Source organism: Delphinus delphis, chromosome 2 (genome assembly GCF_949987515.2).
Source record: "Delphinus delphis chromosome 2, mDelDel1.2, whole genome shotgun sequence".
Classification (NCBI taxonomy): Eukaryota; Metazoa; Chordata; class Mammalia; order Artiodactyla; family Delphinidae; genus Delphinus; species Delphinus delphis.
Genome location: NC_082684.1, coordinates 165,764,522 through 165,908,700, shown reverse-complemented (window position 1 = coordinate 165,908,700; position 144,179 = coordinate 165,764,522). Strand labels below are relative to the sequence as shown.

Below are 144,179 nucleotides of genomic sequence, written 5' to 3'. Positions count from 1 at the left end.
GCCTCTCACTGTTGTGGCCTCTTCCGTTGCGGAGCACAGGCTCCGGACGCGCAGGCTCAGCGACCATGGCTCACGGGCCCAGCCGCTCCGCGGCATGTGGGATCTTCCCGGACTGGGGCACGAACCCACGTCCCCTGCATCGGCAGGCGGACTCTCAACCACTGCACCACCAGGGAAGCCCCACTTAATTTTTTAAAGATAGATTTTATTCATTTAAAAATTTTTTGGTTTTTATTTATTTTTGGCTGTGTTCTGTCTTCGTCGCTGTGTGCAGGGTTTTTCTAGCTGTGGTGAGTGGGAGCTATTCTTCGTTGCGGTGCACGGGCTTCTCATTGCAGTGGCTTCTCTTGTTGCGGAGCATGGGCTCTAGGCTCACGAACTTCAGTGGTTGTGGCTCATGGGCTCTAGAGTGCAGGCTCAGTAGTTGTGGTGCACGGGCTTAGTTGCTCCGCGGTATGTGGGATCTTCCCGGACCAGGGCTCGAACCCGTGTCCCCTGCACTGGCAGGTGGATTCTTAACCACTGTTCCACCAGGGAAGCCCTGTTTTAACATTTTACCTGTATGGATTTTTTAAATCTATTTTATTTCTTTTAATGGATTTTACATAATAATGATATTCTCTTGCGTTATCTTCTAAAGCTTACAGTTTTTATTTTCACTTTTAAGTTTTTAGTCCATCTGAAATTAATTTTTGTGTATAGTTTGAGGTAAGGGTCTAGTTTTGTCTTTTTCTACATGGAGAGACAGTTGTCAGAACCATTTATTAAATGTTCATATATTAAACTATTTATTTAAAAGTCTGCTCTGTTCCATTAGCCTCTTTGTCTATCCCTGTACCAAAACCACACTGTTTTAATACTATAATTTTATATTAAACCTTACTATCTGGCAAATATAATTCTCCCTTCTTCAATAATGTATTGGCTTTTCTTGGCTCTTCATTCATCTAAATGAAATAAATTTCACCTTACATGTGAAATTTAGTTGCATAAAAACAACTCTATTGATGGGACTTCCCTGGCAGTCCAGTGGTTGAGAGTCTGTGCTTCCACTGCAGGGGGCATGGGTTTAATCCCTGGTCAGGGAACTAAGGTCCCGCGTGCCATGCAGCGCGGCCAAAAAAGGAGAAGAAAAAACCAAGCCTCTATTGAAGTGTTGGTTGAAATTGCGTTGAATTATTGAATTTACAAGTTAAAGAGCAATTTCTATTTTTGATAATATTTATTAAAGTAATGTAGCTTTTCATTTATTTAGGTTTTATTTTATATTTTTTTCAATTTTATGTTATTATTGAGAAAGGAGTTGCCCATCTTTTGTTAGATTTATTGGTAGAAAACTTGTAACTTTTGTTGCTATTGTGTGTGTTTCATGTTCTAATTTCTAATTATTTGTTGCTTGTCTATTTGAATGCTATTTTAGTACATTGATACTTTATCCAGTAATCTTGACAAATTCTCCTCTTATATTCCACAGTTTTTCTTGAAGAGTTTCTTGAATTTTTTATGAAAAAAATCTTATCATTAGATCATCTTTCTTTCTTTCCAGTCCTTATATCTTTTATTTCTTATTGTGCTGACTTGGACTTCCAATAAACTTCGAAGAGATGTAGTGAAAGCAGGCATCCTTTTTGTGTTCCTGACTCTAAAGGATATGCTTCTAACATTTCTCCAGTATGCATGATATTTATTGTAGATTTTTGGTAATCTTTACTAGGATGTAGATGTTCCCTCCTATTCCTAGTTTACTAAGAGTTTTTGTCATGAATGAGTGTTGAAATTTATTTGTTGGCTTTCCAGTATCTAGTGAGATGACCGTATGTCCTTTCTCTTTTACTATGTTAATGTAGAGCATTACATTAATAGACTTTCCACTAATGTTAAGCCATCACTGAAATCTTGAGATCAACCCAACTTAGTCATTATGTATTTTTTTTACACATTTTTAGACAGTTTGCCAATATTTAATTTATGATTTTCACATTTATATTCAAAACTGAGTTGACTTTATAATTTTCCTTTCTCATGGTGCCATTGCCTGGTTTAAATATGAAACTTATGCTAGCCTCACCAAATGAGTCCAGAGGCTTGTGGATATTGTTCAAAATCAATCAGTGTATCATAATTTTAATGGCTTTGCTATTGTTTGTATCATAATAGACTTACAAATTGAAGAAGATACTATGTATCTAGTTTGTCAGTAATTTTAGTAGTGAAGATAGTAAGTATTTAATAAAACCAATTTTTAAATAATCTGTTATTTTCCTGGTCTGATTTTGCCCCCATATCACAGAGGTTTTGAGGTCAGATTGGTATGGCTGGCACTTACTTTTTTCACTGAGGTTCAGCTCCTCTTCCAGAGAACTGACATTCTTATGGCTCTGAAGACTGGCATCATTTCAGATGACCTGGGTTGGCCCAGGGAACTTGAGGTTGGCCTTTGACCTCCTGGGCCATCTTCTCTCTATCCTCAGACTATGCTAATTCATTTTCTCCCATTAAAATATAAAGGCTTTCTCTGCCTTCTGTGCTTCTCTGGGTCCTCTACTTTCTAAGACTAATCTATATTTGTTTCTGGGTTCTTCAAGGGAGCAGGCCTTATCTCTAGCATGATCCAGAGAGCTGAATTCTGACTCATAGTAATTTCCCTGTTAGTCCCTCCCTCTGCTCACTATCCTTTTCATGAGCCTTTCTCTTTATCTAGGCAATACAGTTTCAGGACAGTTTCCACTGGCTTTTCGTCATATCTTTGTAAGACCTCAAGCCAGTCCTTGCAATCCTGGTATCACCCTCCTGCGGAGGAGGAATATTAAAGCACAAAGGAAGGACTAGATTTTCCTTCAGTTGCGTTTTAATTTCACTGGGTCAACTGAACAAGGCTTTCAGAGGAAACATCATTTGTAGCTTTGAGCACCTTCAGCAACTTTTTCAAAACCATGGTGGTAAATCTCTGAACATAATTACAGGGGAAGGTGAATTCTCTCTCCAGATGGCTCTCCACCACAAGTTAATCCCACTTAGTGTTACTGGTGATTGAATTCTCCTGCAAGAAGAAAATTATATGAGATCCATGAACATTTGATATATGGATATTTCTAAACAGCCTGACTTGGAAAAGATTAAAACAGCCTTGTATTCCCAATCCCTCAAAGCTCCTCACCAGCAGGACCCAGATTTTAATCTGCTCCAGGTGGCTAAACTCAGGAAGGCTTATAGCTCTCAGCATCTTCAATTAATGCCAAGTGTAATCACAGTTGGCAGAGTGCAGGGTGTTCTGACATATTTCAGGGATGGGCATAGAACTTCTCTGCCAAGTCCTCGGAGTACTATCTTTTGGATTGCACTTTTCATAATCAAATAGGTACCATGCGGGGCTTCCCTGGTGGCGCAGTGGTTAAGAATCCGCCTGCCAATGCAGGGTACATGGGTTCGAGCCCTGGTCCAGGGAGATCCCACATGCCACGGAGCAACTAAGCCCTTGAGCCACAACTACTGAGCCTGCATGCCACAACTACTGAAGCCTGCGAGCCTAGAGCCCGTGCTCTGCAACAAGAGAAGCCACCGCAATGAGAAGCCCACACACCGCAACGAAGAGTAGCCCCCGCTCACCACAACTAGAGAAAGCCCGCGCACAGCAACGAAGACCCAAGACAGCCAAAAAAAAAAAAAAACAAAGCTACCATGATTAATGAGCAACAGGCAGTGGATAATCCCCTACACTTAAAAATCAGAACCATGGAAAAAAAAGTAAGAGCAAATTATTCCACATAGCTCTGGGTTTCTCAACCTCAAAAGCTTTGTGCAGAGCCCTTCTTTGAGGACCTTTGCCATGAAGACAGCTGAGTATGATTGAGTTGTGTTATATCTGAGTGTGAGAGAGGTTGCCCACTGTTCTGCGTCAGTGTGTGTATTTATTTTGATTTTGCTCATGAGTCCAGAGGCATTTGGAATTGGCCACACTTAAAGCAAAACGAAAGCATCAAAATATTGGATATGGGAAGTAATCACATAGCTGGGCTCGCCTTTTCCTGCTTGATTGGCTTCTGGTCTGGGGCAATCTGAAACAAGATGTTTCCAGAGCTTGTCATAGGGACAGCTCTGCAATGGAAACCGAGAGCACCTTCAACAAATCATAAAAGTCCAAGTTATACTCCAGTACCAAAAAGAAAGTTCTACTCAAAAAAAATTAGGTGTTGAATATATGCTTTTCTTTAATCTGATGGCTATTGCGAGGTTAAAAAAGTGAAGCTTCCTAAATTCCACTGGAAAAACAAGGAATTCAGAGTTACAAAGCAGATGAAGGAGAGGATAATCCTTGTATTTAATGCCTCTTTAGATACACTACCAAGATGATGGAGTAAAAAATCACCTCCTATATCACCACTATAAGAAATGTACAGCATTTTTGATGTAGGTAATAGCTTGGCTTTTATGACTATCAACAGGTCATGAGAGAACAAGAAAACAGTGTTCGTGTGTTTGGACTAAAGTAAAAAAAAGCTTAGTAAGTCCTTGGCATTTCTCTCAATTTTATAAATTACTAAAATGTGTATTTAAATTAGATTTTATTAGTCATTGTAAAATGGTGCATTGACTTCATTACACATTGTTTTTAAAAGCTGGAGAAATGGATTTCTAATTCTGTTTTATCACACATGACACAAAAGTGTTTGTAATGACTTTGTGTCATGAGACTCCCCACCAGTTGGGAACATTGTCATTCTCCTATTCCACGGTTTATAGACGGAGATTACAAAGCATGTGGATGTTAAGTTGTTCGTGTTCACATTACGATAGCAGTGACGGGATTAAATCCAAGACATTATCTGTAACGGAAGAATTTGCCTCGTTATATGAAACCAGAAGCCCTCTAAGTGTTTTGACAGAGAAGAGCTGTAGAAATGATATCTCCCAACCTGGAGTGAGCCCACACATGGGTCTCAGTTTTGTCCCGTTGGATGTGGCCTGCCCGCTTTCTTGCTCTGCTGTAAACAACAACAAAAGAACGTGTTGGGCTCCCCTTAGCGCAGCTCAGGCAGAGGGGCAGTTTCTAAAGAATGTGAGAAATGCAGAAGGAAAATCAGAAGGAACAGAGAATTCTGTTCCCTCATTGGAACAGAATGCTTCCTCCATTCACCCATCGTCTCCCACAATCTGATTTCACTGTACCCAGACTCCCCCTCCCTCCCCTGGCTCCCAGTCCACATAAGCTCTTCCAGTGTGCCCTCTGGAACTCTTTCTACCATAAACAAGCCCCTGCTGTGAGGCTCACGTTACTTATGTCTACAACACCCGTGACCTGGTCCTCAGTCCTGCCATCTGTCAACCTTCAGGTCACTCTCCCACATTCACTGAGGACATTTGCACCTGGCCCATTGTCTGTCTTTCCAGCCCCACTGCTGGGTGACCTGAGTTCATGCAGGCGACTGTTCAACACCCTAGCCGCAGGTCTGTTTGGCTCCCAAGTTTAATATCTTCCTCTGCTCCCTTCAGGAGGCTGGAACATCAGAATCGCTAAGCCTGGCAGCTTAAATAAAAGGTGATACCCAAAGCGTTTTGTCTCAAGCAACCACTGGAACTCCCAGTCATAGAATCAGGAATACCTCGATGATTGGGGAAATTGTTCTTAGTTCTAAGATGTATTATCTGACACAAGGCAGATTTCCAAGCTTCTTGTTGAAACTGCTAGGAAACAAGGTCCTAAAAATTTCTCTTGAGTGCAATATAGTCAGTGGGAATTATTAAGGACCCATTCATACTAATTTAATATGTATAAGTAATCATAGATATCACGATTGATTTTGTGTGCAGCTATGCTTATGTGATTTAGTGAATATAACAGATTTGTAAGGTCTTTTCCCACAGGAACTGAGCTGCCCCCAAGAACCATTACACTTGGCCTGGGGCATTATTTGCTTTTGTTTTCTAATTGCTCCATCTGTTTTTGTCCGTGAATTTTTTTGGATTGAGTTTTTTGGTATTCCATTTTCCCCTTTCTGTTGGCTTTTTAAGTTATACCTCTTTGTTTTATTTATTTTTTTAATGGTTGCCCTAGGGATTACCATATACATCCTTAACTTATCACAGCCCATTATACCAATTCCCAGATAAAGTCTTTTTTAAAAAAAATAAATTTATTTATTTTTGGCTGCGTTGGGTCTTTGTTGCTGTGGCTCGTGGACTCTAGAGCGCAGGCTCAGTAGTTGTGGTGCACAGGCTTAGTTGCTCCGCGGTATGTGGGATCTTCCCAGACCAGGGCTTGAACCCATGTCCCCTGCATTAGGCGGATTCTTAATCACTGCACCACCAGGGAAGTCCCTCCCAGATAAAATCTTAAACCATACACATCCGCTTACTACCCTCTCACTTTGTGCTATTGTTGTTATACATCTTCAGCATAAACTATAAACTCCACAGCACATTGTTTTATTTTTGCTCTAAATGGTCAATTAACCTGTAAGTAAAAATTTTAAAAACAACCAAAAAAAGTTTCTAAATGTATCATTTCTGGTGTTCTTCATTCCTTTGTGTAGATTTGAGTTTCCAACTGATATTAGTTCCCTCAGCCTGAAGAACATTCTTTAATATTTATTGTAGTACAGACCTGCTGGCAACAAAATCACTTTTTCTTTTTTAAATCTTTTTTCACCTTCATTTTTTTTGAAGAATTAGATTTCTTTTTTTTTTAAGAATTTAAAAAAATTGAAGTATAATTTACAATGTTGTGTTAGTTTCTAGTGTAAAGCAAAGTGATCTGGTTATACGTATATATATTTTCATATTCTTTTCCGTTATAGTTTATTACAAGATATTGAATATAGTTCCCTATGCTATACAGGAGGACCTTGTTGTTTATCTAAATATTTTATATATAGTAATTGTATCTGCTAATCCCAGACTCCTAATTTATCCCTCCCGCCTTCATTTTTGAAAGATATTTCTGCTAGTTATAGAATTTTAGGTTGACAGTCCCTCCAGCCCCCCTCACTAAACACCAGCACAGTAAAAATGTCATCCTGTTTACTTCTGGCTTCATTGGGTCTTATGAGAAGTCAGCGGTAATTTTTATTCTCCTACCTCTAATGTAATCCTCCTGCCATCCCCACCAGCTGATGTTAAGGTTTGGCGTTCAGCATTTTGACAGTGATGTGCCTAGATGTAGTTATCGCTATGTTTATTCTACTTGATGTTTGTTGAGCTTCTTGAACCATTGGGTTGAAAATTTTCCACATTTTTCAGCCATTATGTCTTCTAATGTTTTTTTCTGCCTCAGTCTCCTTCTTTCCTCTTCTTCTGTGGGATCAAAAGCAGACTGACAGATTGTGTTTTCTGACTTATAGTGTAGACTCTTTTATGTTTCACTATGCAAATGAAAGATTGACCTATTCTGGTTCCCTTGTCTTATCAGAGGTAGATGTGATTTTCAATCAGTTCTATTCACTGGAGAACTCTGTAGACAGCCATGATGAAATAGAAATGACTCAGATGATCATATCTATTTTGTCTTGACTATCTTGATGCTTTTTAACCTTCTTAATTCTTGGTGTAGTGTTTTAAAGGCCCATGTTTTAATTGAACATACTTATTTTTGTTATAATGAATGCATACATTTTATTTAAAGTATCCATTTTACTGCATATCTTCACAGCTGAATAAGCAGGCCATTGCAGGCTATTTTCACTACATTTTATCTTGCTTCTCTCTGCTTACCCAGATCTGTCTGGGCTTTCGGATAACTGAATTGCAAATTAAAAAGCAGAACATCACACGCCATTTCTCTGAAAGCCAAGTTCACACAAATCTCATAATTATCCACGCAGGATGTCATCTATTTTTATGCCTTTGTAAATAAATAATCTTCCCTTGAATAAAAATCATTTACTTCTTGATTCCTTAGTATTTATAATTTTCTAGAACTTTATGTGTTCACGTTATGATTTAAGAGGCATCGTGTGTAGACGCTCAATACTATAACTGCTACCTCATTTAAGGACTTAAGTCAACAAGTCTTTAGTAAGTGCTTGTGAAAAGTCATAAAATAAAGCACTTGATAGTATTTCTGTCTTCATGATGCCTCTAACCAAATTGGGCAGTCAACCAACCCACATGAATGGAAACATCCTTGTGGAGAAGCTGGGAAAGTCAGGGATAGTTTTATAGCAGTGAGATTGAAGTAGGTATGGAGAGAGAATTTGGAAGCTGGAAGGAAAACATTCAAAGCAAGAGTACCACAGCAAACAGACACAGAACCAAGCACTCTACCCGTCCCTGTACATGCTATCTCGTTTAACTTCCCCAAGGATGAGGCATTAGTCGTTAACTGACTTCTGTAGGAGATGGATATCATTCCTGCCCCTCTTTCATAGATGAAGAAATTGAAGTTCACAGATAGAAGTGATGTGCTGCAGGCTCCACAGCCAGTGGTGGGGGGGGAGGGGTGTGGGAATTTGATGGTCTGAATGCCTGGCTCTACTTCCTGTGCTCTTCTTAACCATTGTGCTCTCATACTGCTTCCACAAGGGGGATTGGATATAATAGCAGTCAAGTATCTATTCTTATTAACTGTGTGAGACTGTGGGACTGATTTTGATTTAGGATTTTGCAAATAACACTAACCCTGTATGCTTTCACCTGCCTTGCAAACCAGAAGGTTGCAAAGATTTACACCCATTTAATAGTATATTTCAGTTTCCACTCAACGGGAAGTGCCTTAAATTCACCTTCACTCCAGTTTCCAGCCTTAGCTCTGCCCTCTGCCCTGCATTATTTTAAGATTACTGTTTAGTTGTGGATAAAGTTTTATCATAACCATGATTATTACAGCTTCCAATTTTGAATTTCTAATTTCCATTTCGTAGAAGAGGTGAGACTTGAAACAGGTCTTGAAGAAGTCAAGTTGAAGGAGTAATGAGCATTACAGGCATGAAGGAAAACCCTCATCAAACCCCACTAGTTGTAAAAATATTGAATTACTATGTTGTACACCTGAAACTATTATAATATTGTAAATCACCTGTACTTCGATAAAGAAGAAAAACCATTGGTTGGACCTGCTGCACGAAAAATCCTTTTGCTGGCATTAAATTTCTAGTTTACTGTACAAATTTACATCTAGGTTAATATGTGTTGGAAATCATATCTTCTGATTAGGTGGTCAGAAGTCCTTTGCAGCCAAAGTTTGGCTTCAGCAGAATTCTACAGAATTCTACTCTGTTACGATAAAGAATAAAACCTGAGATGTGATCACATCTGAATTTCTACCTGTATTCTGCAGATGTGTCACATTACATATAAACAAAGAACATTAAGCTTTCAGATGGGATATCTGAGGTTAATGAGATTGCCAGCAAATAATATCAACATACTAACCAGTATTTAATTAATCTCCAAAAGGCAATACATTGGTTAATACTTTAATCCACCAAAGTTGTGGATATTTACTCACGGAAGTAAAATTTTCCTAGTACATACATACAAGAGTAAAAAGCCTTTTTCTTTAAGAAAGTATAAGATAAGAGTATCCATGTGGACTAATAATGTCAGCAACATTTTTGGGGTGCCACCCTATACTGAGAGAGGTATATATATTTAGTAGTTGATATAAAATGCTTGCATTAACTTTGGTTTGTTGGGCCATCTCTTCAATGGAAAGTTCTGTTATTTACTTTCTAACTTGACTTGAGTCATTGACCAAACTGTATAAGTCAGAGTTTTTAAACCATCACCACACACACACACACACACACACACACACACACACACGGGGGGGGGGCACTAATGAAAAGCTTTAGTCACGAATGCATATTCATTAATTTCCCCCTGAGGAACACTCCATCAATCCTGACATACTAATGCCTGACAAGTCAAGGTAGTTGAAGGTTCTCTTTGGGCCATGAGGCAATATTTTCCTGTGTCATACGACATGATGCATAAAGAACTTTTCTTCTCTAGGGCTAAGAGACAATGAAAGAGAAAACCACAGCACGTACCTTATGATAAATAGTGGAAATCTGAAGACCACAAGTGTCTCTTTTTCTTCTGTATAGTGAAATTTTTAGGAGTTACTCTTTCTAAGAGAAGTGAAACAACATTCTAGTTCTTTCCCTGAGGACTGTGGTTCTATTCCACTTCTTGATCCAGTCAAATGTATTCCAGAAGAGGACTTAAGCAAACTCTGACTCCTTTTTCTTTTCTTTAACTTAATTCTCTCCTTTTCCCCAGGATAATTACTTATAGAAATTGCAGTACTTGCAAGAGACTTACTTCTGATCCCCTGGCTGGAGGCTTAACAAGTTAGAGCAGAGGGTGGTGAGAGAATTCTTAAGAGTACTTGATGTGAATTCTCTGCAATTGGGGGCATACAAGCACAAGGGAGCTGTCGTCAGTTTTTGGTCAGGAGTGCCCAGTGGAGTACTCTGTACCAGCAAGTCTTGAACCGTGGTAGTGGCCTGGAAGAAGTAGGATACAGCTCCACCCCAACCAAACTCTCTCTGCCCCCTGAGAGAAGGGAAAAGTATCCTAGTCATACCCATGGCTCCACATGAAGGAGTATGGAACCCAGAGAAAGGGTAAGAGCTGTGGGGCTTCCCAGGAGACCCCCAAGTCAAGTGATGGTGTGGTCCATCCTGAGAAAGGGTTGGACGTGTGGACTACTAGAGAGGCAGAGAGGGAGCTTAGACTATTGCTCTGAGTGGTCTTCAGTGACAGAGGGGGCTGAGATGAAGCTGAACACCACCCAACTAAAGGGGAGAAGCCACCTATGAGAAGTCTACCCCATCAGTCTAAGTCACCAACTATTAGACCAAACCAAAGGCAAGCCAGAGGGCCGCCATTCTGAGTTCTATAAAACAGCATGTCAAACCCATCTGTTCACTTGCACTTGGATAAATATCCAGCTATATACATTCAAACATCAGTTCCTGAAAAACATTTTATTATCATAACAACTGCTGCTTATTAAGTGCTGTGAGCACAGTGTTTCAGTGGTACTTCCCTTGTCCTTCCTCTACCTTTCTACCGGAGAGCAGCTGGACCCAGCAGTGGGGCCAGCATCCTCTCCATCATCTACCAAATCAACATGCTAGGGTGGGAGAAAGAATGAATAAGCAAACGATGGCCCAGACCCCACTCCTGGCTCTTGGCCCCCAAACCTAGCCTGTGTCAGGTACAGAGGGAGCTTTGAATTTAGCTAGGTTCTAATAACTGAAAGTAACCAGAAATTATAGATTCTGCCTAAGACATCATTAGGAGAATGGAAAAACTCATTTGACATAGCACCACTGAAAGTCGGGACTGAGGGGAAGGTGCTGCCTTTACATTCTCAAAGAATTGAAATTCCTTAGTGAATCATTTACATATATAATTCATTTTAGAAAGATTGCCATCCAAGGTGGCAGATTTTTTTCTAAGTTTGGGATTTTAAAGGAGCAAGGTTACTCTATCTAGAAAATTGATTTATGAGTTACCAACATTTTTTTCGGATAAAGTATTAATATACTTCTTATTTCATCCCTTGTCTTAGAAAATAAAATACAGGGAAATTACTGGACTCTGGGATGGATATTGTCATAAATGAAATAAATTCCTTAATTAGAAGACATCTTATCTCTTTAAGTATGAAGAAAGTACCACTTTTATTCATTCACCTGTGATTAGTGCTTTGAAACAGCAGTTTTCCACATGGTGACCTCATAGATAAAATGCACTCATGCATCTTACAAATTTGAGCCATTGAATCTCTCTCACCTGGAGGACCTGTCCCCATATGTCATGAGAAAGAGGAAGCAGAACTGTTAAAAAATTACATAACAAGAAATGGATAACCATTCTCCTTTTGTATGAGTTCCTTTGCTTTGAGTAAAGAGATTTTATCATCTTAAGAGGTCCAGTCACCACCACCAATACCAAAGTAAAAATAGACAAATTCCCATAATGTTAGCATACTAGTTACAAGTCTGAGCCTCTATTTTAATGGTCATTTGGTAAAATTTTCATCTTGGCTTTGTAACACTTTTACTATAGTTTGTATTTTATCTTTGGTATTTGAGAATTTGGGATTAAAGACAATCTTTCATTATATTGAACCTTTCAAATTAAGCAATTGATGTCATCTCTTTTGTGACTTTAGGAACAAAGCGTAATGACTTTTAAAGAAATGAATATACAAAATAAAATTGTAGTCATTGCCGATGTTCTGCTTTAGATTTTATGTAAGTGCAGAGGCTTCCTGGGATGTGTGTTAGTTCTTCACCGTGAAGAAAGAATGGTGAGAAAGGACGATGGAGTGAGCTGGGCAAAAAGTAGAAATTGTGACAAATGAACACAGAACAGTTTTTTCAGATTAATCTCTGACTTGCTGGTCAAGAGATTGAACTTGAGAAGGGCTGTAATAAATCAGGGACTGTTCACAGTTACTGATTATGGAGAGCAAGCCCCCGAAGTAAATCAGCTCTCCAGGATGTAGGCTGGTTTTGAATCCAGAGATGCACCTGTGGACCTCAGAGACCCAGGAGGATGTGTGTGGGGTATGCTTGACCATATGGCAAGGGAAACTAAAAGAGTAATAAAGAAAACATGATTTTAAAATGTTTTCTCCTTGAACAGCACTTTGTGATTTTTGTTTATCTCATGATCTTAATTCTCATGCCAGCTGTGGAGTATGTTTTGCTGCTTTATAAGAGGCAAGTGACTAACCCAAGATCAACTGGAACAGCCACTCAGACGCAGGTTTTCTGACATCAATTCCAGTGTCCTTTCCCTGATGGGCTTGACTGGAAGGGTGAGGTTAATGCACTATGACCAGGCCATCTCCCATAGGAATGTACTTTCAACCCAAGAATTGGGAAAAAGCCTTTCTTCGGATGAATTGTTATGTTTCCTTTTGATAGACAATATGAATTTTGCATTTCTATTATTATTATAATTATTTTGGCTGCTGAAAAGCTCAGAGCCCAATTTCTGGCCTAGTCTTCAATTTTGGAGATTGCATGAGGCCTTCTGATCATGTCTTTCCATTCTGTCTATATTATTCCTCACCTTTTTTATTCACACTTTCGTATTTTAAGGTGGCATGCATATGCCTCTTCAAATTATTTGTGGAACAAGGTAGGATATAAATATATCAACAACAACAAAAAGCAAATTTGTGGCATTTGACAGCTTTAGGTTTCTGGAGGCAGAGCCATCGTTCTTTTTTTTTTTTTTGGATTAATTTATTTTTGGCTGCATTGGGTCTTCGTTGCTGTGCACAGGCTTTCTCTAGTTGTGGTGAGCGGGGGCTACTCTTCATTGCGATGCGCAGGCTTCTCATTGTGGTGGCTTCTCTTGTTGTGGAGCACGGGTTCTAGAGTGCGGGCTCAGTAGTTGTGGCACATGGGCTCAGTAGTTGTGGCTCACAGGCTCTAGAGCACAGGCCCAGTAGTTGTGGCACACAGGCTTAGTTGCTCCGTGGCATGTGGGATCTTCCTGGACCAGGGCTCAAACCCGTGTACCCTGCATTGGCAGGCGGATTCTTAACCACTGCGCCACCAGGGAAGCCCCAGCGCCATCATTCTGAGTCCTGGAAAACAACATCTACCCCATCTATTGAACTTGGATGAATATCCAGCTATATTCAGCTATGTTGCAAAGCACTGGAGCATCAGTTCCTGGCAAAAGTTTCATTATAACAATTGCTTTTTATTGAGTGCTGTATAAACTGCTGGGGGTGCCTAGAGATGGGCTCATGTTCCTTGGGTTCAGACAGGAAGCATCGTTCCCTTCAATACTGAGAAAATTCCTGCTGGGAAGAGGTGTAAGTCTGGCCTTTCCAAATAACCACCTTACGTGGGGAAGGAACACCCAGAGTTGTTTCATCTGTGGATTTCCATGCCCTTCCATCTTCTGCTCCCAGTTCCTGCCTGCACCCGTGAAAACGCCGAGCTCGGAGCGCCATGCTCTTACAATTTCTTCTTTCCTCTTCCTCCTCTCAGTTCTGAAGAGCAGGACCCCAGACTTCATAATCTCACTAGCCCATGACATCCAGTCTTGAAACTCAAGGCAAACATGGCCATTCCTCCCTAAAAACCCAGTCTCACCATGTGAATATAGCAACGATATAATTAAGTATGTGAAACAATATAACGTTTCACTGTGAAGTTTGACAGAATTTTTAACACACTGGAACTTACGCCTCCAGCTGTATTTGGATGTGTTCATTCTGTCATTTTTTTTAAACAATCCAATCACCGAGTCCCATCTAGGCAGTTATAGAGGTGGTCTTTGGTATATTGTCACCATCATTAACTATGCCAATGGAAATTATCAATGAATGAACATGGATTGGGGCTAAGCTCTTTGCTGAGGTTGCCAAACCTTCAGAACCCTGACTGCAGAGTTCATGGTTGAATGCATCTTCCTGATACAAAGGACTCAGCTAAAGCTGCACCCTGAGCATATAGTTACTCATTAGTTATGCATATAATTAAACAATAGCCCATTTGTATCATCAGTCTACAAATCTGCAAAGCTGAGGGCCAAGGAGTGAATGAAGTGTCATTGTGATGCAGTTATAGGTAGAATTTGCTATCTCTTTTCCAATTTAAAAATCCTGTGCTAAAATGGACAGTTTAAAAAATGATAAAGCTGTTGGGTGCTTCTGAATCTCTTTCCTTGCTCTTGAATTGTTGCATTTAGATCTTAACTCTTTACTTTTCCTTCTTAGTCCTAGACATCTTAGAGATTCTACTGATATAGAATATATCAGTATTCTTCGGATATATTTAATGTGAAGAATAGGGGAAATAGTAGTTGTGTACCTTTATTTGGCTCAGATGCCCTCAGTGTGGTGGCAGCTGTGACCCATTTCTGAATGTAGTGTTTTCCTTGTTTCTAATGACAATCTTTCCAGGGCATGAAGAAGATTAAAATTGAAATCCCCATGGGTTATTAACGAAAAGACTTTAATTTAGAAATTCTCAAAACTGCCTGTCTCCTTCATTTATAAGTCAAAATGGTAGTTAACTTTTCAGAAGTGAGTAGCATCTGCTGTGTTTCCATATATTGGGAGAGAGTCAGCCTAGCCTAAGTGGGAGATTTCTTCTGGTTCTAGGTCAGTGGTTTCCAAAGGGTGGCCCCAGACCAGCAGAATCAGTACAACCTGGAGCCTGTTGCAAATGCAGATGCTCACGTTTTACCCAAAAACTACTGAATGAGGAACTTTGAGAGTGAGGCCCAGTAATCGCCAGATCACAGGTGATTCTGATGCCACTGAAGTTTGAGACCACTGCTCTGAGTCTAGAGTGAGAACAAGTGCTTGTAATCGAATCCTGCTATGAGAGCAGTGAACTCACTTTCCCTTCTTGTACTGGAGTATGTCCAGGTTTGGCCAATGCAAAGTAGTAGTAGTTAATGAATGGAACATAAAGGATTACTTTTCTTTTAAAGTGGTTTGTGGTTTTGGGGGGGCACAACTCCTTGGCCTAGGTTAATGGTGTCAGTAATCACTTAACTGTTTACAGTTAGACAATGATGTCAACAAATTGACTGGTTAGTAGCCAGTATTCTGGAGAGATGCCTAAATGTGGGCACATCCCACAGCTAATTCCCCGAGCATGACCAAGGGCACATCAGCGATAAAGAACAAAATCTTTTTTTTTTTAATTGAAGTATGGTTGCTGTACAATATTTTGTAAGTTACAGGTGTACTATATAGTGGTTCGCAATTTTTAGAGGTTATACTCCATTTATAGTCATTATAAAATATTGGCTATACTCCCTGTGTTGTACAATATATCCTTATTTTATTTGTAGCTTATTTTATACATAATAGTTTGTGCCTCCTAATCCCCTACCCCTATATTGCCCCTCCCCACTCCCCTCTCTCCACTGGTGACCACTAGTTTGTTCTTTATATCTGTGAGTCTGCTTCTTTTTTGTTATATTCACTACTTTGTTGTATTTTTTAGATTCCACATATAAGTGATACCATACAGTATTTGTCTTTCTCTGTCCGACTTATTTCACTTAGCATAATGCCCTCCACGTCCATCCATGTTGCTGCAAATGGCAACATTTCATTTTTTTTTATGACTGAGTAGTATTCTATTGTGTGTATCTATCTTATCTATCTATCTATCTATATATATATATCTCACATCTTTTTTTATCCATTCATGTGTTCTGTTGATGGACACTTAGGTTGCTTCCATACCTTGGCTACTGTAAATAATGCTGCTACAACACTGGGGTGCATGTATCTTTTCGAAATAGTGTTTTTGTTTTTTTCAGAAGTGGAATTGCTGAGTCATATCATAGTTCTAGTCTTAGGTTTTTGAGAAACCTCCATACTGTTTTCCACAGTAGTTGCACCAATTTACATTCCCACTAACAGTGTGTGAGGGTTCTCTTTTCTCCACCTCCTCACCAACACGTGTTATTTCTGTTCTTTTTGATGATAGCCATTCTGACAGGTGACAAACAACCAGATCTTGTCGGGCAAATTACTTCTTTCTTTTTAAAAAAAAAAATTTATTTATTTATTTGGTTACGTCAGGTCTTAGTTGTGGCTTGCCAGCTCCTTAGTTGCGGCACATGGCCTCCTTAGTTGCAGCTTGCCAGCTCCTTAGTTATGGCATGCGAACTCTTAGTTGCAGCACGTATGTGGGGTCTAGTCCCCAGACCAGGGATTGAACCCAGGCCCCCAGCATTGGGAACGCAGAGTCTCAACCACTGTGCCACCAGGGAAGTCCCTCTTTTTTTTAAGTTTAATAATATATTTTTTTCTTGCAATTTATTTATTTATTTATGGCTGTGTTCGGTCTTCGTTGATGCGCACAGGCTTTCTCTAGTTGCAGCGAGCAGGGGCTACTCTTCGTTGCTGAATGCAGGCTTCTCATCGCGGTGGCTTCTCCTGTTGCGGAGCGTGGGCTCTAGGTGCGTGGGCTTCAGTAGTTGTGGCACACGAGCTCAGTAGTTGTGGCTCACGGGCTCCAGAGTGCAGGCTCAGTAGTTGTGGCGCACAGACTTAGTTGCTCTGCAGCACGTGGGATCTTCCTGGACCAGGGCTCGAACCCATGTCCTTTGCATTGGCTGGCGGATTCTTAACTGCTCTGCCACCAGGGAAGTCCCACAAATTATTTCTTGAACTGCAGTAAACTCGATACTGCAGATAGAAGTAGTTTAGCTCTTGAATCAACCAATCTCTGTCCTTTCTATATTTTTCTGACACAGTCTCCCTGGCTCTCGCTTTAAACATATGTCCATGCTGGCATTTTACGGTGGTTCCTATAACATTATGACAAGAACTTTGCATCAAAAAGATAAGTGCTGGCGTCAGCTACTTAACAGATCTTCCTGGGCCTTCACTTTAGGAAGAGTCAGAAGAGTGTTTATACCCAGCCTGACCAGAAAAGAGTCTTTCCCCCTTCATGAGCTTTCTTTTATTAGTGAGATGGACAATTGCCAAGGAAAAGGTTGGCTCCAGGATATTCAGCCCCTGCCCACCTGCCCTTGGTCTCTCCCTGTGCTGGGGGCACAGCTGCCACCACCTGGCCCCAATGGCAGCCTCTTCATGTGGGAATTGCTGTTCTTTCTCAGGAAATGTCACCTTTCCTCTTAATTTCCCTATTGTCACTAAGAGACCAGGGACCTCAAATCAAATCAATTTGAAAAAGGTAGCAATTAGCATGCATCAAATAAGACCAAGGAGTAATTACTCCCTGCATGAACGGGTTAAAAAACAGTCACACTGGTCACATATTTATGTCCTGCCATTTGTCAGGGACTTTCAAGCCTCTACTAATGTTACTTTAAAAATGTCTAAATGGAGATACTATTCCCAGCCTACCCCGAACTTGAGCCTGTAGCTGAGAAAAGGTCTCCCCAGTCTCCCAGAACAAGCAGACAGTTATTAATGGAGATGCTCTCCCAGCTCATGTACGTACTAACATCTGTTAAAATTGCATTTGTACAGGGTTGCGTGAATGATTGATGTAAGAACATACCACTTTGGCTAAACACAGCTCTTACGATTTCATGATGCTGTTTCCCAGAGTTCTAGGTTATAACAACCTGACCTTGAAAGTTACAAGTGAAAGCAATCTGCTCTCATCCTGAGCTGAATGTACAGAAGAGGTTTTCCATTGGAACAATCTTCCATTTAAAGAGGGTGGGGTCTCTGACAGTGGAGGGGGTCAGACTCTCTGGCTGGGACTCCTTCGGGGCCTCCTGAGGCAGCTGTAGCCTGGAAAAGTGTGGCTTTTCAGAGACAGGGTGTTATACTCAGAGAAATTTTCTCTCCTAATCTGGGGTTCATAGCTTTACTGCCTGGGTAGGGCAACTGCAGAAAAGCAGACACTGACCGTCCTGCTTGTGAGTCTCCCCAAAGGGCATTCTTAATGCTCTTGAACTTCCATTCATTGGTCTTGAACTTACAGACACTTGAACTTACATTCAAATATAAACCAGCAGCTCAAAGTATCAGAGCTGGGTCAAGCCTCAGCTGTTGCTGAATCCACATCTTTCCTGCCTTTATTTTTTCCGGTCCCGTCTCTGCATCCCTGTTTACTCCATAGTCTGTTTTACTCTGTTTTTGTGTTAGGGAATCTTACTAGGACTTCTAGACAAATTGAACATTGTTGTAGAGTGAGGTGTCCCTTGGCTTAACAACTTTCTTTCTCCTCTGTCTACCTTCTTCGAAGAATAATTTGGAGAGTGAGGGAGCAGAGAAGGTTTCTAGGGTTTTGTTGTATTATTAGAATAGAATCATTATTTTGTAACCTTCTTGCTCCTAACGACAGGCATCCTCCCCTGTGGATAAAGAGGTTGCTGTGTCTGTGGGATTTGGTAAAAGGAAGGGCCCGCTAGGGGGCGCTGAGAGCCTCAGAATAGTTCACCTTTGTGCAAAGAGAAGGCGGGCTGCCGGCCCTGGTGCTGGGAGGCTTCTAACTCCAGAGGCTCTGGAACTGTTCTGGGAAGGCCTTCATCTGTCTATTAATGGATTTGACAGAGAAGAGGGCTGCCAGCTTCCAGGTGGGAGGGTGTGGAGGGGGGTCAGGGAGAAGGGAAGGGAGGAGGGGTGGGAAGGATGCTTTTTGTAGGACTGGGGAGTTCCAGAGACATTGGGATATGGTGTTTTTGTGGACCATATGGTGTGGCGGGGGAACAGGAAAAGAACCAGCTTTGGGCTGAATTAGGGAACCAGGATGTTCCAGGTACAGGAGGTCTCAGACATCCTGGGGGCCTGGCTGTCTGGGTCTCCCCAGGGTCCTTCCAAGCTCCTGTGTCAACCTGCAACCTCCATCATTTTTCTGTTGCTTTAGAGTCACAACCTGCCTTGCTCACGTCCTCCTTCTGGAAAATAACAATGACCCGTTTTGACTTCCGTACCTGCCCAACGGAGGTGAAGATGGAGAAGGTCACTCTTTTTATAACTTCCAGCCCTTGAGAATCACACGTAGTTATGATGGACAATTTTGAGCCACAAGATGAAGAAAAAAGAAGGAAATTTTTTCTATTTGAAAATGTTTGAGACTCATAATAATTGCTCTTACTCTGTGGTAGGAACAGTTGTTAGCATTTAAGAAGGATAATGCCATTTAATCCTTGCAGCAACCAGATGAAGGAGTATTATAGTCATTCCTATTTACAAAGGTAAAGTGACTCACTCAGAGTCACACTACCAGCAGGCAGTGGAGCCAAAATTATGACCCCAGACAGTCTGACTTTGGAGCCTACCCTTAAGTAACTTATTGAAAATCAAAGTCAGTTCAGTGATGGAACTGGAATTTGAATTTAGAACCTTCATCTTCAAATCCTCTTGTACTGTATCCATCACCATTCCTCAAATGTTTTGGCTTCAGAACCCCTTTACACTCTAATTACTGAAGATTTTAAAGAGTAATTGTTTCTGTAGGTTATATTAATCACCATTTACTGTACTAGAAATTACAACAGAAATTCAATTATTTATTGGTTCATTAAAAAATAACAGTAATAAACCCATTCATGTGTATAAATAACACATTTTTACCAAAAATAACTAGTTTCCAAAGTAATTTAAAAATTAGAAATAATTTTAAATAATAATAAAAAATTTGTAACTATGTGAGGTGATGGATGTTAACTAAACTTATTGTGGTGAGCATTTTGATATATATAGATATCTCAGGTCATTATGTTGTACACCTAAAACTAATATAAAGTTCCATGCCAGTTATATTTATATTAAAAAAATCGTGAGAAGAAAATTTCAATTTTCTACTCAATGTAAACGTAATATTATTTGATATAGAAAACTTAATACAGAAAAGCACAGAGAAAAGAAAAAACCAAAAATCCCTTGAAATCCCACCACCTAAAAGAGAACCACTCTGAATATTTTTTGTATGTTGTTCTAGCCTCCTGGAAAGACTATGAATTCCAGACATTGTGTCTTCCGGACACTAAAAATAGTAAACTTAAATCACAACAGTTAAAGAATTTATACAAAATCAGAGTAGGATATCTCAAGGCTGAGCTAAGACCTAGAGGGGAAAGTGAGTGACTTTTGACCTCATATTTCTGTATATACAGGTTGGAATCATAGCCCCACCATTGACTATCCAAGTGACCCTGGAATTGGGCAGGTTACCTAAATTTCCAGCCTCAGGTTTCATTTCTACAGGGGAGATAATAATAGTACCTTCAAAGAATTATAGTGATGATTAAATGAGGAATGTATACAAATGCCTAGAATAGTATCTGGAATGTAAGTATTCAAAATGTTAGTATTATCACCATGTTAAATGATTCCTGGCACCCTATATATTCCCTATTAAATCATATGCTCATTTTGGCTTTAATATTTGTTGTATGTTGGTATGTTTAATCTTAAATAATAAGGCAATTCTGGAGACAGAGATAATACGCATCCTGGTATAATATGTAATTCCAGAAGATCATGATGTCTATTCTAAGTATTATCATTTGCAGTTTTCTTTCCATACCAGAGTCTCTGATAAAGACATAGATGTTTTGGATCCCCAGGTTAGGCAGAAAAAGATCTGTGTTTCTCCTGTAAGTAATCTGTTATATAGAGGTGAGGTTAGAATACATGATCTCTGTGTGAGGAAGGGGTGGGTACTTATTACTCCATGTCCATTAAACGGACAAGTTAATGGTGCACAGTCTAGCTTTACGAGCAGCCTCCTTCACAGTCTGGAGGCTGGAAATCCTCTAAGGGTGGGCAACAAGAGGCAGAGGCCAGGAGGACACCACTGTGGAGAAGCAGTCTTCTCTTTGTAATGGACAATGCTGGGGGAGTGGACCACTTTTCATAAACAATTGTACGCCTTGACAGGCTGGTGAAGATTCCCACTTGTAACCTGCCAGCAAGATGAGGAAAAAGCAAAAATGTTTCCCAAGGATAAATTAATCTACCTAGTAGGTCAAGTAACCATGTATTTTTGGCACCAGTGTACAGATGAATGTAATGGATCTAATAATTTTGAAAGAATTCCCAAATTATATTTCATTGTTAGCAAGCCAGTTTCTCCCCGTTACTGCACCGTGGTAGAGTCTATCATTGCCCCCAGAACTTTTCTCCTCTCTCTGTTCACTCCTTTTGCCCTGTGGCTTTGCAGTTTCTCCCACCAAAGGGGCAGAGTGTATTTCCCAAACCTATGACCTTGTGTTTAGCCACATGACTTGCCTTGGGCAAAAGAATAAGGTGCAAGTAAAAGGGTGCAAGTTCTGTACCTAGGTCTTAAGAAGACTTGGGTGTTTTCACTTGCTCTCTTGTGATTCGACCATTTCCATGAGAACATGGCTCAGGCAGGCCCTCTGGTCTGAGAAGGAGAGTGAGAGACACATAGATCAGCCAACATCCAGCATGCCCACAAACATGTGAGCTAAATAAATGCTCACAAGTTAGATGCCCCTAAGATACACGGTTGTTTGTTACGTAGCAATAGCTAACTGATACACTCACCCATCATGAGGCTGGAGTAAGGAAGCAGGCAGGTATGATAGTAAGAGAAAAGCCTGTTCCCTCCATTGGTTAAATGTGGGGAGTCAGGGAAGTAAGATGGGGAGGTCAATGTCAAGCTTCTTATTTTCTCCTTGTTCTTGAGTATCAGGGTTTGGAAAGGCAAGGAACATCCTGTGGGTTTTGGAAAACCTGAGAACATCAGGACTCAGTGGCCAATTTTCCTGGGTATAGCATGAGGGAGTCTGTCATACAGGACACCAGGGAGCCATCATCCAGCTTTGGCAGAGGGAGGTGTCTGGGCCAGTGGCCATGGCACGTGGTGCTCCTGGCTCTCCCAGTCTTCGTAAGTGTTTGACAGGAATCTGGAACTTAACTGCATGCCCCAGCAAGGGGCTGAAGAGGTCAGTGGGCTGATGGAAGACAGGTTAGAACAGAGAAACCAGAGAACATGTGGAATTTGTGACCAGAGTCAAATAGCTGGGACCGTGGTGCTAGTATTCCCTCCCTCCTTAAAATAAAGCTAGATGCCAGCAGCTCCCCCTCCCCCGGTGGTCCCCTCAGAGGGCCCAGTGGCTCTGCAGACCTGTGACCACTCAGATGCCATCTTGGGGAGAAATGGGGTGGGAGGCAATGCAGGGGAGAGATTTGCCACCTTGAGCCTGAAAGATTCCAAAAGATGATCCTAAAGATGCTGGATCACCCTCAAAGGAATATCAAACCACAGTGGCAAAGCTTAAGTTTTCTCCTTGCTACTCTGGGTATTGTGGAGAGTGCTCTTAAGAACTTTAAGTCAGGGAATTCCCTGTCATCCAGTGGTTAGGGTCTGTGCTTTCACTGCTGAGGGCTCAAGTTCGATCCCTGGTCGGGGAACTGAGATTCCACAAGGCGTGAGGGCAGCCAAAAAAAAAAAAAAAAAAAAAAAAGTTTAAGCCATACGTCAACTATATTTCAGTTTAAAAACGAAAAGAAAAAAAAAAAGTTTAAACCAATTCCTGAGCGTAGTTTATTCTTCCTTAGAACTCCCTTCTTTGTAATACTGTTTTCTCCAAATGGTAACACATGGAGGGTTTTAGTTTGCAAAGCAAGCCTAAAATGCCATAACCCATCCAAGACTTCAGCATGCAAACATTTGCTCACCGCTACCAGTTAAAACGTCTTCCTTCAGCTGTTGGCTGTCAGCAACTCTTTGCAGGCTGGTTTAAGTTGGACAGGACCGATTGTAATGGAGGGCTGAGTGGTATCACCCATATGCTGTGTAACCAAAATTGCATTTTCACGGCAGAGAGAACAGGAAAGGGATTCCAAGTGGATTTCGAATCAGTTCCTGATTCTCAAGCCAATGTCCTATATCCAGTTTCCCCTCCCTCGTTTTACATTTCAACAAAAGGCAGCAGCGCCTTATGATCCCAGAGTTTATTTGGCCAGTGTCATCTGAGAATGCGGCCGGGTGATTTGTGGTGGGAGAGATGTGTTAACTGGGCCCAAAGTGCTATCCAATATCCCAGACGTAAACCGCTTCCTGCGGGGTTGAAAAAGGGGCTGAGGCTTTTGGAAAGTTTACCTTTCATTTTCTGAGGCTTTCCAATTTCTTGGTCGCAGCTGGATGAGCTCTCAGGGCAGAGGAGATAGCCTGGGAAAGAAAAGGGGTGGCCAGTCCAGCTGGGGGCAGTGGGAGTGGGAGCCTTCCCGGGATAGTGTGCCCCTGCCTGGCTCCCAGCTCTGGGGTAGGTCACGGGGCCCAGGTCTCAGCCCAAGACGGGGGAGGAATTCCTGGGCTGATTGGATTCTCCAGGAAGAGCCTTGCACAGCAAAAGGACCTTTCAGCTCCTATATATTTTATCTCCCCAGCCAAGCACCCTTTCACGAGTATTTATTAAGGACGCCCTTGTGTGGCAGACACCAAGCCACACAAGACACTCAGGAGCTGTTTGCATTATTTCCTTGGAATTTGTTTTCCAGGCAAAACCAGACGTTGGAGACAAGAGCAGTGATCCCTGCTTCCTTCCCCAGTGCTTCTTGACTTATGATCAGCTCTTGTTCGAAAATGCTTAGTTTGGGGTTTACGTGTGATGGACAGAGTTCTTGGGACTTGCTCCAAATCAAGTTGAGAGGGGAAGGACTTTGTGAGAAATGCAGCTTCTGCTTTGGAGGCTCCCCCTGGGCAGCTGGGAAGGTGCTCTCATTGGCAGGCAGGACTCTCCCCGACTGGGAGGGGTGGGGCTGCAAGGGATTCTCCGGAGGCAGCACTGGGTGAATTGCAGGGAGGAGGTCCTGCACAGCCATTGCGTGCCTGCAGATTTTTCTCCCTGAACTGCAGCCTCCCCATCTGTTCTAGCCTCTAATTACAAGTGCAAGGAATAGCTAATTTGCAGCGGCATCATAAAAAGGGGAAATATAAGTGATTTAAGAGCTGCTGTATGCTATGTTGTTCATGTTTTACACACTCCAGGCAGAGAGAAATTGTGCTCTCCCTGGCTTAAGAGAGTTCCCTCACACCAGCCAGTTTCTGATTTGACTGGACTGTGGGAGAATTTCTATGAAGGTACCAAGGAAGAGGAGCTGGGCCCCAGGACACGCCCCATGATATTCTGCTCAGTAGAGGAGGCCAGCCACTGTGGTTACTGCTCAAGGCCAGTCGTCTGCCATGATTTCCGCATTATTTGAACTCCTTGGGGAAATATATTATGTAGACATAGTGCCGTGAGTCTAACTAGGATCACTGTAAATTATTTTCTTTCAACTGTGCCAGTGATGAAATAAGGAGGGTTTCTCATAAATCATCTTAGTAAGGAGATGTAGAAAGTTACGTGCGCACACAAAGCCGTAGATTCGATCCCCTTTTCTTTCCTCGTCTTCCCCCTACCCCTCGTCCTCCTCTATCTTCTGTCTCTAGCACTAGAAGACCTTGGAAATCACCTGGAGTGGTATCCACATGGGAGAAAGGAAAGAACAAATGGTTTGGAGTCAAGGGCTGTTGTGCTCCTGGCACCCAGTGGTTATGGAAAACAGGGCGGGCGACAAACTCGCTGAGCCCCGCTTCTCTTAGGTGTGGATGGGGATGAGCAGCATCTGCCCTGCCCCCCAGGTCTCTAAGCATCCCGTGAATCCCAAGGTGACAGGGCTTGGTAAACCAGAAAGCACTTGCAGGCGCGTGTGCCTGCCCTTTGATCACATCGGTGAGGCAGTCAGTCCCCTGCAGTGCTCAGACGAGAGCCTCACTCTTGCACTTGGTCCCAGGTCTCACCACCTCACTCAGGATGTAGCAGACACCCTCATGGCACCCAGAATGGTGCTGACTCCTGGGGGAGGGGGCTTCGTGTGTAGGGGAACAGGCTCTGGTGGAGGCCACCAAAAAGAAGATGCTGTTTATGATTACAGCGTTACTGAGACCTGTATTCAAAATCAACATTGCCAGGAACTTATTAAAAACTTAGGGCAAATCACTTTGCTTCCCTGGTCCTCAGTTATTCTCTGCTGTCAAATGAGAAGTTTGAACAAGGTGGTCTCTAGGAATTCTTCAAACTTTAAAACTCTATTGTTATAATCTTACTGAACTTAATTAGGGCAACAGTCTTTGATTTAGTAACTGTAGATCTGAAACACACATTTGCTCTGGGACCCTTTGATTACTCTAAGCATACTATGGATGCCATTTCCATCTTTAATGGTGGTTTATGTGCAATGAGGAAGATAGTACGTAAAAATTCTTTCTGAAAAGTAAAAACACTGAAATATCAATGGATAATTCATAAAGATGTGCTCTAAGAGTATTTGGGAGGTGCTAGGAAAAAATTATTTTGACAGCTGTTAAAGGGGTAAGGAAGACTTTATTCAGGACTATTGCAATAGAGGAGAAAGATTGGGCTTAACTCCCAATACAGTAAAGACTGCTGGGGAGTTACAGTTACGTAGCAGATTGAGTGGGTCAATGGATCACTTGAGAGGACATGAATCAAGGGTGGGGGGTTTTTGCTAAACTTACTTAGGACTTTTGCTACAACTAGACTAGGCTCAAGTTTGGACAAGGAAAGAATCTTTGTCAGTGGGAAGAAATAATCTAATTTCTAGGACAGCATTATCTTTTTTTAGGTGAATTTTTCATATAATTATCGAATAATAAGTTCTCCATAGTTGTTTTACAAATAAATTAAATGATGGAGGAGGGGACGAGGGTTTAGTGGAAGGATAGGTTCCTCTTTGGTTAATGAGACACAATCCTCAGATCACCAGTTTGATGAGCACTCATATTTGCAGGTGGCTTGGAATCTTGGATTACATGACTTGGGGTGAAACTACATCTGAATCAACCCCCTAGACCAGGCCAAACCCTACACTTCTATGAAAAGTAGCTGCCATTACATAATGTTTACTATGTAAAGACAACTGCCAGAATATTTATTGTTTTGCTCATGATTCCACCGTTTTGTAGGGGAAAAAAGTTTGAATAACCCTGTGAAATGTTGACTGGTGTTCAGAAAGTGCTAAGTGAATATCACAGTGTAGACACATATCACACTGTCTACACTGCATGCTTCTAAACCCTGCTCTCTTCATCACTGCTCCATCCCCGTGTATACTTAGGATCCTTGGTTTGGGGAGTTCAGTGATAACTGCCTATGAAACAGTTCAAAAAGGGGAACATGTTTTCTTGGACTTTAATCCACTCTTTTATTTTATTTTATTATTATTATTATTTTTTGTGGTATGCGGGCCTCTCACTATTGTGGCCTCTCCCATTGCGGAGCATAGGCTCCGGACGCGCAGGCTCAGCGGCCATGGCTCACGGGCCCAACTGCTCTGCGGCATGTGGGATCCTCCCAGACCGGGGCACGAACCTGCGTCCCCTGCACCGGCAGGCGGACTCTCAACCACTGCGTCATCAGGGAAGCCCCACTACTTTAATTCAAGATTTGAAAATGCAGACAATTTCGTGAGAAAGATTTTGAGCTTAGGGGTCAGTAAAGCAGATATCTGTTATTTCCTGTGCCCTCCATCCAGGCCTCTGGCTCCAGGGGCTTGGGTCGGGCTGGTTTGGGATTCAATAAGGATGAGAAGGCAGGCACACTGGCTCTGCCTTCCAGGAATTTCTGTTTAATATGGGAACACTGCTCTGAGAGGCACCGAATCATGGGGCTCACAAGTGGGTGAAAGAGCATTTAGAACAGAAGAAAGGTTGGCACAAATGGAAAGAAGTCAGAACACAAATCACCAATGGTCAAAGTCTAAGAAACATTATGAAAAATGTCCATTTCCCTTCGGCATTCTCAGGGTTGCAAAGCCTTCTGGAAGCAAAACAGAAAAATGGCAGAACAAAAGAAACAGCATCTTTCTGAAAAGGAAAAAATATTGCCCAACACCTGCAAATATAGAGGATGAAGAAAAGAAGACCAGAGAGCCTTTTACTTCTCATTTATATGTGTGAGTAAAAGTAGGTCTCCCACCTTTTCCTTGTTTTCCTCGAAAGAAGGCAGTTTCCAAATTGTATTCACAGATTGACTTTGCTGCAGAGATGAGCTTCATTTTATTCCATCGAAAAATAATTCTTTTCAGTTATAACCCTATTTGAAAACAACGTATTTTTAGCCATTGAACAGAGCTTTTGGAGCCGTGATCAAGTGGAGCGGTCTGCCAGTTTTGACAATTGTATTTTCTTGTATTCGGGCTCCGAGTGAAAGGGCCTCCTTAAGCTGTAAATGATGGGAGAAAAATAAGCTGATTGCTCTGATCCACAATCAGAGTAACTCCAAGAGAGGGTTCTCTGCTTAATCTGGACATGATTAATTCAGCTAATGTGGATTTTTTAAATGGCTAAAAATAAACTGTGTCCCAGTTGGTTCCACCTAAACCATCCTCAGTTCCTGTTCCTCTCCGTGGATGTGGATGGTAAAGTGGGGACTTCTAGAATTCTGACCTAGCATTTCTATAACACCTCAGTGAATTGGAGGAGCTTTTTGGATAATTAGCATGCAAATGTGTATTTCCATGCAGGATTGGAGACAAGCTCTCACTCTCCTACTGAGGGACTGATTTTGTTAGAGGGCCCGAGAAGGTGTGTTTTTCATTAAGACATGCGTGACTATCAACGCAAGGGGTAAATTCCATCTTGGCTGTAATTGGGAGGGAACCTTATGAGAAATGAGCTCTTGCCCCACAGCAAGTCAAAATATCTGTGCTCTGTATTGGTCTAACATAGACTGGCTGGAAGATGTGGGCTTCTCAAGGAATGTTCGTCTGGGGCAATTCCTGCTTTTCATGTGTTTAAAATATTGTTGTAAAGGAATTTTAAAAAACCTTCAGTGATTATCCGCAAAATAACTGTACTAGGGGACTTTATTAAATCATACAATCTTACTTCATTTATTATTTCTAAATATGGTTCCCATGGGAGCGAGGGAATCAGGCCTTTGTTCTGTCTTCTTTTCGTACCTGGAAGGAGGTTCACTGGAGACAGGTCTGTCTAGGTTTTCTCTGGCAACATTCTCTTCTGTAAACAGTTCTGCTTGGAGCTTCTAAAATGTATATCTTTAAGACCAGATTTCCAAGCTGTTTGGTTTTTGTTTGTGGGAAGATATATTTCCTGTCGGGGGGATATTCTGTGGCTGGGATGACACATCCTGTCGTACCTGAATAAGACTGAATAGGGAGGATTTAGCCTCTTAGGCATCAAGGTAGAAGCTAGAAGCTTCTGGGCCCTCTTTTAGCAAGAAAGTGGCTGCCTGAAATTGAGCTCCCTGCCTTTGGAGCAAGGGAAAGCTGCATTGGCTCCAGGTCGGGGAAAAGGCTTTGTCCTTGAGTGGGTATCCTTGGCGGGGGTGGGGGGGAAGAGGATGAAAATGTACCACTTCTTAGCATCCAGGATGACAGGTACATCATTTTTTAAAAAGCCTATAAGGGGACAACCTGCTAAGAGTGATTAGTTACCTCTGGTTGTGGGACTGTGGCTGACAGTTGCTTCTTTATATATTTGTCCACATTTTAAAAGTTCTCTCCAATGAGAAGGTATTACTCTCAGAATCCTAAAACAGTAATTATTTTTAAAGCTCCCCATCCTGGAGGAGGTCAGGAGGTATGATGGAGCTGGTAATTGCAGGAAGGCACCAAGGCAGGAGTGCAGCCCCGTTTGGGCTGGACCCTGCCCTTGACTCCCCACACACTGACACTGCAGCATCCAGGGATGGGGCTGTCTGCTCCCCACCAAGCAAATCTCCCATCCTCTGCAATGTGGTCAGAAGGCCACCTCTGCTCCCCAGCCTCACCTCACAGGGCTGCGGGGCCCTCCTTTTCTGAGAGCTGCCCTTGACTGGGGTACCAGCTTCTAGCACATTGATTTATAGAGCTATTTGGTGTCAGGTAATTGCCCATCAATATCCTATTTATCACCCAGCTTGTCACAGGTTGTGGCTGCTATTCCATAAAGCCAAGGCCTTTGAGAAGGGGCCAGTGACTCAAAGCACAGGAAGAGGACTTAGGAAATGTAACACTTTCAAGTTCTTTTCTCCCCCCTTTGCTTCTTCCTGCTCAGCGCTCCCTTGAACAGGGGGAGGGACAGCGGCTGCATCCAGGGCAGGGAGCTGCAGATCCTAGCGGGACTTCTGGATGCCACACTGCCGGCTGCTGGGAGGATCTCTCTTGTCCCCGCCCTGCTCCCCAATATCCTTCCTAAATAAGTGTGTTCTGTGTTGGGGGAGTAGGAACAAAATCTGCATAGACTGGAAAGAAAGATATCAAAGCACAAATACTCTGGTTGATTAAAAAAAATGCTTTCTTCTTTGCAATAGTTTCCACACTGTCTAGAATGAGCGCATATCACTTAAAAAATTTATTTATTGAGTTTTGGCTGTGTTGGGTCTTCCTTGCTGCGCGCGGGCTTTCTCTAGTTGCGGTGAGCAGGGTCTACTCTTCGTTGCGGTGTGCGGGCTTCTCATTGTGGTGGCTTCTCTTGTTGTAGAGCATGGGCTCTAGGTGAGTGGGCTTCAGTAGTTGTGGCGCGCAGGCTCAGTAGTTGTGGCTAGTCGGCTCTAGGGTGCAGGCTCAGTGGTTGTGGTACACGGGCTTAGTTGCCCCGCGGCATGTGGGATCTTCCTGGACCAGGCCTCAAACCCATGTCCCCTGCATTGACAGGCAGATTCTTAACCACTGTGCCACCAGGGAAGCCCCGAGCGCATATCTCTTAAAAACAAAATGATACATTTTGTATGTATTCACCAATACTTGAAATTCCACAATTAAAGAGTCATTCATTTAGCTTCAAGTTTTTTATGCTTTTAAAATGCAGATTCTCTAGAAGATGTCTTTTACAGCCTGGCTGAGGAGTTCATTGTTCTAGAAAGAAGGCTTTGGAATTGATGGGCAAGCTCTGTTGAGGGGTGAGGGGTGGGGGGCTAGGAGAAAAGAGTGGAAGGAAACCAGCTTTGCCCACCACAGGGTTTGCCAGGGGTGCACCTGGGAATCTTGAGTACAAATGTGAGGACGCGCCCCCTTTTGCAAGGCTGAATTCCTGGGAAGCCCGGCTGTTGTCTGGAGCCCTAGAGATCAGGAAACACTGGACTTTCTGGCCAACCCCCCTTGCCCTCGAGCTTCAAGGGTTCTGTCAAGGTTCTCACCCTCTCCTGGTCCTTACTCTGCAGGGGGCGAGAAAAGGAAGCCAGAGTCTCCAGGTGTTTGACAACAGAGAGTCCCAGCTCCTGACCCTGATTAAAAGTGATTTTTCTTTTAAGAAAAAAGACACCTTTTGTCATACTCTTGAGGCTGTCAGAAGCCATCTGAGCAGGTTTTGCTAGTCTCATTTTTAGATGCAAAAGCAAGAGGGCATACCTGTCCTCACCCCAGCTCACCCTTACAAGCCTCCTTGAGGAGAGGAAGGAGGATTTCCGGTTGGTCTGGGAGGTGGTTTGATGGACTGTTCTCGTTATATCCAGGGCAGCCCTCACTGAATGAAAGGAGGCTGTGAATTGTTTCTGTCCACACATTCCCCTTTATGTTGTTTATGTCTGAAAATCTGGGTCCCAGGGCATGGCACAAATGAGCCGAGGAGGGTTAACGTTTATCAGGTGCTTCCTCTGTGCCAGGCACTCTTTTAACTGCTTTACGTTTATTCATCCATTTAATTCTCTCTGCAACCCAGTGAGAAGGGAGCCATTGTCATTGCCATTTTCCAGGCAAAGAAACTGGGGGCCAGGAAGTCACTTGCCTGAGACCACTCAGTCAGTGGGTAGCAGGGCCAGGATACAAACCTGGGTGTTCGCTGATGGCCTTCAGTTATGACCACGACATACAATGTCTCCCACCATGGTGTCTGGAGGTGGTCATTTCAAATTTTGCTTACATCTGTGTGTAGAAGTCTTAAAAAATAATTATAATGGAATACCTTTCCAGGCATTATGCTAATTATAATGTGCTAACAATTTACATCTGTAATTAGGAGACTGGGGAGTGAGGGATTCTGTTGCTTGAGAAGGTAAGGTACAAATATGACTCCCTGTGGAAACTATATTCCCAAATTGCAAGAATAAAAATAGCATACCAATGAATACTGGTGCCCAATGGAAGCCCGTCATCTAAATATTTTCAACGTCTAAGGATTTTAGTGATTAAATATCCCAGTGGCATGAATCTATAAAGACAAGAAAGTGGGCAAACCCACTTAAGTCAGCCCAATTCAGCGCAAGGGAGGAAAAAGTGTTTTTCACTACCTTCCTAGGTTTTCTGGCTGGGACCCTATAAATTGGACTGACAAAATTCAGATTAACAAAGGAAAGACATACACGTTTATTTATTTACTTATTTATTTTGTTTTTTATTTATTTATTTTTTTTGTGTTTCTTGGAATACTTTATTCTGACACCTCCAGTTACTGTGACAACTATGTAAATCTTAATTGATAATTACATTGAAATACTTGCTAATATTTTAATTCTAATACAATGAAATTATATTTTAGTACAAAAATAAGTATGGACAAATTTTTAAAATTTAAAACAAAAGCAGACTACTGATGCAGAATTGAGTGGAGATGGCAAAACTAATACTATGATCAGAATAGAAAAGAAGAGACTGGAAGAAAAATATTTTAAACTTTACTGTGAATGACAATTGCAATTTACCACAGAATAAAACAGAGAAGATTTCTGTTTTGTTAAAAAAAAAACACAAACATTAGAGACATTTATAGCAAATATGATGAATTTGATAAGAAGTTCCTTCTCAACAGTCAAAAAATAATCGACTAGGAGATTGGTTCCAGATGGCAGAGTAGAAGGACGTGCTCTCACTCCGTCTTGTGACAGCACTGGAATCACAACTAACTGCTGAACAATCATCAAAAGAAAGACACTGGAACACACCAAAAAAGCTTCCCCACACCCAAAGACAAAGGAGAAGCCACAATGAGATGGTAGGAGGGGTGCAATCACAATAAAATCAAATACCATAACTGCTGGGTGGGTGACTCACAAACTGGAGAACACTTATACCACAGAAGTCCACCCACTGGAGTGGAGGTTCTGAGCCCCACATCAGGCTTCCCAACCTGGGGGTCCAGCAACAGGAGGAGAAATTCCTAGAGAATCAGACTTTGAAGTCTAGCAGGATTTGATTGCAGGACTTCGACAGGACCAGGGGAAACAGAGACTCCACTCTTGGAGGGCGCACACAAAGTAGTGTGCGTATCGGTACCCAGGGGAAGGAGCAGTGACCCATAGGAGACTGAACCAGACCTACCTGCTAGTGTTGGAGGGTCTCCTGCAGAGGTGGGGGGTGGCTGTGTCTCACCATGACACTGGCAGCAGAAGTTCTGTGAAGTACTCCTTGGCGTGAGTCTTCCCAGAGTCCATCATTAGCCCCACCAAAGAGCATGGGTAGGCTCCAGTGTTGGGTCACCTCAGGCCAAACAACCAACAGGGAGGGAACCCAGCCCCACCCATCAGCAGACAAGCAGATTAAAGTTTTACTGAGCTCTGCCCACCAGAGCAACAACCAGCTTTACCCATCACCAGTCCCTCCCAACAGGAAACTTGCACAAGCCTCTTAGATAGCCTCATCCACCAGAAGGCAGACAGCAGAAGCAAGAACTACAATCCTGCAGACTGTGGAACAAAAAACCACATTCACAGAAATATAGACAAGATGAAAAGGCAGAGGGCTATGTACCAGAAAAAGGAACAAGATAAAACCCCAGAAAAACAATTAAATGAAGTGGAGATAGGCAGCCTTCCAGAAAAAGAATTCAGAATAATGATAGTGAAGATGATCCAGGACCTCGGAAAACGAATGGAGGCAAAGATCGAGAAGATGCAAGAAATGTTTAACACAGACCTAGAAGAATTAAAGAGCAAACAAACAGAGATGAACAATACAATAACTGAAATGAAAACTACACTAGAAGGAATCAGTAGCAGAATAACTGAGGCAGAAGAATGGATAAGTGACCCGGAAGACAGAATGGTGGAATTCACTGCTGTGGAACAGAATAAAGAAAAAAGAATGAAAATAAATGAAGACAGCCTAAGAGACCTCTGGGACAACATTAAACACAACAACATTCACATTATAGGGGCCTCAGAAGGAGAAGAGAGACAGAAAGGAGCTGAGAAAATATTTGAAGAGATTATAGTCAAAAACTTCCCTAACATGGGAGAGGAAATAGCCACTCAAGTCCAGGAAGTGCAGAGAGTCCCATACAGGATGAAGCCAAGGAGAAACATGCCAAGACACATAGTAATCAAAATGGCAAAAATTAAAGACAAAGAAAAATTATTGAAAGCAGCAAGGGAAAAACGACAACATACAAGGGAATTCCCATAGGGTAACAGCTGATTTCTCAGCAGAACCTCTACAAGCCAGAAGGGAGTGGCATGGTATATTTAAAGTGATGAAAGGGAAGAACCTACAACCAAGATTACTCTACCTGTCAAGGATCTCATTCAGATTCGACGGAGAAATCAAAAGCTTTACAGACAAGCAAAAGCTAAGAAAATTCAGCACCACCAAACCAGCTCTACAACAATGCTAAAGGAACTACTCTAAGTGGTAAACACAAGAGAAGAAAAAGACCTACAAAAGCAAACCCATAACAATTAAGAAAATGGTCATAGGAACATACATATCTATAATTACCTTAAACGTGAATGGATTGAATGCGCCAACCAAAAGACACAGGCTTGCTGAAGGGATACACAAACAAGACCCGTATATATGCTGTCTACAAAAGACCCACTTCAGACCTAGGGACACATACAGACTGAAAGTGAGGGAATGGAAAAAGATATTCCATGCAAAGGGAAATCAAAAGAAAGCTGGAGTAGCAATACTCATATCAGATAAAATAGACTTGAAAATAAAGAATGTTACAAGAGACAAGGAAGGACACTACATAATGATTAAGGGATCAATCCAAGAAGAAGATATAGCAATTATAAATATATATGCACCCAGCATAGGAGCACATAAGGCAACAGCTAACAGCTACAAAAGAGGAAATTGACAGTAACACAGTAATAGTGGGGGACTTTAACACCTCACAACAATGGACAGATCATCCAAATAATAAGAAAAGAGAAGCTTTAAATGACACAATAGTCCAGGTAGATTTAATTGGTATTTATAGGACATTCAATCCCAAAACAGCAGATTACACTTTCTTCTCAAGTGCGCATGGAACATTCTCCAGGATAGATCACATTTTGGGTCACAAATCAAGCCTCAGTAAATTTAAGAAAATTGAAATCATATCAAGCATCTTTTCTGACCACAATGCTATGAGATTAGAAATCAGTTACAGGGAAAATAACGTAAAAAACACAAACACATGGAGGCTAAACAATACGTTACTATATAACTAAGAGATCACTGAAGAAATCAAAGAGGAAATCAAAAAATACCTAGAGACAAATGACAGTGAAAACACGATGATTCAAAACCTATGGGATGCAGCAAAAGCAGTTCTAAGAGGGAAGTTTATAGCTATACAAGGCTACCACAAGAAACAAGAAAAATCTCAAATAAACAATCTAACCTTACACCTAAAGGAACTTGAGAAGGAAGAACAAACAAAACCCAAAGTTAGTCGAAGGAAAGAAATCATAAAGATCAGAGCAGAAATAAATGAAATAGAAACAAAGAAAACAATAGCAAAGATCAATAAAACTAAAAGCTGGTTCTTTGAGAAGATAAATGAAATTGATAAACCATTAGCCAGACTCATCAAGAAAATGAAGGAGAGGACTCAAATCAATAAAATTAGAAATGAAAAAGGAGAAGTTACAACAGACACCACAGATATACAAAGCATCCTAAGAGACTACTACAAGCAACTGTATTCCAATAAAATGGACAACCTGGAAGAAATGGACAAATTCTTAGAAAGGTATAACCTTCCATACTGAACCAGGAAGAAATAGAAAATATGAACAGACCAATCACAAATAATGAAACTGAAACTGTGATTAAAAATCTTCCAACAAACAAAAGTCCAGGACCAGATGGCTTCACAGGTGAATTCTATCAAACGTTTAGAGAAGAGCTACACCCATCCGTCTCAAACTCTTCCAAAAAATTGCAGAAGAAGGAACACTCCCAAACTCATTCTATGAGGCCACCATCACCCTGATACCAAAACCAGACAAAGATACTACAAAAAAAGAAAATTGCACACCAATTTCACTGATGAATATAGATGCAAAAATCCTCAACTAAATCTAGCAAATGGAATCCAACAACACATTAAAAACATCATGCACCATGATCAAGTGGGATTTATCCCAGGGATGCAAGGATTTTTCAATATATGGAAATTAATCAATGTGATACACCATATTAACAAATTGAAGAATAAAAACCATATGATGATGTCAATAGATGCAGAAAAAGCTTTTGACAAAATTCAACACCCATTTATGATAAAAACTCTCCAGAAATTGGGCATAGGGGGAACCTACCTCAACATGATAAAGGCCATATATGACAAACCCACAGCAAACATCATTCTCAGTGGTGAAAACTGAAAGCATTTCCTCTAAGATCAGGAGCAAGACAAGGATGTAAACTCTCACCACTGTTATTCAACATAGTTTTGGAAGTCCTAGCCATGGCAATCAGAGAAGAAAAAGAAATAAAAGGAACCCAAATCGGAAAAGAAGTAAAGCTGTCACTGTTTGCAGATGACATGATACTATACATAGAGAATCCTAAAAATGCCACCAGAAAACTACTAGAGCTAATCAATGAATTTGGTAAAGTTGCAGGATACAAAATTAATGCACAGAAATCTCTTGCATTCCTATACACTAACGATGAAAAATCTGAAAGAGAAATTAAGGAAACACTCCCATTTACCATTGCAACAAAAAGAATAAAATACCTAGGAATAAACCTACCTAGGGAGACAAAAGACCTGTATGCAGGAAACTATAAGACACTGATGAAAGAAGTTAAAGATGATACCAACAGATGGAGAGATATACCATGTTCTTGGATTGGAAGAATCAATATTGTGAAAATGACTCTACTACCCAAAGCAATCTACAGATTCAATGCAATACCTATGAAATTACCAATGACATTTTTTACAGAACTAGAACAAATAATCTTAAAATTTGTATGGAGACACAAAAGACTCCGAATAGCGAAAGTGGTCTTAAGGGAAAAAAACGGAGCTGGAGGAATCAGACTCCCTGACTTCAGAGTATACTACAAAGCTACAATAATCAAGACAATATGGTACTGGCAGAAAAACAGAAACATAGATCAGTGGAACAGGATAGAAAGCCCAGAGGTAAACCCACGCCCCTATGGTCGACTAATCTATGGCAAACCCATGCACCCATGGTCGACTAATCTATGATGAAGGAGGCAAAGATATACAATGGAGAAAAGACAGTCTCTTCAATAAGTGGTGCTGGGAAAACTGGACAGCTACATATAAAAGAATGAAATTAGAACACTCCCTAACACCATACACAAAAATAAATTCAAAAAGGATTAGAGACCTAAATGTAAGACTGGACGTTATAAAACTCTTAGAGGAAAACATAGGCAGAACACTCTTTGACATAAATCACAGCAGGATCTTTTTTGATCCACCTCCTAGAGTAATGGAAATAAAAACAAACAAGCAAAAAGGGACCTAATGAAACTTAAAAGTTTTTGCACAGCAAAGGAAACCATAAACAAGATGAAAAGACAACCCTCAGAATGGGAGAAAATATTTGCAATTGAATCAACGGACAAAGGATTAATCTCCAAAATATATAAACAGCTCATGCAGCTCAATATTAAAAAAACAACCCAATCCAAAAATGGGCAGAAGACCTAAATAGACATTTTTCCAAAGAAGACATACGGATGGCCAAGAAGCACATGAAAAGCTGCTCAACATTATTAGAGAAATTATTATTAGAGAAATGCAAATCAAAACTACAATGAGGTATCACCTCACACCAATGAGAATGGGCATCATCAGAAAATCTACAAACAACAAATGCTGGAGAGGTTATGGAGAAAAGTGAACCATCTTGCACTGTTGGTGGGAATGTAAATTGATACAGCCACTATGGAGAACAGTATGGAGGTTCCTTAAAAAACTAAAAATAGAATTACCATATGACCCAGCAATCCCACTACTGGGCATATACCCAGAGAAAACCATAATTCAAGAAGACACATGCACCCCAATGTTCACTGCAGCATTATTTACAGTAGCCAGAACATGGAAGCAACCTAAATGCCCATCGACAGACGAATGGATAAAGAAGAAGTGGTACATACATGCAATGGAATATTACTCAGCCATAAAGAGGAATGAAACTGGGTCATTTGTAGAGACGTGGATGGATCTAGAGACTGTCATACAGAGTGAAGTAAGTCAGAAAGCAAAAAACAAATATCGTATATTAACGCATGTATGTGGAACCTAGAAAAATGGTACAGATGAACCAGTTTTCAGGGCAGAAATAGAGACGCAGATGTAGAGAACAAACGTATGGACACCAAGGGGAGAAAGTGGTGGGGAAGGTGGTGGTGTGATGAATTGGGAGATTGGGATTGACGTATATACACTAGTATGTATAAAATGGATAACTAATAAGAACCTGCTGTATAAAAATATAAATAAAATAAAATTCAAAAATTCAAAAAAATAATCGACTAAATAAGTCACCTGATATTGGAATTAAACATCGATCAATAACAATTTTAAAGATTTTTAACAGAATATGAGCTTGTAATTTTGGCCAGCTATGAAATGACTTAGATTCTTACACATATACAGGACCATTTTTTGATAGATAATAAAATGAATTATTATTTTACTTATGAATGTTTTAAAGAAACGTATGAGGAAACTACTGTGATACTTTACCAAAAGTGGGAGATTTTCAATTAAGCCAGCAAACAATCGTCCATAGTCTACAAGACCTTTCTAACAACATGAAAGAGCAGTTAATACAAAATTGAAAAATTGTAAGGAATTTTTTTCAGCTTTTAACGCCTTGGGAAATCTAAGAGACACTCCCCAATTAATATTTGGGTTCCTGTTTTCTCAAATTTGAGATAAATGTTGTCAACCCCTGGCCTAAAGTATGGAACTTGTGGCATAGTTAGTTTTTAATCTTTCCTACACATTTATTTAATATAAGATTTACATGACACAGGAGCCTTCGTAAGGAAATGAATATCCCACCAAGGCCGGTAAAACCTGAGGGTCTTTATACTAGGTTTGATGAAGAGTGGAAAGTTGTGGGAAAAAACGTGATGGGGCAAAAGGATATGTGTTAATTGTAGTAAATTGAGGAAAAGTTAGCAAGGCCTGTTTGTTCAGATGCCCCTCAGAGCCCCTTGGTCTTCGGAGATAAGGACGTTCCTTTCCTCCTGGTATAAGGCGGTTGCCTCTCACATGGGGGTCTCTCAACCCGGTTCAGGGAGACCTGCCTGCACCTGCCGTTTCTCAGATTCCTTCAGCAAAAAATATTCAGTTTTCCAAGTTGCCATATTTTGGAGTAGTGTGTTCTCAGCCCTGCCATCAGCAAACAATGAAGGTGAAATAAGAAAACTTTGTAAAGCTGAAGGCATTCGCAACCAAGACGTTCAATACAACATGGGTCTCAAATTTCCTAGACAGTTTATTTCATGTATTTTTTAATTGGCTTTTTATAGACATGAACACACATTAAAACAAAAGTTTGGTTCCAATTTTTTTTTCTTTGATTTTGAAGAACAGTTATTTGCAAATCTCTGCTTGGATTAAGGTCTTAATAACCACACTTAACCATGAATGTGAAAATGTGAGCTGAAGGAACACTTTGGAGTACTCACCAAAGATTGACTCTGACCTTCTCTGTGGAAGTTTCTGGTTCATAGTTGAACTCTGTGTGCTTTTGCATCCTTCCTACACGGTGTCTTTGACAATGATGCCAACTGTACATGAAAAATGATAACAGGACATGTCCTTGGAGGAGCCACTTTTCAAGACCTCTGACTCCAAGGGCTCTGAAGTTCAGCCAGTGGCAGGCTGAAGCGAGATTTGGCTTCTCTCCTGGAGTGACTTACATTAAGGCTCTGGACTAGGTTCCCAGACAGACGCCATCCCCCTGCCCAGCCCAGGCCTTCGGGACTGTGCCAGTAACTCAATGGTGAGCCTGAAACTAAGCCTAAAAGGAAGCAGATGGTCTGTATTAAGAGATTTTCCATGACCTTCCTCATTTCATTTCCTTTCTGTGGGATTTCATATTTGTGAGCATATCCTCTGAATGTGACGGTGTAGCAGTGTTAGACTCAGCAATCCTGAGTCTCAGGGCACTCATTTCATGAAGAACATGCATCAGAAGGGAGCATTTGAGTTATCCTGTAAATGTTTTTAACTCACCAATAACGTTTATGCAACAATCATGGATCCTGGGCATGGAGATGGTTTTCCTGTTGTGAAATTTTGTGCCATTCCTTAAAGTAATAATATTATTACTTCTGAGTGGGGGACTAAAGTCCATTTCTAGCAATTCTTATCTTCCTTTTTATTTATTTTTTTATTCTCCTATTAGCTAGGGAAAATAAAAACTGCACAAGGAAAATCTCCCCATCTCATGCAGCAGTTCATTTTTTCCCTTTCCTCCTAATTCTCAAAGAAGTAAATAATTGCATACAAAGGATACAAGCCAAGCTTTCTATTCTGTGAGTCTAAGGGACCAGCATATTTATCTTTCTTTCTGTTTTATCTTTCTTTCTGTCTGTACCTCTTTGATTTGTATTAATAAAAAGATATTAAAATTTTTTTTCTAGAAAGCCAAATAAATGAAATCACACAACTAGACAATTCTGTATGCAGGATAATGACTATCAATGATTTGGCAGATACATGACTTGATAATAGAGATACAAATACATTCATCTGTGTTTTCAAAGTTTTTCTAAAAGTAAAGACCATGGCAAGAAAAGAAAGGCACTAACTCAGACTTTTCAAAGAAAGGAACCTATAAATAAACTAATTGGGCTATCACTTGATTTGTATGTCAGATATGTAAGTACTGAGAGAACAATGTTTGTTTCAGCTGTTCTCATCAGTATGATTAATGACTACTTTAAAGTGCTTGATTCCATTTGTGTGCCAGCTGTTCTTGTGTAAAACAAACTGGGACTTTTCTCAAGATAATCAGAGTGGGACTGTCTGCAGGGTTTGAGAGCTGATACCTGCGAGTTAGAAAAGGAAATGGATGGCTCTTAGCTGATCCTGATGAGATCAGACCTAGACTCCTGTGACTGAAATATATTCCTAAACAGATGCTTGTTACTGGGGGCTTGTAAATCAAGGGCCTGCCCCACGTGCAGGTTCTGCTTGGTGGAAAGGTCTGAGCCAATCGGGAGCCTTATTGCGTGGTTAGCAAGTTAAAAAGGACCTAAGTAGTCTTAACCATATGAACTGATAGTACCTTCAAAGGTAAATATACAAGATGAGTCTTTCAAAATCACAGACAAGCTGGATCAAGCAGCAATAAGAAATCATCAAACCATGGAAGTAATACTATGTCCTTTCCCAATGAAGCGACCACACACAGGTCACATCCTGGGTGTAGGCAAGGTGTTGGTGATGGGGGCATGACTTCACAATTAGAAAATTGTGTATGCAGGATCATGATTTAGCAGATGAATGACTTGATAGTACAGATATAAATGGATTCATCTGGGTTTTTCAAAGTTCTTCTCAAAGTAAAGACTATGGAATCAAAAGAAAAGAGAAGCAAAATGGGGAATGATTTCAACTATGAGCTTCAAAGACATTGAGCATTTCTGTGTTTTCACTTCCCATAGAGCAAGTTCAAAAGTAGCTGTGCCATCATTGTACCCTCTACACTGAAAGGCAAAAGGAAGTCAGAGATGGGAATGATTTTCTTTACCATACAACTACTTTCAAAAGGATCCACATGAAAATGAGAATCCCATTGTAGTCTTTAAGGTCAGTTCATTTGTGGCACAAAGACAGTCAACAAATATTGTTCAGGCTTTCCCTGTGCTGGTCACTCTGCCGGTAAGGTGGATGCCAGACCTGAAATAGCTTTCCGTCTCACTGGGAGAGATCAGAGCATAATTGCCAACAGTTGTCAGATGCTTACTATTTTAGCACTGTACTGAGCGTGTACAACCACTATCTTATTTGTTCCTCAGAGCAGCCTTATGAGGTCATTATTATAGCTAAATGCCCATTTTAGAGACAAGGACACCAAGCTATTTGCTCAACATCTCACCGTTAAGAATAGCAGAAGCAGGATTCTCACACCCAAGTCTCTCTGACCCCAAGGACCATGCATGGTCTGCACTACTACATGGTGTCCATGTTCATGAGGAAAGGGGCAGTGCCAGGCAGTAAGCACGTGGGAAAATGTTGAGATGAGTGTCCAAGGCAGTGTCATGGAAGGTCACCAGAAGAGCAAAACGCATACTGAGGAAGCTCAGGGAAGGTGAGGCTTAACCTGAATTTGGATTTGAACTTGTAGACCAAATATTAGTAGGATGATATTGAGGATAACTACCATACCTTATCACTAAAGCTCCTTTGGTGCTGCCAGAGAACGAAAATTGGTCTCATGAATCACTGAGTTGATCTACTGTCACCTTTCTTATATAATTATAATTAATTATATATATATATTTTTAACATTTTATAAATTTTGTATCAAAATATATCAATCATCTCTATTTAGATGAGAAATTCCATAAAGCCTCATATACTGTAAGAATTGATGAAGCTATTGGGAGATAATTCTCCATGGATCTCCCTCTTTTCTGCATGTTTTATAAACAAAGGCTTCCTGACTGCCCTTTGCTCTAGACTATCTCTTCAAGGATGTTAGTGAACAGCCCAGGAAGATATAGTGAAAAGGGCAGATGCTTCCTGCCTGTGTATTGTAAAAGCTAGGTTCTTTGAGCTCAGTGTTCCTCTCCTGGAGCACAACCCACCATGCTTGCAGGCATCCATCTGGGTCTGTCCACATTGCCCCCATGAGACTTGGGAGCAAGGGGACCTGACGCAATATGCTGTCTCATGCTGCTTGCTGTGCAGTGAGGAGTAAAGTCCTTTGTCTCTGACCCAGGTATCTTGTGTCTTATGCCAGCAACCATGAAACAGTGGCAGTTAGCTTGCAACTGGGGTGAAATCTCAGACCCTTCACGCTTCAGAAGATAGGAAAATTTTCTTTTTTAGAGAGGTCAAATTTGTCCTCATCCTTACTGAAAAATAATGCATCTCCTTTAGCATCCATTGGATTAATATCAAGTAGATTGATCTTAGAACCCAGAGAAACCAAGGAAGACAGAATGCTCTTGTGAGAGTCTCCCTTCGACGCTTAGTCAGGGTGCCCAGGGACTAGGCTCAGCACAGCCTCTCCATGGCCATACCCTCAGAGTGATCCTCATCTAAAACAAGGATTGGCAAACTGGCCCGTGAGCCAAATCTGGCCCACACCTGTTTTATTAAAGTTTATTGTCTAGCAGCATCTACTGCTGCTTCTGTGCTGCAATAGCGGAGTTGAGTGGTCACAGTAGAGACTGTATGGCTTGCAAAGCCTAAACTATTTACTATCTCACTCTATTTTTAGAGTATTTAAAAAAAAAATTTTTTTTTATTTATTTATCTATTTATTTGGCTGCGCCAGGTCTTAGTTGCGGCATGTGGGCTCTCAGTTGTGGCATGCAGGATCTAGTTCCCTGACCAGGTATCGAACCCGGGCCCCTTGCATTAGGAGCGTGGAGTCTGGCCCACCAAGGAAGCCCCTACTATCTGACTCTTTAAGGAAAATATTTGCTAACCTCTGATCTAAAAGAAGAGACAGATACTTGAAGAATAAAGAATTCCCTCAAAACATGCTAGAGGCCAAGGTATGAACAGAACATTATCTGAGAAAAGAAAAGAAAGCTATAAACACACACATGTACTCACATATAGGCATGTACAACCCCGCCCCTCCATGTACACCCGCACCTGTCATTTACATGCATGGTCTTACTTCATCCTTGCAGCACCTTTATTAGGCATATAGATTAGGAGCATCACCTCTACAGAAAAACTAGGTTTAAATTTAAAGATTTGCCAATTACTAGCTGAGTGACTTTGGGGTAAGTTACTTAACTTCTCTGTGCCTCACTTGCTAAACATGGGTAATATCACCTATACATCATAGGGTTACTGGAAGGATTAAACGAAGGTGTAGAATATAGCCTCTGACACATAGTAAACAACATGTAACTATTTGTTATCATTTATCTCCATTTTCCAGGTGAGTAAATTGAGGGACAGAGAGGTTGAGTAATTTTCTCAAAATCACATAAGTAGAAAAAGGTAGATGCAGAACTTAATCTCAGCTCTGACTCACAAATCTGGGCTTTTTGCCACTATCATTGTATTGCTTGTCAATAATAAAGGCTTATTAAATTTATAAGGAAAATCACCATAATAAAATTTCTTTACCTTTTCCAACAATGCTTCCTGTTTTTCAAATTGTGATTTGTGGCTTATTGGCATATCCTACAGGTCTTTTGTACTGTGTGAGTTCCACAAGGGTCTTACTTGAATTCACTATATTAATATATTCATGCCTGACACTCGATAGTTGTCCTTTGAAGTCAAGTCTACTTTTATTATTAAAATAATGATGTTTCTGGCTTTAAAAGCATATGCCTAGGCAAAGGTTTTGCTAGTGATCTATATAATAATAAGGTAATTTTAAATTAAGAATAGTACTTTTAAATACTAAACTCTAGATAAGTGATTTGATACTATTGTATTGCTCTAAAAATATACCCAAACTGGTGATATGTTCTATATATTTTTCATATTGTCAGTTTATCTTACCCTTATTTTTCAACTGAGCTAAAAAACAAACAAACAAAAACAAAAACAAAAAAACAAAACACCAGTAATTGGTTTATAGCCTTTCTGGGAATGGTTCTAAGGAAAAATGTACTGTCTCCTGAAACCCCCTATCTCTTATCTCCAGATTATTGCCTTTGGTGGAGGGATAGTATGGGGAAATCTTGCTGAGAAATGTGACTATTTAAAGAACTTCATGTCAATAAAAAGGAAAAGTCAATATCCATTTGATTTGACATAGTATTTTGAGCTTCAATTTTCCATGACTGACAATGCTGATTCTTTGAGAAGGAAATAATACATGTGTAATCTGATGTGTACTTGCTAAAAGTGGAGGGCAATTATTACCTAGAACCTAAGCGAGAGAGACACTATACAAAAAATCATCTCTAAGATGAAAAAAAAAGTCTCTTTGGTCTGCACCAGACTAAAAAATGTGGTGTCTACCTGAACAACATCTTAGTGGCTCTGCATGGAACTTTTCCCTCATTCCATTTTGATGTTTTGGCCATTGGCCTGTGAAAACTATTTCCAGAACTTGCCAGGAGGTTGTTTCTCAAAGATGTTATTTTCTGTATTGCATTTGTCGTCTGTATGAAGCTCCCAAAGAAGAATTCCCCTGGTCTTTGTTCCTCTTGGGAAGCCGTTTTGTGCTTTTATCTAGTGGACCCTATTACCAATCATGTAACTGATAGCATTCCCCTCTGCACTGGCTGCTAGAAAGTTTTGAGTCAAATTTTCACTTACCTCTAACAAATACGCAGGATTTTCATGGACTGCGTTTTGAATTCTAAGCTTGTTCCTGGCCTTGTCAAACTTTCTTTCCTACACTTATGCCTGTTTTTCATTTATTTTTATCTTTTACATCTTATATATCTTTTTAATCCACTTTGAATGCTTTCTGGATCGAGAGAGACTTGGAAATGCTTAGACGGATATGTATCCTATAATCTGTGCTCTCTTCATGAAACTGGGTGATAAATATAATTACCACACCATTTGATGTAAGGAACTTTATATTGAAATAATTACACATTCTTTGAAATTACACATTGGTTCATACAGAATAATCTTCACCTTAATTTCTAAAATCAAACTCACTTTTGAAAACCTTCTAGCAAAATGATTAGATGGGTCAACTTTAGACTTAAAGCCTGGCTAAGAAAATGTATACTTCATGAGATTCATTTCCTCTTGCCATTTGAAATGGGTGCTTGCTCCCTATTTTGTGCTCAATACTGAAAACACAATTCCTCAGCAAAGATTTACTTTATACTTAGATTTCAGAATTTTCCAGAAAAGAACTTTTAAGTCATGTAAATTTGAAGTCACATTTTTGTGACCCAGCATTCAAATGTGCAAAGAGCAAATCAGAATTGTTTTTAAATGAAGGTATGTTTCCAAGTCAATATAGACAAGTGCAGTGTATGGAAATAGTTTTTAGAAATATTTTTAGTTCAGTGAAGTATACTAAACAGTGTTCTTAATGATAAATTTGGGAAAATATGAACAAAAAATTTTAGAAAGGAATTTGTGATACTAAAATAGATCTACAAATATTCAAAATATCAATAATCTTACTTTATGGGAGTGAGACAAGGCGACTGAAGACACAACAAACCATGGACTTGATTTAACCAAGTCTTCCTGGAGCATCCAGAACATGAAGAATGACAGTCATAGGGCACTGTGCTGGGAACAGTAGCTGGGTGCTTTTACACATGATTCCCAAAGGGCAGAGATGCTCCTTAGGAAACAGCGGGGTGGATTAATTTCGAGAATAATAAGCTTTACACAAGTGTAATCTGATCTCATCAGACTGAATGCTTGCCAAAAGCCTGAACTCAGAAGCACGACCAAGTCCAATCCTAGTGACCTTGTTTCTACACAAGGAGAGCATTTCTAATATTTTTATTTAAAGAAATACTGATAAAATCTACCAGTGAACTTCATAGAAAGGGTATATAATGGATTTCTTGTTTCAACACCTTTTGTGTTCATTTGGAAGTTTAGAGAAATCTGTAAAGATCTGCCTCTCGGCTTCTTAACTTTATCAGTGCCCCTGGGTGGAACATGAGGTCAACTATGTAAGTTTCCGGGGGAGGGAGAGCCCCAATCACCCCCTTTCGGGATTCATTCATCAGCTTGACTTCATTCCAGGCTCTGCCGTACTCCCCGCGAACCAGAGAGCAGCCGATGCCAATTCTGTCAGCCAGAGCCTGTGGGGAGAAAACGCGAGATCAACCAAGAGGGAGGAGGGGGAGGGGCAGAGAAAAAGCCTTGGTTGAAAGACCCACCTTGGTCGAAGGTGAAATATACACTCTTGCAGAACAACAACAACAAAGTGCTTAGAAAGGAGGCTGGAAAAAAGGTGGAGTGTTGAGATAGGAGTTGGTAAAATGTGATAAGTTCCCCTGTTGCTCAAGATTCTGTGGACTCAAAATCTCTGTGTAGGTCCTGCTGGGAAGGGACATTTTTCAGGCAGTTGCGCTGCATTGTATCAGCACAAGATTGATAACGTAATTGGAGAAAAGCTGTTCCACAGGCTTTCAGCTCTAGTGCATCTATCAATCTTTCCATGCTCCTGGGCTGCTCCTTGGGTGTGATATGCAGTGGGATTGAATGGCAGGACTGGAATGGCAGGAACCTGTTTCTAGCCCATTTGTTCTGTGTGGTGTAGACAGGTGTTTTGGAGCCGGGGGTGGGGGGGGGGCAGAACTGTGAGTGGTTGGTCCTTTTTGGGCTGCCTGATGCCCTGTCCTCAGGGGTTGCGTATGTTCCTCGGAAGCTGTCTCTTCAATTTGTCCTGATTTTAAAAGCACTTTTTAAATAATCTGGAAACTTCCTAGCCACATCATAGTGGATAAGAGAGCTGGCTTGTGGGATCTCAGTTCCCCGACCAGGGATTGAACCCAGGGCTCCAGCAGTGAGCACGCCAAGTCCTAACCACTGGACCACCAGGGAGTTCCCAGAGTCTGAGTTCTTAACCTCAGCTGAGTTGAATCTGGAAGTATCTATTTTCTTTGTGAAGTGGGAAACAAGGTCATCTGCATATAGGAAGAGGTGAAGATGAAAAGGCTTAGGAAAGAAGGCAGATGTGGGGCACAGCTGCTGAGGAAAACAGGAAAAGCCTGTGGCCAGGAGCTGGAAAAGATGGCCAGGCAGCACGTACATCCACCACCTTGGATCCTGAATTGGCTGTGGCACATCCCACTGTCGCGTTCTGCAGCCCAAGTGTCATTGTGGGAAGGGCAGGCAGTCGGATTGGTCCAGTGTGGGCAGGCAAGGTGGAGGGGCAGAAGGATGGGGGCACAAAGACAAAGGAAATCAGTGAGCAGGTTACACGGTCTGTGGACGATTTATCTAGGCTTCCATGGAGGAAAGGAGCCGGAAGAAAACGGGGAGATGAAGAGTTTATGTAGGGGGAGTGAACACTTTTGGGAGGAATAGAAGGATAACACGTTTTACCAGTGAGTGTTGGTGTTCAGGATTCAGTGGTAGGCAAGACCTGGGTGATTAACTGCATGACTCAGGTGAGGTGTGAGGGTAATGAATTCAGTCTGCTGTAACGTTGTGAACTGAAATGTTTCCCCTTGAGATTCCTGTTTTCTTTCTGAAGGTGGGTCCCTTAAGAGGCAGTCATGAGGGTGAAGCCCCCACGATGGGAATTGTGCCCTTATAAGAGGAGGAAGGGCCCTCCTCCTACTCTGAAATATAAGGATACGGTACGAAAGCGGCAACCGCCGACCAAGAAGTGGGCTCTCACCAGACACTGAATCTCCTGACACCTTGATCTTGGACTTCTCAGCCTCCAGAACAGTGAGAAATAACTGTTTATTGTTTAAGCCACCCCATCTGTGGTACTTGGTTATAGTGGCCTGAGAAGACTAATGCAGTTCCTACAAGACACACAAGGGCAGCTAGCTACAGGGTAAACAGACAGACCTGGAATCAGGAGCGGCTTGTGGGAGAGAGGAAATGATCTAGAAACCTGAGACATGTAAGTCGTATTTAAGGTGATGTAGGAGGATGACCTCACCAAACGAAGTATGTAAAGGGAGAAAAGAGAAGAGCCTGGGACAGAACCTTGAGTTCTGGGTCAGGACCCCAACATTTAAGACAAGGGTGGAGGAAAAGAGGTCTCCAAAGGAGACTGAGATGAAATGGCAAGAGAGGACAAAGTTACTAAAGAAAGTGGTGTTAAAGAAAGAGAAGGATCAGTGACAAATTCTTTGATGTATCAAGCAAGACAGAAAACAGATCACTGTGATCCTTCTTGGGAGGGAACAAGGGCCAGACTGCAGGGAGTTGAGGATGAAACTGAGGTCAAGGAGTGACTAGGAGTTGAGAAGACTCAGAATTTTGGCTGGGAATGAGAATTATCTTCAGATAGAAGCAGTATGGTAGGTTTTGGCTCAGATAGGCATGGGTTCAAATTCCAGCTGTATCTCTGGTTATCCTTGGGTAAATTCCTTCTCTAAGTATCAATTTTCTTATCTTTAAAACAAAGGTAGTAATTTCAACGTTTGGCATATCTGAGACTCTTCACAATTATATTTATTAAGTGCCTGGCACATAAGTTCAAAATGATGGTGGTCATGGTGATAGGCGCTTATAGGAGTAGTTGTAGATATAATGAGAAAAGATTTATGTTTTCTCTTTAAATGTTTTGGACTTAAGTTCAGATTTTAAAGGTAAAACAGCTAGTAGAGAGAAAGAGATTTAAGATGGGAGAGAGGAATTGATAGAGCAAGAAATCCAAGGAAATAGGAAAGACTGGCATTTGGATTATAAACAGAATTGGCTTGGAACTGGAGGTAAGATGCAATGAGGTTTATAGGTATTCAGGAGAGGGTAGGAAGTTTATACATTTAAGTCTATGGCTCTGAAACAATTTTCTCAGCTCCTATTATACTCCAGACACTGGACACAATGGAGGAAAAAAGAAGATCACCCCCTCCCTTAAACCTAATCCTGCCCCAGTGTCCACATCTCTGTGAATGATGCCATCATTTCCAGTTACCCTGCCCAAATCCTGGAAATCATTTTCTTCTTCTCATGCAGTCTCTCACACCACCGCTAGGCAGTCAACAGCTCCTTTCAGTTTTATCTTCTATATCTCCTGCCAAACTCACCTCTCGTTCACAGCCTCCACCATGGCTTTAGTATCAGGCACCTGTGCTTCTTGCTTCAGTGACCTTCCAGTTGGTCTTCCCATCTCCAGTCTTTCCCCCGTTCTAGTTCATTCCGCATTCTGTTGCCTGAGTGGTCTTTCAAAATCACTTTCCCCTTAACTTTCGGTGGTTACTCACAGATTTTAAGGTCAAGTACAAACTCACATGGTGCTTTACTGTCTGGTGCTTTAGCCTTATCCAACCCCTCCCCGCTTTTCTGGATCCAGACCAACTATTCTACATCCCTCAAATGGACCACTGACTCTCATACATGTTATTTTAAATAAATATTTGTATTGTTTAGAACACCCTTGTCTTCCTTTTTTACCTGCTGAAATCCTATGTAGCCTCTAATTCTGAGGCCACATATCACTTCCTCCCTTGAAACTTTCCCTGACGTCACCTGAGAACCCGCAAGTCTGGCTTAGGTCCCCCTTGAATGCAGAGACTGTCACTTTATTTATTTATTTATTTATAAAAAATTATTTATTTATTTATTTTTGGCTGCCTTGGGTCTTCATAGTGGTGCGTGGGCTTCTCACTGCGGTGGCTTCTCTTGTTGCAGAGCAGGGGCTGTGGGTGCGTGGGCTTCAGTAGCTGTGGTGCGTGGGCTTCAATAGTTGTGGCACTTGGGCTCAGTAGTTGTGGCTCGTGGGCTCTAGAGCGCAGGCTCGGTAGTTGTGGCACACAGGCTTAGTTGCTCTGGGGCATGTGGGATCTTCCCGGACCAGGGCTCGAACTCGTGTCCCCTGCATTGGCAGGCAGATTCTTAACCACTGCACCACCAGGGAAGTCCCGAGACTGTCACTTTAGTATCTGTATATTCCCAGACCTTGGAAGAGGCCCTGGCCTAGAGCAGGTGTGTGATAAATATTGAATGAATATGTTTCCAATAGTCTGGTGAATATACGTGTGTGTATGTATATATACACATACATATACATGCCAAATATAAGTACATCTAAATGATAGGATTAATATCATCCAGTTAATTGTTAGCAACTGGCTTACTCCACAATGATACAGACAAAACATTTTTACCTAGTGGGAAATGAGCAAAACATCTTAAATACCTTGAAAAGCAAAGCTCGATGGTAGAAGATTCCTTTTTTGATCAGTCCAATTGGTACAACATTGGATTTAAGTTGAAACTTTAGTTCACTTATATGAAGTTCCCAGCTGAAATCATGTAGTTTTTCTTTTGGAATTTTACCGCCCATTTTTTCTGCCACGTACCTGTGTCAATTACAGTGAGATTTAATCAGTCAAGTTTAATATCTCACTTTGGATGCTTTGAGTATAAATATCTGTGTAATTATACTTGTAAAAGATACTTTCCGTCTGATTTTTGTTTGCTTTACTTTAAAAAATGTATTTACTATAAGTTAACATTATGCTTACTATATTTAAACTATCTTACATAAACTGAAATTCTAACATTTCATTCAGCAGGAAGAAGGAAATGAATGCTAATTTTCCCAATATGTATAGCAAGATACAAATCAATATCACACTACATTTGTATCAACACAGTTTTTAAATGTTATCTTAATCTTGGAAAGTATTTTCAAATGTTTGAATCTGAAATCCAAGGCATTGTCTTGACATGTGGTCCTTCTTTTAAGGAATTTAAACTCAGAGACAAAGACAAACATATGGGACCATTGTGAACCCTGAGGTTCACAAATCTTTTCAAGTTTTATCATCCTTTTCTTTTAAATTTTATCATTTTTTTTTAATTTAGAGAAAGACATGGCATTTATGTAACACTGAGGTTAGAGGAGACAGGAAGAGGCAAAAAGGGAAAAATTACTAACAGTTAGGTGAGGAGGTGAGGTGCGGGGGTGTACTTTGCCTGTGAGTTTCTCCTAAGATTAGGCTCTCACTGAAGATGTCAGTAAGCACACCTGCAAAAATCCTCTGTCAGCTGAGGCTGCTACATCATGGACTAAAGGCAGGATTGTAAAGAAAGAACTTCCTCTTGCTGTACGTGGAACCAAGTGAAGAAGAATAATGGTGAAAACCAAGAGAAAGGATTAGGCAGAAAACTGACCCTCAGTGCCAGCCAGATGTCCTGTAACAGCCTCTAGGAGCCAAAGGCATGGGGACACATCTCTGTATTGCTCTCTTGGTGTGGGTTCAGGTTAAGAAAACAATTATTTGGGAATGATGAAAACTATTTCTGATAGGAACAAAGCATGAGGAAATTTGACAAGTGTTGAAATGAGCTAAGTCAGATTTCTGCTTGAGTCATCATTTCTCAAGGACACCAAGGAAAACTTCGGTAGCCAAAAACGCTCTCTTCCAGAGTCGCCTGACAAGAAGTCAGTGATCTGGCGGCTGTGTTTCTTGCAGTTGTCACATCCAGGTTTGGTGCCTGCAATTCACTTCTATTTGGAGAAGGTACAAGCTCCCACGGAGATTGCAGCTGTTGCACAAGCCAGGAGCTCACGACTGGCTGGTGTCAGTCATGAAGGCAAGCCTCCATTTCTAGAGGTTTCCTGTCAGTCATAAAGTCAGGTTCTCAGCCTTCTCTTAGAGGAATCAGATTAAATGCTCTCGTTTAGGAGGCGACCTCACTTAGCTTATACAGCATGCCGAACCATCTCTTAGAATACCCACAATCCCACTTTGGAGCAACATGAAACACAAAATATCAGACATATAACATAAAAATAAGGGATGGCTATTTGTATTAGAAAACAACTTGTGAGTTTACAAATAATTCAAAATAGGATTCCTTCATTCATAACTTCTTTAGGATCACCCTGGAAGATGCTTTTCCTGGTTTAGCTGGAGAAAATGACCTAGGCATTTTTCTTTAAGTAATTTCCAGCTCCTAGCTCTGATTCTTGGCAGAAATATGATCTAAAATAGAAATGGAGGATTTATATCCAATTCATTGTGTTTCTGCTTCAGAGTCAGAGGCAGGGTGCTATACAAGTTTGGTTTTATTATGGTGTAGTTGTTTGAAAATTGGCTAAAAAGTGCAAATCAGTAACATCAAAAACATTTTTCAGAAATTGAAAATGTGTATGTATATATAGACACTTACTTTGCAAGAACCTCAACCTGTTCCTTTATACTGGTGATGGGAAGTATGGATCTGGTCACTTCATACACATAAACACAGAAGTCAGGATCAGAGGGAGGGAGCCATTCTTTATCAGGACTTCCTTCTCCAGTCAGTTTTGGTGCTACTGCAACCTCTTCCTCCTCCTTCACTTTTTCCTCTTCTTTTTTTACTCTGCCTTTCCTTAGAGAGTAAACAATAGCAATCAATATCACAGAGTGAATAAGCACTAACTGTGCTCTGAGTTGATCTGAAGAGCATTGCAGAAATATAGTATTTTATATATACCTCAACAACAATACCATACAGAGTTTTCAAATTTTCCACGACAAAGATAGAGCTTTATAGTCTCTATATTTTGCTGGAGAAATTATTTTTCAAGAGATTACTACACGACTGATATATATTATGAAAATCATTGCTTTTCTGTACCATTGCTTATCAAGATATTTGGTACATTGTAGGTATGTAATAAATATTTATGGAATTGGGAAAAAATAGGTTGCCTCCTCAGAGAGTCTATGCCAGTCTTATATCATCTCTTGCTTCAGTTGAGACCTTCTGCAAGAAGAATTTGGATCCCACTTTTAAGAACAATTATCCAAAACATGGAAAAAGACAAAAACAAAATAAGGATGGCATGGAATTTTCATGTCATGCAGGGGCAAAGATTCATGCAAAGTTTATCTAGGGAAACGTATTTAGTTCTGTACTTAGGGTAAATAGAATGTACTTAGTAAACAGTAAAGATACTGTTTAATTAAAAGATACTCTTAATGAAAAGTTCCAGACTTAGAGAAGTTACTAGTTAACATATAGATTTTTGTTTAGTAGAGATGCAAATTATTTCTCTTCAATGGAAAAGATACTCCCAAAGGTTAAAATCTTTTTCTAACATTCCTTAATTAAATTGGATAGAAATGCATATATTCTCAAATGATCTTTGAACCAGTATTAATATCTTACTAATTCTCTCATGAGTGGAACAAAACAATGACAGGGGTTCTCATTCCAGGTAACAGGGAGTAAGCACACTTCACCCTGTGTCTCCTACTGAATACAGTCATAAAACCTGGACAGGGTGCATGCAATAGCTATTTGAAAACTCTGAAAAATAATTCACAGCAGGAAGATCAGAGAAGACTGACATTTGAATGACTACGGAACTGACGGTGAGCTTATATTTTAATTTTCCTCCACTATTCTCCAAGCTGAACTAAACATAGTCCCAAGTCTGGAAGTGGGCATCAGCACAGAGAGAGCCCAAGGAGAAGCCGATTGAGAAGCAGGAAAGAGAGACAGTGGAGGAAAACCCTTTCTTTGATTTTTTTTTCTTATTTTTATCCATTATCTTGTACCCCGTCTTCTAAGGAAGCTTGTGACGGTGGTGGCAGCGGTGACATTAAGGTCCCTAAGAGTCTAAAACTGCCTTATACTTGCTCAGTCCTCCTGCTGTTTGGCTGTGGACATGGATGCAGTCATGGCAAGAGCGTAGCAGCGCAGGGTAAATAAAGGGTTTTTTGGCTTGAGGACCAAAAGGGAAGCTCCAAGGAACCAAAAAAGACAAGGGAGATCATGGAGAGGGAGGAGCTCAGGAAAGCAACCCTATAAAATTGTTTATATATTCCTAGGCTTACTTCCAAGCTGTGTGTGCATAGTTCTGATCCTAAACGGCACATACGTAGATTTTGAAGATGGAACTATGGTATAAACTACCGCCCAAGTCCCATACTGGACACTATTTGGTACACGTGCAGGGCTGATCCAAATAGCACCACAAAGCCTTTGAAAATGGGACTAATGGTGGAATGACAACCCACAAAACACTGGTTGAAATTTGAAGACTGAAAGCATCTGGGCCAATTGATTGCTAAAACACACACACAAAAGAAACATTCTTCTTAGCATAAGTGTAAGACCCATAAATAAGAACTGAAGGACTCATAACATAATATCACAATCTATGTAATTACTCAACATATGAAGAACCAGGAAAATCTCACCTCGTATGGGAAAAGACAATCAAAACACATCAGTGCTGAGATGACTCAGCTGTAAACTGTTCCAACAAGTAGGTCAAACACTCTTGAAATGACCAGGGAGTTATAAAGTCTTAGAAAGAAATAGAAGATAAAAAAATAGAATTTGCAGCTGAAAAATACAATAACCAAAACTTAAAAAACACAATTCCCTGAATAGGTTTAATAGGAGAATGGAGATAACAGAAGAAACAGTCTATGAACTTGAAGATAAATCAATAAAAATGATCCAATCTGGACAACAAAAGATTGAAAAAGCAACTGACAGAGTCGCAGGGACTTGTGGTGCAATAAATAAGAGCTAATATTGGTGTCATCGTAGACTCAGAAGAAGAGGAGAAAGAATGAAGCACAGAAAAAAAAATTGAATAAATTAAGGCTGAAATGGTTTCCTCGATTTGGTTAAAGACATAAATCTACATAGTCTAGAATTTCAGGGACTTCCCTGGTGGCACAGTGGTTAAGAATCTGCCTGCAGGTTCGTTTCCCGGCCCATGCACCAAAAAAAATAAAAAGAATCTGCCTGCTAATGCAGGGGACACAGATTCGAGCCCTGGTCTGGGAAGATCCCACATGCCGTGGAGCAACTAAGCCCATACACCACAACTACTGAGCCTGTGCTCTAGAGCCCTTGAGCCACAACTACTGAGCCCGTGTGCCACAACTACTGAAGCCTGCATGCCTAGAGCCCATGCTCCGCAACAACAGAAGCCACCGCAAGGAGAAGCCCATGCACTGCAACGAAGACTAGCCCCTGCTCACTGCAACTAGAGAAAGCCAACGTGCAGCAATGAAGACCCAACACAGCCAAAAATAAATAAATAAATATTTATTTATTTAAAAAAAGAAAAAGAATTTCAGTGAATGTCAATAAGGTACACCCAAAGAAATCCACTCCAGACACGTTGAAATCAAATTATTGAAAACTAAAGACAAAGCAGATGACGTGATTGCCTATGTAGAAAATCCCAAAGAATCTACTGAAAAAACTCCCAGAACTAAGAATTGAGTTCATCAAGATCTGAAGATATAAGAACAACATACAAAATCAATTATGTTTCTATATAGTTACAATGAACAGGTGGAAACCAAAATTAAAAACCAAAAAAAAATTTGGAGCACTTACAATTATGCCAAGAAAATTAAATCCTTAGGTATAAACTTCTAAAAAACATGTGTAGTATTTGTGTGCTGAATATTAAAAAGTGCTGTCAAAAGCAATCAAAGAAGACGTAAATACATGATGAGACATCCTGTGTCCATAGATTTAAAGATGCAACATATTAAAGATGTAATTCTCCCCAAATGATCTCTAGGTTTAATGTAATTCCTATCAAAATCCAAGCAAAGTTTTTTTGTAGAATAGAATATCTTATTCTAAGATTTATATGGAAAGGCACAGGTGCTAGAATAGCTAAATCAAACTTGACAAAGAAGGATAAAGTGGGAAGAATCACTTTGCTTGATATCAGATCTTACTGTGTAGCTACAGTAATCCAGATGGAATGATACTGGTGGAGGGACAGACACACAGATTAATGTAACAGAAGACCCAGACCCACACAAATATGCTCAATTATTTTTAACAAAGGTGCAAAAGCAATTCAATGGGAGAAGTATAGACTTTTCAACAAATGGTGCTGAGCAGTTAGACATGAATGATCCTTGTGGTGATAGAACTATTGATTTTCTTAACATGAACCTACCCATGTGAGAAAATTGTATAGAAGTTAATATACACACAGACACACACACGTAGGAGTAAAACTGGGGGAACCTGAATAAAACCATTGGATTGTATTCGTCATTATCCTGGTTGTGATATTGTACTATAGTTTTGAAAATGTTATCATTGGGGGAAACTGGGTTAGGGGTATATGGGCTCACTCTATGTTATTTCTTACAATAGCATGTGAATTTACAATTATATCATAATATTTTCAATTAAAAAATCCATTGACCATGCTTCTGTCATCTATTATTGGACTCTATTCTGTTCATTCATGTCCCGGTCTATCCCTTCATCAATACCAAACTATTTTGGTTACTGTAGCTTTACAGTAAGTCATAAAATCAGGTAGAATGATTCAATTTTATTCTTTTTCAAAATGATTTTTCACTATTATAATTTATTTACCTTTCCATAAAAGTTTTAGAATTAGCATATCTCTGTCTACCAAAAATGCTGCTGGAATTTTGATAGAATTGTATCAAATCTAGATCGACTCAGGGAAAACTGAGATTTTCACTATGTTGAGTTTTCCAACACGTGAACATGGTATATCCCTTCACATATTTAGTGATTCTTTGATTTCCTTTGTGTTTTACAGTTCTCAGTATATAAGTTCTATACATGTTTTGTTTCATTTTCTCTTTCACTTTAATTTCATATTTCATTTTTCAGCCCTATTAAAATGGTATTAAAAGTTTTTGGTTTTCAATTTTTCATAGATGGTATATAAAAATATAATTGATTTTTCTGTGTTGAACTTATATCCTGACATGTTGCTAAACTCACCTATTAGTTCTAAGAGTTTTGTTTGTTTTTAAGTGGATTCCTTAAGGATTTTCTGTTTAGACAATCATGTTGTCTGCAAATAGGAACAGTTTTTCTCTCCTCACTTGTCTTGTTCATGATCTTTGCAGGAAAGCATCCAGTCTTTCACCATTAAGTATGGTAATTTTTGTGGATGCCTTTTATCAGGCTGAGGAAGTTCCCTTATATTCTTCCTATTTTGCTGACAGTTTTAGTTTTTATCATGAATAGATGTTGAATTTTGTCAACTGATTTTCTGCATCAATTAATATGATTATGTGCTTTTTCTTCTTTATACTGTTAATATGGATTACATTGATTGATTTTCAAATATTGAACCAGCCTTGCATTCCTGGGATAAACTCTGAGATGAATTATTTATTCTCTTTATATATTGCTTTGATGTGCTAATATTTCAGAAAGGTTTTTTTTCATCTATGTTCATGATGGATTTTTTTTTTTCATGATGGATTTTGAGCTGTAATTTTCTTATAATGTCCTTTTCTGGTATTGACATTAGGATAATGCTGGTATCATAACATGAGTTGGGAAACATTCTCTTTTCTATTTTCTTGAAAAGATTGTTTAGAGTTGGTGTTAATTCTAGAAATATTTGGCAGAATTCACTAATGAAATCATCTGGGTCAGGAGATTTCTCTCTTGGAAGGGTTTTATGAAATCAACTTCTTTAATAGTTAAATGATGATTTTGGCATCTGTTCCATCTTTGGTGAGTTTTGATAGTTTGCAGCTTTTGATGAATTGGTCCATTTCATTTAAGGTGCTGAATTAAAGTTCTCATAGTACTGTTGACACAGTTATTGACATTTTTAAAGAACCAGCTTTTGATTTCATTGACTTTCTCTGCTGTTTTTCTGTTTTAAATTTCATTGATTTCTGTTTTTATTATTTTCTTCCTTCTAATTTTATTAAGTTTATTTTTCTAGATTCTTGAGGTTAGATTATTGATTTATGACCTCTCTATCTAATACATTTTAGTAAAATAAATCTCCCTCTCAGCATTGCTTTGGCTGCATCCCACAAATTTTGAGAGTTGTATTTTCATTTTCATTCAGTTCTTTGTATATTTTAAGTCCTTTGAGGCTTCCTTTTGTCCCAGAGATTATTTAGAAGTGTATTATTCAATTTCCATATGCTTAAAGATTTTCTTCTTGTCTTTCTGTCATTAATTTCTAGTTTGATTCTATTATGGTCAGAGAATATAATCCGTATGATTTCAATTATTTTAAATTTGCTGAGCCTTGTTTTATGACCCAGGGTATTGTAAATGTTCCAAGTGCAGCTGAAAAAATGTGTATTCTGTTGCTGGTGATGGAATGTTCCATAATATGTCAATTAAATCCTATTTATTTCTGGTGTTGTTCAACTCGTTTATATCCTTGCTGATTTTAGGTCAAGTAGTTCTATCAGTTGCTCAGAGGGGCATGTCGAAGCCCCCAGCTATAAGTTTGGATTTTTCTATTTCTCCTTTCTGCTCTATCAGTTTTTGCCTCATGTATTTTGAGGCTCTGTTGTTTGGTGCATATACATTGGATCATTATATCTTCTTCATGGATTGATTCATTTTATCATATGTAATGTCCCTCTTTCTCTCTAGAATTTTTCTTTGCTCTGAAGTCTGCCTTAATACATATTTAAAAAAACATTCCTGTTTTTTAAAAAATTAATGTTTACATGGTATCTTCTTCCATCCTTTCATTTTCAACCCACCTATATCGATACATTTGAGTTTCTTTAAACAGCATATAGTTGAATCATAACTTTTTAATCCACTCTGCCAATCTCTGCCTTTTGATTGGCTCTTTTCCTTTGTTTTTCTTTTCTTGCCTTCCTGTGGGTTACTTGAACATTTTTATTTATCCATCTTGATTTATTTACATTGCTTTTGAGTGTAGTTCTTTGTATTGGTTTGTAGTGGTTACTGTAGGTATTATAATATACATATATTGGTTATCACAGTCTGCTGGTATCCATGTTTTACCACTTTGAGGGAAATATGGAAACCTCACACCCATGGAGGTCTCTTTACTGTCTCCAGTTTTAAATACCATCGTCTTGAGTATCAGATGTTTTTATAATTTTTGTTTCAATCATCAAATATGATGTATAAAGCTCATGAGGAAATAGTCTATTGTATATACCCATATTTCAGCTCTTCCTTCTTTCTTCCTGATCCTTCCAGATTCTTTCATTATTTTCTTTTCGTTGGAAGAACTTCCTTTAGCTAGCCAGTCTGTAAGGGTAGGCCAGCTAGCAGTAAATTGTTTTCCCCCATCTGGGAATGTCTTTATTTCTCCCTCTTTATTGCTGAAGGATAGATTCATCAGATAGAGAACACATGGTTCATTCTTTTAGCACTTGAAAAATGGTGTGCCATTTCCTTCTGGTCTGAGAGAAATCTACTATCATTCAAATTGGTGTTTCCCTATAGGTAATTGGAATTTACACCTTTATGAAGTCTGGATCCCATGACTCAGGTGGGCTTTCTTGGGTGGAGCAATCTCTGCTATGCTAGCAGAGACAGAGGGAGGACTAGGAAGCCTGTGTGTGACTTCTTTCAGCCTTTTCTTATGTGTATCTTTTGCCTGCTGATCTTGCATTGTATCTTTTGCTATAATAAATCTTAGCTGCGATTATATATTTGAAAGCCCCAAAATGGGACTAGGCTGGTGTAGGCAGGTAAATCTCCTAAATTATGTATTTACAAGTATGGAGCATTCTGTTCCACTAGCAGTAAATTAGGGGTGGGAATTATCTTTAAGTATTATTTGAAGCATGGTGTGGGAGGAGGATCAACTGAAGTCCATTTGAGTTTTCCCTTTAATTTAGAGAAAAAAATACAAAAATAATCCAATCAGCTGCTATTGGAGAATCACACAAAACTCTATAATCATAACAAATACTAAAAAAAAAAAGTTTTATATTTTCTAATCCAATATTCTATTTACTACAGCCGAGGAAAGAGTCTAATCATGCATTAAATGCACTAACGATATATTGTGATAAAATCTCCAAGCAAAAATGACTACTTTCCAGCTATATCATCTTAACCCTTTTCCTTTTTTGTAAGATAAATAAACTGAACACCTTACAGTGCATAGTCAGATGTTAGTAAATTAGGAACTAATCCTGGGAAGGTCAATTAGAATGGCAAGAAAGCATAAATAGGTTTACCTGTTTTCTAAAATTACAGGGTAGCTTTGTAAGATTGGAGATCTCGACCCTGTGATTACTCAGAGCCACCTATGAAACAAAGCAGGTGTAGTTCTCCCTGAGCATGCTGCCTGAAGTGAGAAGAATCATTTGGTGTGAGAAGATGACGTCCAGTACCCTGGGCTAAGCGCATCAGAGGGAAACTGACTGAGTGATTAAAAAGAGATAATTTATGGGAACCCCTGAATTGTAATTTCCTGCTGCTATAAATAGAAGTATTTCACTTGGACTTCTTTCCCATGAAGGCTGCCAAGTGGTGTAAATAAGGGCTTCAGTACTTAAATGAATTTCATTTCTAGATAAACATGGAAACAAGAGCTTGGAAATTACAAAATTAACTCCTGTAAAATTAATCTCCAGAAAGAACATCAATTTATGATTAAAGATATAACAAATTCTAGCTTTCTTGCAGAAACTTTAGCAAAACTACCTCAGAGAACAGAGATTTACTGTGAGAACCCAAAACAATAAGGATATTTTCTATGTTCACAGGTGGATGAGTAGGTAAATAGGCAAGTAGAGAGAGATAATTGGCTCAAAATTGTGTATTGACATTATCAAAGTTTAACCACTTGCTCCTTCTTGATCCCATCAACTATTTTTTTAAGTAAATTTATTTATTTATTTATGGCTGCATTGGTTGTTTGTTGCTGTGCATGGGCTTTCTCTAGTTGTGGTGAGTGGGGGCTACTCTTCCTTGCAGTGCGCGGGCTTCTCATTGTGGTGGCTTCTCTTTGTTGTGGAGCATGGGCTCTAGGCCCGTGGGCTTCAGTAGTTGTGACTCACAGGCTCTGGAGTGCAGGCTCAGTAGTTGTGGCGCATGGGCTTAGTTGCTTCACGGCATGTGGGATCTTCCCGGACCAGGGCTCAAACCCATGTCCCCTGCATTGGCAGGCAGATTCTTAACCACTGCACCACCAGGGAAGTGCCAACTATTTGAATGTATCAATTATAGGGCAGAGCTGGTGGGAGAGATGTAAGTCATGAATCCGGCCCACTTGTGGTTTCAATTTAGGTGAGAAGATTTTGGTATGTGAAAAATAATCACAATACCATGTAGCATTCAATAAATTCCACAAGGAATAAAAATTAGAAACTCAAGCAGTTCAACACTGAACAAAATCTATTCCAGTTAGGTGTCCTGTTCTACCCAATCTATTCCAAAAGGATGAGAAGGGAGTATTGTACAAAGTGGAGATATGATTTATTCTGGTCTTAGGAAGGTACATCGTGTGTGTGTGTGTGTGTGTGTGTGTGTGTGTGTGTGTGTGTGTGTGTGTGTGTGTGTGTGTGTGTGTGTGAGATGTGTGATGTGTGTGTGTGTAGTTTATTTTGTTTGTTCCACTAGGATGTAAGTTCTATTAGGGCAGAGGGATTTGTTCAGTGCTATACTTCTAATACTAGAATAATTCCTGGCATCTAAGTGCTCAGTAAATATTTGTTGAATGAATGAATAAATTCAAGAAAAGAAGGTCAGAAGGTATTTAAATGTTACCAAGAGAAAATATGTGTTTTTGGAAGACTTTTGAAGTCAAGATTTAAGGGAAGGGAAAAAAAAATGGTGAGGTATGGGTAAAAAGAGGGTTTGAGAGAAATTCTTTTATTTTTTAAATTTTAGTTAAATTTTTAAATTGAGGTATAATTAACATGTAACATTATATTGGTTTCAGGTGTACAACACAATGATTCGATATTTCTATACATTGTGAAAGGACCACCAGAGTAAGTCTAGTTACCATCCGTCACCATACAAAGTGAACTTTTAGGATTCACTCTCTTGGCAACATTTAAATATGCTCTATATTATTGACTGTAGGCACCATGCTGTACATTACATTCCCATGACTTTATTTTATAACTGGAAGTTTGACCTCTTGACCCCCTTCACCCATTTCGCCCACTCAATCCCCCTTCCCTCTGGCAACCACCATTCTATTCTCTTTATCTATGATTTTGTTTTGTTTGTTCATTTGTTTTGTTTTCTAGATTCCACATATAAGTGAAATTGTACAATATTTGTCTTTCTCTGTCTGATACTTTGCTTAGCATAATTCCTTCAAGGTCCATCCATGTTGTCTCAGATGGCAAGATTTCATTCTTTTTTATGGCTGGTGGTATTCTATCGTATACATATACCACTTCTTCTTTGTCCAGTCATCCATTGATGGACACTTAGGTTGTTTCCATATCTTGGCTGTGTTAAATAATGCTGCAATGAATGTGGGGGTGTAGAAAATTTTCAAATTAGTGCTTTCATTTTCATCAGATAAATACCCAGAGGGGGAATTGCTGGATCATTTTAAGTTTTAATGTTTTGAGGAACCTCCATACTGTTTTCCATAAAGCCTGCACCAATTTACATTCCCATCGACAGTGCACGAGGGTTCTCTTTTCTCCACATGCTGCCCGAAACTTGCTATCTCTTGTCTTCCTGATAGCCAATCTACCAGGTGTGAGGTGATATCTCATTGTGGTATTGATTTGCATTTCCCTGATGATTAGTGATGTTGAGCATCTTTTTTTGTGCCTGTTAGCCATCTGCATGTCGTTTTTTGAAAAAATGTCTATTCAGATCCTCTGCCCTTTAAAAATCAGATTGCTTTGTTTTGCTACTGAGTTTTATGAATTCTTATATTTTGGATATTAACCTTTTATTGGATATATGATTTGCAAATATTTTCTCGCATTCAGTAGGTTGTCTTTTCATTTTGTTGGTGGTTTCCTTTGCTGTGCAGAAGCTTTTTAGTTTGATGTAGTCCCAGTTATTTATTTTTTGCTTTTGTTGTCTTTGCTTTTGGAGTCAGATCCAAAAATCGATTGCCAAGACTGAAGTAAACAGCTTATCATCTAAGTTTTCTTCTAGGAGTTTTATGGCTTCAGGTCTCACATTTTGAGTTAATTTTTGTTTATGGTATAAGATAGTGGTCTACTTTCATTCTTATGCATGTGGCTGTCCAGTTTTCTGAGGAAAATCATTTTAAAAACAAAAATGTGGGCTTCCCTGGTGGCGCAGTGGTTGAGAGTCCGCCTGCTGATGCAGGGGACAAGGGTTCGTGCCCTGGTACGGGAAGATCCCACATGCCGCGGAGCCACTGGGCCCGTGAGCCATGGCCGCTGAGCCTGCGCGTCCGGAGCCTGTGCTCCGCAATGGGAGAGGCCACAACAGTGAGAGGCCCGCGTACAGCAAAAAAAAAAAAAAAAAAAAAAAAAGTTTTAGGAAGTCATTGTGGTGGGATCAAGATGACCTAAGTAGCAGAAATGTTAAAGTATATGTTGTAAAGATCTAAAAGTCTCCAAAGATGAACAGACTGGAAGGATATGTATTTCATATCCTCCTATTTGGGGACAGAAAAACACACTTTTAAGTGTGTATAATAAACTCATGTGCAATCAACTTAAATATTTATGAAAACTAGTCTCAATAAAAAATATGGTATAGATAGAACTTGTAATTCCTTTCACAAATGGGTATAGTAAGTGTTTATTGTAAGGAGAATGGTCTTTACAAGGAAAAGCTTTAGAGAGCATTACACATGTTGGTTTCTGTGAAGCCTAGGGAAGTATCAAGAAGGTGTCTGGATAAACAAAATATAAATTAATCACCTCTCCTTTGAGAGCTATGCCATAAAAGAAAGTGCAATTAAAACCTTCGAAAACAGAAATAAGATGGTGGCTGGTCACCTAATGAGAGCCTGTTGCTCAATGATTTTAATTTACATGGTATATGGTAATAATATTCATCAGGAAAAAGAAGTCCGCACTTTCACTTTCCTTGTCTGGTACCTCACACACAGTTGACTGACTTGTCTCCCATCTCTCCTCTCCCTTTCAGAAATTCAGCTGCTTTGTGGTTCTAGATGTCTCATTATTCTTTGTCAGTATTGCTCAGTATCTTTTTGGTCAACATTAAACATTCTCCATGACATTTTCAGATGAGTAGAGTTAAAATATTTTACTCTATGTCCAGGGGTCTTTAACAGTCACAAGACAAGAAAGGTTGACCAAAAGATAAACAACAGGACAACGAGATTATGACCAATCTATCCCCCAGTGGACCAAGGGCTGAGAATGGGAAAGAGCCTGGACACACTGATCACTTAAATAAGCCAGGTGGATTCTTCCCCAGGAAGCTGAGGAGTTCAGGAGACCACAGGGAGACACCTGCCTCAGAGCCAGCCTTGTCCTGTCAAGCATGTGAAGATAAGATGGTCTCCCCCACAAATACACACAAGAGACGCAGATTGTACTTGATTATTGTTGGGCTTTAGAACTGAAAGACTGCCTTGGAATTGGGCCCAGATTTGGTCCCATGGCAAGTCAAAGTCACATATAAGCTACAGTTATGGGTGAGGTGGCAACCAAAAGAAAGTCAAGGAAGGTAACAAAGCAATTGTAAACAGACACTGTGCAGGTGGAGAGAGAAAAAGAGAGAGGGAGAGAGACAAGCAGACTAACGGTTTATCTACTTTACTCCCAGCTCCTGTCGTGTGCTGGATTCTGGGGATTCTTCTGCATCCCTGCAAGGCTGGAGTGGGTTTGGGCTCCCTGCAACTGTTTCATCCAATAGTACTAACATTTGTTGAATGTTTACTCTGGGCCAGGCCCTGCTCTAAGCCCTTTTCATTCATTAACTTATTTAATCTTCTCAAGACACTGTGAGGAACAGACTACAGGTTTTTTGTTTTTTTGTGGTACGCGGGCCTCTCACTGTTGCGGCCTCTCCTGTTGTGGAGCACAGGCTCCGGACGCGCAGGCTCAGCGGCCATGGCTCACGGGCCCAGCCGCTCCGCGGCATGTGGGATCTTCCCGGACCGGGGCACGAACCCGTGTCCCCTACATCGGCAGGCGGACTCTCAACCACTGCGCCACCAGGGAAGCCCCAAACTACAGTTTTGTTTTGTTTTGCATTTTACTGATAAGTGAACTCAGCCAAAGAGAAGGTAACCTATTTGCTCAAGAGACACAGTTTATAAGTGTGGATCTTGTTGAAAATAACCTTTTCCTGCAAAAAGTTGAGATTTCTGTTCTCTTGAATAAACACAAATGCCTTATGTATGCCAGCCAAGCGCCGTGCTAAGTGCTGGCGATGAAAAGAGAAATTACTCGAGTCCGAGCATGTTCTTGTCCTCAAGGCACTCTCAGTCCAGGGGAGGAGGAACAAGAGAAGCCAAGTGAGGAGGGGAAGGGAAGGGAAGAGGTGAGGAGGGGCAGGAGGGCAGAGAGGATGAGGGATGATCAGAAGCAGAGATCAGAACAGTGAGCAACAGAGACTGACAGGAGAAAATAAAGTCAGAAATAGAACATACACAGCTCTGAGGTCTGCGGAGGAGGGCAGACCACTCCTTAGGAGACCTTAGGAGACAGTCTCGGTTTAGAAGGTAGATGCTCAATTATATACATGTGTGCCAAATAGCCTCCAGCACCCCAGTGTTTTTCAAGGGCTTAAGTCAACAATAATTGACAGGTCATGGAGCGGGGCAGGAGGTCTGAGTGGTTTTTTGAAGAATCCAGGAAAACGCTGACAAGAGAAAGAATATGTTTAAAAATATGTAAACATGTAGACAGTGTTTTAAAATATGCCAGGCCTAAAAAGCGTGGAACCACATTATAATGGTTCCAGCCAAATTCAGAATGTGGTCCCGTTTCCCTTTCCTCTTCTCATTGCTTCCTGAAGGGTCAGGGGTTTCCATAGGCAAGACGGGGAGGGGATGTGGAAGCAAGAGGCAGGAATGAGGGAGGCTTACGGTGCAGCCAGTGCTGCTCATCAGCTGCCGAGGCAGCCACGGGGTGGGGGTGGGGGGCAGAAAAGTTCATTTTAAGTTGATTCCTACACATGGTTGGACTTTTAAAGGGCTAACTGGAGACTGCTGTTTCCGTTGTCTCTGCATTAAAGTGACTGTAGGACTTTACAGTGAGCAAAGTACCCTGAGTTCTCACCCAGAGGCAGGAGAAGAAATTCCCTCTGGGTAAGTTTTAAAGAGACAACAAGAGACACAAATAAAAGTAATTTTAATTATACTTCATGAGTCCTGTTTAGTGCTACATCTGATTCCATAAGAAGAGCTTCCTAGTTAAAAGCCACCCCTCCCTTTCACCAACTCTGTGGGTAATTAAAACTTGACAGGATTACAGTTAGGAGAAGAATACAGTAAGGAGGTTTCTACCTGGATCCTTTCTCTTTAGTGGCGCTTTTGCTAAGAGCAGTATTGCGTCCCGAAGTAGGTTCTGATTTCTCTTCGGTGGGAGATCCAAATCCAGCACTAAAATGATAACTGTTTTCTCTTGTCATTTGAAAAACACCACAACCAATTTCAATCATACAGAAAATAGCAATGCACTACATTTGCAAGGCATTTTATAATTTATAAGGCATTTTCACTTCCATTATATGTTTTGATCCCAGTCACCGAGAAGAAGCAGGGCACCAGGCATTATTCCATCTACAAATAAGGACACTAAGCCTGATCATGGACACTGAGTCAGGGGCTCAAGATCTCACTCTGGGTTCACAGAAGACAGAATGTCAAACCAGGTTTCCTGGCTTTCATCCTGAAATTGTGTGACTGTGAGAAGACTAAAATTTAAGTTGCCAAAACCTAAAATCTGAATTTCTTTTTTACTCTCAAATTAAGGGAGAGAATTATTTGAGTGTAGACAAAACATCATTTTCTTACTTGGTCTTTTCTTTACTTGCTCTTCTTAAAGAAGATGAAGAAGAAATACTTCGTCCATAACCAACGTCTGATGACTTATCTTCCATAGATGGAGTTGGAGAACTAAAATTTTACATATTTGAAATTATGTACAAATTAAAATAATTTGTCAATATTGACTTTGTCCTACTTTTAACAGTGACACATTATTTTAAAAGCAAAAAGGAGAGTTTAAAATAAGATAAAATGAATATTATAAACCTTTTCATGAGCTAGAACTAGAAATAGTTTTATAAAATGTGTCACATAAAATGTATTATATAGATATATAGGAATACAAGACCATTTTAATGGCTGTTGAAGCTTTCATTTTAGCTCTACTATTTTCTCCTTATTTTATTAAAAATATTGGACAAAAAAAAAAATATTGGGCAGCAGTGGTATTCCTGGATTTAGTTCTGGAGATTTGTAAACATAATTCATCTTGGTTTGCTCCTATCTGTTTATACTTCCTTCAGTTACTTCATGTTGCCAGAAGGGTAAGAAGCCCTGATTGCAGAAATACCCATGGAATTGACTGGTAACGTGGAGTCAAAGGAAAAACCACAGTGGTGACTATTCTGTGTTCTTTACTATGTCAGGCTATGAGTTTATGGACCAGTGTTTACTTTCATGGTGCTGCTAGATACAGGAAGTAAGAAAAGATACCATACTGGGAACCTTTATGTATTCACATGATGATGGACAAACAAAAAAATTATTTGCTTCCCTTCATTCCTCCTCCCCGCAAAGACTCACGCATCACATTTACTGTTAACTAAGAGTATAGCACGTCGGTCACTTGGTTCTTGTAAGCAGAGATCCTTCAAAGGCAAAAGTTTGGTGCCAGGATTTATCTGTAGATAATTTAAGAATTGAAGAGTAATATCTGCATGCATTATATATTTTTTTAATGAATACTGATAGAATAGGTTCTTAACTGTTTGAGGTATCTAATTTCACACACACACACATACACTTAAAAATAGGAAACTGAAGCTTGTGGATATCTTTGGGCAAGATACACCCTCCAATTCCCCCTCCCCCCACCCCAGTCTCTGTAACTTGATACTCAACTGTTTCATACCGTAATTATCAGCTTGGCCCTGGAAGTATTTGAGTTTGAAAATCTATCCATATACATAAGGAAGAGCTTATCATCTGTAAGAGTAACTAATTACTAAACAGATCACTAAAAATGTTGTGAGGATAACTAACAACAAGCTAGACAAAGCCCTATACTAGCAATTTTGTCAGCTGGTGAAGAGGGTTAGACCAGATCACCCTGTGAGCTCTTTTTCCAATCAAGTAATAGATCCTTCTCTCATCCAAGATACTTTTCATGGTTCTTTTAAAGTAAGACAGAGCGTGTCATTCTTCTGCCCAGAACCCTGACGTGTTTTCCCACTTCATTCAGAGTAAAGGCCCAAATCCTTCCAGTGGTCTACAAGACTTCCATGAGCTCCTTGCTCTTACCTGCTCTGATTTGGTCTGTTATTCCACCCCTAGTTGACTCAGTTCTAGCTACACCGACTTTGCTGTTTCTTGAGTGTGCCAACCACTCACGGTTTCTGCACTAGCTCTTTCCTCCATCTAGAAAGCTCCTTCCCCACTATCCCCAAGGCTAAGAAGTCCTTCACCTCCTTCAAATTTTTTGTTCAGATATTACCCTTTTAGTGGGGCTACCTGACCACATCAACTCCAGTGTCCTAAGCCCCTTTATCCTCCTCCCCACCCACTGCAGCGCTTATCATTTCTATCACGTGATAGAATGTATTGGTGAGATTTATTGTTTATTGTCTGTTTCCTCTCACTGGTACCATGGGAGTAGAGATCTTTGTCTCTTTTGTTCACTGACACATTTAAAGCCTGAAATATTAGAAACTTAATATTTAGAGTAAATCAGCGAGTTCTCCTTCATAAGGACATTGTCTCATTACTTTTTTTTTAAAAAAAAAACTCATGAACAAATATATTTTGTCACAGTTTTATCTGTTCCATGGCAACAGATAAGTGCTCTGGTAAGTGCTCTTTGGTGGTTTTTCTGCTCTTTTCCTCATTTTTCTTAAAGCATCTTTATGCTAATAATGTGGCACCTGTTCTTTTAAAATTACTCATCATTGAACGAGAGCAGTAATTTCTCGGTGGTTTGTGTGTATCTGTTATGGAGGGTATGGTGGTGGCAGTGGCTGGCAGAAGCAGAAGGAAGAGAAAAAGTTTTAGGCTAGCAGTTTTGGTTATTCAACATGTCTCTAATTCTGTTACCACGATACAGTGTTTCCTGCAAATACAGCTTAGCTGTGATTCTTTTATGGCCCTGTCTCCTCTGCTTCTGTGAACCAAATTTGTCCAAGCGGGTTTCTGCTACCAGCCCTGCTCACCCCGGTTCCTGAGGTCCTGCCCACCCACCCCCTTGCAAACCAAACATATAGCTTTTGTATGTCTGAGTTCTCCATCCCCTCGGGAAGCATAGACTTTTGATGGTGCTTTCTGAGATCTGCTACCACTCTTGTCCCTCTCTGTGCTTTTTTTCCCCTTTTCATTCTTCCTCCTGTGTAACTTCTGCCTGATCCCAGGGACTTTTAAATATTTTTGAAGTCTGCAGATCATACCAATTTCCTACTTCTGCCTAAAATGGGATTTGTAGGTTTTTTAAAATTTTCCCTATTCTCCTTATTGCTTTTGGTTTCCAGAAGTAGAACATGCTGACTTAGACAGTAATGTCAAAAAGCCCTCAAGACTCTAACGTTTAGCTTCCCATTTCTCTTAACATTAACATGGAATTAAACTGTATTGTTTTAAAATCGTAATCACAAACGCAGCTAAGTAAAATAATATTCTTCTATATTACATTTTAAAATTCAGTATTACAATTTGGTTAATTTCAATTAGATTATAATTAATAGAATAAAAACTTATACTTCTATTATTGACATTATCATTATCATTAACACTGAGCCCTAGAAGTAATATAAAAGCCGATTGCTTTATATCTTCTCTGAAACTTGAGACTAGCAGCAGCAAACTAATATAAGTTCAGGTCATCAGATTCTAGTTAAAACTGTACACAAATGCAAAATCTTATAGCCAGACAAAGTTTAAGGATGAAGTTCTGATTCCCAAGTTTCTGCCTATAAAAATATAAATTATGTTAGGCGGTTATAAAATTGCAACGTAATGGCATCACGATGCAAGAAGAACTGATCACACATACTAAAATACAAATTAGTGCTGCCACTTACCCGACCATAATCATAGACTCCATCAGTAATTATGTTACTTGATGACAAATAGCCAGTCTGGCTGTATTTCAGAGACAGGTGGTGGTTGAGCAATTTGTTATGAGCTGCCTCACTGAATTTATTTTTTCGACTTACTGATAGATTAATTTCTTCAAGGATATCTAAAGCCCTGTCAATAAAAGCAAAAAAGACATTATTTGCCTTATATAAGCAATCCAACAGTAAGTTCCCATTCATACACCTCACTAAGATCCTGAATGAAGGATTGAGATGGAAAGGTTAAAACCATTCCACCCTTTTAGGTAAACTAATCCTGCCAGAATTATGAAGACAAATCAGCCCTTTTTGAGAACATACATGCCATGTGGAAACTCATAATCAAACAGTTGAAAAGGACACTTTAGGAAGAAAAAGTTCTTCATTCAAAGCAAAATTAGTATCGGACTCCAATTTTTTCAGCTAACCAGGTGACATATACGAAGAACAAAAATGGCTCAAACAGGGTAAATCTGTGGAACCTTGAAACCCTCTTGGCTGAGTTGCTAAAGGCAGCTGACTCACAGGCTGTTGGTAAGGGAACCGACGTGGTGAGGTTGGTTAAAGGCGTCATTGTGGTGGAGCGGTTTGTGGGGGAGAAAACAAAGGTGGCACTCATGGCTTGCCCGTTTTAATTTAGCCTTGAAAGCTGAGCGACAAATAAGATTGTGTTTAGCAAAGCAGAGGAAGGTGAAAGAAGCGTTTATCAGAATGAAAAAGTGGAAAAGGAAACATTGAAGATGATTTTGTGGAGGTGACGGGAGAGATCTCTCCCGCTTCTGCAGGCGGTCCCTTCAGAAGGACTGTGACCCGCAGAGCTTCTGAACGCCCTGCGGCCTGAGAGTGGGCGTGGAGACTCTGCTCAACCTTCCTCGGGCCTGAAGACTGTGTGTCCTTCATCTGAGCCAGACCCTCCAGACCGCTCCACTCACCCAAGCCTGCACAACTCAGCGGCCGTGGGCTCATCACTGGCACAGACCATTATGGCCCAGCTGGCGTGCCGTCGTACCTCGTCGTTCTTGGAATGCAGGAGCTCTACCAGTGGCTCCAGCCCACCTGAATTTCTCAACTAGAAATGGAAGCCAAAATTTTACACATTAAGAGCACAGAACATAAACATTCATGCTTTAAAAAAAAATCTAATTTTTTGATTGTTGAAAGGGTTTTGACTATGTAAAAACATTTTAGGATGTGTCCATGTTTAGATTTATTAAATTCAGGGGAAAGAATCAATTGCAAAAACCTTACAGACAGGAGCGCGGTGTTCTGTTCAAAGTTAAGAAGAGGCTGCAGTAAGTTACTGAGGGAGGTCATTGTGAGTTTACATGGGGTGGGTGCAGGGCAAAGAGCCTGTCCTCTTCCGTCTACAAGCGGGATGTCCCATGTTCATTCACTCTGCTGCTCACCACTGCGTGTCCATCTGGCCTGTGGGGGACAGAATCACGGGCCCCTAGAGATGCCCTTGTCCCTGGGAGGGATTTGGTAGATGTGGTTAAGGATCTGGGGATGGGGAGATGGTCCTGGATTATCAGGTTGGCCCAACTTAATTACAGGGGTCCTTACAAGAGGGAGATAAAGAGTGTGAGAAGCAGAGAAAGGAGACTTGTAGAAACAGAGATTGCAGTAATCTGCTTTGAAGACAGAGGAAGGGGCCACAGCCAAGGAATGCAGGTGGACGGTAAAAGCCCGGAAACAGATTTCCCCCTCAAGTCTCCAGAAGGATCACAGCTCTGTTGATATCCTGACTTTAACCCGTAAGACCCATTTTCAGACTTCTGACCTCCCAAACCATGAGATAATAGATTTTTATTGCTTTAAGCCACTAAGTTGTGGTTATTTGTTTCAACAGCAATAGGAAACGGTCACAGTCTCCAAAGCTAGGCAGGAGTAACCAATGCAGGCTAGTGCCACCTGTGTCACTGGACAGTGCCATGACGTCAGCAGTGTGGACGAAGCAATGCTGAAGCAGTTCACCAGAAGGAGATCCATTTTGTTATCACTCATATTGCTTCAAGGAGTGAAAAAGAGAAGAAAAAGAACAAGAAGAGAATCGGGGAGAACTACATTAATTACACTCTTAAAAGAAGTCACACATGTATAAAATTGTTCCAATCAGGGAAAAAAAAAAGAAGATTCAACAGAGCTCTTGTCTCGCTGTTTGAAATGTAATACATTATTATCTGAGCCCGGAGGACTAAAAGGAATATTCTACAGGTCTCTCTGTGTAGTATCTGAAGACAGGAGCCCTTGTGAGATACGATCCACTTCCAATCATGTTCTTCTCAAACACAGGGACTCTAACAGGGATTATACATTAGCGCACGTAACCTGGGCAAGCTTTGAAAAGTTTACTTGAAGCATCTGATGCTTAGCAAGCCAAATTTCTGAACATCTTTATATCTGAGTATAAGATAGCAATCTGACTCCACGTGTTCTTTCGGCAAATATCTAATTCATTTATTAATTTCACCACTCATTCCTTCATTCATGCATTCACTCATTCATTCAACAACTGTTTATTAAGCATATACTGTGTGCCAGGTATAGATCAATGACATGGATACAGGGAAGGAAAACCTCAGTTCCCTTCCCTAAAGCCTCAGGGAGCTTATGGTCTTTCATACAAAAACTAGTGCAAAACAGAGTTCAAGGGAAGCATGCATAGGGGGTGGTGTGAGCACAGAGCAGGACGTTGGAGTCCACGTTTGAAGACTAAAGAAAGCCGTCATGGAGGACAGGATGGCTGAGCTGGGTGTTGAAGGAGAAACAGGCACTTATCAGGTGAACAAAGGTGAGACTAGCTTTCCAAGCAGAGAAATCAAGGAGGTGTAAATAAGAGAATTTTAGAATTCAAATCGTATGGTATTTCTGGAGTGTAGAGTTACACCTGGGAAGCGAGTTCAGGCTTAGGCAGGTAGGGGTGGATCATTGCGAGCCCTTGCATAGCACACTAAGCAGCTTAGCTGTTCCCATGGGGCAGTGGCACACCCCTGGGGACTTGCAATGATGTGATGAGGGTCATAAATTTGAAAGATCAGTCTGGAGGCAGTTTGGGGAATAGGAGGTGGCAGGGGTAGGGAGGGCCGTAGAGTCAGTTGCAATATTCCAGGAAACGGATGGACTGCTCAGTGAGCCGCATGGAGGAATGACCAACTAACACAGTGTTGTTTATCACTGTGTTGCCACTGCCTACTGCAGCGCCTGGCACATGGTAGCTGGTAAAAAAAATATTTGGTGAGTATCTTACTACCTTAATGGATGAATACAAATGAACTGAGTCAACGGGAACAAAGAAGGGGATAGAAAAAATATCTAAGAGACAGAAGAGACAGAGCAGACAGCACAGTGTGAGGACGGGGGCTCTGGACTCAGAAAGGTGTGTTCGCAGTCCCTGATTTCCCGACCCATCAACTCTGCTTTCAGCACATTATTTCTTTAAGCCTCATTTTCCTCCTCTATAAAATAGGGATTGCAAATGTACCTATTTCTTTTCTTTTTGTAAAATTGAAGTATAGTTGGTTTACATGCTACATAGATTACATATAGTTGGTTTATTATATTAGTTTCAGGTGTACAACATAGTGATTCAATATTTTTATAGATTATACTCCCTTTAAAGTTATTACAAAACAATGGCTATATTTCCCTGTGCTGTGGAGTATGTCCTTGTTGCTTGTTTGTTTTATGCCTAGTAGTTTATACCTCTTACTCCCCTGCCCCTGTCTTGCCCCTCCCTTCTTCCCTCTCCCTGGTAACCACTGGTTTGTTCTCTATATCTGTGAGTCTGTTTGCTTTGTTATATTCATTCGTTTGTTTTATTTTTAAAATTCCACATGTAAATGATAACAGAGTATTCGTCTTTCTGTGTCTGACTTATTTCACTAAGCATAATAACCTCTAGGTTCAACCACATTGTTGCAAATGGCAGAATTTCATTCTGTTTCTGGCTGAGTAATATTCCATTGTGTATAAACACCACATCTTCTTTATCCATTCATCCATCAATGGGCATTTAGGTTGCTTCCATGTCTTGGCTGTTGTGACTAATGCTGCTATGTACATTGAGATGCATGTATCTTTTCAAAGTAGTGACAAACATACCTATTTCAAGTGAGGCTTAAATGCATGTTAAGTGCTTAGCGCACTGGCTGTGCATAATAAGTGCTCCATATTGTTATTTTTACTGGGGCGAGAGGAACAGAGTCCTAGGCTGTTTGAATGAGTGCCACACGACACGCAAACAGGAAAAAAGCAAGAGAAAAAGGTACGTTTGTAGGTTTATATCAAGTCTTTATGAAATGGGCCAAACGCACTTTTATATGATGGACTTGTAAAAACTACAATTCCATGTTTTAAATTTTTGAAATACAAGAGAAACGGAAGAGTGTGAGTAACCCATATTTATAATTTCAAGCATCATAGTAAAAGGCACACCTGAGTGTCCCCCACTCAGCTTAAGAAATGGTGCATTTCAATGACCTTGAACCCCCGTGTGCTCCTCTTCAAACACATCCACCCCCTTGATCCCCCAAGAGGCAACCAATTTCTTAAATTTGGGGTCAATAATTCTCTCACTTTTCTTTATAGTTTTATATGTATGTGCTAAACAACATATTGCTTTGCTTTGCGTATTTTTGAACATTATATAAATAGAATTCACACATCTGTTTTCTTCTGAACTTGACTTTGCTCAGCATTATGCTGGTTGAGATTCTTCTCTGTTGATGTCTGTAGCTACAGTTCATCCATTTTCACTGATGCAAGATTCTGTTTTATGAATATACCACAAATTTATGTATCCATTCTCTTAACAACCGGACAGTTGGTTTGTTTCCAGCTGTTGAGATGTTATAAACAATGCTTCCTGGTGCACAGAGACAAGAGAGTGTCTTAGGTATATACCTAGTTTTATACCTAGAATTGTCACATTATAGGGTACGCTCACCTTCTTTGCTGGGTGATGCTAATTTGTTTTCCAATGCGTTGCACCAGTTTTGAGGGACTTAAATGATGGGTAGGTTCAAATACTTGAAAATGTTTCAAATTACTGCACCAGTAGGTACGGACCAGAAGAAAGAGAAAAGGAAAGTGATGCAAATGCTCACCTCTGTCCGGGCCTCGACATCACACGCAGTTGCAGCAACGGTGAGAGCGGCTTTGCTCTGCACGACAGTGTTGGCAGAGTGCAGCGGGCTGAGCAGGGCATGCATGACGTCATGGCTCTGGATGCTCAGACGCAGAGACTCCTGCATGGCCATGTTCGTCAGCACTGTGGCGGCGTTGGCTATGGCTCCATCTCGTTTGCTGGACAGGGCGTTGATTAATGCATCGATACCATCACCTTCGGCAGCAGCGCTGGGTCAGTGAAGGAGAAATGAATGCCGTTCACCCCTGTTCAGTAAATGATGTTTGGAGCATACAACTAAGCTTATAAAACAAACGAGTGCCTAAAGACAATTTCAGAAAGAAATTAATTTATCTGGGCGATGAACCCGGAATTGAGGCTCTGGGGATTTAAATGGAGTCTGGGGGGTTATGAATGAATATAAATAATCCTTTTCCTATGTCTGCAGCTTTGGGTTATAGGAAAATGCATGACTGCTTCTTAGAAACCCTACTACAGCTATTCATCTTTTAACTCAGTGATACTTACAAGACCAGGAAATTCTATTCAAAGAAAGTCTATTAAAATATTCCTAACCAGTAAGAAAACAAAGGTTTAAATGGGAGGAATGAGTGAGCATGGGAATTAAAAATTTTTCAGCTCATCTTCCCTCTTTTTAAGTGAGGCTGTTAACTGTAGGCAGACGTTAACACGTTTGAAGGCAGCAAATCATTTTGGGGGTGGATGTTGCTTTTACAAATTAAATATCAAGATAAAAGTCATGATATTGACAAGAATAATTTTAGTAATGTAGGCATATTCAGTTGTTAAATTTCCTATTTCTAGTATAAAAACGTTTTCCCACAATTAGAAATCCTAAACCTCCTTTTAAAAACACTGTACTTTCTATAGTCCTTGCTTTGTAATCACTCAAAAAGCTCGTAAAATAGTAAAAATTTTAAAAAAAGATCATTTTAAAGAGTGGAAGTTGATTTAATTATGTTCTTTAATGTTTGGAATTGCTTCAAATAAGAGATGTTTCAAGCAGTAAGATATATAGAGCATCCTGGTTTTAAAGGAAAACCCCAAATTATGTTAAAAATCCATCTAAATCATCATAGAAATAGAGTTAATCAAGACAATAAAAATACATTTGAGTCTTCAATAATACGAACATCTTTTTCTAGTTTATATTTGCCACTTTTAAAAAAATTTAGGATCACAGTAGTAACCAACACTGAAAAAAAGAAGTGAGGCTATGTAGTTTAGCCCATCACTCTGTATTCTGATGAGTTCAGTTTGGTTCTGTCACTTGAATTTGCTGGTTGTGAAGGAGAACTGACAGTGTCAAGAACAGAAGGTATCACAATTATTCATCAGAGAGCAGAATACACACACAACCTCAATAAGGAGACTGCTAGCTTTAGGTGAAAGGAAGCTGTGAATCAGGCACAAACCAGCTCTGAAGGAGACTGAACAGCAGCCACTGGGCAGGAACGGAATGACTAGAGGCAACATCTCTGGAGAACGAAGGGCTCCTTCGTGTTGACCTTGAACGCACCTCCTACCCCCGGTTTATATAAATCCATCCAGAAAACACACCCTACTGATTGATACCAAGTTAAAGTCAGCACTTAGTTCCGTGTTTCCCCTCCTGCAGTTCCTGGTGTCTGTTTAACCCTCTGTGGCATCTCCTAGTCTTTCTCTGGGATGGTGTCCCTTAAAACTAAAATTTGGTTAGATGACATATGACCAAAATTTGAGAGGAAGCCCAAGAAAAATATTGAGAGGAAGGAAGGCCCTGCATCTCACTATGGCAGCCTGAGGAACAGCATTTAATTTCCTTTCCTAGAGGATAAAATAAACACTCTTAAGATAATCTCACATTTACGTCTCTCTCCTATTATTAACTGACACGGTGGTCATTTGATTTTATGAATAAGGGAAAATTTGAAGGCTCTAATATATTAGTTCACCAGGAACTTCTCATACGCAACACTGAATTAAAAAAAAATGCCAGGAAGAATTTTTAATTATGCATATATTCTAATTAATTAACATAAGCTTAAACCTTCTCAAAAAAAAATGTTTCCTTTGAATTATTTTTCATGCACTTGATGCAATCAATTCCTTAAATCAAATACTCTATGTTTTTTTAATCATTATAAACACACCTTGGCTAAAATGCACGATTCCTTTGTCACTTAGTGGTTTTTATCTTTGACAATGTTCATTTTTTAACACATCTTGGAGAGTAAAGAAAAAGCACACAATGGAGGTATTTCAACGGCATCCATGATAGAAGCCAGAAATGCTTTAGGTAAATGCATACTAGTAAATTCTGAAAGGCTTTATCTTTTGTGTGTATCAGGGAGTTTAGAGAAAATTTAAGTAAGTATGCAGGATCATACTCCATAGTTTTAGTTTCTCTAGTTTATGTAAAAATGAACAAACAAACCTGGGTCATGGAGACACAGGGATTTTTATCAAGTGTGTCTCTGCTCTCAGCCTTTCTGCTTGGATTTTGCTTCTCCCTTTCTCCTGTACGAAGGCATGTCTGGCCCTGGTTCATTTATACTCTACCTTCTGCTTTTTCTTTGCTTTTTATGGAGGCAGTAAAGGGAAGTACATAAAAACCTAGCTGTTTAAAAAAACCAAAGATTCTAGTACACAGTGGAATATAGCTTTTACTAAATTGAACATAACTGCCAGCACCGAAAGATAAATCATACAGGCACAGCTGGGAGAGCAATGTATATTGTATGTGCATATCTGCCCATAATTTGCTACATGCAGCTCTAAGTGCAAAAAGCATAATTGAGATTAACTTATGATATGAAAAATCAAGCTATTAGTCTTACTTAAAAAAAAAACTAATTTCAGTCATAGAAATAGAGTGCAGAATTTGTACTTTTTAAAAAAAAAAAAAGAATTGCATTAATTTTGTGCTTTCAAACCCAAGACATTCTGTCTTATTTTTCCCCAAGTCTAACATATACACAAGCTGAAGCCTATCCTATTTTTTTTTCCCTATCCTATTTTTAAGACACATTTTAGTCTCCTAGATGGTAGAGCATTATCCAAATGAATAGGAGGACAGAAGTCAAACTGCTTTGTTACAAAATCCAGAATTACAGGGCCATATATCATCACAGCAATCTGAAACTATTTTCTGATATTTACTATCATTAGTCTGCATCCGGCTGGAGTTTAATCAATTAGGAGTTTAATCAATTAAGAGTTTAAAATGTAAATTGAAACAGAAATTAACCAAACTACAAACCAAATATGGGAATGTATAAAAACATCTGTTTATGTCATTTGACATATGTAAATAGAAGTGAAGTTCGAATGTCATGTGTATCCAATCTGTTGACTATTTCTCTCTTCCATATTTCTCAGAACGCTTCCTTTTCTCCATCTCCATCTCTCCCACTGAATCCAATTCAACATCCTGTATCTTGTGGATTGATATAAGTACTCTCCTAACAGGTTTCCCCTCATCCCCTCCAATCCTTTCTCCATCTTACAGCTTAAGTGATTTCTTAAAAATAATTTTATTTCTCCCCTACTTAAAACTTCCACGGTTTGCCATTGTTCAGGATAAAGCCCCAAATTTCTCATGTGGCCTCTGAGGCCAAGCATGAGCTGACCCCACCTCCCTCACCAGCCCGTGCACCCCGCCACCTCTTCCTGTTGTCGTGTCCTAGGCCTTTCTGGCAACCTGCCATACGCCAGGCTCCGTCTCACCTCGGCGTGTGCCCACACTCTGGTCTCACTCCCAGCCGTCCCTTCCCCCGGATAATTCCCATTCATCTTGCCAAGTTTGGCACAAATGTCTCTTCCTCAAGGAAGCATTTCTTGACCCCCAAAACTAGGTTAGGTCTCTTTTTCACATGTCCTCAGAGCATTCGTTTGCTAAACGTATACATTTCCTTTTGTTTTAAAAAATGAGGTTTGGGCACAAGTGTTCACAGTCAGAGAAGAGTCACAATCTCGAAATATTATTTTACGGCGCCTGTTACGGAAAGGAATTCAGCACATAGTTTTTCATATTAAGTCCCCAAGCCCCACAGTTACAGCATGGGCACTAAGAGCACTAAGGAAAAGCTCAATTGCACAAATAGCGACTATTATGCTTCCCGGAAAGTACAGTGCTATTTCATGTCTGTGTGCCTTTGCACTCGTGCTCCCTTTGCCCCCAGATCCCTCCCGAACCTCTGCCTGAGGACCCCTCAAGGCCAGCTCACTCACCGCTTCCTGGGTGAGGTTACCCACGTCCATCACTGCCCCTCCTTATTAATCACCCCCTCCTCTGCCATGTCTACGCCTGGTGCCTACTTCTTAGGCAGCATGTGAGTCTTTTTATATCCCCAGTGCCGAGAAGATCGATATATTTTAATTGACTTGAATCAACTCAAGGGGAGTGATGAAAACCTCTGCTGGCGTCCAGAAGCGGAGAGGGAAAAGTACTTAGCTCAGTGTGAAGTTTGCAAGAAGGGGTGGGATCCAACAATATGGGGATCTCCGCTTGTATCACTTATAGCTGTTCTTAAAAGCAGTTTATTTCCTCCTCACGCCTAGGCTTCTCGGATTATATAGTGAAGTCATTTTCTTTTTAACTATTTTATTTATTTATTTATTTGGCTGCATTGGGTCTTCATTGCTGTGCGCGGGATTTCTCTAGTTGCAGCGAACAGGGGTTACTCTTCATTGCGGTGCGTGGGTTTCTCATTGTGGTGGCTTCTCTTGTTGCGGAGCACGGACTCTAGGTGCGCGGGCTTCAGTAGTTGTGGTGCACGGGCTCAGTTGCTCCGTGGCATGTGGGATCTTCCCAGACCAGGGCTGGAACCCGTGTCTCCTGCATTGGCAGGCGGATTCTTAACCACTGCACCACCAAGGAAGTCCCCCCATGAAGGCATTTTTATATGAAGTTTAATAGATGAAATCTTGCACTTTAGACAATGTTTTTGGGATCCGTCCCTCTCATGTATCAAGGGATGTGGATATTCTTTCTCTGCAAACACAGTTTGTTTGGGTTGTGTCATCAGAGGACACGATTTGGTACCTCTCAGATTTTGATCCTTGCTGCTGTTTGGAGACTCACATTTAACTCATCTGCAAACGCTGGTTACATGAATCAAGGGTGACCTTGGGCCGCATAGAAAATCTGTTTAACAGAGCCCATATACAGGGGGATATGTGGAACCCGCTGGAACAGATGGTAATATTGGCAATCAGAACCTTGTTTGTTAACAGTGATTACAACCATTCCCACCAGCACGGCTTTTCATATGTCTCCGTGAGGTTTGTCACACCAAGGAAGACATATTGGTGGCAGACACGCTGCAAGTGGTGAAGAGAGGTGCATATGCAGCAGTGACTCAGTGTTGGCGAGTTTAATTGCAGGCTCCCGGCGAGTCTATACAGGTGCGAGGGGGGTGGGGTGCTGGCCGTTATGATAAGCAGATCTCCTGGTTATCACAGCCGGATCTGGAATGCTGTGAACAGGATTCCTGACTCTCATCCCAGCCAGTTTTTCAAAGGTAATGACCCGAGAAGTCGAGGGTGTTAAATTGATCAGTTTCTGAGTCCCAAAGAACCATCACCCCGCAGCAGCCCCACAGTTGCAGATGACTAATATATGTGCCCCCCAACTCTGGCTGAACCCCAGGATTGACAAAAGTATCCAAGAGTATTGTCTCCTTTGAAAAAAGTATTATTTAAAGATGCTTATCCATAGTAAGGGAGAGAATCACAATTAGCTGCAGGCAAAAAGCTTAAAATGAAGAGTGTAAAGTAACACTATTATTAAAGTGAAACCCAGACATAGAAACAGATGTGGGAAGTTTTGCATCCTATAGCAAAATAAGAAAAAAATGCAAAAAAAATATTTAAAAGTATGTGAAACCAAATTGTTTCCATCATATCGATGTGTCCTAGCAGGTATGATTTGGGAACTTCCAGAACATGCTTTTATGCTACAGTTGCTGTGACATCATGATTTTTCAAGAGAAAACTGCTAATTGCAAAGAGATGAGCACATGCCAACCCAGCACCTCCACAGAGAGCATGCGGGCTTTTGTTACCAATTACGAGGCAGTCAGTCAAGGTGCAGGGAAATCGAATGTAATTTTCTTACAAGTGACGTGGAATCCTTACTGACCTATCTGTTCAGTCACGATACTTCACTTCCATACATGCCACCTTCTGTTTCAAAACGCTGGAATGCCTGCCAATAATTAACTAGCTGCCATCAGGAAAGAACAACTGTCTTCACTTTACATGGCTGACTTGTCTCCTGATAAAATAGGAATAATGGTCAAGGTGTTAGAACATTCATAATAAATGGCTTCTGCAGTTACCAAATGTTTCTGTTTAGCCTGGAAAGCAGTCTATTTACATAACTGGATATGACAAGGGCCACAATCCCAAAGTAATTAGAGATATCACGTTGTTGATTTTCTTAACTAAAAAAAATAAGGACGCTGAAATCTCTAGTGTGATGGCACATAAACCCCCCTGGCCCTTGCCAGGACTACCCTCATCTCATCAGCTCTAATGTCAGAGAGACAGTCATTGACGAGCTGTGTCATTCCTGTGACCTCTTTCACAATGCTGGTGTCATGCCTGCCCCTCTCTATGACTTCGTGCTGTTTTATTTCATCTATACTGTTATCACTTCTGAAATTACCTTAAAATTACTCGTGTGTTGTCTGTCTCCCTGTCCAAACTGTAGACTTCATGAAAGCAGTGTCATGGAACCATTGTCATGATCCCTACAGCCTAGAGCAGTACCTGGCACATAAAGAACACCCAAGTAACTGTGAAATAGTTACAAAAGAAACCAAAATTCACAGATAATAACTTCCTTAGCCTCTGGGATAAAATTACAAAAGTGGTAAAGAGTGACCCCATCTAGTTCCTAGTGAAAGGTATGTTCCAGGCTCCCTGTGATCCTGGGTCAAGGGTAATCGCTTAGACACACAAAATATAATAGATAATCCAGATTCACTTTTTTTAGAGTTAAGAAAGATAATATTTAGTGAGAGTAAGACTTGCTCAAGAAGCAAGTCAGTCAACAGACACAGAATTAAAACCATGATGATCTGACCATCTTTTTTACAATTATCAGTCTCTTAAGCTTTAAAAAGTACTGTATTTTCTAGAAAAAAAAAGAACCAGAATCTATTTGGTTCACTTCATCATTCCTCAGGGAATGAGAAATAAGGGAGACCATTTTGATGTATAGCATAGTGGGAAATTCTTACTAACCATTGGATACATTTTTTCCTCTTTCACATTCTCTTATAAAGAGAATATAAAGAAGAGGAGGGAGAGAAGGGAAAACAGGGAAAGGAACCTGGAAGAAAGGAGGAAGGAGGAAGGAAGGAAAGGAGGGGATTGAAATTCAATTCTCCAAAGGTGCCTGCAGTCTGGAAGAATCCAAAAAGACCAGGAAGGCAAAGGGAAACATTTGGTTGGAAGATTTGCAGAAGCTCAAAGTCGCAGAGATAGTGAGCAAGAGGCAGAGAGAGAGAAAAGTCACGAGCTCCCTCTGGATGTACATAACTGACTGCCTCGGTGTGAAGTGTCCATCCCACCTCTGTGAACTTGAGCAAAGACGGTGCCTATATTTCCTCATCTGCAGAATGGATGTGATGATAATATTCCCTACCTCACAGGACTGCTTCAAGGATTTAGTGATACATTCCGTTTGGAGTACTTAGCCCAACGCCTGGCCACACAGGCCAGGTATCATCACCATCATCATCACTATCATCATCATTACCTTCACCATCACTATCAACATCATCATCACCGTCATCCACGCATACTCAGTGAGCCACAGGGGCAGAGATTTTCCTATATCCTCTCTCCATTTCTTGGATCATGGGAAAATAGGATCCTATATCCAAATTTGCATGTGTGTATGAAATTTTCATTTTTAGACAACTTTTCAGCTAGACGGTCAAATCTCCAACTCCTGCAGGGCTAGAGCAGAAGCAGTTTCCTCAAGCATCCCACCCAAGTCTCTTTGGTTAGGCAACAAATGAGTAATAAAGGCCATTTTCAGAGGGAAGAAAAATCAAGGAAAAGGATTAATATTGAAAAGTCAAAGACGAGTAAAAATGGAATTTATGTAGGTTTTAAGCACTGCTTCAAATTTTAAGAGAAAAATCACACAATATAAAGGTATCCAAACTGTTTGATAATTTCCTCTTAAAATCAGTAACAGTGGAAATTAAACCTGAAGGATGTAGCAGCAAATTTAAAATAAGTTTATGCAAATGTTAGTCTCTGCTCTCTAGGTAATGAAAGCAGCATAGATAAGTTTCTAAATGAACATTTCATGGGATTCACCTAGCCTCACAAAACTTGTAGCCGACAAAATTCATACTGTTTGTGAAGGTCGACTAGGCATCAACTGACACAAAATGGGGGTATGGAATCAACTTGTTTTTATTGCAAAATCCAGCTTTTCATTCTATATATTCCTTCAAATCAGAGGCATCTATCAACACACAGCAGAGAAAGAATCTAGGCACTTAAGGGGGGTAGAAATGGAAAGTATCCACTCAGTAAACCTGGATGGAAATAAGGCAAGAATAATACTTAAATTGACCATGAAGATGCTTCCCATCTATTTTATCTATTAACTCAGAAGGCTTTTAAAATAATGAAGAACACTTTAAATAAAGTTCTTTGAGGTATCATACTGAATACAAAAGTTTGAAACATCCTTACTACAAAACTGAACTTTCTAAAAGGAAACTAACTCAAGTTTTCTTGCAGGATTCTCATATTGTGAGCATTCTAATTCAAAGGAGGCAGCATCTGACAACAAAGTGATATGTCCGAATTTTAAAACAAAATCATCTTTTCTGTTATATAAAGTCAAGAGCAAAAATTCAACTCTAGAGTAAGTACCTAACAACAAGATTAATTTATGTCGGTTAAGTGTATTATATTTATCCTATATGGTTATATAGCACAGCCGATATTCAGTCATCAGGACAATTAATGTGTCAAAATATTCTGAAATGACTTCACCTTAAAAAGAGACGAAGACAAGCATCTATTAACACACAGTTAGCAGTAGAATACTATCTCTTTAAAAGCACCACAATGGAATGCTTTCCAGATCACAATCTTTCAGTAATGTTTTAAAATATTATTTTAGACACATTGAAGAGTATTTCAAATTAAATTAGTATGCCTTTTCACTAAAATACAGAACAAACCTTCTATTACCTTTTTTGCCCCTCCCCCAACTTCTTCCTAAACTGCCACTAGGGGTCAGTATGAAGACACAGTTCCTCCACTGTTAGAAGGAATATGGAACTCTGAAAACATTTTCCCTGTGAAAAACCCTAACAAAGACAATAACCGCAGAACTTTAGCATTATCAAGTCCAACCCATACACCACGTCTGTAACATGAGTTTTCATTTTTCCCGAGACTGCATTTTAATGTTGTAAATCACAGTGGATTATTTCTATGGTCAATGTTTCTTTGATAAAAATAAAGTACTGTGAGCGACAAGATCACTTATTCTAAGTGAATCTGTGCATATTGGCCAAGAAGTATGATCTAGAATGGATGTTAAAGTTTATTCTCAAATGGTGATGGTACACATCTCTAGCCATCTCTAGAGATGTATCCCATCTCTTCCTGTAGAGGAATGGAGATGCGGAAGTGAATCTTGTGATGTTTTGCCAGCTTTGAGAGGTGGTTTTTTCCCTCCTTCAAAATGACCATCATCATTCACTGCACTACAGCCTCAAGTACACAGGAAAATATAGGCAATTTTAAGGAACAGCACTAGTCTATACTTAAGTCTACAGAATAAAAGGAATTAAAATATTTGTAAAAATAAATATACATGTATACTAACTTCCACTAACTCTATTTAATGGGGTGGGAATTTAAAAAAGCTTTGAAAAGTGCTTTGTATGCACACTAGAGAGATTTAACATTCCAAGAAGTCACTCAAGGTCAGGCCCTTTCCTAACAATACTGAATGGATAGGGAGTTGGGTCACTGTGAATAAATGAAGTGCTGTCTTTTCTTGAAGTTCTGTATGTGGAATATCTTTCAAAATTTTTCTCTACACATTACATAGCTTTCTTAGGCATAGTACCCCATGAATAATTCTACTGGGTATTAAAATTATTCAGTAAATGCTTTATTTCTATGTTAGTGAAGAGAAATATTAATACTGATAATACAAAATGACACGTCATCCATGTAGAATGAGGACGCTGAAAAGTTCCCAAAGCACTCAGAATGCACATCCATATAATTTAGGGGCATTCTGTCTCTTTCTGGAGTCCCCTTGGGGCATAATCCTTACTCATCTCTCTCATTTCCTTTATTGTGGTCCTGACTGTAGGTTACATGATGGCAGGATGGTCCCCAGGGAAGAGTTCTTTGTCTCTGGTATTGTGGAAGCAAGTGGTGGCCCAGCAATCAATCAAAAAAATTTTTTTTTAAGTAACCACTATATGTGCTGCCATTTAAAACTTCCTTGAGTCACTGCTGTTGTGGGAAGTCAAGAAGGGGTATTAAAAACAAAAAGTAAGGGCTTCCCTGGTGGCGCAGTGGTTGGGAGTCCGCCTGCCGATTCAGGGGACACGGGTTCGTGCCCCGGTCCGGGAGGATCCCACATGCCGCGGAGCAGCTGGACCTGTGAGCCATGGCCGCTGAGCCTGCGCGTCCAGAGCCTGTGCTCTGCAGCGGGAGAGGCCGCAATAGTGAGAGGCCCGAGTACCGCAAAAAAAAAAAAAAAAAAAAAAAAAGTAAAAAAATAAGAAAGAGGAGATAACAAGGTCTCTCAGATTGGAAATCGCCCAGTTCTTTATGGAGAGAACATGAAGTAAGTATGAAGAATCAGAGTTCGTTAGTATGATCCATGTGTAGACAACAGAGACCTGATTACTTTCTATATCAAAATCACAGTTTTGACTTACTTCTCTATAGGTATTAAAATAATTGTATTGTAAATAATTATTTATTGAATGAAAGATTAAAAAAATTTTATATAGTGCTTTACAATTTCCCAAAGTTTCACACATGTGACTTCATATAAACCCATGATAACCCTTTTTTCTCCACCCCTATATTGCCCACGCTCACAAGTGGTAACCACTAGTTTGTTCTTTTTAATCTGTGAGTCTGCTTTTTTTTCTTAATATTTTTTGTATTTTTAAAAAATTTTTAATTTTATTTATTTTTTTATACAGCAGGTTCTTATTAGTCATCAATTTTATACACATCAGTGGATACATGTCAATCCCAGTCGCCCAGTTCAGCACACCACCATCCCCACCCCCCTGCGGCTTTCCCCCCTTGGTGTCCATACGTTTGTTCTCTACATCTGTGTCTCACCTTCTGCCCTGCAAACCGATTCATCTGTACCATTTTTCTAGGTTCCACATACGTGCGTTAATATACGATATTTGTTTTTCTCTTTCTGATTTACTTCCCTCTGTATGACAGTCTCTAGATTCATCCACGTCTCAATGAATGACTCAATTTCGTTCCTTTTTATGGCTAATATTCCATTGTATATATGTACCACATCTTCTTTATCCATTTGTCTGTCTATGGGCATTGAGATTGCTTCCATGACCTGGCTAGTGTAAATAGTGATGCAATGAACATTGGGGTGCATGTGTCTTTCTGAATTATGGTTTTCTCTGGGTATATGCCCAGTAGTGGGATTGCTGGATCATATGGTAATAATGTTTTTAGTTTTTTAAGGAACCTCCATACTGTTCTCCATAGTGGCTGTATCAATTTACATTCCCACCAACAGTGCAAGAGGGTTCCCTTTTCTCCATACCCTCTCCAGCATTTGTTGTTTGTAGATTTTCTGATGATGCCCATTTTAACTGGTGTGAGGTGATACCTCATTGTAGTTTTGATTTGCATTCCTCTAATAATTAGTGATGTGAGCAGCTTTTCATGTGCCTCTTGGCCATCTGTATGTCTTCTTTGGAGAAATGTCTATTTAGGTCTTCTGCCCATTTTTGGATTGGGTTGTTTGTTTCTTTAATATTGAGCTGCATGAGCTGTTTATATATTTTGGAGATTAATCCTTTCTCCATTGATTCGTTTGCAAATATTTTCTCCCATTCTGAGGGTTGTCTTTTCGTCTTGTTTATGGTTTCCTTTGCTGTGCAAAAGCTTTGAAGTTTCATTAGGTCCCATTTGTTTATTTTTGTTTTTATTTCCATTACTCTAGGAGGTTTATCAAAAAAGATCTTGCTGTGATTTATGTCAAAGGGTGTTCTTGCTATGTTTTCCTCTAAGGGTTTTATAGTATCCAGTCTTACATTTAGGTCTCGAATCCATTTTGAGTTTATTTTTGTATATGGTGTTAGGGAGTGTTCTAATTACATTCTTTTACATGTAGCTGTCCAGTTTTGCCAGCACCACATATTGAAGAGACTGTCTTTTCTCCATTGTATATCCTTGCCTCCTTTGTCATAGATTAGTTGACCATAGGTGCGTGGGTTTATCTCTGGGCTTTCTATCTTGTTTCATTGATCTATGTTTCTGTTTTTATGCCAGTACCATATTGTCTTGATTACTGTAGCTTTGTAGTATAGTTTGAAGTCAGGGAGTCTGATTCCTCCGGCTCTGTTTTTTTCCCTCAAGACTGCTTTTGCTATTCAGGGTCTTTTTTGTCTCCATAAAATTTTAAGATTATTTGTTCTAGTTCCGTAAAAAATGCCATTAGTAATGTGATAGGGATTGCGTTGAATCTGTAGATTGCTTTGGGTAGTATAGTCATTTTCACAATATTGATTCTTCCAATCCAAGAACATGGTATATCTCTCCATCTGTTGGTATCATCTTTAACTTCTTTCATCAGTGTCTTATGGTCTTCTGCATACAGGTCTTTTGTCTCCTTAGGTAGGTTTATTCCTAGGTATTTTATTCTTTTTGTTGCAATGGTAAATGGGAGTGTTTCCTTAATTTCGCTTTCAGATTTTTCATCATTAGTATATAGAAATGCAAGAGATTTCTGTGCATTAATTTTGTATCCTGCAACTTTACCAAGTTCATTGATTAGCTCTAGTAGTTTTCTGGTGGCATTTTTAGGATTCTCTATGTATAGTATCATGTCATCTGCAAACAGTGACAGTTTTACTTCTTCTTTTCCAATTTGTATTCCTTTTATTTCTTTTTCTTCTCCGATTGCCATGGCTAGGACTTCCAAAACTATGTTGAATAATAGTGGTGAGAGTGGACATCCTTGTCTTGTTCCTGATCGTAGAGGAAATGCTTTCATTTATTCACTATTGAGAATAATGTTTGAGGTGGGTTTGTCATATATGGCCTTTATCATGTTGAGGTAGGTTCCCCCATGCCCACTTTCTGGAGAGATTTTATCATAAATGGGTGTTGAATTTTGTCAAAAGCTTTTTCTGCATTTATTGACATGATCATATGGTTTTTATTCTTCAGTTTGTTAATATGGTGTATCACATTGATTGATTTGCGTAAATTGAAGAATCCTTGCATCCCTGGCATAAATCCCACTTGATCATGGTGTATGATCCTTTTAATGTGTCGTTGGATTCTGTTTGCTAGTATTTTGTTGAGGATTTTTGCATCTATATTCATCAGTGATATTTGTCTGTAATTTTCTTTTTTTGTTGTATCTTTGTCTGGTTTTGGTATCAGGGTGATGGTGGCCTCATAGAATGAGTTTGGGAGTGTTCCTTCCTCTGCAATTTTTTCGAAGACTTTGAGAAGGATGGGTGTTCATTCTTCTTTAAAAGTTTGATAGAATTCACCTGTGAAACCATCTGGTCCTGGACTTTTGTTTGTTGGAAGATTTTTTCTTTTTTTTTCTTTTTTTTTGCGGTATGCGGGCCTCTCACTGTTGTGGCCTCTCCCGTTGCAGAGCAGAGGCTCTGGACACGCAGGCTCAGCAGCCATGGCTCACGGGCCCCCAGCCGCTCCACGGCATGTGGGATCTTCCTGGACCGGGGCACGAACCAGTTTCCCCTGCGTCGGCAGGCGGACTCTCAACCACTGCGCCACCAGGGAAGCCCTGTTGGAAGATTTTTAATCACAGTTTCAATTTCATTACTTGTGATTGGTCTGTTCATATTTTCTATTTCTTCCTGGTTCAGTCTTGGAAGGTTATACCTTTCTAAGCATTTGTCCATTTCTTCCAGGTTGTCCATTTTATTGGAATACAGTTGCTTGTAGTAGTCTCTTAGGATGCTTTGTATTTCTGCGGTGTCTGTTGTAACTTCTCCTTTTTCTTTTCTAATTTTATTGATTTAAGTCCTCTCCCTCTTTTTCTTGATGAGTCTGGCTAATGGTTTATCAATTTTATTTATCTTCTCAAAGAACCAGCTTTTAGTTTTATTGACCTTTGTTACTGTTTTCTTTGTTTCTATTTCATTTATTTCTGCTCTGATCTTTATGATTTCTTTCCTTCTGCTAACTTTGGGTTTTGTTTGTTCTTCTTTCTCTAGGTCCTTCAGGTGTAAGGTTAGATTGTTTATTTGAGATTTTTCTTGTTTCTTGAGGTAGCCTTGTATAGCTATAAACTTCCCTCTTAGAACTGCTTTTGCTGCATCCCATAGGTTTTGGATCGTTGTGTTTTCATTGTCATTTGTCTCTAGGTATTTTTTGATTTCCTCTTTGATTTCTTCAGTGATCTCTTGGTTATTTAGTAACGTATTGTTTAGCCTCCATGTGTTTGTGTTTTTTATGTTTTTTTCCCTGTAATTCATTTCTAATCTCATAGTGTTGTGGTCAGAAAAGATGCTTGATATGATTTCAATTTTCTTAAATTTACTGAGGCTTGATATGTGACCCAAGATGTGATCTATCCTGGAGAATGTTCTGTGCACACTTGAGAAGAAAGTGTAATCTGCTGTTTTTGGATGGAATGTCCTATAAATATCAATTAAATCTATCTGGTCTATTGTGTCATTTAAAGCTTCTGTTTCCTTATTTTTTTCATTTTGGATGATCTGTCTGTTGGTGTAAGTGAGGTGTTGAAGTCTCCCACTATTATTGTGTTACTGTCGATTTCCTCTTTTATAGCTGTTAGCAGTTGCCTTATGCATTGAGGTGCTCCTGTGTTGGGTGCATATATATTTATAATTGCTGTATCTTCTTCTTGGATTGATCCCTTAATCATTATGTAGTGTCCTTCCTTGTCTCTTGTAACATTCTTTATTTTCAAGTCTATTTTATCTGATATGAGTATTGCTACTCCAGCTTTCTTTTGATTTCCCTTTGCATGGAATATCTTTTTCCATCCTCTCACTTTCAGTCTGTATGTGTCTCTAGGTCTGAAGTGGGTCTCTTGTAGACAGCATATATATGGGACTTGTTTTTGTATCCATTCAGCAAGCCTGTGTCTTTTGGTTGGAGTATTTAATCCATTCACATTTAAGGTAATTATAGATATGTATGTTCCTATGACCATATTCTTAATCGTTTTGGGTTTGTTTTTGTAGGTCCTTTTCTTCTCTTGTGTTTCCCACTTAGAGAAGTTCCTTTAGCATTTGTTGTAGAGCTGGTTTGGTGGTGCTGAATTCTCTTAGCTTTTGCTTGTCTGTAAAGGTTTTGATTTCTCCATGGAATCTGAATGAGATTGTTGAAGGTAGAGTAATCTTGGTTGTAGGTTCTTCTTCCCTTTCATCACTTTAAGTATATCATGCCACTCCCTTCTGGCTTGTAGAGTTTCTGCTGAGAAATCAGCTGTTAACCTGATGGGAGTTCCCTTGTATGTTATTTGTCATTTTTCCCTTGCTGCTTTCAATAATTTTTCTGTCTTTAATTTTTGCCAATTTGTTTACTATGTGTCTTGGTGTGTTTCTCCTTGGGTTTATCCTGTATGGGACTTGCTGCGCTTCCTGGACTTGGGTGGCTGTTTCCTTTCCCATGTTAGGGAAATTTTTGACTGTAATCTCTTCAAATATTTTCTTAGGTCCTTTCTCTCTCTCTTCTCCTTCTGGGACCCCTACAATGCGAATGTTGTTGCATTTAATGTCGTCCCAGAGGTCTCTTAGGCTGTATTCATTTCTTTTCATTCTTTTTTCTTTATTCTGTTCCACAGCAGTGAATTCCACCATTCTGTCTTCCAGGTCACTTATCAGTTCTTCTGCCTCAGTTATTCTGCTATTGATTCCTTCTAGTGTAGTTTTCATTTCATTTATTATATTGTTCATCTCTGTTTGTTTGTCCTTTAATTCTTCTAGGTCTTTGTTAAACATTTCTTGCATCTTCTCGATCTTTGCCTCCATTCTTTTTCCGAGGTCCTGGATCATCTTCACTATCATTATTCTGAATTCTTTTTCTGGAAGGTTGCCTATCTCCACTTCATTTAGTTGTTTTTCTGGGGTTTTATCTTTTTCCTTCATCTGGTACACAGCTCTGTGCCTTTTCATCTTGTCTATCTTTCTGTGAATGTGGTTTTTGTTCCACAGGCTGCAGGATTGTAGTTCTTCGTGCTTCTGCTGTCTGCCTTCTGGTGGATGAGGCTACCTAAGAGGCTTGTGTAAGTTTCCTGATGGGAGGGACTGGTGGTGGGTAGAGCTGACTGTTGCTCTGGTGGGAAGAGCTCAGTAAAACTATAATCCACTTGTCTCCTGATGGGTGGGGCTGGGTTCCCTCCCTGTTGGTTGTTTGGCCTGAGGCGACCCAACACTGCAGCCTACGTGGACACTTTGGTGGGGCTAATGACAGACTCTGGGAGGGCTCAGGGCAAGGAGTACTTACCAGAACTTCTGCTGCCAGTGTCCTTGTCTCCACAGTGAGCCACAGGCACCCCCTGCCTCTGCAGGAGTCCCTCCAACACTAGCAGGTAGGTCTGGTTCAGTCTCCTTTGGGGTCACTGCTCCTTCCCCTGGGTCCCGATACGCATACTACTTTGTGTGTGCCCTCCAAGAGTGGAGTCTCTGTTTTCCCAGGTCCTGTCGAAGTCCTGCAGTCAAATCCTACTAGGCTTCAAACTCTGATTCTCTAGTAATTCTCTTCCCGTTGCTGGACCCCCAGGTTGGGAAGCCTGATGTGGGGCTCAGAACCTTCACTCCAGTGGGTGGACTTTTTTTGTATAAGTGTTCTCCAGTTTGTGAGTTAACCATCCAGCAATTATGGGAGTTGATTTTACTGTGATTGTGCCCCTCCTACCATCTCATTGTGGCTTCTCCTTTGTCTTTGGATGTGGGGTATCTTTTGTGGTGAGTTCCAGTGTCTTCCTGTTGATGATTGTCCAGCAGCTAGTTGTGATTCTGGTGTTCTCACAAGAGGGGGTGAGAGCATGTCCTTCTACTCCGCCATCTTGGTTCCTCCCTCAATCTGCTTAACTCTGCTTCTTTTCTGTTTTATTCACTAGCCTGTTGTATTTTTTAGATTCCACATATGAGTGATATCATACAGTATTTGTCTTTCTCTCTCTGACTTATTTCACTTAGCATAATGCCCTCCAAGTCCATCCATGTTGCTGCAAATGGCAAAATTTCATTCTTTTTTATGGCTGAGTAGTATTCCATTATATATATATATATATATATACCACTTCTTTTTTTCTTTATTAATTTTTATTGGTGTATAGTTGCTTTACAATGTTGTGTTAGTTTCTGCTGTTCAGCAAAGTGAATCAGTTATACATATACATGTATCCACTCTTTTTTGGATTTCCTTCCCATTTAGGTCACCACAAGCATTGAGTAGAGTTCTCTGTGCTATACAGTAGGTTCTCATTAGTTATCTATTTTATATATAGTAGTGTATACATATCAATTGTAGTTATTACTTTTTATAATTTAATTTTATTCACTGTGTTTTATTTCTTAAAATAATTGTATGTTTTGAAAAATATCTAGTCAACAATTGTATTATTTTCTAATCTTTTCATTGTTTACCAATAGCCAACATTTAGTTAGTGTTCACATTGGGAAATGAAAAGCATTGAACTCTTTTCATTCTTGGAATAACTTAAAAACTCTAATTCTGATCAGATCCAACAGATGGCAGTGATGTTATAAATTAATAGTGTAAAATATTCTTATAATATGTAGACTCTGCCCCTCAGAAAATGTGAACCAAGAATAAATTCTCTCAGTACTTGCATAAATAATATAAAACTTTGATATGACTACTTGGATAAAAGAGTACAAAGTAAATATAACATGAAATTTAGCTGAAATAGTACTTCTTTCAAAAGCGAACAACTTTCTCCTTTCCAAAAAGTATTATAAATTGAGAATTGTCAGAAAGATTAATAGTGAACCAAAAAAGATAATGGTGTCCAAATTAACTAAGTGGATTACATTTTTATTTAAAATTCATTATTGCTTCTTGGTTTCCTTTTTTATCTCTTTCTATGGGGGTTGTTTTAACCTCACTTTTTACTTATTCACTTAAAAATGATATTACTTGTTTTCCCCCTGTCACTTTAAATAAGTGAATCTGGCTATTCTTGTCCTCTTTTCCTATACCCTCAAATAGTTATTTTTATTCTTATTCATTGCCTTTTGTCCACTTTGAGTGACCTTTTTCTGCAGATAATAAAGAATGAAAAGTATGGCTAGAAGACTCTTAGAGCTAAGTAGCTCTCCACTTTTTGATCCAAATTATGTGAAAACAAACAAACACCACAATACAGATGATCACTTTCTGTTTCAAGTTATGGGCATTGTCAGATAGACCTTCTGTTTTTCACTGTCCTTTTCCTTTTGGTTGTATTTCCCCCCGAAAGCCTGCTATGGGATGGGCACAATTCTAGATGCTTGGTGTGTGTCAGTGAATTAAACAGACAAAGGTGTTGGGTGCTGGTCAGAGAACATAATGAGTGAGCTGTATGGTATGTAAGAAAATGATAAGAGTTATGAGAAAAGGGCAGTAGGAAAGGAGGATGGAGTATGTGTGTGGGTGGTACAGTTGTAACCACTGTGGTCACCACATTTGGGCAGACCTGAGGGGGTGAGGGACTGAGCGGTGGGCATCCTGGAGTAGAAGAACATTCCACGCAGAGAGGATGGTCATACAAAAGGCCTAAAGCAAAACACTTCTGGGAGGTGACTGTACTCTCAGAATATATCTATTTTATGCTTCATCATTTTACTCTCTGACATTGGCTTGTTTGTAAGTAAAGGGATTTGTGTTTGTTAAATTATTTTTTTAACTACAATTTTACTTATCCATAACTCAATACCTGGAGACTTCACATATCCAGAACACACATGAGAACTATCAGAAAAAAAAGAAAGGAAGAAAGAAATGGCCTGTGAAGACCAAAACACCCCTTAGAGCAGTGGCCTCAGGTCCTCCCTTACTGCTTTTATGTAAACTTTGATAAAGCTTGGTTACCTGGTATCCAAGCTTTTCACTGATTGAAAGGAAGGGATCTGAAGAGAACCTCGGCAGGGTTGTGCCTACCAATCAAATCTACAGACAGCAGTGAATATTAACACTGCCAGCCTGCCAGTAGGAGTCAATAAAATGCACCAACCCCAAAGGCACCCCACCTAGAGGCTACACTCAGAGAGGAGGCAAGCACCCACCTTCCCTAAGGGGCCCTGACGACACCACTGTGGAGCGTAGGAGAGCCACTGACTCAAAATGATAACCATACCCCACCCCCCCAAAGTTTTGATTCAAACTCATTACAAATTTTTAAAAGCTTTGTTGATTATAGAAGTAAATTTTCAAGTGTCTAGAAGACTTTATCTAGGAAGCCTCATTCACAGAAAATAACAATTAGGCAAGATCTTTTGGTACCAATTAAAGAGATACTTATAATTCAAGTTGAAAATCTTCCACCAAGGGGTATGGATGACCTGGTTATTTATTTATCATTGCTACCAAATTTCTCATCATTCTCCTATTTTATTACATTTGGGTGTGTTTTCTCTTGCAAGAGCACAAATCTGAATCCAGGTATTTTAGATTGTAAATTATTTTATGTATATTATAAAATTCTGTTTTTAGATTATAAAAATACTTTGACTTAAAAAAGCATTTGCCAGTTTTGCAAAGAGAGTCACAGCAAAGTATGTTCCTCTTTCCTCTGGTTGATTATTTTCTTTACTTCAGAAAATTCTGATTTACCCACAACTTTCCAAGCAAAACTCAGTTACATAAAGGAAATTATACCAGCATTATATGTTGTCATAACATGCCAGTTACTACTCAGTTCATGAAATGAGTCTCCAGCTCCAGAAGGTACCCTGAGTGTAAGAATTAGAAATCCATTTTAGGCACTTGAGATAGAAGTGTAGGGGAAGGGGTTACATTTTAACAAACAAAATTAGAATTCTCAGGGCTTAACTGCATTAAAAAAAAAAAAAAAAAAAAGGCTAGCAATTATCAGGTATCCAAACAGCTACCAAATGCACCTGGAAGACAATAGCTCTGGGTTTTTGCCTTCTTCTCTTACTACTTAGGTGTGGTGGAAAAGCAACTTTCTAACTATTTCTAACCCTCAGCTCCAGCCCCCCAGCAGCAGAGGCAGGGACTCAGCCTTGCTCCTATAGCTAGCACTTTGCTAGGAAAGCTGATGAAATGGACTGCTTCTAAAAATCGATGCTGGAAACACTCACCAATGCCGAGTTTAAGATAATCTTTTAAAAATGATCTGAGTAGGAAACATTTTTTTACTACAAATAACCAGTCATCTTTGTTGTCTGTTCTGCTGTGGTCGGCTTCAGTAAGTACCACCCTAGAAGGATCGACAATGGGGCTTGTTTGTGTTCATTCCTTTTGATTGACTATAAAATCTTTTTCAACCCCAGTTTTCAGCATTTGGCACAAACAGGTCAAATCTGACTCCATTTCCTCCTCAAAACCATTAATTTTCAGTACCTTTTAGCTCAAAAAAGTCCAAAGTAAAAGCTATACAGACCTCAAAAAAAATCCATAAAACACTTTTATTCATGTCAATAATAATAATCATGTCAAAGATTGTAGCTATTAAAGGAACGTAATTTTGTTTTGATGCTTATGCATTTCAGCTACGTTTTTATTGGACATTGTTAGATTTTTAGTCATTCCATTAAGGTCTTATAAAATATTTGTGTGGGAGTATGGAAAAAGAAAGAAAGGGTAAGAGACAGATGAACTATATGATGGGGATGGAGGAGGATTTATTTCAAGTAAGAAAGGGGTAATTTTAGGCACAATGCCACAAAACAATAATAAACGAGTGTTAAAAACTAACGTACTGAGATGGTTAATTTTATGTGTCACCTTGACCGGGCTAAGGGATGCCCAGTCAATAATGGTGAAACATTATTTACGAGTGTGTCTGTGAGGGTGTTTCTGGAAGAGGTCAGCATTTGAATCTGCAGACTGAATAAAGATCCCTCTTATCAACGTGGGTGGGCATCATCCAATCCACTGAGGAACTGTACAGAACAGAGGAGGAAGGGTAAATTTGCTCTCTGCTTGAGACGGGACAGCCATCTTCTTTCCTTGGACATCAGTGCCCCTGGTTCTCACCAGGGACTGTAAAGGGACTGACCTTTACAACCTTGTTCTCCACGTCACAGACAGCAGATAGTGGGACTTCTCAGCCTTCATAAGCTCATGAGCCAATCCCTATAATAAATCTCATATATATATATCTCCTATTGGTTGTGTTTCTCTAGAGAACCCTGACTAATACTCGTACCATATTTAGGGAAGGTAAATAAAATTTTTTTTACTCTTCTTTATTTATTTAGATATACTTTTTATTGAGGTTACATTGGCCTGTAACATTATGTAAGTTCATATGTACATTATATTTCTACTTCTGTATACACTATGGTGTGCTCACCACCAAAAATTTAGTTTCCATCCGTTACCATACAGTTGATCCCCTTTACCCATTTCCCACTCCCACGCCCCACCACCCTGCCCCTTTCCCTCTGGTAATCACTACTCTGTTCTTTGTATCGATACATTTGTTTTTGTTTGATTGGGCTTGTTCATTTATTTTGTTGGTTTGTTTTTTATATTCCACATAAGAGTGAAATCATAGAATATTTGTCTTTCTCCATCTGACTTACTTCACTCAGTATATCTTCAGGGCCCATCCATGTTATCGCAAATGGCAATAATCATTTTATTTATGAAAGTTGCCTTCTAAAAATTCTTACTGTTTTATAAGGCAACTGTATCTTCTGTAGAGGAAATAGTAAGGCTTTGGGGTCTAACAGATCTGGCTTTAATTTCTAGCTCATCGAGTTGAATGAATATATGTACCCAGGAAAATTAGGGAAACTTGCAGAGCTTCAGTTTCCTCATTAGTAGATGGAATATCTAGACAATTAAAATTTTAAATGAATATAAATTACATTTCACAGTGTTTGGAATACGGAGGACATTCCTTTTCAACCCTTCTCCATAAGTATATACCCATATATGTTGTTTTCAATGGACTTTTAAAATGTTTCTCGATTTATCTAATGTTTATGTCCTTTTAAAATTGGTTCTTTAAAATTTTTTTCTTGATTTACCAATATTTGTAGACTGTCTTTAATATTTCCAACATTAGCCAGTTTTCTCTGTTCTGGAACCTTCTACAAGATTTAGCCTGTTACCTGCATCAAATGGCCTGCACATTTTCCCAGCAAGCCCAGAAACCCTCAAGATTTTGTAATGTCTTTGGAAAACAGGCTTATCTGCTGACTCTTATTTTCATAAGGGTTCCTGAGGAATAAATAACTCAACATAGAAGCATCTGAAAGAATATGTAAACTGCCTTGAAAGCCAGGAGATTACGATGAGCACATCTTGGACTGTTAAATATCCCATAAACAAGTCCCTGTTGAATGAGTCTTTTTGTACTTACTTTGCATTAGCGGGATTACAAGTGGTCAGATTCGCCAGGGCAAGGGCCGAAGCTTCCCTTACCTCTTCATTGTCACTTTTTAGTAACTGAATTAACTGTGGGATCCCTACAGAAAAAGAAAGGTAAAATGTGACTTTACAGACATCGATGTGAACTAGAATACGGCAACCTAAAAATGTTCAAAGTGGCCTTTTCCAGTTTGCTTACCCTGATTATTGAAAAATTCTTTGCTGCCCGAATTCTCACACATTGCCGAAATAGCTTGGGAAGCGGCAATTTTAGTTCCATCGTTTTCAGAACCCAAAAGGGTTACAAGGCATTTTTCAACTTCTTGTTCATGAAAAAGTTTTCTATTTTCAGCTTTCATAAACCAAAAGGGAGAAAAAAAAAATCAGAATTTTGCTGCAAAAACTGTGCAAGTGTAAAGACTTCCGCATCCAAAATATGATAGGAATTCAAACTATTTGTTAGCTTTAGTCACAGTCTAAAATATATACCTATTTATCCTTTAGAACACAGTGATTATGCAAAATGAATTATGGGCATTGCATTTTTTTCATTTTCCCTCATATGATATCAGTACTATGGCAGAGAAAATTCTGTAATAAGAAAGAGGCAAGCTTCAGACTTAGCAAGAACTTATTTAACATCAGTCATATGCCTGTCATGGTGCTGTGTTCACATGCGCTCTTCGCACTGAATACAAAAACCTGTTTATTTTAAATACAAAGCCCTATATTTGAAGAATGCCTAAGACGCACAAACTTGTGAGCTGGATGCTCAAGAGCAGAGCAGAGAGGAGGAGAAAGTCAAAATGAGTAATAAAGTATTGATATGATCCCAAGTCTTAAGAATTTATGATCATCTTTTATCTTGTTACAATACATGCTGACATAGCAAAAACTATAATAATTACTTAATTGCTAAGTTGCCATAAACATAAAATAACATAAACATAGCACAGTTCCGTTTGAAAACAAAGTTATGACTCTTAAGTACATACCATGATATTAACCCCACTATAAAACACTAAATTAAAACCAAAACCAAAGTATTTTTAATGTTCTTTTTGTTCCCGATGTTCCTCTATTTAGTTTGATTTTTTAATAAATGACAATCTCATCACTATACAAAAGCAAATACTGCATTGAATTAAATTAGAACATTAAACAATTTTTGTTTTGTGTTCTACAGTTAATTCTAAATAAATTACTATTTATTAAAAGCATGTACTAGAAAAATATATATTAAACCGAACTCAGTTTTAATGCTATAACAGAACCAGAGACAAGTTGGAAAAGAAACAGCTTACAAATAATTCCTTGCTAATTTATTTACAGTTCCTAAGAAAATTTTGTCATAGGTTTGATTCTCATTAATTAACCTTTATAAAGTCAATGTAAATGATTAAAATGGAAGAATGTGTGATATGTGCTCTTAGGATGTTGATATACAAGAGAAGAATATTTTGTTAGAATAAAGATCTCTGCAAAAACTGCTGATACTACCTTAGATTACATCAACATGTGGAAATAATTCACTACTTGTACATATTTTAATTAACTTTTTTCCCAGAGATATCTTCAGAAATTATAGCAACTAGGTTTCCACTTTTATTGATTTTTGTCTTCTTTCAACAATGATTTTTAAAAATTACCTTTTTCACAGAAGCGGTATCATGGTCAGATGTCACCACCTTTGCAAATACTGTTTTGGCCTTTGTTCCTCTGATACACAGATGTATGCCGGAGCAATCTGGCCATCACTGGCACAAGCTAAGTCACTAACACTTCTGTTCATTCGTCTTAAAGCAATCATGAACCATGTCCTATAATCCTATCATTTTAATCCCTGCTCCTTTCATTTAAAACTGGAATTCAGTCAGGCCATAACTGTTTCATTAACAAGCTGCGATTAATACTTAAATCTCAAGTATATGGCCCCTAAAATGTTTTAAAATATATGTAGTCCTTATTAGTTTTCCCTGAATAAACAAGATCTCAAACTTTTCCAGAATCTCTGACTTAAAGTCCTCAGATTTATAATTAAAACTTCCAAGATGGGCTTCCCTGGTGGCGCAGTGGTTGAGAGTGCGCCTGCCGGTGCAGGGGACACGGGTTCGTGCCCCGGTCTGGGAAGATCCCACATGCCGCGGAGCTGCTGGGCCCGTGAGCCATGGCCGCTGAGCCTGCGCGTCCGGAGCCTGTGCTCCGCAACGGGAGAGGCCACAACAGTGAGAGGCCCGCGTACCGAAAAAAAAAAAAAAAAAAAGACTTCCGAGATGATGCTCAATCAACTTCACTAAACAGAACACTCTGAGTGGATTCTATCAAGAAAATCGACCAAAAGAATTAATTTGAAAAGACTAACTTTGGAGTATATGATGGTTACAATAAACAGTGTATACACAATTATTGGAACAATTTTTAAAAACTAATTTAAATACTGTGGGCAATTAGTTTCTCAACCCTGCTGGGAGTGTTCTCAAAATCCAGCTGTGTTCACCAAACCTCAAAAGTGCTGACTGCAGCGTGGCTATAATGGATTTAAAAGATGAATTAACATATTAACCAAGTACCTTCATTGAATTGCTACACTGAGAAGTATTTACGTGTTAATTACACAGAAAGTAAAGATGGCAAGGTAATTATGCTACTAATAGAATAATGTCCTTTAAAAATAACATTTGTTCAGTATCACTAAATTTAAAGGCATGAGGTTTTGTATCTGAAAATAAATCTGTATGTAATGATGCTTTTCTTTACCCATTCTCAGAAGTTGCTAGTGGGCCACCTGTGCTCCTGCTGAGATGTTAATGCAGTTCATAAACCTCATGGCAAAATGGTAGTTAACACCTTCCTCCTCCTGGTGCCAGGTCAAAGGCATACTAATTTAGGGGTGCATATTAAAACTTTACTCAGCAAACAAAACTTAAAGAGTGTATATTATGTGGTTTTGTTTCAACTGTGTTTTTGACATGCAATGACAATGCTAACCCTAACCCTAGCCTACAAAAAACTTTTATGATGATGGAAAGTAAAAAGAGAATGTTATAAATGAATATGGAACAGTATAAGGAGCAACATTTGTAAAAACCTACTTATGAATGGAGTTAAGAAAATACAAACTGGACTACATCAAAGTTTAAAATGTCTGTGCATCAAAAGACACAATCAATAGAGTTAAAAAGGCAACCCACAGAATGGGAGAAAATATTTGCAAGTCATATATCGGATAAAGAGTTAATATCTAGAAAATATAAAAACTCCTACAATTCAATAACAAAAAAAAATTTAAACCCAGTTTAAAAATGGGCAAAGGATTTGAATAGGCATTTCTCCAAAGAAGATTTTTTAAATGGCCATTTAGCACATGAAAAAGATGCTCAACATCACTAACCATGAAGGAAATGCAAATCAAAACACAAAGAGATACCACTTCACACCCATTAGGATGGCTACTATTAAAAAAAAGAAAAAAAGGCAGAATATACCAAGTGTTGGCAAGAATGTGGAGAAATTGGAACCCTTGTGCCCTGTTGATGGGAATGTAAAATGGTGTAGCTGCTATGGAAAACAGTATGGCAGTTCCTCAAATTAGTAAACGTAGAATTACCGTATGATTCAGCAATTCCAATTCTGGATATATACCCTAAAGAACTGGAAGCGGGGGCCCAAAGAGATATTTGTACATCTGTGTTCATAGCAGCATTATTCACTGTACCCAAAAGGTGGAAGCAATCCAGGTGTCTATTAGCAGATGAAAGGATCAACAAATGTGATATAATCATACAATGGCATATTTTTCAGAGTTGAAAAGGAAGGACATCCTGACACATGCTACAACATGAATGAACCTTGAGGACATTATGGTGAGTGAAATAAGCCAATCACAAAAGGGCAAATATTGTATGATTCCACTTATATAAGTACTTGTAGTCAAACTCACAGAGACAGAAAGAATGGTTTCCAAGGACTGCAGGGAGGGAGAAGGGGGGAGTTATTTATTCCTGGGTACAGAAGGTTAGGCTTGTGAGACGAAGAGGCCTGTAGCTGGATGGTGGTGATGGTAGCACAACATGAATGTATTTAATACCACTGCACTGTACGCTTAGAAATGGTGAAGTCGGTGAATTTTATACTATGTGTATTTTACAAGTTTTCAAAAAAGAACAGACCTCATCTCCTTTCCTTCAATCAAAACCTGCCCTTCTTCTTGAGTTCCCCATTTCTGTGAGTGGCACCATTCTACGTCCAGCTGTCCAAGCCAGAAGGCCTTGTCCTTGGCATTACCTTCTTCTTCCCCCAACCCACAGAGTCATTCAACAAACCCATATGGACCCTCAAGCACCGTGCTGCTGGGTCTCCTTGCAGACGCCTCTGAGTCCATCACGACCACCTCGGCTCTGCTTCAGGACCCCCCTCCTCTCACCTCGAGTCCCCTTCCCGGTCTTCCTGCATCTGGTCCTGTGCATGTCTAATCTCTTCTCCACTTTGCAGCAAGAGTGCTCTTTCTCTAAAAAGTGAAAATCTGTAGGGTTCCCTCCCCCCTCTAAGTCACTTGAGGGGTGCTTTGTTGCCATGAAAATAAAGTCCAAAGCCCTTAAACTTGGCTCGTGATGCCCGTTAGCATGTGGCGCCTCATTACTTCTCCGGCCTGGACTCTCAGTTTTCTGCTGCACTCTATTCACTGGCCATTCTGAAAACTTTCAGCTCTGGAACTCACCACGCTCTGTCCCTCTCTGGCCACTACACACTGTCCCTTCTCCTCAGAGCACTGCTGAGCCCCCCCGACCCACCAGGACCTTCTTTGCCCAGCCAGTTTCCCTCATCTCCTCTAGGTCTGAGCCTGTAAATCACCTGTTCCAGGAAGGCTTGTCTGACCCGAGTCTGCGTTAGGTGGACCCTCCTGGGGGATCCTGTTCCCCATCATCAGGCACGTTTAACACGGCATCGCGACTGCCTGCTTACTTGCCTGCCCTGGGTTTGTTGATACAAACTGGGGGCTTAATAAACATTAATAAATGAATTCATAAACAGTCCAGATAGTCTGTAGCTCACTCACAGACACATCCCTAGGTCACTGCAGTGCCAATAGCGTAATTAGTAGTAGAACTAGAGTGCAAGAGCTCTCCGTCCTGTGCTCTTTTCACTACTGTATCGAGTGATGGGTAATAAACTCACGAAACTTGTATCACAAGAGGGGCCGAAACCCAAAGAGAAGTTGAGATACGTAAAAATTTTAGGTTTGACATTGCTCATGTCTTTCCATTGCCCTCTCATCTGGTCTCAAATAACTAAGAAGGCCTGGGATAGATGGAGAACAGAACTGACCAGGTAATGACAACGCCTAAGTTCCTTTTGGGAGAATTCTGAATTAAGCAATTTTGTCAAAATTAATTTTACAGGCTGTCTTTAGATTTGGCCTGTATGATGTAACTCATGAGGCCCCTCTCTATTGACTTAGTACTGGGAGGTGAAATTTGGCACACTGCATTAAAACTTTGAAGAAATCCAGTATGGGTTGAAAAGGAAATGTTTCCCATAATATAGACATATATACAGATGTGAGTATATATGTTTAGAATATAAATCACTTAAACTAGTCAAAGCTGTCATCATTTATAAGAGGGGTGATGTGGAAGGGGGAAAATAAAATCACATCTTTTATTAAATAAAATACTCCAAATATACATAAATTGAAATTATAATTTTATCTTCAGTGCTCACGATGTAATTAATCTCCCATATTTTACAGATTTATGTCAACATAGCTTGCCAGTGAAATGAAAATTGTATTTTGTGTATAGTATGAGCATATTATTTTTCACAGCTATATAACATGGAACAGCTAGACTCCAGCTGCAACTCGAAATTACTGTATAGATATCATTCCAAATGTGGATTTATTGAAATGATGTTTTCGGGATTACAGAGAGTGCATACATTCTGTAAAATTTCAAAATCAGGAGAAATAAAAGCTTAAAACTTAATTTAGGAATGAACTGTTTAAAAATAGGTTATAATTAAATCATATTGAGTTTATTAAATCCTGGACAAAGCAATCTCTACTTTTACTTACTAGCATTGAGATGAATTTTGATCTTGAGTAGTAAGTATAGCACTATCCTCAAATGACCATCTAAAAGCAGACAAATGCTGTAGCATTTGTTAGTTCTAATTGAAATCAAGACTACAGGAGGAAATAGGTATGCTTAGTTTATACAAAATGAGACATACGATCATAAGCGGCTTTAGTAATTGCTCTTGCTGCATTCTTTTGAATATCAGGAATTGTAGAGTTTTCTGCAAATGATAGGAGCTTCTTAAGACCCCCTGTCTGCTGAATCATCACCATGGTATCCATATCTTCAAGGCAATTGGCCAACACGGAAAGCGCTTCTATATGAAGGTCACTCAATTCCTAATAATAAAAGCAAACACAACTTTAGAAAATTGTAATAAAAGCAATCCACACTTTCCAAATTTTATTACAAGAGGGACTCAGATCAGTCAGAACATAATGTAATTAATTTTGTTGTGACAGAGGCCCAAGGAAACAGTTCTGTTTATTAATGTGACATCTCTCTCCCTGACCATTAGTCCCATCTCTTCTCATTTCCCCTATTCCAAAATGTTTTACAGATAAAAAATAGTTGCTGGAAACTTCCAGTAATGGTATCCAAGTGATGTTGCTCAAACAGACTTCCACCGACAAGTTTAAAATCTAAAGAAAATATTTTTTGAAAAAGCAGACAGAAGCTGAAAGAAAGTATATTCCTTAAAATCTCCAATTGGTAGAGGGAGGTATTGTGAGTGTGTGGCTTTCTTGCCTGAGGAATCTCCAGAATCCTCATAGCAGTGGAAAACTGAAGCCTTTTCTGAACAGTTAGAAATTTAAGGTAGAAATCACAGTAAAGATGCTCCACTGCCATGGTATTCTACACAGCAGTGGTTCTGATCAAGAAACTCACTTCACAGCAAAAGAAATGCAGCAGTGGGCAGATGGTCACAGAAATCACTGGCCTTCCCATGTTCCCTACCATCCTGAAGCAGCTGGCTTGATAGAATGGCCTATGCAAGACAGAGTGACAGCGCTAGCTAAGTGGCTAGCTAACTTGCAGGGCTATATGTTCTCTGGAACAGCATCCTATATGTTGCTGTTACTCCCAGGAACCAAGGAATGGATATGGGAGTGGCACCACTCACTATTACCCATGGCAATTCAGTAGCAAACATTTTGTTTCCTGTACCTGTAAACCTTATGCTCTGCTGATCTAGAAATCTTAGATCCAAAGGGAGGGATACTTCCACCAGGAGACACAACCATGAGTCCACAGAACTAAAAGCTAAGACTGCCACCTGGCCTCTTTGGGAGCCTCATGGTTCTGAATCAACAGGCAAAGAAGAGAGTTACTGTGCTGATTGGGGTGATTGAGCCCACCTATCCAAGGGAAATTGGACTGCTGCTCCACAACAGAGGTGAGGAAGACTATGCCTGGAATACAGGGGGTCCCTTATGGCATTTCTTAGTAATACCATACCCTGTGATTAAGGTTGATGGAAAACTATAATGACCCAATCTGGGTACCACTACTAATGGTCCAGGCTCTTCAGGAATGAAGGTTTGGGTCATCACATCAAGTAAAGAATCAAGATGGGGCTTCCCTGGTGGTGCAGTGGTTGAGAGTCCGCCTGCCAATGCAGGGGACACGGGTTCGTGCCCCGGTCCGGGAGGATCCCACATGCCGCGGAGCGGCTGTGCCCGTGAGCCATGGCCGCGGAGCCTGCGCGTCTGGAGCCTGTGCTCCGCAATGGGAGAGGCCACAACAGTGAGAGGCCCGCGTACCGTAAAAAAAAAAAAAAAAAAAGAATCAAGATGAGCTGAGGTGCTTGCTGAGGGCAAGCGGAATATGGAACGGGTATCGGAAGAAGGTAGTTATAAATACCAACTACAACCATGTGATCAGTTACAGAAAAGAGGACTATAATTGTCATGAGTATTGCTTCCTTATTTTGTTATGAATGTGCGTGTGTGTGTGTGTGTGCATGAAATATCCTTTTCTTCTCTCTCTTATCCCCTCAGGCAACATGAGATGTACTGCCTTTACAATATGGTATTTAAGTACGGTTAATTTTACATCTTATTATGGGATGTCAAGGAGAAGAGGAAACATCATCCAAGGACTTTGCATCCTCCTATGGGGAAGGGGACAGTGTGTGTTTTGTTGTACACAGGACAGCTGGACCATGTTAAGTGGAAGTATGATCTTGTTTTTGTCTTTATTTGGAGATTAATGATTTAGGAGCTGTGTACGGATGCCAGATAGACTAGCGATGGTTAATATTTATGTTTTAATTTGGCTAGCCCACAGTATCCAGATATTTAGTTAAACATTATTCTAGATGTTTCTGTGAAGGCATTTTTTAGGTGAAATTAATATTTAAATCAGTAGACTGAGTAAAGCAGGTTACCCTCCATCATGTGTGGTAAATGACTCTTCTTGCATTAGCCTAAAGAAAACTGGGGCAGACAAAGGTTAAAAGACTAATTCTAGATGTTTCAAGAAAACATAAGAACACAAACAAAAATTTAAAAATCTTAAATCAGAAGATTTTAAAAAATTAAATTATTTTAGAATGCCCTCTACCAATTGTCTGATTTAATTGTGCTGGTAAACTATGTAGCAATAAGCAAATTAGTCCATTCTACTTAGCATCATGCTTAAATATAATAAAATTTCATTTAAAAAATATTCTATAATTTGTATTTTATAACAACACTTAGGAGAGATACATCTCCTCATAGAGAGTTGAATGAATGTTACAGGTACCTTAGTTTCTAGGATCTTAATAAGATGGTCCACTCCTTGACTGTCTCTTAGCATTGCCCGGCACTCCTTATCATTTGTAATAACATCTAAGGTTTTGAGAGCCAACAACTGAATAATTGGATATTCTGACTTCAAGAGATCTAATATAGGAGGGATTGCATTTAGTTCTTGAAGTGTCGCTCGGCACTGAAAATCCTGCCAGGAAATATAAATGTTCAAATAAGTGGTTTTTAAAGCAAAATACAGTCTTAAGAATGGAGAGATTCTATTTTTTAACAAAGAACATTATAAGTTATAATGTTCCCATCTTTTATTCTGGATTTGCTTCCAAAATAACTCACAAACAAATATAAGCAAACCCTGGACTGACAACACCAAAATATTCATTTTAACTATACAGACCTTGTCAGTAATAGGAAATAGGCATGATCTATGACTTCTCAGCAGCTACTGTTTTTTTATTATACAGAAAATTCCTCTTACTACAAACAGCATCACAATAAAATCTATGCATAATGAAATTCTTTTCACACGCTATACCCTGTTTCAGATAGTAGTCGATAAAATGAAATGACGGTATCAATTCCTTATTATTGTCATTCAGATGGATGGTTTATAAAATACTAATCTGCATGCAGTGCTGTTGGCAGGACCTGTGCATGCAAATTTACATCAGGTTTAGTTCTGACACATAACCTTAATTTAAGACATTTACAAGAGCAAGGGGTCATTAGAGTCCAGACAAGTCGCTCTGCATGGTGTGCCTGTAATCCTGGGTGAGTGGTGGAGGGAGGGTCGTTGGGGTGAGCGACAGAGAAAACAAAGCAAAAAAGTCATGAAAAGCCCCCAAACTCTGACTACTAAATCATGACATTTTAAATCAAAACAGGGTAAACTTAAAATAGATTAAAGACAGAAAAGACCCCACTTCCAGCTTATCTTCCCTCTGTCTATCCTTCAACTGGCCTCTCATAGTCAGCTTCCTTCAGACATAAAAACTGTAGGTTGCTGCTTGCTATGGGTTGAATTGTACCCCCCGCAAAATATCTTGAAGTCCTACTCCTCAGTACCTCAAAATGTGATCTTATTTGGAAATGGGATCGTTGCAGATGTAATTAGTTAAGCTAAGGTCATGGGGGAGTAGGGTGGGTAATTATTGGTGTCCGTATAAGGTTGGTGTCTTTATAACAGGAGGCGAGAGAGCTGACAGAGGGAGAGATTGCAGTGATGAGGCTGCAAACCAGGGACCACCAAGGATTCACAGCCACCACCAGAAGCTGGGAAGAGGTAAGGGAGGATTCTACCCAGAGTCCCAGACGGAGCATGGCCCTGATGACACCTTGATGTCAGAAGTCCAGCCTCCAGAACCGTGAGGGAATAGGTTCCTGTTGTTTTAGCCAGTTTGTTGTACTTTGTTACAGCAGCCTTAGGACATGAATACACTGTTATTAGCTAGTCCTTCTGTTATGAAGAATAGTGGAGGTAAGTCTTTTCATTTCCACTTGATAAAAAATACAGAGAAATAGACTTAATGAGGAGTCTTGGCATGAAACACACAGACACGTTTTCAGGATTATTTAGGCCTATAGGATGAAGTAAAGTCACCAGAGAAGGGGTATGGCTGCACTTGCTCTTCAGGAAGAGGAAAGGTAACACCAGTGGGTGCCCAGCTACGTGGCAAGGACATGCCAGGGCCAGGGTTGCATGCTTTGGGTGCCTTTTGGCATGAGTGCCTTTGTCCTCTTTTTCTATATATTTTGTCTAGATACTTTGCTTCTCAATGAAACCTCCTTCACCTTTGCTTCCATATCTCTTCTTTCACATTCTCTTGACGGCTATTTAAAATGGTGTCTTGTACTTCCAGGTGGTCTAAAGCTTATCAAAGGTGTGTGGGAATTGTTCAGGAACCTGAACAGGAAAAGAAGCAGAGAAGGCTGTCCAAAGTGGCAGCAAGCTGACCTGCTGGGGGTGTGAGGGTGTGTGTGCTGGGTTGGGGATTGGAGGGGAGGGGCCAGAGGACAGGACAGGTTGTGGGCGGAGGGTGGGTAGGGTGTTTCTTCCATTATGAAGGAAAGCATCACAGTGAGGTAGCATCTTGCAACTGTGAATGATGAGTTCTGTTCAGCAAAACTCAACTTTTCACCAACAAATAAGCTGAATCCAAAATCTTGGTACATTGTGTAAGGCAGATGATACCAACCAATTGGATCACCAAGATTAGATCAACAGTTAACTGCCTAGGTCAAAACTAGTTCAACACTAATATTAGAGTTCCTGTTTTGGAAGAAATAGTACTTACCTAGTATAATCCTGCCTTAATTTGCAAGCCCATTCTATTCTTTTAAAATGCCCTTTTATGGGGGACAATTACTTACAAAACGTGAAAACTGAAAGGTATCGACTCTAAACTTCCATTATTTTTCCTCTGAATGATAACTACTAAATAGTACTGAGAAGGAGTGATTTTAATTAAAACTGGACCTTTTTTTTAAAGCTTTGTCCTTTTTTTAATGGGAAAATAAATTCTATAACCAGCTTTTGTCAAAACTCATTGTTAGAAATTAACCTCACCTGGACCAAGTTGTAAATGCACTCGATAGAATTCTTCTTCACGTCCGGGTCTGGGCTGCTTAGCAGTCTGATGAGAGGCTCTAATCCACCTTGTTCAAATATTTGCACTTTGCTGGTATACTCTGCAGACATGTTTGCTAGGCAAAGACTAGCAAACTCATGGATAACTACTTCCTCTGTGTATCAAAAACAAATAACACAAGTATGTAAAGGCTTATTCAACCATTATGTTAAACCACGCTGTGAAAACCAAAGCTCCACAGATCTTACCTTGGTTGGAGCCCATCTTAGTTTGAGAGAGTTTAATGACAATACAGAATTGGTGTTTCATAAACTATTTTCAATCAGTACTTTAATCAGATGCGAAAAATAAATCATTCCCCATTTTTGAAATATTGATAGATGGAGGATGCAGAGTTACCTTCTGCGGCCAGCTGAGCAATCACAGAATTCATGACATCTAACTCCCTTAACAATTTTTTGACATCATCTACAAAAGAAGAAACAGAATATTAATGTTTATTAATTATAATAATAATGGCAATGTCTGTGGAATAGTTCCTTATGAGATAGGTTCTATTATTACCTAATTTTACAGATAAGGAAATTGAGGTTCACAATCACCCAGCAAGTAAGAGGTGGGGACGGGTTTCACACCCAGGTCTGTCTGACCCCAGACAGACTATAGCCCATGTTGCTTGATTGCTCAGCTGTACGACCTTCCAAAACACTAGAAAAGATAACCATAAATGCACGAAAGTGCCTAGAACACCATCAGTAAAGTTGAGTTACTGTGCCCTACACTTGCTTATGATATAACAGTAATTCTTTTTGTTTTGTTGGGAGGATATTTTTAAATTTAGATTTTAATAAAACTAGTATAAAATGCAAATAAGAATTATCCTCAGCCTTTTCCCATAAATACATCTTGTATATGTTCCATTTGCTTATCAGAAATGCCAAAGATGCTTAAAGATAAGTATATTAATTTTTTAAAGTTCACTTTTGTATTATTTACAGGAGCCTAATTAAAGCTAGACAATTATGCCCCTGCTTCTTTCTTGCCATCCTTAACCCCCTTTTTCTGAGAAATAAGGCATAGCTGCTACTTCAGTTTTGCAGTTTCTCTTCTTGGTCGGTTATCTCTTCTGTAAGCCAAGAGTAGTGTTACCAGAAGTTTGGAAAAATTCACTTTGCAGCAGCTGAAGCAGATGGTCTCGGGAATTAACCGCTGGATACGTTTGCCTTTTCTTGGACACCTTTTCCTGTGTGATTCAGGGATGTGGCTGTTCCTCAACCTGTCAAAACTTCTTTCTCTCTGTTCTGTTCAAAATGGCTCAAAGAGGGCTAGCGAACTTACAGCTAGCTATATATGCGCATGCATAGGCTTTCAGCGCAAAAGAATAATTGCGTTTTCGGGAAGCGTAGGACTTCATATTTTACAGTCGAAACTCCTCTGAAAAACGCATTACCTCCACAGGTCTAGAAATAATAGCCATGGCATAATAGTCAGATCCTTCCAAGTGTCCTGGTAAACTAGGCAGAGGTGCCCCCTCTGGAAAAGCATGCTGTCATTCTCTTCTCACTCTTATGAGTCCAGTCTGTGTTGTTTGCAATGATTTTTTGGAAGGTTGTACCAAAGTTCCCTATTTTTACATGCTAGAAGAAAAGCATTTCTGGGCTTTTAGATCTCCAAGTACATTCTCCACTTAGTATACAAGATAATCTTCCATCTACTTCAGAGTTTCTGCTACAACGCTGACCATGAGGTCAGGAAGATTCTGGCCCTGTGTACTCTCTGCTCCTTGTGTTTCCCTGCAGGAAGCATCTGCTCCCACAGGGAGAGGGCCCCTTGCTGCATCTGTATGTGCCACCACCCCCTTGCTGTGCCCAAACAAGTTAAAAGTTTTCATCAGAGGATTCTCTGGGCCACGAAATTCCTTTCTACATATGAATTTAGCCCAGGTCTGTTCAACAACAGATCTAGGAGGTTTATCCACTACACCACTTTCTTAAGGCTCAATGGATCATTCAGATTCAATGGCAGCTCTTGTAAATTGGTGGCATAGCTGATTAACTTGTTATTAAACTTTCTGACACCAGATTGTTCAAATAGTCCTTCTGTTCTTGAGGTTAAATCAGCAGAAATAATGGGTAAGCTGCTACTTCTGTCACTTTAAATATAATATTGATCTCTGTCCCCTTCTTTCTCAGCAGAGAACACTCTCAGATATGGCAACTTGGACTTGTGGTTGGGCCACATGAACACGTTCTAGGCAAGCAGTGGGACACCTACAATTCTAGCTTGGTTCAGAACTGCCAGCACCTTCCTTCCCGGAGTACCTTCATGCCATCTGGGTTTTTTTTTTTTTTTTCAGTCATCAATTTTATACACATCAGTGTATACATGTCAATCCAAATCGCCCAATTCATCACACCACCATCCCCACCAACCCGCCGCTTTCCCCCCTTGGTGACCATACGTTTGTTCTCTACATCTGTGTCTCAGCTTCTGCCCTGCAAACCGGTTCATCTGTACCATTTTTCTAGGTTCCACATATATGCATTAATATATGATAATTGTTTTTCTCTTTCTGACTTAACTTCAATCTGTATGACAGTATCTAGATCCATCCACGTCTCAACAAATGACCCAACTTCATTCCTTTTTATGGCTGAGTAATATTCCATTGTATATATGTACCACATCTTCTTTATCCATTAATCTGTCGATGGGCATTTAGGTTGCTTCCATGACCTGGCTATTGTAAATAGTGCTGCAATGAACATTGGGGTGCATGTGTCTTTTTGGATTATGGTTTTCTCTGGGTATATGACCAGTAGTGGGATTGCTGGATCATATGGTAATTCAATTTTTAGTTTTTTAAGGAACCTCCATACTGTTCTCCATAGTGGCTGTATCAATTTACATTCCCACCAACAGTGCAAGAGGGTTCCCTTTTCTCCACACCCTCTCCAGCATTTGTTGTTTGTAGATTTTCTGATGATGCCCATTCTAACTGGTGTGAGGTGATAACTCATTGTAGTTTTGATTTGCATTTCTCTAATAATTAGTGATGTTGAGCAGCTTTTCATGTGCTTCTTGGCCATCTGTAGGTCTTCTTTGGAGAAATGTCTATTTGGGTCTTCTGCCCATTGTTGGATTGGGTTGTTTGTTTTTTTAATATTGAGCTGCATGAGCTGTTAATATATTTTTGAGATTAATCCTTTGTCCGTTGATTTGTTTGCAGATATTTTCTCCCATTCTGAGGGTTTTCTTTTCGTCTTGTTTATGGTTCCCTTTGCTGTGCAAAAGCTTTGAAGTTTCATTAGGTCCCATTTGTTTATTTTTGTTTTTATTTCCATGACTCTAGGAGGTGGATCAAAAAAGATATTGCTGGGCTTCCCTGGTGGCACAGTGGTTGAGAGTCCACCTGCCGATGCAGGGGAAACGGGTTTGTGCCCCAGTCCGGGAAGATCCCACATGCCGCAGAGCAGCTGGGCCCGTGAGCCATGGTCGCTGAGCCTGCGCGTCCAGAGGCTGTGCTCTGCAATGGGAGAGGCCACAACAGTGAGAGGCCCGCGTACCACAAAAAAAAAAAAAAGATCTTGCTGTGATTTATGTCAAAGAGTGTTCTTCCTATGTTTTCCTCTAAGAATTTTATAGTGTCTGGTCTTACATTTAGGTCTCCAATCCATTTTGAGTTTATTTTTGTGTATGGTGTTAGGCAGTGTTCTAATTTCATTCTTTTACATGTAGCTGTCCAGTTTTGCCAGCGCCACTTATTGAAGAGACTGTCTTTTCTCCATTGTATATCCTTGCCTCCTTTGTCATAGATTAGTTGACCATGGGTGCGTGGGTTTATCTCTGGGCTTTCTATCTTGTTCCATTGATCTATATTTCTGTTTTTGTGCCAGTACCATATTGACTTGATCACTGTAGCTTTGTAGTATAGTCTGAAGTCAGGGAGTCTGGTTCCTCCAGCTCCGTTCTTTTGCCTCAAGACTTGTTTGGCTCTTCGGGGTCTTTGGTGTCCCATACAAATTTTAAGATTTTTTTGTCTGTAATTTTTTTTTTTTTGGTAGTATCTTCGTCTGGTTTTGGTATCAGGGTGGTGGTGGCCTCATAGAATGAGTTTGGGAGTGTTCCTTCCTCTGCAATTTTTTGGAAGAGTTTGAGAAGGGTGGGTGCTAGCTCTTCTCTAAATATTTGATAGAATTCACCTGTGAAGCCAGCTGGTCCTGGACTTTTGTTTGTTGGAAGATTTTTGATCACAGTTTAAATTTCATTACTTGTGATTGGTCTGTTCATATTTTCTATTTCTTCCTGGTTCAGTCTTGGAAGGTTATACATTTTAAGAATTTGTCCATTTCTTCCAGGTTGTCCATTTTATTGGCATAGACTTGCCTGTAGTAGTCTCTTAGGATGCTTTGTATTTCTGCAGTGTCTGTTGTAACTTCTCGTTTTTCATTTCTAATTTTATTGATTTGAGTCCTCTCCCTCTTTTTCTTGATGAGTCTGGCTAATGGTTTATCAATTTTATTTATCTTCTCAAAGAACCAGCTTTTAGTTTTATTGATCTTTGCTACTGTTTTCTTTGTTTCTATTTTATTTATTTCTGCTCTGATCTTTATGATTCCTTTCTTTCTGCTAACATTGGGTTTTGTTTGTTCTTCTTTCTCTAGTTCCTTTAGGTGTAAGTTTAGATTGTTTATTTGAGATTTTTCTTGTTTCTTGAGGTTGGCTTGTATTGCTATAAACTTCCCTCTTTTCGACTATAATCTCTTGCAATATTTTCTCGGGTCCTTTCTCTCTCTCTTCTCCTTCTGGGACCCCTACAATGCGAATGTTGTTGCGTTTAATGTTGTCCCAGAGGTCTTTTAGGCTGTCTTCATCTCTTTTCATTCTTTTTTCTTTATTCTGTTCCACATCAGTGAATTCCACCATTCTGTCTTCCGGGTCACTTATCTGTTCTTCCACCTTAGTTATTCTGCTATTGATTCCTTCTAGTGTAGTTTTCATTTCAGTTATTGTATTGTTCATCTCTGTTTGTTTGTTCTTTAATTCCTCTAGGTCTGTGTTAAACATTTCTTGCATCTTCTCGATCTTTGCCTCCATTCTTTTTCTGAGGTCCTAGATCATGTTCACTATCATTATTCTGAATTCTTTTTCTGGAAGGTTGCCTATCTCCACTTCATTTAGTTGTTTTTCTGGGGTTTTATCTTGTTCCTTCATCTGGTACATAGCCCTCTGCCTTTTCATCTTGTCTATCTTTCTGTGAATGTGGTTTTTGTTCCACAGCTTCAGGATTGTAGTTCCCATGCCATCTGTTTTAAGTGCATTCCTTTTTTAAAAAAGTTATTTTATTGAAGTATAGTTGACTTACAATGTTATGTTCGTTTCTGCTGCACAGCAAAGTGATTCAGTTACACAAATATATACGTATTTTTTTCCATTATGGTTTATTACAAGATATTGAATACAGTTCCCTGTGCTATACAGTTGGACCTTGTTGTTTAGCCATTCTATACATAACAGTCTGCATCTGCTAATCCCAAACTCTCAATCCATCCCTCTCCCACCCCCATCCCCCTTGGCAACCACAAGACTGTTCTCTATGTCTGGGAGTGTGTTTCTGTTTCATAGATAAGTTCATTTGTGTCATATTTTAGATTCCTCATGTAAGTGGAGTCATATGATATTTGTCTTTCTCTTTCTGAATTACTTCCCTTAGTATGATAATCTCTAAGACTCCACACAAAAAACTACTAGAATTAAGCGATAAGTGAATTCAGCAAGGTAGCAGGATACAAGATTAACATACAGTAATTGTTGCATTTCTTTACACGAACAATGAAATATTAGAAAGGGAATGTAAAAAAAAAAAATCCATTTTAAAATCGCATCCAAAAAATAAAGTACTTAGGAATAAACTTGACCAAGGAGGTGAAAGACTTATATGCTGAGAACTATAAAACACTAATAAAAGAAACTGAAGATGATTCAATGAAATGGAGACACTTCCCTGGTCGCTCAGTGGTTAAGAATCCTCCTGCCAATGCAGGGGACACGGGTTCGATCCCTGCTCCGGGAAGATCCCACATGCCGTGGAGCAACTAAGCCCGTGTGCCACAACTATTGAGCCTGCATGCCACAACTACTGATGCCCATGCTCCTAGAGCCCATGCTTCACAACAAGAGAAGCCACTGCAACGAGAAAAGCCTGCGCACAACGAAGAGTAGCCCCTGCTTGCCGCAACTAGAGAGAAAGCCTGCGTGCAGCAAGGATGACCCCCCAAAATAAATAAATAAATTTTAAAAAAAGAAATGGGGCTTCCCTGGTGGCGCAGTGGTTGAGGGTCCGCCTGCCGATGCAGGGGACGCGGGTTCGTGTCCTGGTCCAGGAAGATCCCACATGCTGCGGAGTGGCAGGGCCTGTGAGCCATGGCTGCTGGGCCTGCACGTCCGGAGCCTGTGCTCCGCAACGGGAGAGGCCACGACAGTGAGAGGCCCGTGTACCGCAAAAAAAAAAAAAAAAAAGGAAAGATATCCCATGCTCTTGGATTAATTCTTATTTACAGTTTTTTTGTTGCATAATATTGACCACCTAATTTACTCTTGATCTTGTATACTCTTTTACATCAACCTTTTCCTAAGATGGCAAGCTCTTCAGATTGCCTTAATCAGGCCTTTAAGCCACAGAACGGTACTGATCCGTGGCCTGTTAGGAACTGGGCTGCACAGCAGGAGGTGAGAGGAGGGTGAGCAAAGCTTCATCTGTATTTACAGCCGCTCCCCATCGTTCACATTACCGCCTGAGCTCTGCCTCCTGACAGCATTATGGTGAGTTGTATAATTATTTCATTATATATTACAATGTAATAATAATAGAAATAAAGTACACAATAAATGTAATGCACTTGAATCATCCCAAAACCATCCCCTGACCTCCCCGCCAGCCCCCCAACCTGGTCTGTGGAAAAACTGTCTTCCACGAAACCGGTCCCTGGGGCCAAAAAGGTTGGGGACTGCTGCCTTAAGTAATGTAATGTCTGGGCTTCCAAGGCTACTTCTCCTCACGAGGATCCTAATGAACTCTCTCTTTAGCTGAACCCTCTTCATTAAATGAGTCTCTGTTGTATGGCCTCATTGAACTAAATACAAACTGGAAGGTGAAAGAAGATAGCAGCTTCTGTTTTTGTTTTTTTTTTTGCGGTACACGGGCCTCTCACTGTTGAGAGGGCCCAGCCGCTCCGCGGCATGTGGGATCTTCCTGGACCGGGGCACGAACCCGTGTCCCCTGCATCGGCAGGCGGACTCTCAACCACTGCGCCACCAGGGAAGCCCCAGCAGCTCCTGTTTGATAAAAAGGTTTAACAAAGTAATTTAAATTCCTATCTTGAATGACCCAAGCATGGCACAAACACATAGCTCAATCACTCTAGAAAAAAAAAATTTATTTGCAACTGCAAAAGGGAAAAGATGGTTCTCATAGCAATCCTTTAGCACCTGGAATGTTGGAACATTCTGTTGGTTCATCCACTATGAGCATAGTGGTGGAAAACCGTACGAAAATACAAATTTCTGAAGAAGCATCAGTTATTTTAAGACTGTCCAAAGATGATGATTTAACCATGCAGGTTCAGAGGTGCATTTATTTACATACTGGTCTGGAAACATGACTTTGCATTTAGGTCAAAAGACTTGTTGCTTATTTTTTATTGCAAGTTTCCTTGGACATGTATGAAAAGTGAAGCACTAGCTATTGTATTGGCTCTCTTACCAAAAAAGGAGCTCTGCAAGCAGTTGAGGATGCCATGTGTTTTATCCATGTCATCAGATAGTTCAAATAGAAAATCAGGTAAGTTAATCCCAATAATGGTTTGATTTTTTTCACCCACTTCACAGAATCAAAAGAAGGTCCTTACAAGTTCATGCAGTATACTTGAGACCCAGGCACTCAGTGGAGACCTTGAAGACAGCAAAGCTCTTTCCATGGTTAAGCTTTGCAGTTGCAGACTGCACTGGTTCTAGAGCTGGTTACAGCCGAGCCAGCCAGCTTACAGACTGTGGTTTGACGGGTCTAAGGGAGCCATCTCATTTAGCACCCAAATGTAACAGTATTCTTTACATTTGGGGGCCACAGACTCCTTTAGAAACTCATGAAATTCAACTTAAAAACCTACTTAGAAAAATTTGCAAACAAATTGTAGGGTTTCACAGATGATAAACTTGTATATATTAGAAGATGAAAATACAAAATAAAATGAATAACAGAAATTAACATAAAAAGGGAAAAAATCACAGAGACTTAGATATTAAATTGAAAATACAAATGTAAACAGGAAATTATAACTCTCCTTTCTAAATCATTTAGAAGGAGAATCTGACTTAGCATGGACACTAATGTTAAGGATCGTAAAAGATTTTAGTGAACAGAAGGTCTACTGAACTATGAGTCAGAGAGTAAAGTTGTAATTTAGCTCTCATCTCAGTTCTGCTACTAGCCACCCGCATGACTTTGGGCAAGGAACCCAATCCTTCGAGGGATCTTTCTTATGTTTAAGGAGTTGGGGCTTCCCTGGTGGCGCAGTGGTTGAGAGTCCGCCTGCCGATGCAGGGGACACGGGTTCGTGCCCCGGTCCGGGAAGATCCCACATGCCGCGGAGCGGCTGGGCCCGTGAGCCATGGCCGCTGAGCCTGCGCGTCCGGAGCCTGTGCTCCGCAATGGGAGAGGCCACAACAGTGAGAGGACCGCGTACTGCAAAAAAAAAAAAAAAAAAAAAAAAGGAGTTTGACTTCCCTGGTGGTGCAGTAGTTAAGAATCCACCTGCCCATGCTGGGGACACGGGTTCGAGCCCTGGTCTGGGAAGATCCCACATGCCGCAGAGCAACCAAGCCCATGCGCCACCACTACTGAGCCTGCGCTCCAGAGCCTGCGAGCCACAACTACTGAGCCCACATGCCACAAGTACTGAAGCCCGTGCGCCTAGAGCCCGTGCTCTGCAACAAGAGAAGCCACCGCAATGAGAAGCACGCGCACCGCAACAAAGAATAGCCCACACTCGCCACAACTAGAGAAAGCCTGCGTGCAGCAACGAAGACCCAACACAGCCAAAAATAAATAAATTAATTAAAATAAATAAAATAAAATAAGGAGTTGCACATGGGGTGTTACAAAGCACCTTTGGTTTTCAAACTCTGTGGTATGCATGCAGAATAAAACGGAACAAATTTAAATATTTTCCCTGTTTTGGTTATAAATAATTCTATATGGCACATTCAATATGGCAGAATTAGTCTACAGACAACCCGAGACAGATTTATGAAGTCCCCACAATACGAATGATTACTACTTTATTTTAACTTCTCTGTGCCTCAGTCACCTCATATGTAAAGGAAATAATAGCACCAACCTCATTAAGCGATTTAATATATAAATACTATGTACGACAGTGCCTGGCACATTGTAAGTACTTTGTAAGTGTTGACCAATGTTATTGTAATCTACATTGGTGGAATATCCACTGCCCACTGACTGTCCTCATCCTGCCGTCCTTCCCGGAAATACTCCCAGAGCCCCCGCCTTGTAGCACAGCCACTGCTAGGGCCCCTGGAGTTTCCACCAGAAACCCTTCCACTAACTGCAGAGTGCCCCCGCCAACCCCATAACACTGCAGGTACTGTTCACGTGGTCTCCGCAGCTGAGGCTGTGATGCCACAGATGCCAGAGAAGGCTCTCCTTCCCCTCCCTTCCCCCTTCCTCCACTCATAACTGTCTCTGAAGACACCAAGGCCACAGTCCCTGCTGGACACCATGGAATGAGGGGCCCCCATTGCATCACAGAGGGTCCAGGGTATGTGAGCTGGGACAGTGCAGGAAGCTGAAGGAGGAATCTGTGCTTGTGTGTTTGCTGAGACCATGGTAAAAAGGAGAAGGTAGGATGATTTTAGCCACGTGCCATGATAGAGACATGTTTATTCCTATGAGCCCAAGTTTCATGACAGAATTCAGTCTCCACCAAGAAAGTCATTTTTTATTATAAATAACAAGGCTTTTGTTGTCCAACTCGAAAATCTACCACCGTAACATGAAAATCACTTACAGACGGAAAACACGTCCTGTTCACTAGTCAGGGACTGCCTGTATTGCATGGTTTTAGTCAAACTGATATTCTAATAGAAGAGACAGCATATTTTAAGTAATACTGTTATTCCACCATATTAAATATGTGAAAATAGTAAAGCAAGTAATAGGTCTGATTTAAGGAGTAAATACATATCTAAATTTATGTTTGGCAAAATATAGCTTGCAGCTTCAAAAAATAAGTGTATCAAAACTTCTTACTCTGGGCTTGTTACAATGAAATACACATGAAGTGTAACTTACACAGGCAGACATTCAAATTACACTATCCTAACTCAAGAAAAAAACTATTTTAATTTTAAGAGACAATGACTGTTCTAACTTGTAAGACTGGAATATACTACATCGCCAACTCCGAGAGTTTCCATGGATATATGTGCACATATTTTTATATTTAAAAATATCACTTAAAATATGAAATCATACATTTGTTGCACATTACACTTATTTAACTTTCTTGTTGACATTAAAGTCAGCTTAAATAAAATTAAAACGAGTCCTTTAAGGTTAAATTTAAAAGTATAATGCATCATGTGAGATTATTTGATTAGTTTTAAAAGCAGATACTTACTATTAGAAGCCAGAATTCCAAATATCATAGTAGCGTTTCTTCTCACAATTTTGTCTTCGTGGTTGAGCAGCTTAGTTAACGGTTCCACAGCTCCAAGTTCAAGGAGGGTTGCTTTATTTTCTTCACCTGACATCACAGGTAAAATAAAATCAGACATGGATAGCAATCTCATCAAAGTTCTTCTTTGTGTCATTCCAATATCTTATTTGTCTTTCACATTCCTCTGCTTCCACACGTATTTCTCTCAGAATAAACCTTAGAGCTCAGGTATCCTGGACTTGCTACTCTCCCTTCCCTGGATGTTTACAAAGCTGGCTTCCTCATTTGGTTCTTAGCTCACACTGAACCTCCCGAGGGGTCTCTTCTGATCACCCTACCTAATGTCATCACCACATCCCAGTCTTTCTGATATCTCTTTATGCTGCTTTATTTCCTTCATACCACTCAACGATCTCCGTGCATTGTTCGCTTACACCCCTGTTACCTAACTTCCCATGAAGACAGATATCCTTTCTGTTCTATTCTCTTATAACGTCGTGCCTAACACAGTGCCAGGCATGTAATGGAAACTCAGTAATACTTACTTGCATAATTAATTATAAAAATTAACACACAGAGTCCCCTCTTCAAATTCAAGTGTGGTGGAGTTTAGGGTGCTCATTTTTCACCCAGTGGGTTTGCCTGCAGCCAGCGTGGAGGCACACACACAAAGCAGAGCCACCGGGGTTACTGGGATTCCTTAGCTGTGGCAAGAAGCCCCAGAACCAGAAGGTCAGTGAAGGCCAGCATCTGGCCTAACTGTAAAAGCAGTTTATCCCTACCCCAATAAGTGGGATATCATTCTGCAAAGTCTGGAATAATATTTAGGTCCTGATTAACTTGAGCTTTTCAATTTCACCAGCTATGAAAATGCAAATTTCATTTTCAAAATTAATTTGAGTAAAATAAAGTCTTTTAAACATTTTTGCCTCAGTTTTCTTTTAAAATTAAAATATTTTATACTTGAAGTTATAGGTTCATTCTGATAACTCAGTTCTCTGAACACAGACTTGTACCTTCCTATAGCCTGTGGAACTGCCCTGTATCTAAATGATTAAATCTGTCACTTGATAAGAATATGCTGAAATATGCATTATTGACTATTACAAACGTCCTTCTCAAACCTTCCATAATGTTTGCATTTTATTGGGGTTCTAAAAGTGAATTTCTTAGATGAAAATATTTTGTCAAATAAATTTTTTTTTTTTTTTTTTTTTTTTTGCTGCGCCACGCAGCATGTGGGATCTTAGTTCCCTGATCAGGGATGGAACCCTCGCCCCCTACATTGGAAGAATGGAGTCTTAACCACTGGACCACCAGGGAAGTCCCAAATTTTAATTTAAGGATAAATTTTAGGATACTTAAATAAATGGTGGCTTCATAGAATCAATAGAGAAATATTCCATCTTTTTCAATTTTCTAAAAGAGTTTGTGTACAATTGGTATTATTTCTTCCATAAGTGTATGGCAGAGTTCAGCAGTGAAAACATCTGGACCTAAAGTATTCTTTGTGAGATTTTTAAATTACAAATTTCCATTTTTGTAATAGATAAGGGGCTATTCAGGCTATCTATTTTTCTTTAATGAGCTTTGAGAGTTTGTGTCTTAAAATGAATTTGCCCAATTCATCTAAGTTGTAGAATTTATTGGCATTAAATTGTTCATAACATTTAGATTATCCTTTTAATATCTATAGGAGCTATAGTGATGTTCTTATTCCTCATATCAATAATTTGTCTTCTCTCTTTTTACTTCTCAATCTGGCTAGACATTTTCATTTCACTGCTTTTGTCCACTGTTTTTCTGTTTCACTGATTTTTGCTCAGGTGTATATTATGTCCATATTACTGATGCCTGGGTTTAATTAGCTCTTGTTTTTCTATTTTCTTAAAGTGGAAGCTCAGGTCATTGACTTGAGAGATGTTCTTGTTTTCTAACAGGCACTTGGTGCAATAAATTTCTCTCTAAATACTCTTTTAGTAGCATCCTACAAGTTTTTATATGCTGTGTTTTCATTTTTGATTTGGATTTTCCTTCTGATTTCTACTTTCACTCACAGGTTATTTATTAATTATTATTTTTTTAAAAAATTTATTTATTTTTGGCTGTGTTGGGTCTTCGTTGCTGCACACGGGCTTTCTCTAGTTGCAGTGAGCGGGGTTTACCCTTCATTGCAGTGCACGGGCTTCTCACTGCGGTGGCTTCTCTCGTTGTGGAGCACGGGCTCTAGGCGTGCAGGCTTTAGTAGTTGTGGCATGTGGGCTCAGTAGTTGTGGCTCATGGGCTCTAGAGCACAGGCTCAGTAATTGTGGCGCACAGGCTTAGTTGCTCCACAGCATGTGGGATCTTCCAGGACCAGGGATCGAACTCATGTACCCTGTATTGGCAGGCGGATTCTCAACCACTGCGCCACCACGGAAGCCCCTACTCGCAGGTTATTTAGAAGTGTGTTATTTGCTTTCCGACTATTTAGTGATTGTCCAGAGTTCTTTGTGTTATTGATTTTTAATTTAATTCTAATGTGGAATAGCATATATTTTGTATGACTGGAATTCTTTGAAATTTATTAAAGCTTGTTTTATGGCCCAGAATATAATCCATTTTGATAAATGTCCTGTATGCACTTGAAAAGTGCTGCTGTTCTTGGAGTGTTCTATAAATATAAATTAGGTTAAATTAATTTATATTGCTGTTCAAATCTTCTATATCCTTACAGATTTACTGTCTACTGGTTCTTTCATTTATTGAGAGAAGAGTATCAAAATCCTCAGCTATAATTGTAGATGTCTATTTCTCCTTGCATTTCTAGCTTCATGTAATCTGAAAGTCTGATATTAAGTACATTAATTGTTTAGGATTTTTCATAGCATCTTGATTAATTGACCCCTTTATTATTATTATAAGATGGCCATGTTTATCTCTGGTACCACTCCTTTTTTTGTCTATTTTTGTGATATTAATATGGCTATTTCAGCTTTCTTTTGATTAGTGCTAGCATAGGATATCCTTTTTCATCCTTTTACTTTCAAATTATTTGTGTCATTATATTCTAAGTACATTTCTTGAAGGCATCATGCAGTTTGGTCTTGCTTTTTTTCTAATAAAACACTCTCTCCCTGTTAATTGATGTATCCAGACCATTTACATTTAATTTGATTATTGATGTGGTTAGGTTTAAATATACCATCTTGTTACTTATTTCTTATGTGTCTCATTGTTGTTTTTCTTTTCTTCATTTCTGCCTTCTTTGTATGAATTGAATTTTTTATGATTCCATTTTGTTCCTTTGTTGGCTTATTTGATATCATTGCTTTGTTATTTTTGTGGTTGCATTAGGGTCTGTAGTGTATGTCTTAGCACAGTCTTCTTTCAAGTGGTGGTATACTACTTCACATATAGTCCACTTACAATAGTATACTTCCATTTTTCACCTTTCTACCTTGGTTCTGTTGTCATATATCTTACTTTTACATGTTTCAGACTACACAATATATGATTATTAGTTTTGTTTAAAATAACCAATTTGCTTTTTAAGTGATTTAAATAATAAACAAAAACCCCTTATATGTTACCATTTATAGTGTTCTATATTTATTCTTTTGTGTAGATCCATATTTCCATCTGGTGCCATTTTCTTTCTGCCTGAAGGACCTACTTAATATAATTAGTAGTGCGGGTCTGCTTGCAGTGAACTATTTCAGTTTTTGAATGTTTGAAAAAGACTTTATTTCACTTACGTTTTTGAAAGATATTTTTGAAGGGTGTAGAAATCTAGGTTGAAAGTTTTGGGGTTTTTTCCGGTACTTTTTTTTTTTTAACTTTTACTGTATTATAGTTGATTTACAATGTTGTGTTAGTTTCAGGTGCACAGAAAAGTGATTCAGTTTAAAGATATTGCTCCACTGACTTCTTGCTTGCATCATTTGTGATAATAAATCTGTTGTCATCCTTATTTTTGTCACCCTGAATGTAACATTTTTTTCCTCTGGATGCTTTTAAGATTTTCTCTTTATCAGTCTTTTCAAGAAATTTGATTATAATGTGCCTTGTAGTTCTCTTCATATTCATTGTGCTTCAGTTTCGTTAAGCTTCTTGGATCTGGGGGCTTCGAGTTTTCATCAAATTGGGGGAAATTTTAACCATTATTTTCTGAAATACTTATTCTGTTCCTCACTCCTTTATTCAGAGACTCAAGTTACACATACATTGGGTCAGTTTTGATTTACAAATTGAATTATATCCTCATTATGCATTGTATTTTCCTGCTTTTTGTCACACCTGGTAACTTTTTACTGGGTGCCAGACATAGTGAATTTTACCTAGTTGGGCAATGGATATTGTTGTTACCTTGAAGTTTGTTCTGGGACACAGTTATCTGGAGAAAGTTTGATCCTTTCAGGTTTGCTTTTAAAATATTTATTTGATAGTACTAGAACAGGGCTCAATCTAGGCCTAATTGTTTCTAACTATTGAGGCAAGACCCTTCTGTGTACTTGCACAATTCTCCATGAATCTTGAGGTTTTGCAGTCTGGCTGATGCGAACAGGCACTACTTCTGACCCTGTGTGAGCACTAGGCACTGTTACCTCTGATCCTGTTGGGTGCTTTGTCTGACTTCAAGTAGTCCCCACACATACACATGTGGATCAAGCTGAACACTTGAGTGGGAGCCTTTACAGACCTCCTGAGTTCTCTCTCTGTGCAACTCTTTCCTCTCTGTTACTCTGTCCTGAAAACTTGCTGCCTTCATCTTCCTGGATTTTCAGGTCTATCGTCTCAACTCAGAGAGTCCACCAGGCTCTGCACAGGTTACCCCTTCCTGGGCTGTGGCCTGGAAACTCTCTGAAATCAATAGGCTGGGGCAATCAGAGGGCTAATTTCCTTTGTTTCCTGTTTCTCAATGGCCTGATATTCAGTGTGTTGCCAACTCTTATTTCATATATTTTTCTGTTTTCTTACTTGTTCTGGTAAGGAGGTTAAATCTGGCCCCTTACTTCATCTTGGCAAGAAGGCAAAGTCCCATCATTTAACTTAAGAAAATATTTCAGAAAATACTGCTAGTACTGAACATGAGACTTACAATATAAAAAGAGATGACATGTGATGACTCTGTGCTATAGATGCATGATCCAATATCTCCCTGAAATTTGACCCAGTATTCTACACAATCTACTCATGAACCATACCTTCCAGAACCACTCTGGTTTTTATCAGAATTCCCAACGATGACTAGAGTGAGGTGATGGTGATGACTAGCCAGGTGAGTATTTTACCATTTGCTAATTGAATGATTTGTTGTTCTCTCATGTAAGTCCCCCAAACAATGTTTTTTTTTTTAACATCTTTATTGGGGTATAATTGCTTTACAATGGTGTGTTAGTTTCTGCTTTATAACAAAGTGAATCAGTTATACATATACATATGTTCCCATATCTCTTCCCTCTTGCATCTCCCTCCCTCCCACCCTCCCTATCCCACCCCTCCAGGCGGTCCAAACAATGTTTTAAAGTACCATTTCTTTAAAATAAAATTGCTCCCATTTTAGTTTAAAAAGGTTTTGTTAAAAATACCAAGCTACACTAAACTCTTCAAATATTTCCAATTTCAATGTTACACAGTATAATAAAAGTCTGATTTTATCACCACTTGGAATGAACTAAAATGTAACTCTCTCTTATGTTTGTAAATCCTCTATGAACAAGTCTTTCAACAGAATCTAATTTGTAACATTTACAACATTTTAGTAAACTTTATATTTTACAACAGTTTTAGTTTTACAGAAAAATTTCAAAGATAACACAGATACTTCCCATGTGTCCCACACCCAGTTTCCCATTATTTTACATTTTACATTAGTAGGGACATTTGATGCAGTTAATGAACCAATAATGATATGTTATTACTAATGAAATTCTACAGTTTATTCAGATTTCCTGTTAGTTTTTCTTTTTCTGTTCCAGCATCCTATCCAGGATCCCCCATGACATTTAGTCACTGTGTGTCCTTAGCTCCTGTTGGCTGTGAGAGTTTCTCAGACTTTCCTTGTTTTTGATAGCTATGACAGTTTTGAGAGTACTGGTTAGGTAATTGGAGGATGTCCCTGAATTGGAATTTGTTTTATTTTTTTTTAAAATCATATTTAGACTGGGGCTATAGGTTTTGGGGAAAATAACATAGAAATGCCATTTTCATTATGTCATGTCAAGGGCATTTATTATCAAATGACTTATCTCTGTTGATGTTGATTTCGATCACCTGGCAGAGGAAGTGTTTGTCAGGTTTCTCTGCTACAAACTTACTCTTTTCCCCCTGTGTCCATCTTGCACTCTTTGGAAAAATGTCACTATGCACAGCCCCTAAAGAATAGAAGTTGCATCCCACCTCCTCAAGGGCAGAGTATCCGCATAAATTGGGATCCTTCTGCATTGGAGATTTGTCTTTTCTCTCCCATTTATTTACTTATTCAATCATTTATTTGTCTGTATAGACTTATGGATATTTATTTTCTTCTTTAATATAAATTATCGGGCTATAAATCCAATACTTTGTTTATTTTGTTGCTCAAATTATTCCAGCCTTGATCCTTAGGAGCTCTTTCAGCTCCTGTGACATTTACAGATTTTTAAACTGCAATAAAGCCTTCAAAATGACTCTTCTACCCATTGACTAAATTGCTCCTTAAGACTGGGTTAGGCACATAGGGAGATATGTTACTTTCAGGTGATGCATTAAATGATATACTGATTGAAAGAATTCATCAGACAGGAAGTAAGTTAAAGACTGGGGAGAAAAGTGCCCATTATGTAGCAAGTATTTTTAAGAAACTAATGAAATAGAAAGATAAACTGAAAAAAATCCAAACCTTTTAAAGCAAATCTATAAATGGCTTCACATGCTTTAGCCAAAATTTCTTCTTCTGGAGAATTAAGCATTAACACCACGGTTGCTGCTTTTTTGCTTTCAATTGTTAAGGGATCAAACTAGAATTCAAAGAGAAAAATATCAGAGCCACATACAAGCTTTAAAAGCACATAAAACATGAGTGGTGTGTTGAAACTTAAAGAGAGCATAGTCTTACAAAAAGGATGTGGTCACTGCCCACAAAGTGCACTGTAAAATTTTTATTTAAAAACTATCACAGTTGTCAACATTGGCGGCTTTGGAATTCCTGGAGTATGGAGGGAAGAGCAAAGTATTTTGGAATCCGGCAGGTGTAGTCTCTCATTTTAGCCATGGGGAACCAAACTAGTTACTTAAGCTGTTAGAATTTCAGTTTCCTTCTCTGAATAACGGGTATAATAATACCTATTGCAAAGGATTAAGGAGCGGATTAGAGATCATGTATGTAAATCACTTAGCACATTGTCCGGCACATAATAGATGCTCATAAAATAACATATATTAGTATAGTTCTCAGCCAATACACAAGAATCCTTGAGAACCTGCATGTATTAGATGCCCTGACAGTCTCAGTGATCAGTACTTGCTTTCTAACCACTACACCCTCTCTTGAAAAGCAGGAATTACATATGTGAAATAACTAAAAAGCAAAAGATAACAGCATATCACAAAATGTAAAACTGGATAAAATCTGGAACAGGGGAAAAGGTAATATAGTATAAAGAAAAAGTATAGGACTCTAAGAAGTCCTGTACCTTGCTGTGAGATCCTGAGAATTCATGTGGAGCTGAAATGAACAATAACAAATGCATGACCCCCGTGGGTTTTGTTTGGTCAAGGAGAAAACAAATTATTACACTATTTTTCTTCCATTTCCAGAGACCATGGAGGAGGAGGTTCTGCTTATGTTAAAGGAAAAAAAAATTGAATTTCAAAGCTTTACCTGGTTCTTTGTGTTGGCCCTTTCTAAATGGACATCTTAATGTGTTTTGAGACATAGCAAAAATTGATGTTCAGTTTTGGGTAGAGGATGGAGAGATAGATTATTCTGAATAAGGAGATATAACTGTGTGAGGTTAAAAGAGTAAAGATAGAGAAGATGGCAGTAAGCAATGACCCGAAAGGATGTGGCTGGGATAAAAATACCTCTTGGAGGGAAAATGGCTGTTGGATTTTAGGACAGCATTATCTAACATCCAAATTGAAGCTGTTGTTTGTGCATGTCTAGCTCTGTACTAGAAGCTGAAAGAGTTATCAAAGTCTCAAGCCTCTTAGACTCTTTGGGAGACAATTCATCAGTAAAAGTCTGCCATATGCACCAGGCTTGCTGCACTTACGGGTTCCAGTGACATGAACCAGTGAGAAAAAACGGCCTCTAGAAGAGCCTAGAGCAATGGCTAGGATGCTGTCTGCAACGCTGACCAGGAGAGCATAAGGGCCTGGAAATTCAGAGAAATTTTAAGGAAGAACTATTAAAAGTACCCGGTGATTGAGGCTTGAGAAACATCTTAGATAGGCATTAAAGGGTAGCCCCAGAATGCCAGAGCACTTGGAGTCATCACTAGCTCGCTAACCGCATCTTTTTTAATCTGAAAAATTAGGGAGTTGGATTATATCTCTTAGATCTCTTCTAGATGTAAAATTCTAGGATACTATGAAGTACAAAAACATATGGCAGAGACAATAAATGTTGTGATGCGGAAGGGGGAATTAATTTGAACTGGGATAAATGGAGAAAGGTCCGCGGTGGTGGTAGAATTTTAGATGTGATTTGAAGAATGGATACAATGGGGTAGGCTGAGATAAGGAGGAAGGATATTCAAATGGGAAAAATGACACCAGGAAGGTTTAAAATGGGAATGAATGCTGCATTTATGGTGGATAAAATAGGAGTTTGACTGAATAGAAAATATGTAATAGGAAGCAGAATATTACTGAAAAATAAGGAAAGATGAGGCCTCAGCAAGTGACCTAGACCTTCCCTTCACCAGCCCTCTATTGAGGATAATCAACAGAGTTCAGAGGAAAGGATTGTGACTCTAGAAATTTATACCTTGCTAAGTTATCATTCATACGTGAAAAAGACATGTTCAGGCATTCACAAACTCAACAAGTATATCAACTGTACACGTAAACAAATTACTTGGCAAATACTTAAGCCAAGATTGGGGAGGACAAAATATAAACACAGTAGTGGTGGATCAATAAATTGATAAATTGATATTTAAACTGGATGATAATGATGGTCTGAATCACAGTGTAATTCTTAAGAAGGGATTTCTGAAGTAATGACGACATAATAAGGAAAAAAGTTAATAATGATTTGGAATTAAAATTCTAGATTTTTTCAACAAAACTCAGGTAGAATTTCATTGATCTTATCATTACCTGAATTACATTATTTGTTAATTGACTGTTTCCGCCACTAGAATGTAAGTTGCCTTGAGGCCTGATCTATATGCCCAGGATGTAAAGGAATACTTGGCATATAGTATGTACTCAATATTTGTCCAGTAAATGAATGACTTTCTTCAGACAAAAGATTGTTATTTCTCTATCTCCACTACCTGGAACAATACCCAATATATGGAAATCCTCAATAAATGTCTATAAAGAAATATATTAAAGTGCCTCTGGAAACTTCTTTTTTTATATTTGTGGCCTTGAAGTGCCTTAACTGTTGTACTGTCTGTTGATGCCAGAAAAGAAGATTCCAAATCTGAGGTTCACGGAGCCATCAGTGGGCTCCAGGGACAGCTTGTCTCTCTGAAATTATGTGCAGAAATTTTGGTGTGCATTCTACAGGGAGAGAGTCCACAGTCACCATCCTACCCTTGTAAGGCCCCCAACCCACCACCAAACCCTTGAGAATCAAAGCCTTAGATCACCTTTTCCACTTAAGTCAGTTTCCCTAGCATCCTGGCTGGTTACCTTTCCTTCCATTTTAGAACTTCCACTTCAGAGACGTCTGATATTTCAGTATTTTTAAAGCTGATTTTACTAGCACGTGAATGAAAAAACTATGTTGAAGCATAGATTTCTCGTGATCTCCACAGAATGGCTACAATTCTCAAAGGAGCAGGGTAGGTGGAAATACATTTAAATATCTTTTAATGCTCCTTCAGTGGTTCAGAAAACACTTCAGTATTTTGCCATATCTTCTGGTCATCCTTAAGAAAAAGGTGATGGGGGTACAAGAAGCTTAAGAGGAACTTTGAGACTGTGAGAGTTACCACTGTAAGGGCTGTCAAAGGAGGAGAAATACCAGTGTTTGGCAGACAGTGGAGAAACCTGGCATGACATGTGTTTCTCCTACAGAGCCTGCAGCATTATAGTAATTTTTTATTAAAAAGGGCGCCGAGAATAAAATGATAGCTATAACAGAATGCCACATGACTAAATATATAATCCTGTGCTGTAATTACAGATTCCATCTGCTTTCCCATGAAGAACTCATAGTCAGTCACCAACAAGCTGGTTGTGAAATTATAATTTCGTGCTCTGTACTGAATAAACGATGAAGTAAAATTATTTACAAAGAGAATGAAAGAAAGGGGAAGCGTTTTGGCTAAGCTTTGAGTTTTAAACCCAGTCAATTAGAGAAGCCATAGACTTGTAGAGATGCTTTTCTACCTCTGTTAAGGAAATAAGACTATTAGGATAAGGCTGCCCAACAGAACTGCGATGAAATGTTCTGACCCTGCATTGTCCAGTGCGGCAGGCACAGGCCCCATGTGGCTCCTGAGCACTCGAAGTGTAACTGATGAGACTGAGGAACGGAATTTTTCCCTTTATTTTTTATTGTTGATTTTAATTAATACAATTTTAGTTATTTTAAATGTAAATAACCACATGTGGCCAGTGGCTACTGTATACATAGACAGCACCAGTCTAAAGGAACATACAATTATAAAGCTGAATTCAGTGAAAAGAGATGAATCATGAGTTGAGTGATTTTTATGCTGCCGTTAAGTGCAAATAAAAGGCTTTTTTGATTTCTGCTGGAATGTGTTTACCAAGTCAGTGGTCTCCGATCACGAAGCCAATTGCACAGGAAAAGGGAGACAGATAAACAGAAGGAAGTAGACTGCACCACTCGAGCATGGACTTTTAGTACAGACTCTCTAGACAGCACTTAAAATCTGCAAAAGGGTAAAGGTTAAAATGAAAACCGCTAAAATGGCCTTTCATTTGCTTTACAACCTGAATCAAAATAGCAAATCTTTAGAGCAAAGGTGAGCAAGCCGATATTTATTCATACAGTTTTGTATATGTACGTTATTTATACATACATTTGTGATGAGGGAGAAAGATAGGAAAATAAAGTCCCTAAGAGGCTTCATTCCTAGAAAAAAAGTCTATGGCAGTTTTGGCAGTCTATGACAGAGTTAAAGGTTGAGTTCTGAGGCTGATGAAAAGGGTCCAGAAAAACAAGACCCTGGGGACATCCCACTCTTCCAGGGAACTGGGTTTGGTTGCCCAGGTGAGGGAGCAGTTTCCACTATTGCTCGTTCGTCTGATTCAACACCCACCATGCTGGTTCCCTGTATGCACCTAGCAGGAAGGCGTTGACCCATTAACATAAATGTTCAGTTGACTTGATACTTAACCACTAAGATTCCAAGGCCAAATCATAGTCTCTTGTGAGTTTAAATACTGTGGATTTACCCACTAAAGTTCAACTGCCTCTGAAACATAAGAGAACAAAATTTCCGTGCTCTTAAACTCGAAGACCTGACCATGAATTGTGATGGCTGTGCTCTAGGCCTCTGGGAACTTCAGTGGCCGGATGGGCTTTCACAGCCGATACCCCTGCCTCCTTGGACAGTTCACGCAAACTTCAACAGTTTTGTACAATGATGGACAGCACCCTCAACTACATCATTAATAATTACATTTACTAAGTTCTTATCTAATGCCTGGCACTGTTCTAAGCATCTTTTACATCTCTAACCTTGCCCCACTGCTGTGAGTGGGTATGCAGTGGACATGATTACATCCTCATTGGGGAATACGAAGGTTAGGAGATTTGCCCCAGATCACAGATGGTGGATGATGAGGTGAGGATTCAGACTCTGACAGTATAACCCTGGAGCCCATACTCAGTTACCGAATATCATGCCTTATACCAAACATTGCCTACTAACGTTGTTTCTGTTAATAATTCTTTCGTGCAATCAGTCCACAGAAAAAGTCTGCCTTTTGTTAAAGCATCACAAACAGCCTTTCAGCCAGCCTTGGAATTGATTTGGGAAAGCATAATATAGTTGTGTTGGTTATTCAAGCCATAGCTTCCCCCCATTTAGGCATCTTCTTAGCTAGTGTTCTCCTTTATGAGAAGAAACGGAGAATAATAAACCATAAATGCACACATTAGTGTATGCTTTGACAATGAGAATACTAACAAAAGCAAAGGGAGCATTTTGTTTTAACCTTATCACCAAACACTCTTTTTTTTCTGTCCCCGTTACCCATTTTAACCAGTAGATGAAAGACTAATAAAAATAAAAATCTTTGGAAACAATGTTTTAGGAGATATATAAGAAGCAAATTGCCATGACTTGACACAGAAAAGTTTATTTTCTCAAGCACTTATATATCCCTCTTTTAAATCTGGTTTTTATTTCTAATTTGTACAACAAACCTTTCACAGACTTTGAAGAGGTATACCTCGGAACAAATTCCAAGTTCAGATAGTTTAAACTGTGCTATAGTGTTTTGAAGTATTAGAATTTATAAGACAGAACAGCAGTTAGATACTTTAATACTACTCTATCAGCTTTATTAACATAAAATCAGAGCAGGGGAAGGATGGAAGGATCCTCGGGATTGTCAGAGAGCAACGGTCACTGTTACACATGCCTTTGGCTGCCCTCAAGACTGCTGTGACCCAAGGAAGCAAAAGCTAGATTTTTGTTAACTTGAGGATTGGAATTGTTTCTCAGTCCTTGATTGTGCTCCTCAAGGACTGGAGTACAGAGGACAACACCAGCAAGACATTATAAAATTATGGAGAGTGTATTAGACAAATATATCTATTGTTTAATAGTTCCTTAATTCTAATTTTAATCAGAAAGTGTTTGTCGTCAAGTACTGTGTTCATGACTCCACTTTCTGGTAGTAATAGGATGTCAATAATGCTATCTTGCAGCAAAAAGAAGGGTAATGCAAATAAGATGCAGTGAAAAATTAAGAGAATTTAGAACATTTTAGGGGTATGTCCAAAGGAGAGCAGCCAGACTGATGATCTATATCAGGAGACCACAGTGACCTTCTCTGCAAAGCTTTCCTAGACCTGGGCAGACATGTCTTCTGTAGCCTCTGTTTCCAGCTGCATTGAAGGATCATACAGAAGTTATATAGGGGGTGTGTGTGTGTGTGTGTGTGTGTGTGTGTGTGTGTGTAGCAGAATCTAAAGAATTCGAAAGGCAACAGATCTTATTTATTGAGTGTTTTCTATGTGCCAGGCACTGTGAACTTCATATACTCTCATTGTAATCGATAGAACAACCAAAATGACTTGGACATGACAATTCTCATTTAAGAGATTAAAAAAAAAGGCTGAAATAACTTGGCCAAATTTGGCAACTTCACCAAAATAACAGTTTATGAGAGGCAGAGCTGGGACAGAGGTCACATTTGTAACCACAATGTTCCAGTGTTGTTAGGAAAATTCCTGCACTAACTTCAGATTCTTTCAAACAGTAAAATCCTGCGAGTCTTTTGACTATACACAATTTTTTCCCATTCACATTTTATTTGAAGACAACCACACCAAATGTCTGTTTCAAAATAAGTTTTTAAATTGAAAATTGAGGACATTTTCTATTTTTAACATAATCAGTAGTTCATAAACTTTAAAGAGAGACAATAAAACCCTGCTTTAATTTTTTATCATAGCTTTTTTTTTTGTAATTAGAATAGGTTCTGTATCTCCACTTTCCGTAGAACAACTACAGTTCAAGAATAGTAGTTTTTTATAAACTGATTAACTCAGTATCCCAGTAAGCATAGCAGAAACCAAAAATTGGTGAGTTTCCATTTTTTTCAGATGGGTTCTTTTTCTTTTTCTACATCTTTATTGGAGTATAATTGCTTTACAATGTTGTGTTAGTTTCTGCTGTACAAAAAGGTGAATCAGCATATGTATATATATATCCCCATATCCCCTCCCTCTTGCATCACCCTCCCATCCTCCCTATCCCACCCCTCTAGGTGGTCACAAAGCACTGAGCTGATCTCCCTGTGCTATGCGGCTGCTTCCCACTAGCTATCTGTTTTACATCTGGTAGTGTATATATGTCAGCGCTACTCTCTCACTTCATCCCAGCTTCCCCTTACCCCACCCCGTGTCCTCAAGTCCATTCTCTACGTCTGCGTCTTTATTCCTGCCCTGCCCCCAGGTTCATCAGTGCCATTTTTTTAGATTCCATATATATGCATTAGCATACGGTATTTGTTATTCTCTTTCTGACTTACCTCACTCTGTATGACAGACTCTAGGTCCATCCACCTCACTACAAATAACTCAATTTCTTTCCTCTTTATATCATAGCTTTTTAATTCAAATATTGTGATCATATTCCCATGCTATCAAATATTCAGTGACATCATTTTATCAAAATGGAATAATTTATTTAACTAAGTTTTTATTATAAAACATTTTTGTTACTTCTATAATCACTACCGCTATGGAAATAATTTTTTGTATGATCCATGCTTATTTACCATGATCACTTTAAATTATTTTACAACTTCTAGGATCACCTTGTCCCAAATGACCAACCTATTGGACATTGTTGAACCCTGCTTTTAAAAGGGAGAGACAAGGTTTTGTGTTGTGGGGAATGCATTATTCAAGCACTGGAAAGAGAAAAAGGTGATGAACACAGATTTTTCTCTCCATAGAATTGGAAAATACAGGACTTCTAATGTCCAAATAGTCATCTTAAGACAACCTCACGTACATACCTAATAGCTATAGCATAACTTCCAGTCATTTTTTAAAATTCATTTGGATAATTAACATTAATGAGAGACTGGCAAATGTAAATTTAAAGTATTTGAAAGAACAAACCAAAACTATTTGTTCATTAACTAGGCTTATAAACATGCCATCCACATACTGGAAAAGCCAATAATTACTCTCTAATTGTGCTAATCAAGTAATGACAATGTTGTAAATGTTTGTTTACATAATGTTAGATTTCTCTGACTAATCTTATCATTAGTCAGACTTTGGACTTCTGCCACCGTGCACTCATGTATATACTGGTACATGCCAAACTGTTTCAACAGTTTATTTTTAAAACTGGTTGTTAACATGCTGCTAGTATTCAAATCAGAAACTTACCACATCCTTGGGAGGGGGCTCTGATTCCTTCTTTATCTTTTTACCCATTCTGGAAAAAGATGCCACAAATGGTTAAAATGTCATTTGTACATTGTATATGTACAAATCTCTCACTTACCTGCATTCCTAGGAGGAGATGTACTTCGTCCTCTAAATTTTACCTAAAAAGAAACTAGGCAATATATGTAGAAATTATTGCACATATACAAATATGTGCAATACATATACAAATATGTTACCTACATCCCAGACTTCACAATTTTAAAGGAACTTATTGATAAGATTGTTGGGCATTTGTCCTGGCTTCCAGTTTGGAAAGAAGGAGAATACATTAATGACATAAATGACATAAATTTTACTTACATAACAGGTAATGGTTTACCATGCTTATAGCTCACTTGTGTAGGGCTTGGGAGACTAAATCTAAATTACTTTTGAGATCTGCAGGAATGTTCTGCCACAAAAGGAGGGATTTCTGTCTGCTTTCTTGCACTGATCTATCCCAAGCACCTAGAACAGGGTCTGGTACATACTGGGCATTTGACATTTATAAAAATCATTAACTCTGTTGTTCCTGGGGGTAATTATTTTCTGAATGATATCCAAGATCTACCAAGTGAACATTTGTGTCATTTTCCCATATAAAAAAATGTTTTCTCTAATGTATTCCATATAAAAAATGTTTTCTCTAATGTATTCCATAGCTCAATAAAAAAGTAATTGAGAATCTCAAAAGATGTATTCTAGGGAAACTGGGGTTACTAACTCCACCTAGGTACAGAGAACTTTCCAAGATGGTGACTGTTAAAATAACCCTAGGGCTGTCCTGGTGGCACAGTGGTTGAGAGTCCGCCTGCCGATGCAGGGGACTCGGGTTTGTGCCCCGGTCCGGGAAGATCCCACATGCCACGGAGCAGCTAGGCCCGTGAGCCATGGCCGCTGAGCCTGCGCATCCGGAGCCTATGCTCCGCAAAGGGAAAGGCCACAACGGTGAAAGGCCCGCGTACCGCAAAAAATAAATAAATAACCCTAGAAATCTTTCATGTTTTCTCCAATGAGAGTTTGTGGGGTTATGTTTGGTATTAGGGCAATCTCAGATGGTATATTCTAGTCTCAAGGTAATTACAATAGTCTCAAGAAAATTTTGGGAAGTAGGAAATCTTTGGAGAGAATCTACAATGTCAGGGTTAGTTCAGATGGCTTGCCAAGGGACAACAGCAACTCCAAGAATTGATCACATAAGTTAAAAAGCCACATGTTCATAGAAACTCATAGTGACTTCTGAAAGACATCTATTTCAGGTCCCTAACTTGAAGTCACATAAATTTCAAGATCCTTGAGGGCCTGGGCAAGCTTATGCTATGCACTACCTCATGCTATACCTAATATGTTAAAACATTAAAATACACCCACATCCCCTGTTAAATATAATTTTCATCATAAAAAAGATTTGAAATTTTGCATTTGAAATGACTCATCAGTTTGTACACCTGGAAATTCTTGCAAAATAAGAAAATTGTTTTCAAATGTAATTTTAATATTAATAAAACACTTAATATTTTTGAATTTTCTTTTCATATTTTAGACCAAATGCTTTTTTTCAGACCCCAAATATCTTTCTTTCACAGATACTTGAAAAGCACACAGATCCCAGACTTTGTGCCTATAATGTTTCAGGCAGACACACAGACTATTCTGGACAGATGAAAATCTGACCTGTGATTTCTCTAGGAAAAAGAGATTTCACAGCTCTTTATAACCAATTCCAAGATATAGCAGCCTTTGCTTTACAAAAGAATTCCTTATGAATAACATTCAAGAAGCAAGTAAATTACACTCATAGAAAGTTACTTGAAGTCATCTGATTTTCACTCAGGAACTTATTTTTCCCATTTCAGGATAGTGGTTTTGAGTAATTGCACACTGAAAAATACAGAGGCTGGAATAGCCTAAACATACAGGATTACAGAGAACTGGCCCTTGGCAATATGGTGAAGTAGGAAGCATTTTGGGTTTTTTTGGTTTTTTTGCCATACGCGGGCCTCTCACTGTTGTGGCCTCTCCCGTTGTGGAGCACAGGCTCCGGACGCGCAGGCTCAGCAGCCATGGCTCACGGGCCCAGCCGCTCCGTGGCATGCGGGATCTTCCTGGACCGGTGCACGAACCCGTGTCCTCTGCATCGGCAGGCGGACTCTCAACCACTGCGCCACCAGGGAAGCCCCTGTTTTTGTTTTTGTTTTTGTTTTTACCATATTGGATATAACAGTTAACAGGGGAGAAAATACACAGCAGACATAGTCCAGGGGCAGTGTACCCCAGAGATGACCCTAAGGTTTTTTTTAAATTTGTAATCAACGTGGTATAACTAAATTACCTTATTTTATTCTTTAAAGACTCATTTCCCTTTAAAGCTACAGAGACGTCAAATTAAGAAAATAAATCTCTGACTTTTTGAAGCAAACTAAACCTGTTTTCCTTGACTATTTTACCACCTGCCCACTGATATTTTTATTGTGCTAAAATATACATCACATAAAATTTACCATTTTAACTATTTTTAAGTGTATAATTCTGTGTCTACTGTTCACTTATAAAGGTGGAACATTTCACTACAGAGAATTTGGAAAACAAGGAAGGGAATATGGAATTTTTAAAAAATCACTCAGAAATAAGTTCAGGGAGATCAGCACTATTTGGATATAGCTCATTTTTTGTGTATTTTCTATAGTGATTTTACCATCTTACCTGGATTTCTATCTGCTATTCTCAACTTCCCTCCTGGGACCATTTTCTTACTAAATTCTTAAACTAATGGACAAGTTCATGAAATCTCATTCTCCATTTATTGCTTCAATCATCATTAGTGGATCAGCATGTCATTTAAAATAATATTTTAAAATCCACCATCTAGCCAGTCCCCTGTTGTTGAGCATTTGTTTCCAATTTTCTGGAATTATGGACAAGGCTGCAAATGAACACTCTTATACAATAAAATTTTCATCCACATCTGCAACTGTTTCTTTAGGAGAAATCCCTAGTAGTAAAATAACTACTAGGTGAAAAGGTATGAACTTCACGGCATTGGACATGAAAACAAATCTGCTTTGAATATGCATCTTCTTGGTTATTGGAAAGGAGTCACATTTTTTCACGAATTTATTGATCTTCTTTGTGAACTTTCAGCCTATGCGATCTTAAACATTTTCTAACGAGATTTATTTTGAGAAGGGCTAGAACAATTGGGGGCCCACTTTTTGAGTTGCTCAGAGTCAAGTAACGGAATCTTAGACCCTCAGATCCTCACTCTGGGCCTCAGTTTTGTCACCTCTTTGTTAAATAGGAGGCGGCTGGCACACTTATGAAATCCACGGGGACCACAGCCTAACACTGCGGGCGTAAGGCAGGGACCCACAGGTCCTTACGAGGTGTTCCCTCAGTTGCCCCAGATGCCCCCCACACGCGGGGCACTGTCTCCTTCCCCAAAGGCTACTGGGGCCTCTACCCTGGGTCTCTCTTCAAACCGCAGGGGTAGCGGTGCAGCCGCCCTCCCGCCTTTACCTGCAGGGAGATCCCGCCGGGCAGCGGCTTCTCAGACCTGGCCAACTGCACCGGCTGCAGCCAGCTCGCGTCTCTAGTCCACTGTTGTGCCTGGTTGCTAGGCGACAGCGTGCCGCGCCTGCGCAATGCGCGCCCGCGTGCGCCGCGTCAGTGGAAGCGCGCGCTCGGCTTCCCGAGGCGCTCCATTCGCCTTCGCGAGTAGAGGTAGGTACCCGAGGAACCGTGTGCGACCTCTGTACGTAAGTCCCGGGCTTCGGGGCAGGATAAACACTGGGAATCCTCTCCTTCCAGTTGTTGAGGGCCAGCCCTAGAGACAAGTGTAAATCGGGAGGCTGGGCCGCCTCAGCAGCTGGCCGGAGGACTGGCTATGGATTCACATACTCTGAGGTGCGGATGCGTTCTCCCAGCGACAGGCCTCGGCCAGAGTCTCTGTGAGGTGACTTCCAAATCGCCACCTTCTGCCCGGACTCCGCCGAGCTGCAGACCTGCATTGCTAACTTTCCATGCACGAGGGTGTCCAGTCTGTCCCCACAGAACGTATCATGTCCCTTCAGAACCTCCTCCTCTTACACCTGTTTCCTCTTTCTGCCATTTCTCCCAATAGCCTAGAACTTCCGTTTCCCTTCCCCCTCCTCCCCCAACGCCAATCAGCACTTAAAGCAATCCGCCCTCCACTTTTTGTCCCCTGTCTATTCCCTCTCTTAAATCTTTACTGTCACCCCAGTCTAGGTCATCATTTTTTGCCTTCTAAGTGATGGTTTCGGTTTCTCTTTCCAGTGCTTTCTTGGTACCACAGATCAACCTTCCGGAAATTATTGCCCTGGTCATCTCACTCCCCTACTCAGACTTGAGCGGCTTCCTAAAGTAAAGTCTAAGCTCGTTAGCCTGTTCTTCAAAGCCATCTGCCCCCCACCCAGTTCTATCTGTGCAGCCCGCCCCTGTCCCAAACACAAGCCCCAGCGAAACTTACTGTTCCCCCAAATTTTTCCATGCTTTTTCTCCTTTAGATTTTTGCTCACTCTGTTCCTTCATCATTTCATCTATTCAACAAATATTTATTAAGTATTCACCATTTGCCAGGTCATGGGCAACTTGCACAACTTCTGGAATATTCTTTCATTTCTGCATAATGAAGCCCAGCTCCAATGCCATCTTCATAAAATACTCTTTGATTGATCTTAGCAAAAAAATCTCTCCCTCTCCTGAATTCCCCTCAGGCTTTTTGAACTCCATCTGCTACCTGTCTCCGTTGGCCTCCCAGTCCTAAGAGTGTTAGATGCTTCTGACAATTGCTTCTTTCCTATCTCTTTATGTCCTCTTCTTACCTTTTTAGTTACCTGATAAACAGCTTTATACATATTTAACAGTTCTTTATATTAGATTTTGTATGGTCAAATAACATGTGATTTCCATCTCCTGATTGGACCTTGAATAATACACTCCTGTTATCTTCAGCCTCTCTCTGTCTTCCCTTCAGTATATGAATACTGTGAAGTCTCTCATTTGCCTCATAGAAAAAACAAAAAGCCTCCTTTGAACCTGTAGCTCCTTCTAGCTATCATTCTGTTTTTCTCTTTCTCTTCTTGACCATGAATTTCCCCCAAAGTAGCTTGCATTTGATACTTCCACATATTTAACCTACATTCACTCTTCAAGCCATAGGATCTGGTTTGGTCCTACCACTAAAACTACCCAAATCCATTGTCTGTTACTTAGACTTCATCTTTTTTGACATCGCTGCTGCAAATAACACTCTTGATGATACCTCATACTTGAAACACCTTCCTGGGTTTCCTTGATCCTCCTAGTTTCATAAGCATTATTTAAGGTCCTTTCTGTACAGCCTGAAATGTTGATATTTCCCAAGGATCTGTCCCTGCTTCTCTTGTTATACTATAGCTTTTTCAGGGTGATCTTACTTATTTTTGTGACTTCAAATGCCATATATATAGCTCCCCACCAGACTCCAGTACTGTGCTATAGGCTCATATAGCCTTCTTTTTTTAAAATTGAAGTATAGTTGATTTACAATGTTGTGTTAGTTTCAGGGGTACAGCGAAGAGATTCCCATATATATATATATACATACACATATATATATATATGTACATATGTATTGTTTTTCAGATTCTTTTCCCTTATAGGTTATTACAAAATATTGAGTATAATTCCCTGTGCTATACAGTAGGTCCTTGTTGGTTACCTATATTTTATATCATGTATCCTTCTTTTTATGGAAAGCTCCACCTGGATGTCCACAGGTGTTTACCACCTAAACTCATTATTTTCCCAATATAAACATTTTTCTATTTATCAAGGGGTACCACCACCCACCTAGATACCCAAGCATGAAGTCTGACAGTCATTCTAGACTTATTCTCCCTCGTATGCAGTTATTTGTATTCCCTTAAAAGTCTCTTGAATTTATTCTCACTTTTCCATTCCCATAGCCTGGGTACAGAGTGTCACCATCCTTTGCTTGATTTCATCAAACAAGCCTTCTGACACGTCTCCCATCCTCTAACTTTCTCCTGGCTTCAGTCCATCTTCTCCAGGATGACCCAGGTAATCTTTGTAATTTGTCTCTCTCCTCGCTGGTCCCCAGTCACTCCACCACATACATGATGAGATGCAATAAGATTCCTAAATTTGCATTCAAGACCTTGTTCTGGCTGACTCCTCCCTACTGCAATAGCTTCTCTAATCACTCAAAAAAAAAAAATAGCAAACTGCTCATAATTCTTCAAGGACACCATGACATTTTATGCCCTTAACTCTCCTAATCAACCTGAAACCTATCTGTCTTTCAAAATTTATTTTAGTCATGATTTCCTCCCGAAAGTCTTAATTCTCCAAACATAATAAACATTTCTCATTTTGTACCTTACACCTGCTCTATTTCTGCTATTTTCACATGATATTGTAATTTGTTTGTTAATGTGTGTGTCTCCCCACCTTGGCTGTTTCTGAATATTCTCCAAATAACTCATTTATTGAGTACTTATTATGAGCCAGACAATTATGAAGTGGTTAAAATGCAGCATTAAACCCCCACCATAACCCTGTAAGTTACAAATGAAGTAATTGGCATAGGTCACTCTATCAATAAATGGCAGAGCCAGGAGTTGAGCTGAGGTCAGCTTGACTGTCAGTCATGTTCTGAACCAACACGTCATACCAGCCCATCCTGAAAATTCGGTGTTATAACAAATTGTAAAGGGTTTTCATGAAATAATTAAAACTGCTGTTTTGATTCTGTTTTTCCCCACAGACTTAGTCTTTACTGCACATGTCTGTTTTTTTTGAGGTCCTGTTTATACAGTTGGATGAGTTCTGGCAAATGTTTACAGTTGTGTGACCACTACCACAATTAAGATATAGAACATTTCCATCATCTCAATTTCCTTCATGCCCGTTTGAAGTCAAATCTCTCTCTCCATCCCACTTCCATGGGAACAACTGATCCGTTTTCTCTCCCTTTAATTTTGCATGTTTATGAACATCTTATATATGGAACCACACAGTACACTACCTTTTTGGTCTAACTTCTTTAACTTTGCAAATACTTTTGAGATCTGTCCGTGGTGTTGCATGTATCAATAGTTTGTTTCTCTCTATTGCTGAGTAGTGTTGCACTCCATGGATGTACAACATCCATTCACTGGTTGATGGACATTTGGGTTCTTTGCAGTTTTGGACTGTTATAAATAAATCTGCTCTAAACAGTTATACACAGGTTTTTGTGTGAACATATGTTTCTCCTTCTTTGGGAAAATACCCAAGAGTGTAATTTCTGGATCTTATGCCATGTGTGTGTTTGATGTTATGAGAACTTGCCAAACTGTTTTCCAAAGGAACTATACTATATTTGCATTCCCATCAGCAATGAGTCAGACATCCAGTTGCTTTATATGCCCTACAACACTTGATATTGTCAGGGCTTTTAATTTTAGTCTTCCTATTGGGTATGTAGTGCTATCTCCTTCTGGTTTCAATTTGCATTTCCTTCATGACTAATCATGATGAGCTGATTCTCTGTACTTGTTAACCATTTCTGCATTTTCTTTTGTGAAGCATCTGTTCAAATATTTTTCCTACTTTTAATTGGGCTGTTTGTCTTATTACTGAGTTGCAAGAATTTGCTATACATTCTGGATCAGGTCATTTATCATATATATAATTTGGAAATATTTTTGGACCTGGTTCATTATAGTGGAAAATGAAATTTAGAGACCATAATCTAAACACTAGCGTTGCTCATTGCTACTAGGTTGGTCATTCCTTCTAGGCCTTCTCAGAAGCCTGGTGAAGCTCTGAATTCAGCACACATTATAAACCAGATATCTACAGATCCAGACCATGGTTATAACAGATAAGAGATCATTGTGGGGCAGGCATAGGCACTCTCTGGTTCTCTAGCCACGGCTTCTACTGGGATCTTAAAGCTGTCATTTTCTGTCTCAGAACTACTAAATATAATTAGAAGTAGTTCACCCTCCCCACATCCCTTGTAACCCTTCTGTCCACCACACTGTGCTGTGGCAGTAGTCACTTATTCTGTCAGAACTCTTCAATAGGTACTTCTTTTTAGGAGACCACAAGTGTCTCCCAATAAGCCATCCTTTCAAAGTAAGCAACTATTCAGTTTTCAAATTCAATCAGGTCAAATAGCCAGTCCCAGATTTACATCTTTGAACTTCTAAGATCAATAATCACTTCTAGTTTCAATTACTGTGTCATTTGAAGTCCCATTGCAGACAACAAAATCTGTTCTAGTTAGCAGGGAATTAGAGATTTATAGCATTGTTGCAAAGGCTGGAGAAACAGGTTCTAGGCTGATATTTCAGAGATGACTTTCAAAACAATACTGCAGAGCATAACTCACAATAACTATGAAGTGAAAACAACTTGTGTCCACTGACAGATGAATGGATAAAGAAAATGTGTATCTATGTACAATGGAA

At 39.6% G+C, this 144,179-nt stretch overlaps 1 protein-coding gene across 2 annotated transcripts; it reads right to left on the bottom strand.

Annotated features, from left to right (window-relative positions):
- Nucleotides 1-46,300: 46,300 nt before the first annotated feature.
- On the bottom strand, nt 46,301-135,705 carry ARMC3 (armadillo repeat containing 3). 2 transcript variants are annotated; one of them, XM_060003770.1, is made up of 18 exons: nt 135,658-135,705; nt 127,267-127,384; nt 120,366-120,491; nt 110,068-110,136; nt 109,647-109,822; nt 107,076-107,270; nt 104,482-104,665; nt 98,450-98,602; nt 98,243-98,348; nt 75,422-75,671; nt 71,249-71,385; nt 70,281-70,449; nt 67,798-67,895; nt 67,021-67,122; nt 66,511-66,627; nt 52,521-52,721; nt 50,539-50,701; nt 46,301-46,510 (listed from the first exon to the last, which is right to left on the bottom strand). In XM_060003770.1, exons 1-18 carry the CDS (start codon nt 135,703-135,705, stop codon nt 46,301-46,303), a joined length of 2,622 nt encoding a protein of 873 aa, XP_059859753.1. The 2 variants fall into 2 exon arrangements, with proteins under 2 accessions (XP_059859753.1, XP_059859754.1); XM_060003771.1 differs by having other exon boundaries at nt 66,511-66,606.
- Nucleotides 135,706-144,179: the final 8,474 nt, after the last annotated feature.

Bases quoted from the DNA above. Each gene is read 5' to 3' on its own strand.
- ARMC3 (XM_060003770.1), bottom strand. From the start codon at position 135,705: ATGGGTAAAAAGATAAAGAAGGAATCAGAGCCCCCTCCCAAGGATGTG. The intron at 127,385-135,657 runs GTAAGTTTCTGA...TTTGAATTCTAG, and splicing joins AGCCCCCTCCCAAGGATGTG to TTTGATCCCTTAACAATTGA. The intron at 98,603-104,481 runs GTATGTCTCATT...GGTTTATGAAAG, and splicing joins TACTAAAGCCGCTTATGATC to CTGAAAATAGAAAACTTTTT.